Raw genomic sequence first — 144,179 nt, 5'->3', positions numbered from 1 at the left:
ATTCTGGAAATATAACCCCTCTATTCAAGAGGGGATGGGGAGGGCAGGCAGAAAAAATAACTACAGGCCATAAAAACAAGAAATGCTGGAAACACTCAGCAGGTCTGGCAGCATCTGTGGAGAGAGAAGCAAAGTTAACGTTTCAGGTGAGTGACCCTTCTTCAGAACTGGCAAATATTAGAAATGTAAAAGGTTATAAGAAAGTAAAGTGGGGGTGGGGCAAGAGATAACAAAGGAGAAGGTGTAGATAGGACAAGGCCACAGAATAGCTGACCAAAAGGTCATGGAGCAAAGATATGTTAGTGGTGTGTTGAAAGACAAAGCATTAGTACAGAACGGGTGTTAACGGACTGAAAATTGAACAGCCGCAAGTACAAATATGAAAAAAGTGGGTAAGCAAACTGAACAAACTAAGATGAAATAAAATAAACAAAAAATAAATAAAAAAGGAAAAAGAAAAAAAATAACTAAAAATAAAAGTAAAATGGGGGGCCCGTCATGCTCTGAAATTATTGAACTCAATGTTCAGTCCGGCAGGCTGTAGTGTGCCGAATCGGTAAATGAGATGCTGTTCCTCGAGCTTGCGTTGATGTTCACTGGAACACTGCAACAAGCCCAGGACAGAGATGTGAGCATGAGAGCAGGGGGGAGTGTTGAAATAGCAAGCAACCGGAAGCTCGGGGTCTTGCTTGCGGACTGAGCGGAGGTGTTCCGCAAAGCGGTCACCCTGTCTGCGTTTGGTCTCCCCAGTGTAGAGGAGACCACACTGTGAGCAGCGAATACAGTATACTACATTGAAAGAAGTACAAGTAAATCGCTGCTTCACCTGAAAGGAGTGTTTGGGGCCTGGGATAGTGAGGAGAGAGGAGGTAAATGGGCAGGTATTACACCTCCTGCGATTGCAGGGGAAGGTGCCGTGGGAAGGAGATGAGGGGAGTAATGGAGGAGTGGACCAGGGTGTCACGTAGGGAACAATCCCTTTAGAATGCTGACGGGGGAAGGGAGGGGAAAATGTGTTTAGTAGTGGCATCACACTGAAAGTGGCGGAAATGGCGGAGGATAATCCTTTGGATATGGAGGCTGATGGGGTGGAAAGTGAGGACAAGGGGAACCCTGTCGCGGTTCTGGGAGGGAGGGGGAGGGGTGAGGGTAGAGGTTCAGGAAATGGGCCGGACACGATTGAGGGCCCTGTCAACCACAGTGGGGGTGGGGGGGGGGGGGGGGGGGAATCCTCGGTTGAGGAAAAAGGAAGGCATATCAGAAGCGCTGTCATGGAAGGTAGCATCATCAGAGCAGATGCGTCGGAGACGGAGAAACTGGGAGAATAGAATGGAGTCTCCACAGATGCCGCCAGACCTGCTGAGTGTTTCCAGCATTTATTGTTTTTATTTCAGATTTCCAGCATCCGCAGTGTTTTGCTTTTAATAACTATAGGCCAGTTAGCTTGATGTCTGTCATGGGGAAGCTGTTAGAATCGATCATTAAGGAGGCTACAGCCGGGCACTTAGAAAAACTCAAGGTAATCTTCACCTTAAACTTGTGACCTGTCGTAACTGATCCTTCAACTAAGGGGAACAGCTGCTCCCTATCCACCCTGTCCATGCCCCTCATAATCTTGTACACCTCGATCAGGTCACCCCTCAGTCTTCTCTGCCCCAGTGAAAACAGCCCAAGCCTATCCTACCTCTCTTCATAGCTTAAATGTTCCATCCCAGGCAACATCCTGGTGAATCGCCTCTGCAACCCCTCCAATGCAATCACATCCTTCCTGTAATGTGGTGACCAGAATTGCACACAGTACTCCAGCTGTGGCCTTACCAAAGTTCTGTACAACTCCAACATGACCTCCCTGCTTTTGTAATTGATGCCTCGATTGATAAAGGCAAGTGTCCCATATGCCTTTTTCACCACCCTATTAACCTGCCCTTCTGCCTTCAGAGATCTATGGACAAAGGTCCCTTTGTTCCTCGGAACTTTCCAGTGTCAGGCTATTCATTGACCACTTCCGTGTCACATTACTCCTTCCAAAGTGTATCACCTCACACTTTTCAGCGTTAAATTCCATCTACCACTTTTCTGCCCATTTGACCAACCCATCTATATCTTCCTTTAACCTAAGACACTCCACCTCACTGTTAACCACTCAGCCAATCTTTGTGTCATCCGCGAACTTACTGATCCTACCCCCCACATAGTCATCTATGTTGTTTATATAAATGACAAACAATAGGGGACCCAGCACAGATCCCTGTGGTACACCACTGGACACTGGCTTCCCAGTCACTAAAACAGCCGTCTGTCATCACTCTCTGTCTCCTACAGCTAAGCCAATTTTGAATCCACCTTATCAAGTTACCTTGTATCCCATGTACATTTGCTTTCTTGATAAGTCTCCCATGTGGGACCTTGGCAAAGGCTTTGCTGAAATCCATGTAAACTACATCAACTGCACTACCCTCATCTACACACCTGGTCACATGCTCAAAAAATTCAATCAAATTTGTTAGGCATGACCTCCCTCTGACAAAGCCATGCTGACTATTCCTAATCAACATTTGCCTCTCCAAGTGGTGATAGATTCTCTCTTTCAGAATTTTCAACAATAGTTTCCCTACCACTGACGTGAGACTCACTGGTCTGTAGTTCCCTGGCTTATCTCTACAACCTTTCTTAAATAGTGGGATACATTAGCTGTTCTCCAGTCCTCTGGCACCTTCCCCGTGGCCAGAGAGGAATTAAAAATTAGGGTCAGAGCCCCTGCAATCTCCACCCTCACCTCCCACAGCATCCTGGGACACAAATCGTCCGGACCTGGAAATCTGTCCACTTTTAAGCCTTCCAAAACCTCCAATACCTTGTCACTCCTTGTGACAATTTGCTCAAGAACCTCAAAGTCTCTAAGTTCCATATCTACATCCTCTTTCTCTTGGGTGAAGACAGATGTGAAGTATTTGTTCAACACCCTATCAATGTCCTCTGGCTCCATCCACAAATTTCCCCCTTGGTCCCTAATGGGTCCTACTCTTTCCCTGGTTATCCTCTTCCCATTGATATACTTATAGAATATCTTGGGATTTTCCCGACTTTTACCAGTCAGAGTTTTCTCATATCCCCTCTTTGCTCTCCTAATTGCTTTCTTAAGCTCCATCCTACACTTTATGTACTCCACTAATGCTTCCATTGATTTACTCTCCTTGTATTTGCTAAAAGCCTCTCTTTTCATTCTCATCGTACCCTGAATGTTTCTGGTCATCCATGGTTCTCTGGGCTTGTTGCTCCTACCTATTACCCTAGAGGGAACATGTTGGGCCTATACCCTCCCCATTTCCTTTTTGAATGCCCCCCCACTGTTCTTCTGTAGATTTCCCAACAAGTAACTCTTTCCAGTCTACCTTGGCCAGATCCTGCCTTATTTTACTAAAATTCGCTCTCCCCCAATCCAAAACCTTTTTTTGCAACTTGTCTATTTCTTTCTCCATAACAAGCTTAAATTGTACCATGTTGTGGCTGCTATCACCAAAATGCTCCCCCACCAACACATCAACCACCTGTTCTGCTTCATTCCCCAGAATTAGGTCCAGCACTGCACCCTCCCTTGTTGGATCCTCTGCATATTGAGCTAAAAAGTTCTCCTGTATACATTTTAAGAACTCCACTCCATCTAAGCCCTTAACAGGATGACGATCCCAATTAATGTTGGGAAAGTTGAAATCACTTAATATAATTACCCTATTATTTTTTACACACCTCTGCAAATTGCGCACATATTTGCTCCTCAATTTCCCGCTGACTATCTGGGGGTCTATAGTAAACACCTAGCAACGTGGCTGTCCCTTTTTTATTCCTAAACTCTACCCATAAAGCTTCATTTGATGCCCCCTCCAAGATATCATCTCTCTTTACTGCAGTAACTGACTCCTTAACTAATATTGCAATGCCCCCTCCTCTTTTACCCCCTCCTCTGTCTCGCCTGAAGATTCGATATCCCAGGATATTGAGCTGCCAATCCTGCCCCTCCCTCAACCATGTCTCCATGATGGCTACTATATCACAATTCCACGTGCCAATCATTGCCCTTAACTCATCTGTTTTACCTGTAATACTCCTGGCATTAAAGTAGAGGCCTTCCATCCTGGTCTTACTCCCTTGAAACTTACTTCCGCTGTATTCCCTCTGACTTGTTCGCTTTCCTGTGTTTAGCAGGAATACGAAAAGTTAGCATGAAGATACAGCAAGCAATTTGGAAGGCAAATGGCCTGTTGGTCTTTATTGCAAGGGGCTTGGAATACAAGAATATAGATATTTGCTACAATTGTACAGGGCATTGTTGAAACTACATCTGGAGTACTGTGTACAGTTTTGGCCCGCATATTTAAGGAAGGATAGACTTGCATTGGAGGCAGTACAGCAAAGGTTCACTAGACTGGTGCCTGGGATGAGAGGGTTGTTCTATGATGAGAGACTGAATAAACTGGGCCTATAATCTCTGTAATTTAGAAGAATGAGAGGTGATCTCATTGAAGTATACAAGATTCTGTAGGGACTTGACAGGGTAGACACTGAGAGGTTGTTTCTCCTGGCTGGGGAATCTAGATCATAGAGACACAGTCTCAGGATAAGGAGCCGATCATTTAGGACTGAGTTGACGAGAAATTTCTTCACTCAAAGGGTTGTGAATTTTTGGAATTCTCTACTCCAGAGGGTTGTGGATGCTCTATCTTTGACTATATTTAAGGTTAAGAAAGACATATTTTGGTCTTTCAGGGAATTAAGGGATATGGGGAATGGGCAGGAAAGTGGAGTTGAAGTTGATGATCAGCCATAATCGTATTGAATGTTGGACCAGGCTCAAAGGGCTATCTGGTCTACTCCAGTTTCTATTTTTTATGTTCTTCTGTTCTCAGTGATTTGATGTGAATTTCAACTTTTTATGCACTATTCTTGCTGTAAAAATCATTTAAAATGTTACACCTTGTTGAATGAGATGTACCTGAGTATTTTTCTATTTGTTCTAGAGCTGTGGGCATCGCTGGCTAGCCCAGCATTTATTGCCCATCCCCAATTGCCCTTGAGAAGGTGGTGGTAAGCTGCCTTCTTGAACCGCTGCAGCCCTTGGGGTGTAGGTACACCAACAGTGCTGCTTGGAAGGGAGGTCCATGATTTTGATCCAGCAACAGTGAAGGAACGGTGATATAGTTCCAAGTGAGGACAGTGTGCGGCTTGGAGGAGAACTTGCAGGTGGTGGTGTACCCATGCATCTGCTCCCCTTGTCCTTCTAGGTGGTAGAGGCCGTGGGTTTGGAAGGTGCTGTCGAAGGAACCTTGGTGAGTTGCTGCAGTGCATCTTGTAGATGGTACACACTGCTGCCACTTTGCATCAGTGATGGAGGGGGTGAATCTTGAAGGTGGTGGATGGGCTGCTTTGTCATGGATGGTGTCGAGCTTCTTGAGAAATGTTGTTGCTGTACCTATCCAGGCAAGTGAAGAGTATTCCATCACACTCCTGACTTGTGCCATGTAGACGTTGGATAGGCATTGGGAGACAGGAGGTGAGTTACTCGCCACAGAATTCCCAGCCTCTGACCTGGTCTTGTAACCACAGTATTTATGTGCCTGGTCCAGTTCAGTTTCTGATCAATGGTGACCTCCACGATGTTGATAGTTGGGGATTCAGCGATGGTCATGCCACTGAATGTCAAGGGGAGATGGTTAGATTCTCTCTTGTTGGAGATGGTCATTGCCTGGCATTTGTGTGGCACAAATGTTACTTGCCACTTATCAGCCCAAGCCTGGATATTGTCCAGGTCTTGCTGCATATAGAAATGGGCTGCTTCAGTATCTGAGGAGTCGCAAATAGTGCTGAACATTGTGCAATCATCAGCGAACATCCCCACTTCTGACCTTATGATTGAGGGAAGCTTATTGATGAAGCAGCTGAAGTTGGTTGGGCCTAGGATACTACCCTGAGGACTCCTGCAGTGATGTCCTGGCACTGAGATGATTGACCTCCAACAACCACAGCCATCTTCCTTTGCGCTAAGTATGACTCCAACTAGTGGAGAGTTTTCCCGCTGATTCTCATTGACTCCAATTTTGACCGGGCTCCTTGAGGCCATACTCGGTCAAATGCTGCCTTGATGTCAAGGGCAGTCACACTCACCTCACCTCTTGAGTTCAGTTCCTTTGTCCATGTTTGGATCAAAGCCGTAATGAGGTCAGGTGCTGAGTGGCCCTGGCAGAAGCCAAACTGAGCGCCAGTGAGCAGATTATTGCTGAGCAAGTGGCACTTGATAGCACTATCAACAACGTGTTCCATCACTTTGCTGCTGATCGGGGGTAGACTGATAGGGCAGCAACTGGCCAGGTTGGACTTGTCCTGCCTTTTGGGCACAGGAAATACCTGGGCAATTTTCCACATTGCCGGGTAGATGCCAATGTTGTAGCTGTAGTGGAACAGCTTGGCTAGGGGCGCAGCTCGTTCTGGAGCACAAGTCTTCAGTACTATTGCCAGAATGTTATCAGGGCCCACAGCCATTGCAGTATTCAGTGCCTTCAGCCGTTTCTTGATATCATGCAGAGTGAATCGGATTGGCTGAAGACTGATATTTGTGATGCTGGAGACTTCAGAAGGAGGCGGGATGGATCATCCACTCAGCACTTCTGGCTGAAGATGGATGCAAATGCTTCAGCCTTGTCTTTTGCACTGATTTGCTCAGCTCTCCCATTGTTGAGGATGGGGATATTTGTGGAGTCTCCTCCTCCTGTGAATTGTTTAATTGTCCACCACCATTCACAACTGGATGTGGCAGGACTGCAGAGCTTAGATCTGATCCATTGGTTGTAGGATGTTTAGCCCTGTCTATCTCATGCTGTTTACGCTGTTTGGCATGCAAGTAGTCCTGTATTGTAGCTTCACCAGGCTGACATCTCATTTTTAGGTATGCCTGGTGCTGATCCTGGCATGCCCTCCTGCACTCTTCACTGAACCAAGTTTGGTCACCCAGCTTGATGATAATCGTAGAAATGGGGATATGCCGGCCACGACGTTACAGTTTGTGGTTAAGTACAATTCTGCTGCTGCTGATGGCCCACAGTGCCTCATGGAAGTTTTGCATTGCTAGATCTGTTCGAAATCTATCCCATTTAGCATGGCGGTAGTGCCACACAACACGATGGTCGGTACCTTCATTGGGAAGATGGGACTTTGTCTCCACAAGGACTGTGCGGTGGTTACTCCTACCAATACTGTCATGGACAAATGCATCTGCGACAGGTAGATTGGTGAGGATGAGGTCAAGCATGCTTTTCCCTCTTGTTAGTCCAAAGAAAAAAAGAGTTACCTCATCACCTGCTGCAGACCTAGTCTAGCAACTGTGTCCTTTAGGACTCGGCCAGCGCAGTCAGTAGTGGTGCTATCGAGCCACTCTTGGTGACAGACATTGAAGTCCCCCACCCAGCATACATTCTGTGCCCTTGTTATCGTCAGCGCTTCTTCCAATTGGTGATCAACATGGAGAAGCACTGATTCATCAGCTGAAGGGTGGTGGTAGGTGATAATTAGCAGCTGATTTCCTTGCCCATGTTTGACCTGATGCCATAAGACCTCATGGGATCCGGAGTCAATGTTGAGGACTCACAGGGGAACTCCCTCCCGACTGTGCTGCTACCTCTGGTGGGTCTGTCCTTCTGGTGGGACAGGACATACCCAGGATGGTGATACTGCTGTCTGGAACATTGTTTGCAAGGTATGATTCTGTGAGTATGACTATTTAAAGTTTTACTAAGTCTTAATTATTGTTAACCAACCTCTGAAAAACCAATTTTCGAAGTCTGGTGTATCATTTCCTCCATTCCATGATAAAAAAAATTCCTAGATTTTTCAATAATAATAGTTATTTCTTTTAATATTCATTTATGATATTTCAGCTTCTACCTTAATCTCATATGTATGACCCACTCTTTATTTCACTCTCTGTAAAATGATTAAAAAGTGAATGTTAATCAGTGTTTTTTACTTCCTGCTTTGCTGTCTGGGAAAATTCTTCAATTTAGTTGCCTGCTCAATCTTCTTGATGACTTCACTGTTCCAGATGCCAGGGATCCCCTATAAACAAAGAACAAAGAACAGTACAGCACAGGAACAGGCCATACGGCCTTCCAAGCCTGCACCGATCTTGATGCCTGTCTAAACTAAAACCTTCTGCACTTCCGGGGTCCCTATCCCTCTATTCCCATCCTATTCATGTATTTGTCAAGATGCCTCTTAAACGTCACTATTGTACCTGCTTCCACCACCTCCCAGGCACTCACCACCCTCTGTGTAAAGAACTTGCCTCGCACATCCCCTCTAAACTTTGCCCCTCTCACCTTAAACCTATGTCCCCTAGTAACTGACTCTTCCAACCTGGGAAAAAGCTTCTGACTATCCACTCTGTCCATGCCACTCCACTTTGTAAACCTCTATCATGTCGCCCCTCCACCTCCGTCATTCCAGTGAAAACAATTCGAGATTATCCAACCTCCCCTCATAGCTAATACCCTCCAGACCAGGCAACATCCTGGTAAACCTCTTCTGTACCCTCTCCAAAGCCTCCACATCCTTCTGGTAGTGTGGCGAACAGAATTGCACGCAATATTCCAAGTGTGGCCTAACTAAGGTTCTGTACAGCTGCAGCATGACTTGCCAATTTTTATACTTTATGCCTCGACCGATGAAGGCAAGCATGCCGTATGCTTTCTTGACTATCTTATCCACCTGCGTTGCCACTTTCAGTGACCTGTGGACCTGTACACCCAGATCTCTCTGCCTGTCAATACTCCTAAGGGTTCTGCCATTTACTGTATACTTTCCACCTGTATTAGATCTTCCAAAATGCATTACCTCACATTTGCCTCCCTCAGTATTCTGGGGTAGATCCCATGAGGCCCTGGGGGCTTATCTACCTTAATGCTTTGCAAGACGCCCAACACCTCCTCCTTTTTGATAACGACATGACCCAGACTATCTGCACTCCCTTCCCTATAGATGGTGCCAGAATGAAATTGATGTTATATTGGGGAAATTAAAACCCGCTAAAGCATTGTGAGTAGCTTTCTTTGAGATCAGCGGCAAGTGCCATCTCTTTGCCACTGACTGCAAATTTTAGGCCAATGTTATTTTGCCTCCTGTCCTTATATTATAAAGAGTACAGCTAGATTGTCAAAGGGTCAAAGGCTCTGCCACTATTGTAGAACAGAAAGTGGGGAGGGGGTGGTGGGGATGCACAGATGGCCAGGAACTGGAGACCATCTCAGGCTGGAGGAGGATGCATGGGTATATTTACCTGGTGCATGCTTAATTTCACTCACCTTTTCTTTCCTTCTCTAAACTATAGAATTTTACATGCAAACCTGGGGTCACATAATTGCTATTTTTTGATTTACCTCATTTTCTTGTGTTACTGTTTTCAACCTTAGTGGCATCCTACATCTGGTCCTTTGCCTCATTTCTCAATTTGAAAAAGACTAACGATTGGAGTGAGTTCTGAGCTGAGGAAGTAATGGTTGCAATTGATGCATTAATATAATGTTATGTTTGGATCAAGGGTTTGGAAGGGAATCACTGGCATCTTTTCTTATTTGTTTGAGATTATGATCATCAGATGTTTGAGGTAATGCTTCTCTCCCTTTCCTCTGAGATCTGACACATGTATATCTTTTGTCAGCCAGGTGCCTCCTGGTTCTTTTCTCTGCAATTATTATTCGTTGTTCTGCTTTACAATGAGAGGTGGCATGTTGTAATTTTATTTCCATATTTAGCCCTTTGTATTTTTAATTGCTTTGTTTGTGACTGAGCACTTGCCAAATTGAGTTTTTTTTCCAGTTAATAGCTTGAAAACAAAGTAAGAGAAACCTTATTCATAATTGGTATCATTGGCAGTGGATGTCTGCCTAAGGGGAATGCAAGAACAAAACACAGTGCAACAGACAATGGCGACAATATTAACCAAAGCAATGGGTGTGTTGACACTTTGAATTTTTCAGTGCCTTTATTTGCTATCATTTTGCATAGATGCTTAATAATTTGTTTAAAATTTCTGAGGGAGGTTTCTGAATATACAAAAAACAGGGAACAAGCTGGCAAACGATCAACAGCATCCCTTTTAATACATCCTCCATACTGCAGAGAAACATCGCATGCAGGCAGTGAAGTTATGTGAAGATCATTCGTACTTTCCTGGGAATACCACTTATAGTTAGAAGAACACAAGAAAGCATGAGAATGAGTAAAGCAACTCATGTTTCTATAATGCTGATCATACAGGAAGACATCTCAAAGCACATGGTGAATCTAACATGGCAAGTCCCAATAGTCTAGCGTGAGGAATCAAAGACACTGTTGACGAAGAAGGTTTTGAGGAAAGTTTTGAAAGCATCATTCTTGATTGTACACCAGAGACCTTTATTTTCTCAGCACTGGGTTGCAATGTTAATTGGGCGTTAAATCTGTGATTTAACGTTAAGTGAATGGAGGCCTACTTTTGCTGCCATTCCTAAACACGGTTCGAGGACTATAGATGTTCAACATATATGAGTGCACAGTTCCCATGTCTATGCTTACTTTGCTTGTTAATCAGCAATTAATATGAAATATGCAGGTGTACTCAGAATTTTGCAGAACATCTCCGCTCAGTCCGCAAGCAGGACCCTGAGCTTCCGGTTGCTTGCCATTTCAACACTCCCCCCTGCTCTCATGCTCACATCTCTGTCCTGGGATTGCTGCAGTGTTCCAGTGAACATCAACGCAAGCTCGAGGAACAGCATCTCATCTACCGATTAGGCACACTACAGCCTGCCGGACTGAACATTGAGTTCAATAATTTCAGAGCATGACAGCCCCCCATTTTACTTTCATTTTTAGTAATTTTTTCTTCCTTTTTTTACATTCCTTTTTACATTTTTTACAATTTTTTTTTTGCATTTATTTCATTTCATCTTAGTTTGTTCAGTTTGCTTACCCACTGTTTTTTTCAGGTTGTTTTTCTTCAGGTTTGCACTTGCTGCTGTTCAATATTCAGTGTACTCACACCTAATCTGTACTAATGCTTTGTCTTTCAACACACCATTGACATATTGTTTGCCTTTGCTCCGTGACCTTTTGGTCAGCTATGTGGCCTGGTCCAATCTGCACCTTCTCCTTTGTTATCTCTTGCCCCACCCCCACCTCACTTGTTTATAATCTGTGACTTTTCTAATATCTGTCAGTTCCGAAGAAGGGTCACTGACCCGAAACGTTAACCCTGCTTCTCTTTCCACAGATGCTGCCAGACCTGCTGAGTGATTCCAGCATTTCTTGTTTTTGTACTCAGAATTTACTTAATTCCCACATGAAGCAAAAGGAAAAGCACATCATGCTAACTGAGTGCCCAAAATAGAAAGAAAGAATTTCTATTTTTTAACTCCTTTCTCATCCTTCAGGCACCACAATGCATATTTACAGCCAATTAATTGCTTTAGAAATGCAGTTACCATTGTTATGTAGTCAATCACAGTAAGCTCCCACAAACAGCAATGAAATAAATGACCAGTTAATCTGTTTTGGTGGGTTTTGATTGAGAGATCATTCTTTACTAAGATACCGAGAGAACTTCCCTACACATCTTTCAACAGTGTGGTGGAATCTTTTAAATCCACTTGAACAAGTACACAGGGCCTTGGTTTAACAGCTCACTTAAAATATTATTCCTAACGATATAAAATTCACTTAGTATTGCATTGAAGCCTAAATATGGGCTCAGAACTTGAAATCAATTTGAACCCACAACTTTCTGACTCTATAGTGAGACTACTGCTACTGAACTCAACTAACCCACAACCAGTGGTATTGTCAACCCACACTGATCTGTAGGAAACCCAATCCCCCTGGGGCTCTGCTAATTTCTAAATGATGAGAGAAAAATTCACAAGGTCTAGGTACCCTGAAATAAAATCATTTCCATTTTAATTACCATCACTCCCTCTTGATTTTATTGTAGTTTTAATTTTTGTTTAGGCACTGTTTTCTTTTTAATAAGGTTGATTCGAGTAGAATGGAAGGCAGAGTAAATCAGGAATGGGGTATTAGTTGGTGCTAGTTTTAAAAGCTTGAAGATGGCCACAGGACATCCTATAGTGCTTTCCAGCCAATTAAATATCTTTGAAGTGCAGTCACTGTTGTAATGTAGGAAACACAGCAGGTAATTTGTACGCAAAGTCCCACAAAACAGAAATATAATAACCAGGTAACCTCTTTTAGTGATGTTAATTGAAGAATAAATATTGGCAAGGACACTGGGGAGATCTCCCCTGCTCTTCCGCAAAACAGTGCCATGGATCACTCCCTCAGTACAGCACTGGTGCGTCAGCCCAGATTACATACTGAAATCCCTGGAAATAGATTTAAACCTACAACCTCCTAATTTAGAGACAAGAATGATATCACTGAGCCACTGAACAAGTAACATCTGACTTCGTTAGGGTTGAAGACTGTCTGATGAGTCTTTACTCAATACAGTGAGGATATAAGGAGGAATAAAAGGAAGTAGGATGGTGTACTTGTGTTTAGAAAGCACATGAGAGGAAACTTTATTTTACAATTTGTATCCACTAATTGTCCCAAAGTACAATGGTAACCAACATATTAGGCTGGATTTAATCATGCCAGAGAAGCTCTCAGCACTGAAAAAGGCGAGGGGAACCTCGCGTTGGCCTTTCGGTGTCCCCCGGTGTGATTCAATGGCGCTCGGGTAATTAATAGCACGGCGCCAGGATCTCTGTCCCTTTAAGGATGGGGATCCTGCCTCCAAGAACTGCCAGCCAATCAGAAGGCCGGCAGCTCAGTAGCATCGACATCGCCACCGGGAGCAGTGGCTACTGGTGGTACTGCACCAGGCCTGGGAACAGGCCTATCGCTGGAGACCCAGAGGAAAGGTAAGTGAAGCGGGGTTGTTGGAGCCAGTCTGACAGGCCCTGGCAATGCAGGGGTGGTGGGGGGTGAGGGTGGTGTGGGAAGATGGATGGTGAGCGCTGTGGTGGGGGGAGGGGTTGTTATGGGAGATGGGGTCTTTGTCGGTGGGGCCCTCCATGGGCCACAAATTGCCCATGGAGGAGGCCTCCCCACCAAGCCCCCAGAGAGGTTGCCTCATTTCACTTGGCAACCTCCCTGTGTGGGGGAGACTCTCCTTCCCCTGCCGCTGGCTTAATGCCAGCAGCAAAGGGAAGAGGCCCTTAAGTGGCTTCTGATTGCCACTTAAGTGCCTGAATTGGCCTCTGGGTGGAAAGGCCATCTTCAGCCTTTTCTGCCCTGACTCAATCGCATTGTGACAGGAAGGCAATGGGCCCTCCGTCCCCCAGCCTCTTGTCCCAATTCTATGGGCCCCCCCCTTCACCGCATCCTAGCCCATCTCCGTGGGTGGACCATTAAATACAGCCCATTGTGTGTGGATTGGAGGTCAAACTAGGAGTGAAATTGATCTTTGGCAGTCACACATAGGGCAATACTTAATCGGCAGCCTGATTACACTGCAATGGAAAAGAAAATGGAGTGAGGGTCTGTTTGCATTCCAGCCAAAGACTAATTTCATCTCCAGTGAGTTAGTATTATTTTATTTCACCTTTTTGGTATCTGGATTCGGAACCGACTAGACTATCAGGATGAAGTTGCCTACTTGTTGGCTGTAAGAATTTAATAGTAAATTAACTCGAGCTGCCACAGCTGAGTTCCAAGTTGCTGTGGGCCACCATCACAAAATGGCTTTGAATTTGATAAGCTCTGTTCAAAGTTATGCCACAGGTGGGACAGAAAACCAAAATGTCACACTTGTTTAGTAGTGTCCTCCTTTCTAAAGCTTATTGCTGGGCAAAGTAAGAGTTTAATGATACATCTGACCTGTGTTATCACTGACAATGAAATGAGGTGGTTAGTGTACATTCAATTATGGGAGTAAAAACAAGAAATGCTGGAAATGCTCAGCAGGTCTGGCAGCATCTGTGGAGAGAGAAGCAGAGTTAACGTTTCAGGTCAGTGACCCTTCTTCAGAACTGGCAAATATTAGAAATGTAAATGGTTATAAGCCAGTAAAGTGGGGGTGGGGCAAGAGATAACAAAGGAGAAGGTGTAGATAGGACCAGGTCACAGAATAGCTGACCAGAAGGTCATGGAGCAAAGATATGTTAATGGTGTGTTGAAAGACAAAGCATTAGCACAGAAAGGGTGTTAATGGACTGAAAATTGAACAGCCGCAAGTACAAATATGAAAAAAACATTTCTTGTTTTTATTTCAGATTTCCAGAATCCGCAGTATTTTGCTTTTAATTCAATTATGGGAGGTCAGATTGAATGAAATTGTGGAATACCTCCTAATAGGGAGTACAAAAAAAGTTTTAAAACGACCTAAAAATATGTCACATCAAACACTTAACCAGCTGTGAGAGGAGCCAATCATGCCAATTAAGCTGTGCTTGATTTAAAGTTTGGGCTTTGATTTTAACATTTAAAATCAAGCGGAGGATTTACCCACTTCTTTCTTGCACTGATTTGGGTGACTGCAGATAATTTTAAATTCCAAGCAGAAAGAACATCTGCCCCAAGTCGATGGGGTCCTCCTTAATTATGGTGGTCAGTCTCCAATGATGTCATTGGGGCCAGATTTGCTATTTTAGCCTGAGGCGTGAGTGGGGGTGCTGTGGTGGCTTCCCTGCTGTACAAAACCAGCTTTAGTTGTTCTAGTTTATGGTAAATAAGCACATTAATTATTTCAGTCTGCAACAGTTCTGGCTTCTGCTTGTTATTCCACAATACCAAAATGAATAGTAAAAAGGAATGTGACAACGTGCACTGAGATGGTGCAGGAGGGAGGGCTTTAGTTTCCTGGATCACTGGGTCTGTTTCTGGCAAAGGTGGGACCTGTACAAGTTGGACGGGTTGCACCTGAATCGGAATGGGACAAGCATCCTTGCTGGGAGATTTGCTAGTGCTGTTGGGGGGTGGGGTGGGGGGTGGGGGGATGGGATATAGAGTGGAGGTACAGTAGGGGGTAATATAGAACAGAAAGTGAGTCTGCCTGGAAGGCAGAGCAAATATAGACCTGGTAAGGCACAAGTGAAAAATGCAAGGTTGGATTGCATCTATTTCAATGCAAGGAGTCTTACTAGTAAGGCAGATGAATTGAGGGCGTTGATTAGCACATGGGATTATGATATTATTGCTATCACAGAGACATGGTTGAGGGAGGGACAGGACTGGCAGCTCAATATTCCTGGATATAGAATCTTCAGGCGCGACAGGGGAGGGGATAAAAGAGGAGGTGGCATTGCACTGTTGATCAATGAGTCAATTACTGCAGTAAGGAGGGATGATATCTTAGAAGGTTCCTCAAATGAGGTCATTTGGGTAGAACTTAAAAACAAAAAAGGGGCAATCACTTGGCTGGGTGTCTACTACAGGCCTCCAAATAGTCAAGAAGAGATAGAGGAGCAGATATGTAGGCAAATCTCTGAGAGGTGTAAAAATAATGGGGTAATAATAGTAGGGGATTTCAACTTCCCCAATATTAACTGGGATAGTCTTAGTCAAAAGGCTTAAAGGGTTTCTTAAAGGAATTCTTAAAATGCATAGAGGAGAGCTTTTTGAACCAGTATATAGAAAGCTGTACAAGAGAAGAGGCAGTACTGGACCTAATCCTAGGGAATGAAGCCGGTCAAGTGGTAGAAATGTCAGTGGGGGAGCATTTCGGGGACAGTGACCATAACTCTGCAAGATTTAAGGTAGTTATGGAAAAGGACAAGGATGGACCAGAAATAAAGGTCCTGAATTAGGGAAGGCCGATTTTAACGTGATAAAACAGAATCTGGTCAAAGTGGACTGGGAGCAGCAACTTGTAGGAAAGCCGACATCACATCAGTGAGAGTCATTCAAAGAGGAAATTGTGAAAGTTCAGAGCCAACATGTACCTGTTAAGGTGAAGGGTAGGACTAACAGGCCCAGGGAACCCCGGATGTCAAGGGATATAGAGGATTAGATCAGGAAAAAAAGGAGTCTTACGGCAGATCCCAAGCGCTGAAAACAGCGGAGGCACTAGAGGAGTATAGAAAGTGTCGGGTGGCACTTACAAAAGTAATTAGGAGAGCGAAGAGGGGACATGAAAAAACATCGACGGGCAAGATAAAGGAAAATCCTAAGGCCTTTTATAAGTATATTAAGGGCAAGAGGATAACCAGGGAAAGAGTAGGGCCCATTAGGGACCAAAGTGGCAATCTTTGTGTGGAGCCGGAGGACATAGGTGAGGTTTTAAATGATTACTTTTCATCTGTGTTCACTATGGAGAAGGACGATGTAGGTGTAGAGATCAGGGAGGGGGATTGGGATATACTTGAACATATTAGCATTGAAAGGGAGGAAATATTAGCTGTTTTAGCAGGCTTAAAAGTGGATAAATGCTCTCACCCAGATGAGATGTATCCCAGGCTGTTATGTGAGGCAAGGGAGGAGATAACAGGGTATTTGACACAAATTTTCAAATCCTCTCTGGCCACAGGAGAGGTACCAGAGGACTGGAGGACAGCGAATGTGGTACCATTATTCAAGAAGGGTAGCAGGGATAAAGCAGGTAATTACAGGCTGCTGAGTCTAACATCAGTGGTTGGGAAACTATTGGAAAAATTTCAGAGGGACAGGATTAATCTCCACTTGGAGAGGCAGGGATTAATCAGGGATAGTTAGCATGGCTTTGTCAGGGGAGATCGTGTCTAACTAACTTGATTGAATTTTTCGAGGAGGTGACTAGATGTGCAGATGAGGGTAAAGCAGTAGATGTAGAATACATGGATTTCAGTAAGGCTTTTGATAAGGTCCCGCATGGGAGATTGGTTAAGAATGTAAGAGCCCATGGGGTCCAGGGCAATTTGGCAAATTGGATCCAAAATTGGCTTAGTGGCAGGAGGCAGAGGGTGATGGTTGAGACTGTTTTTGCAATTGGAACCCTGTGAGCAGTGGTGTACCACAGGGATCAGTGCTGGGACCCTTGCTGTTTGTAGTGTACACTAATGATTTAGACGTGAATATAGGAGGTATGATCAGTAATTTTGCAGATGACACGAAAATTGGTGCTGTAAATGGTGAGGAGGAAATCCTTAGATTACAGGGAGTTATAGATGGGCTGGTAAGATAGGCGGAACAATGGCAAATGAAATTTAATCCTGAAAAGTGTGAGGTAATGCATTTTGGGAGGACTAACAAGGCAAGGGAATATACAATGGATGGAGGTCCCTTGGAAATACAGGTCAGAAGAACCTAGGTGTACTTGTCCATAGATCACTGAAGGCAGCAGCACAAGTAGATAAGATGTTAGGAAGGCATATGGGATACTTGCCTTTATTAGCCGAGGCATAGAATATGAGAGCAGGGAGGTTATGATAGAGCTGTATTAAATGCTAGTTAGGCCACAGCTGGAGTACTGTGTACAGTTCTGGTCACCACACTATAGGAAGGATGTGATTGCACTGGAGAGGGTGCTGAGGAGATTCACCAGGATGTTGCCTAAGCTGGAGCATTTCAGCTATGAAGAGAGACTGAAAAGGTTAGGGTTGTTTTCCTTAGAGCAGAGAAGGCTGAGGGGGGACATGACTGAGGTGTACAAGATTACGAGGGGAATTGACAGGTTAGACAGGAAGAAACGTTTTACCTCAGCAGAGGGGTCAATAACCAGGGGGCATAAATTTAAGGTAAGGGGCAGGAGGTTTAGGGGGGATTTGAGGAAATTTTTTTTCACCCAGAGTGTGGTTGGAATCTGGAACGCACTGCCTGAAGAGGTGGTGGAGGCAGGAACCCTCACAACATTTAAGAAGTATTTAGATGAGCTCTTGAAACACCATAGCATACAAGGCTACGTGCCAAGTGCAGGAATATGGGATTAGAATAGCTGGGTGCTGGATGGCCGGCACAGACACGATGGGCCGAAGGGCCTGTTTCTGTGCTGTATAACTCTATGACTCTATGACTGTATTAAGCTGATTATTGCAGGTTCAAGTAATTCTTACTCCACAGGTCACATTCTGTCTGCAAGGGCAGATTAGGAGCTTCTAGATCAGGGTTGTCCAACGTACAGCCCGTGGGCCAGATTCTGGCCCGCCAAGGATGAGAAATTTCCACTGGAAATCCACCGCTGGCTTCTTCTGACCTGCCAAAACCTTCTGTGACAGACAGCAGCTGCAGCTCCTTTTTTGATGCGGTTGAGACACCTCACTGTGCATGTCCTCCTTTATGAAGATGGTGGGAACTCTTCAGTACCTTATGTTCTGGCTCCTTTAGTAAGATGGTGGCACCCGGGTTGAGCTGCATGTCTGCCAGTGCTTCCCGCCCGAACTCCATTCCGGAGGCTCCTTCCCGACCTTGAGCTTGGACCCCAGGCCCAGCACTGGCTCTGCCTGCGTATGGACCCAGCCTGGGCCCCAGAATCTTCCACCATCACTGAGGAGGAGACATTTGAGGAGGCAGCAGTGCCTGGGCCTGATACCTGGGGGTAGGGTGCTGGGTTAACCCGGCCCCGGGATCGGGGGTTGAAGTGACACAGAGAGGAGTGGGGTCACAGAGGGAGGGTTGAGAGAGGGAGAGAAAAACACAGAGACACAGACACAGACAGTGAGACAGGGAGACACAGAGATAAACACAGACACACACAAAGAGGGCCACACAGAGAGGGAGACAGAGAGGGAGACAGAGAGAGACACACAGAGAGCGATCAAGATCATTCCTGACAGATGGACATTGATCTTTCTGAAATTTGCTCACCAGCCCACTATGTAGGGCAAAAATTATAATACATCCCCTCACATGAAAAAATTGGACACTCCTGTTCTAGGTCTTACCAGAAGGCATGCTGTAATGGGAATATGAAACTGTGAGAGACAAATGTCACAACTCCCATCTCCAGGATTGTAACATCTCCTCTGATTTTCTTTTTTGTTCCTCTGAAAGTAGAAATATGCTATTCTGTATATCCTTCCTCCTCACTGTGTTGATATGAAGACACAAAGCCACCTTATGCTGGGACCGCAATACTATGGAAGTCTGGAGCCTTGTGTTACTTAACCGGTACTTCGGATGTGAGGGTACTTAGGATGTGAGAGTCAACATGATCTAAAGAGGTGAATTTGCTGACATATCCACCTCTATTACCAGTGTGGGCAGTTTGTTCCGTATATCTACACTTCCTGTGTGAAACAGTTATATCTCATCTGCTCATTCAGCTTGAGCCTATACTGTATAAAGCTGATAAGGAATAAAACCAGACAAGCCACCCAGCATCGACCTAGGCCCCTTGAAACGACAACAGCAAACCCAGCTCTGCCAACCCTGCAAGGTCCTCCTTACTCACATCTGGGGGCTTTTGCCAAGGTTGGGAGAGCTGTACCACAGACTCATCACGCAACAGTCTGACATAGTCACACTCACCGAATCATACCGCCATCTCCGTCCGAGGGGATGTCCTGTCCCACCGCAGGACAGACCCACCAGAGGTGGTGGCGCAGTGGTATACAGTCGGGAGGCAGTTGCCCTGGGAGTCCTCAACATCGACTCCGGATCCCATGAGTCTCATGGCATCAGGTCAAACATGGGCAAGGAAACCTCCTGCTGATCATCACCTACTGCACCGCCCCCTCCCTCAGCTGATGAATCAGTGCTTCTCCATGTTGAACACTACTTGGAGGAAGCACTGAGGGTGGCAAGGGCACAGAATGTACTCTGGGTGGGGGACTTCAATGTCTATTACCAAGTGTGACTCAGTAGCACCATGACTGACCGAGCTGGCCAAGTCCAAAAGGATATAGCTGCTAGACTGGGTCTGTGTCAGGTGGTGAGGGAACCAACAAGAGGGAAAAACATACTTGACCTCGTCCTCACCAATCTGCCTGCTGCAGATGCATCTGTCCATGACAGTACTGATAGGAGTGACCACTGCACAGTCCTAGTGGTGACAAAGTCCCGTCTTCATATTGAGGATACCCTCCATCGTATTGTGTGGCACTACCACTAGGTCAGCATGCCTTCTGCTAAATGGGATAGATTTTGAACAGATCTAGCAACTCAAGACTGCCATGAGACACTGTGGGCCATCAGCAGCAGCAGAATTGTACTCAACCACAATCTGTAACTTGATGGCCCGGCATATCCCTCACTCTACCATTGCCATCAAGCCAGCGGACCAACCCTGGTTCAATGAAGAATGCAGTAGGGCATGACAGGAGCAGCACCAGGCATACCTAAAAATGAGGTGTCAACCTGGTGAAGCTACAACACAGGACTACTTGTGTGCTAAACAGCGTAAGCAGCATGCGATACATAGAGCTAAGCAATCCCACAACCAATGGATAAGATCTAAGCTCAGCAGTCCTGCCACATCCAGTCGTGAATGGTGGTAGACAATTCAACAGCTAACTGGCGGAGGTGGCTCCACAAATATCCCCATCCTCAATGAAGGGGGAGCCCAGCACATCAGTGCAAAAGATAAGGCTGAAGCATTTGCAACAATCTTCAGCCAAAAGTGCTGAGTAGATGATCCATCTCGCCCTCCTCCTGAAGTCCCAGCATCACTGATGCCAGACTACAGCCAATTCGATTCACTCGGTGTGATATCAAGAAATGACTGAAGGCACTGGATACTGCAAAAGCTATGGGCCCTGACAATGTTCCAGTAATAGTACTGAGACCTGTGATCCAGAACTTGCCATGCCCCTAGCCAGGATGTTCCAGTCCAGCTACAACACTGGCATCTACCCATCAGTGTCGAAAATTGCCCAGGTATGTCCTGTACAAAAAGCAGGACAAGTCCAACCCAGCCAATTACCGCCCCAACAGTCTACTCTCAATCATCAGTAAAGTGATGGAACGTGTCATCAACAGTGCTAACAAGCGGCACTTGCTTAGCAATAACCTGCTAGGTGATGCTCAGTTTGGGTTCTGCCAGGGCCACTCAGCTCCTGACCTCATTACAGCCTTGGTTCAAACATCGACAAAAGAGCTGAACTCAAGAGGTGAGGTGAGAGTGACTGCCCTAGACATCAAGGCAGCATTTGAATAAGTATGGCATCAAGGAGCCCTAGCAAAACTGAGGTCAATGGGAATCTGGGGAAAACCCTCCGCTGGCTGGAGTCACACCTAGCACAAAGGAAGATGATTGTGGTTGTTGGAGGTCAATCATCTCAGCTCCAGGACATCACAACAAGAGTTCCTCAGGGCAGTGTCCTAGGCCCAACCATCTTCAGCTGCTTCATCAATGACTTTCCTTCTATCATAAGGTCAGAAGTGGGGATGTTTGCTGATGATTGCACAATGTTCAGCACCATTTATGACTCCTCAGATACTGAAGCAGTCTGTGTAGAAATGCAGCAAGACCTGGGCAGCGTCCAGGCTTGGGCTAATAAGTGGCAAGTTACATTCGTGCCACACAAGTGCCAGGCAATGACCATCTCCAATAAAAGAGAATCTAACCATCTTCCCTTGATTTTCAATGTCATTACAATCGCTGAATCCCCTACTATCAACATCCTGGGGGTTACCATTGACCAGAAACTGAACTGGAGTAGCCATAAAAATACTGTGGCTGCAAGAGCAGGTCAGAGGCTAGGAATCCTGCAGCGAGTAACTCACCTCCTGACTCCCCAAAGCCTGTCCATCAACTACAAGGCAGAAGTTAGGAGTGTGATGGCATATTCTCCACATCCCTGGATGGGTGCAGCTCCAACAACACTCAAGAAGCTCAACATCATCCAGGACAAAGCAGCCTGCTTGAGTGGCACCCCATCCACAAACATTCACTCCCTCCACCACCGATGCACAGTGTCAGCAGTGTGTACCATCTACAAGATGCACTGCAGCAATGCCCCAAAGCTCCTTAGACAGCATCTTCCAAGTCCACGACTTCTACCACCTCGAAGGACAGGGCAGCAGATGCATGGGAACACCACCATCTGCAAGTTCCCCTCCAAGCCACACACCATCCTGACTTGGAACTATGTCACTGTTCCTTCACTGTTGCTGGGCAAAATCCTGCAACTCCTTTCCGAACAGCACTGTTGGTGTACCTACCCCACAAGGATGGCAGCGGTTCAAGAAGTCAGCTCAGCAACACCTTCTCAAGAGCAATTAGGGATGGGCAAGAAATGCTGTCCTTGCCAGCGTTGCCCACAACCCGTGAATGAATAAAAAAAAATAACTTGAGTAACATTTTCTCTGTGCCTTGTGTTTACAAGGAGCATGTTTGCAATTTTGTTAAACTTAGAGCTGGAGAAACTCTTCCTCAGCTATTAGTCTTTTCAGCCATGGTTCTGTGTTGGATTTCAGGCCTTTGTCCTTCACGTTCCTTACTCAATAAAAACAATATACTTTCCACAGAGTATCTGCTACTTCTCTGATCACAGAACACAGGTGAAATTTAGAAAAGTTGCCAAGTTAAGCCTGTGTTGAAATGGTTAATTTGAAATCTTTTTTTAGCAATGACTCACACAGTGTCGGCTTTGGTAAGCACTAAAAGTTATTTCTCTTCATTCAAGTGTTTTCCATGAAAACATCAACCTCCTGCCAATTTCTTCCTCTTGCGACTATTTGTTCATTTATATAAAATCCACAAAAAGAAAACCTATAAATTAAATGCATTCACTTATTGGAGTCAGGGGGGACATGAATAGATTAAACCTTTCAGAAGAAATAAAACATTTTATTTTTGTCCTTGGTCTTGGAAAGGAGAATGCAGTGTGGCTGTGTTGCAAGAAAATAAGGTTGACTGACGTTCATTGTACAATGCTCAGTTTTTACCGATGACCTTGAAGCATCTCGTTCAGCACCTCACATTTCTGTCTCTTCAATTACTGAGCCTTCCAGCAACTTCCACATTCATTGTCACAGCTATTCTTAGTCAATGTGACATTTCTCAGAAAGCTTTTCATTTCTTTTTATTCTTTCGGAGGATGTGAGCATCACTGGCAAGGCCACTTATTGCCTATCCCTAATTGCCCTTGAGAATGGTAACAGCTTTTCTTTGTCTACCTTATCCAAATATATCATAATCTTGTACACCTCGATCAAATCTCCCTTCAACATCCTTTGCTCCAAGGAGAACAACCCCAGCTCCTGCAACCTAACCTTGTTGCTAAATTCCCTCAGCCCTGGAACTAATTTCGTAAATCTCCTCTGCACCCTCTCAAGGCCCCTCACATCCTTCCTAAAGCATGTTGACTAGAACTGGATGCAATGCTCTAGATGTGGCCTAACCAGAGCTTTATAAAGGTTCAGCATAACTTCCCTGCTTTTGTACTCTATGCCTCCGTTTATGAAGCCCAAGATCCCTAACTACTCTCTCTTCAAAGATCTATGCTCAGGTCCATCTGCTCCTGCACACCTTTAGAACTGTGCCAATAAGTCTACATTGCCTCTCCCTATCCCATCTTCCAAAATGTATCACCTCTCACTTCTCTGTATTAAATTCCATCTGCCACTTGTCTGCCCATTCTGCTAGCTATCCATGTCGATTGGTATTATCCTCTCTGTTGTGGGACGACCTTCAAAGTGGACCACCTTAAAAAGCTGTAAGTGAAGGTCACCGGAGGAAGTGGTGTGTCACACGTGACCAGGGAGTTGTGGCGTAGCCCGACAGAGTGAGATGTGTTTAGAAGGGGCTCATGCAGTAACTGTATATATACATTTTCTAGTTAAGTTATAATGAAAACCCATATTTTTTTGGATATTACTTGTAGTCCTGTGAGTCTTACAATAGATCACATACAAAAGGAATAAGTAATATTACACTCACTGTTTGCCACCCCCCAAAGCTTGGTATCATCAGCAAATTTAAAAATTTTACTCTGTATTCCAAGATCCGAGTCTTTTATATTAAAAAAGCAGTGGTCCTAGGACTGATCCTTGGCAACACCACTGACTGCAATCCCCCAGTCCAAAAAGCATCCACTTACCACAACATGCTGTTTTCTGTCATTAAGCCAATTTTTTTAATCCAAGCTGACACTGACCTTCTATTCCATGAGCCTCAATTTTGTTAATTAGCCTCGTATGTGGTACTTTGCCAAACACTTTCTTAAAATTCATATAGACACCATCCTATGCATTTCTTTCATCAACATTCTCTGTTACTTTATCAAAAAATTCAATTACATTAGTCAAACACTAAATGCCTTTCACAAATCTATGCTGGCTCTTCACTGGTTGGAGTATACTTCACACAAAGGAAGATAGTTGTTGCTGTTTTTAACTGGGTCAGTGAAGTTTTTGGTCAATGGTAAACCCTAGGATGTTGATGGTGGGGGATTCAGCGATGGTAATGATGTTGAACATCAAGGGGAGATGTTCAGAATCTCTCTTGTTGGAGAAGGCCATTACCTGGCAATTGTGTGATGTGCATGTTACTTGCTACTTATCAGCCCAAGCCTGAAAGTTGCCCAGACCTTGCTGCATGCAGGTACAGTCTGCTTCATTAGCTCAGGAGTTGCTGGTACTGAAGATGATGCAACTATCAACGAACGTCCCCACTTCTGACCTTATGTTGGAAGGAAGGTCATTGATGAAGCAGCTGAAGATATTTGGACTTAGGACACTACACTGAGGAACTCCTGCAGCGATGTCCTGGGGATGAGATGATTTGCCTCCAACAGCCACAACCATCTTCCTTTGTGCTAGGTATGACTCCAACCAGTGGAGAGTTTTCCTCTTAATTCCCATTGACTTCAATTTTGTTAGGACTCCTTGATGCCACACTCAGTCAAATACTGCTTTGATATCAAGGGCAGTCACTCTAACCTCACCTCTGGAATTCATCTCTATTGTCCATGCTTGGACAAAGGCTGTAATGAGGTGTGGAACCGGATACCTTGGAGGAATACAAACTGAGCATTGGTGAACAGGTTATTGGTCAGTTTTTGCCTGCTGATAGCACTGTCAATGATACCTTCCTTTCATCACTTTGCTTCTGATTGAGAGTAGACTGATGGGGTGTTAATTGGCCAGATTGAATTTGTTCTGTTTTTTGTGGACAGGACTTACCTGGGCAGTCTTCCACATTGCCAAGTAGATGTCAGTGTTGTAGCTGTACAGGAACAGCTTGGCTCGGGGCATAGCTATTTCTGGAGCCTAAGTTTTCAGTACTGTAGTCAGGATGTTGTCAGGGCCCATAGCCTTTGCTGTATCCAGTACCTTCAGCCATTTCTTGACATCATGTGGAGTGAATCAAATTGGCTGAAGACTGGCATCTGTGATGCCAGGAGGAGGCTGAGATGGATCATCTACTTGGCACTTCTGGCTGAAGATGGTTGCAAATGTTTCAGCCTTGTCTTTTGCACTGACATGCTGGATTCCATCATCATTGAGGATGTTCATGGAGCCTCTTCCACCTGTTAGTTGTTTAATTGCCCCCACCATTCACGACGGGATATGGTAAAACTGCAGGGCTTCGATCTGATCCATTGGTTGTGGGATTGCTTATCTTTGTCTATCGCATGCTGCAACTGCTGTTTAGCATGCATGCAGTCCTCTGTTGTAGCTGCATCAGATTGGCATCTCATTTTGTGATCTGCCTGGTGCTGCTCCTGGCATGCTCTCCTGCACTCCTCATTGAACTAGGGTTGGCCCTCTGGTTTGATGGTAATGGTAGAGTGAGGGATACACTGGGCCATGCGGTTACAGATTGTGGTGGAATACAATTGTGCTGGTGCTGATTGCCCACAGTACTTCATGGATGCCCAGTTCTGAGATGCTAGATCTGTTCTGAATCCATCCCAGTTAGCATAGTGGTAGTGCCACACAACACGATGGAGGTTGTGCTCAGTGTGAAGAATTCATCTCCAGAAGGACTATGCAGTCGTCACTCCTACCAATACTGTCATGAACAGATGCATCTGCGATAGGTAGATTGGTGAGGATGAGGTCAAGAAGGTTTCTCCCTCTTGTTGGTTCTCTCACCACTTGCCGCAGGCCCAGTCTGGCAAATATGTCCTTCAGGGCTCGGCCAGTTTGGTCAGTAGTGGTGCTACCGAGCCACTCTTGGTGCTGAACATTGATGTCCTCACCCAGAGTACTTTCTGTGCCCTTGCTATCATCAGTGCTTCTTCAGACTGATGTTCATCATGGAGGAGTATTGATTCATCAGCTGAGGTAGGGTGGTAGGTGATAATCAGCAGTAGGTTTCTTTGCCCATATTTGACCTGATGCCACGAGACTTCAAAGGAGCAGAAGTCAATGTTGAGGACTCCCATGTACCACTGTGCTGCTACATCTGGTGGATCTATCCTGCTGGAGGGACAGGACACACCCAAGAATAGTGATGGTGGTGGCTGTGACATTGAGTGAAATATATTATTCTATGAGTATAGTTATGTCAGGCTGTTGCTTGACTAGTCTGTGGGACAGCGCTCCCAATTTTGGCATATCCCCAGGTGTTAGTGAGGAGAACATTGCAGGGTCAACTGTGCAAGACGTGCCATTGAACTATCCGGTGCCTAGGTCCATGCCAGGTGGTCCGCCTGGCTTTATTCTTATTCAACTTTTCTGTACTGATTTGATACCAATGAATGGTTTGCTAGGCCACTTCAGAGGGCAGTTCAGAATCAACCACATTGCTTTGGGTCTGGAATTATATGTCAGCCAGACCGGCTAAGGATGGCAGATTTCCTTCCCTGAAGGACATTCATGAACCAGATGGGTTTTTACACTAATCGGTAGTTTCATGATCGTTGTTACTGGGACTAGCTTTTTATTCCAGATTTATTTAATTAAATTTAAATTCCCCCAGCTGTCATGGTGGGATTTGTAGTTGAAGGTTTTAATGATTAGAATTAACTCTAAAGTGCATCATCTGTCATTGTTTGTATTTCCTTCAAGTGATCTTTGAAGACAAACATGACAAATCGTGTTTGGTGGGGAGAGAAAGAAAACGTTCAACATAAGCCTGTCATTTAAGACATTTCGCAGCACTTCCCTGCTGTCTGCAGCCAGAGTGCACTTGCCCTTTAATTGATGTCAGCAAGCCTCATTTCCTTCTGCCCCAAACAGGCACATAGCCATTGCTGGCTACATCCCTGATCCTCAATAATGAGCTGGCAACACCAATTTCACATGGACCTGTGCCACCCTCCTGTTTTCAGGTGTGATTGAATTTTCAGCAGGCTGCCTGAAGTAAAACTTGGAGGTGGGCAACGAGTAGCTGAAAGAGACGTAGCCCGGGGAGATAGACAAGGTAAACTGCCCCAGGGGTGGGGCTAGAGCCCTAATGCTTTAATGCACATGAGCAATCATAATTCAGAAACACAGTGTCAATTGATCAGATTATAGCAAAGCAGGGGAGAGGACATTAGAGACTGATGAAGCAACCAATGAGCCACAGATGAACATGCAGGCAGGTAGAACTATTTGTTGACATTTAGTAAAGGTATGTCTTAAACATTGTAAGAAAAAATATGGCATATACTTAATGAACAAACTAAAAGCAGTGAGGGTAATGGAGACTGGGAACTGATAATCACTGACCATGCCCAGTTACTGCAGAACAGCAAATAGCAACCTAACAGAATGCCTAGCTATAGGAAAAGAAAGGAAAAACTGCAAAGGGCGGAAATATGAAGTAAAAACAAAACAGAAAATGCTAGGAATACAAAGCAAGGAAGAGAACTTCCATCAGAGCTAACGATTAAAAGAAAAACAGGTAATTTAGTAAGATTGAAAAAAAGAGACAGAAAAGAAAGAGGGGAGAAAGAGAGATTCAAAAGATACTAAAGTCTGCAAAGATTTCTTTGCAGATCAGTAAAATGTAAATCTGATTGGCATAACCATAGGATTAGAATAAAAGCAGTTAAAAGAAAATTCAGAAGAAAATCTTCATCACATAAAGTTGAGAGAATGTGGAACAAACGTCTCCAAACAGCTATTGATACAAAATCAAGAGGCAACCTAGAAAAAAGGTGAATGAGTTGTGACAATGAGTTGTGACATTCTGGAGATAGAAAAGATACAAAACAGAATAGAAAACTTTATCTTGAGTGTGATTTCAAGTTAAATCATGACCACAGGACAAGGGTTCTGTGGTACAAAATGGTAAAAGGCAAGTTCTAGACTACAAATTGATTAATACCTGAAATAGTCTTCTGGGTAGGAAAGTGGAGCAAAAATTCTGGAATTACTCAACAGATAGCTAAATGTTGTGATGGAGGTAAGGGAGAAAGTAATATGTTTCCATGGTAAGATGAACTTGTTGACCGAGTTGTCTGCCTTGTCTGTATTTAAGTGTCAACTTAGTTCAGTGGTAACATTCTCACCTCCAATTTAGAAGATGATAGTTTCAAGCCCCAGTGTAGACTTGAGCACAAAATCTATGCTATACTGAGGCAGTGTGACACTGTCAGAGATGCGGGGCTGGAACTTATTATCCCTCCAGGGATGGGCACGTCCCATAAAATAGTGAGGGAAGTTGGGGGGTGGAGTGCCTGTTGCCTTGCCAATGCCATTCAATTTTGTCAGAGGTGGGGAAGGCTGAGAATGACCATTCTGCACAGAGGTCAATTGAAGCCCTTAAGGGGCGAATTAAGGGCCACTTAAGGGCCTCATCCTGCCACCGCTGGCATTTAATCTGTAAAACTAGGCAGCCTCCTTGTGGGCTGGTGGTGGTGGGGGCCCTCCTGTTTGCGCAATCTGTGGCCCACGAGGAGCCTCCGGTGGCAAAGGCTAGACTTGTGCCAACATTAATCTCCGCCCTCAACTACCCATTCCCACCCCTCAACAGAGCCTGCCTGAATAGCCCTGGCGAGCCCGACCCCACTGGTCTCCTCTTTAAGGCTCTATGAATGCTGTTGGTCCTGGGCTTACTGCAGTACCATCAGTGGCTACTGCTTCCAGTGACGCTGCTGGGACTGCTGAGCTGCCAACCCTCTAATTGGCCAGCAGTTCTTGGAGGTGGGATCTCTGTCCTTAAAGAGACGGGGCCCTAGCACTGGGCAGTTAATTTCCTGAGTGCTGTTAAATGCAGTCGGGGGTCCTCAAAACAGCTGAGGTGAGATACCCCTCGCCTTTCTGCCCCAGTGTCAGGACCCCCACCGGCTGTATAAATTACAAATGAGATGTCAAACTGAGGCCCTGCCTCCTCTCTCAGGTGAATGTAAAAGATCCTATGGCATTATTCAAAGAAAAGAACATAAGAAATATGAGCAGAAGTGGACCATATGGCCTGTCGAGCCTGCTCTGCCATTCAATACGATCATGTCTGATCTTAGGCTTCAATTTCACATTCCCGCCTGGTCCCCATGTTCCTGGATTCCCTGAGAGGCCAAAAATCTGTTCACCTTAGCCTTAAATATATTCAATGATGGAGCATCTACAACCATTTGGGGTAGAGAATTCCAAAGATTCATAACTCTTTAAGTGAAGCAAATTCTCCTAATTTCAGTCCTAAATGATTGGCTCTTATCCTGAGACTGATCCACAGCCAGGGGATGCAGCCTCTCAGTATCTACCCTGTCAAGCCCCTTCAGAATCTTGTATATTTCAATGAGATCATTTCTCATTTTTCTAAACTCCAGAGAATGTAGACCCAGTTTACTCAGCCTGTCATCATATGATAAACCTCTCACCCAGGGACCAATCTGTCTCCAATGCAAGTATATTCTTCCTTAAATATGGAGATCAAAACTGCACACAGTACTCCAGGTGTGGTCTCACCAAGGCCCTGTACAATTGTAGCAAGATATCTTTATTCTTATACTCCAATCTCTTGCAATAAAGGCCAACATGCCATTTGACTTCCTAATTGCTTGCTGTACCTGCATGCTAACTTTGTGTTCCTTGTACAAGTACACCCAAGTCCCTCTGAACATCAACATTTACAAGTTTCATGTCCTTTAAAAATATTCTGCTTTTCTATTCTTACTACCAAAGTGAATAACCTCACACTTCCCCACACTATACTCCATCTGTCACCTTGTTACCCATTCACTTAACCTGCCAATATCTCTTTGCAGCTTCCTCACAGCTTGCATTTTCACCTAGCTTTGTATCATCAGCAAACTTAGATACATTACCCTCTGTCTCTTTGTCTCAGTCATTAATATAGCATGTGAACAGCTGAGGCCCCAGCACCAAACCTTGCAGCACTCCATTTATTACAACCTGCCAACTTGAAAGTGGCCCATTTATGCCTACTCTTTGCTTCCTGTGCATTAACCAATACTTTAATCCATGCTAAGATATTGCCCCCAACTCCATTAACCCTTATCTTGCATATTAATCTGTTGTGTGATATACTACATCTACTGGTTCCCCTTTATCTACCCTACTAGTTACATCTTCAAAAAACTCTGATAAATTTGAAAAACATGATTTTCCTTTCATAAAACCATGTTGACTTTGTCTGATCGTACTATGATTTTCTAAGTGCATTGTTAAGACTTCCTTCATAATAGATTCCAGCAATTTCCTGATGACTGATGTCAGGCTAACTTGCTTATAGTTCCCTATTTTCTCTCTCCCTCCTGTCTTGAATCGCTGTGTTACGTTTGCTAATTTCCAATCTCCTGGGACTCTAGAATCTAGGGAATTTTGCAAAATCATAACCCGTACATCCACCATCTTTGCAGCTACCTCTTTTAGAATCCTAGGATGTAGGTCCTGGGGATTTGTTGCATTTTAGTTTCTTAAGTTTCTCCAGTACTTTTTCTCTGCTGATATGAATTGCCTTAATTTCCTCACTCATATTAGCCCCTTTATTTCTGGTATGTTACTTGTGCCTTCTGCTGTCTTCTGACACAAAATATATGTTCAATGTCTCTGCCAGTTCCTCATTTCCCATGATAATTTCTCCTATCTCTGCCTCTAAGGGACCAATGTTTACTTTAGCTGATGAAGGATCACTGACCTGAAATGTTAACTCTGCTTCTCTCTCCACAGATGCCACCAGAAATGCTGAGTATTTTCAGCATTTCTTGTTTTTATTTCAGATTTCCAGCATCTGCAGTATTTTGCTTTTATTTATGCTTACTTTAGCTACTCTCCTTTTTATATACTTGTAAAAGCTCTTACAATCTGTTTTTATATTCCTGGCTAGTTTACTCTCCTTTTTTCTCCCTTTTTATTAACTTTTTGGTGGCCCTTTTCTGGTTTCTAATCTTTTCTGCTGCCATTTGCAAAGTTGTGAGTGAGTGCGCTCAATCCTCATTCTTTGAAATATTATAAGCCTCTTTGTTTAATACTATCCTTAACTTTCTTAGTAAGCCACAGATGGCTTTTTCTTGCTAAGTTATTGTTTTTTTAATGCAACGTACTTCTTGAATTGTTTCTTTAAATGTTTCTCACTGTTTATTTACCACCATAGCTTTTAGTCTATTTACCCAAACAACCTTAGCCAGCTCTCCTCTTATACCTAAGTAATTGGTTTTAAGTTTAAGATTTGTGTTTGGGACTGGAGTATGTCACTTTCAAACTTAATATGGAATTCAGTTGTATTATGATCACTTTTTTTCTATCAGATTCTGTTACTATGAGATTACTAATTAACCCAGCCTCATTGGACAATACTAGATCTAAAATAGCTTTATCCTTAATTGGTTCCACAATCTATTGTTCCAGGAAACTGTCACAAAAGCATTCGATAATCTCATCTTCCAGACTAACTTTGCCAATTTGATTGGTCCAGTCTATGAAGATTAAAGTCCCCGACAATTATTTAATTCCCTATGTTACAAGTCCAGTAATCTCTTGTTTAATGCTCTGTTCGATGGTATAACAACTGTTAGGAGGCCTATAAACTACTCCCACCAGTATTCTCTGACCCTTGCTATTCCTACCCACCCATAATGATTCTACTTCCTGATCTTCTGAGCCAAAATCCTTTCTCATTACTGTCCTTATGTCATCCTTTACTATCAGGGCTACTCCTCCTCCTTTTCTATTCTGTCGGCACTGCTCTGGCCAACATTTATCCCTCCACACCTAAAATGTAATCTTATCTTATTTATTTCATTGTTGTTGTGAGGCCTTGCTTTGTGCAATTTGACTGCCATGTGACACACTTCAAAAGTTCTTCATTGGCTATAAAGCAATTTTGGGTAAGCTGATTTCATGAAAGGAATCATATACAGGTATACCTTCTATGACGGTGCTTTTGATATGACCTCCCTTTTCCTCAATCGAGGATTCCCCCCCATTGTTGTTGACAGGGCCCTCAACCGTGTCTGGCCCATTTCCCGCACCTCTACCCTCACCCCTTCCCCTCCCTCACAGAACTGTGACAGGGTTCCCCTTGTCCTCACTTTCCACCCCATCAGCCTCCATATTCAAAGGATCATCCTCCGCCATTTCCGCCACCTCCAGCGTGATGCCACTACCAAATGCATCTTCCCCTCCCTTCCCCTGTCAGCATTCCGAAGGGATCGTTCCCTCCGCGACACACTGGTCCACTCCTCCATTACCCCCACCACCTCATCCCTGTCCCATGGCACCTTCCCCTGCAATCGCAGGAGGTGTAGTACCTGCCCATTTACCCCCTCTCTCCTCACTATCCCAGGCCCCAAACACTCCTTTCAGGTGAAGCAGCGATTTACTTGTACTTCTTTCAATGTAGTATACTGTATTCGCTGCTCTCAATGTGGTCTCCTCTACATTGGGGAGAACAAATGTAGACTGGGTGACCGCTTTGCGGAACACCTCCGCTCAGTCCGCAAGCAGGACCCCGAGCTTACGGTTGCTTGCCATTTCAACACTCCCCCCTGCTCTCATGCTCACATCTCTGTCCTGGGATTGCTGCAATGTTCCAGTGAACATCAACGCAAGCTCGAGGAACAGAATCTCATTTACCGATTAGGCACACTACAGCCTGCCGGACTGAACATTGAGTTTAATCATTTCAGAGCATGACGGGCCCCCCATTTTACTTTTATTTTTAGTTATTTTTTCTTTTTTTCTTTTTTTACAATTTTTACAACTTTTAAAAAATGTTTATTTCATTTCATCTTAGTTTGTTCAGTTTGCTTACCCACTGTTTTTTTTTTCATGTTTGTACTTGCTGCTGTTCAACCTTCAGTCTGTTAACACCCCATTTGTACTAATGCTTTGTCTTTCAACACACCATTAACACATTGTTTGCCTTTGCTCCATGACCTTTTGGTCAGCTGTGTGGCCTTGTCCAATCTACACCTTCTCCTTTGTTATCTCTTGCCCCACCCCTGCCTCACTTACTTATAACCTTTGACATTTCTAATATTTGTTAGTTCCAAAGAAGGGTCACTGACCTGAAACGTTAACTCTGCTTCTCTTTCCACAGATGCTGCCAGACCTGCTGAGTGGTTCCAGCATTTCTTGTTTTTATTTCATCCGCAGTATTTTGCTTTTATCATATAAAGGTAAGATTTATTTCTTTTTTTCTTTTTGGTGTACCGACTGAGTGCTGCAGTATTGGAGGTACTGTCTTTTAAATGAAGCATAAAGTTGAGGAACCTGGTGACCTGGCCAACATTCCTCCCTCAATCAACAACACCAAAGCAGACTAATGGTCATTTATCTCACTGCCATTTGTTGGGACCTTGCTGTGGGAAAAATGGCTTCTCTATTTACCTGCAAAACTACAATTACAATAACTTAATTTTATTTGCTGTGAAATGTACTGGGACATCCTGAGATGTGAAAGACGCAAGTTCTTTCTGTCTTTCTGTCTTCTGTCTAGTCTTTGTAAGCATCTGGAGAGGAAGGGAGAGAAGTGAAATAAAGCTATTTAAAGGAATAGCATTCACAGTTCATTATAATGCACAAGATGGATGCAGTTAACCTCAATATTCTGTGCTTTCCTTACATGTAAGCATTAATATTTATATATTTGATACACTTTGCATTTCAAACTTCTGTAGCCTAGTGCATTACTAGGGAGTCTGGTGCCTCTTTAAGGCAGTCATGTTAAGTTTATTGAATGACTGGCTGAGCTACAATACTGTTCCCTCGTGAGTTTACAAATTGGTTGGATATTAACTGACTATTTTATTTCTTATCAGCTCCTACGGAATGGAAACAAATAAATCCTTATAATATTTTTATCAGCTATTTACATATGATTGAGATAATAAAACAGGAGCTTTTGTGAGGTACAAATTTTCCTTTGCATGCGGTGACATTAGGGAACAGAAATAATATGTTGAGAGAGAATGAGGGATTCAGATTCTACTTAAAAACCCAGTAGATGCTTTCATATTAATCCTGATATTTCTGCTTCCTTTTGAATATTTTGCTGCTATTTGCAATAAATATTTATGAACTTAGTATTATAGGTGAATGTAATTAACATTTACAAAATGCCAATTATGAAGCTTAGTGGGTCTTACAATTGCATGATTGCAATTACTGACAAAGATAATGAAGCTCTATGTAATATACAAACCTACAGTAGAACAGTTTCTGTAAGCAAGACTGATGTAAAAGTCAAAACGTTTTAATTGATGTTGAACATGTTTGCAGGTTCTGAGTCTTAGCTGGGGCAGCAGTAGGGCCATTACAATTAGCTTCAGGCCTGAGTTAGTGACAAAGGACACTGCCAGTTTCCTGGTTTCTGATTATTATCACTGATCTATGCTGGAAGCGCATGTGCATGGATTTTGGCTGAGGATAGGATCAGGCTCAACTGTGTTCTCTCAGGCAGCCTACAATCCTGGCTATACTCAGTATGAGGGCTCACACAAGAACAGTGAGGTACTGGATGGTAACTGCTGCCTTATGAACACCAAAGAGTCAATTCCTTCAGGAAATGATATGAAAAGTAAAAAAATGCGGGAGAAAATTGATGAGAGAAAAGGAAAATAACTTTAAAGGGCGGAGAGAAGACATAGTGGGTCATGGTTGGAGACATTGTGGCGCATCCGCGAGTCTGAGATCATCGTGGAGCGCACGTACAGGGAGGTGGTCACACCGCAGGTAAAGACTGCTCAGACAGAAAGGGAATGGGTAACCGCCAGGCAGAATAGAAGAACTAGGCAGGTAGTGCAGGAGTCCCCTGGGTCCATCTCCCTTTCTAACAGATTCTCCACTTTAGTTACTGATGGGGGAGATAGCTTCTCAGGGGAATGCAGCAAGAGCCAAGTCTGTGGCACCATGGGTGGCTCAGCTGCACAGGAGTGAGGAAAAGGAGTGGGAGAGCTATAGTGATAGGGGATTCTATTGTACAGGGGTACAGATAGGCGTTTCTGTAGCCACAGACGTGACTCCAGGATAGTATGTTTCCTCGCTGGTGCCAGGGTCAAGGACTTCATGGAGCGGCTGCAGAACATTCTGAAGGGGGAGGGTGAACAGTCAGAGGTCGTGGTACACATTGGTACCAATGACATAGGTAGAAAGAGGGATGAGTCCTGCAACAAGAATTTAGGAGCTAGGTAGCAGATTAAAAAGCAGGACCTCAAAGGTTGTAATCTCTGGATTACTCCCAGTGGCACGTGCTAGTGAGTACAGGAATAGGAGGATGGAGCAGATGAATCTGCGGCTGGGTGTCTACTACAGGCCTCCAAATAGTCAGGAAGAGATAGAGGAGCAGATATGTAGGCAAATCTCAGAGAGGTGTAAAAATAATGGGGTAATAATAGTAGGGAATTTCAACTTCCCCAATATTAACTGGGATAGTCTAAGTGTAAAAGGCTTAAAGGGGGCGGAATTCTTGAAATGCATAGAGGAGAGCTTTTTGAACCAGTATGTAGAAAGTCCTACAAGAGAAGGGGCAGTACTGGACCTAATCCTAGGGCATGAAGCTGGTCAAGTGGTAGAAGTGTCAGCGGGGGAGCATTTTGGTGATAGTGACCATAAATCTGTAAGATCTAAGGTAGTTATGGAAAAGGACAAAGAGGGACTGGAAATAAAGGTCCTGAATTGGGGGAAGGCTGATTTCAATATGATAAAACAGGATCTGGCCAAAGTGGACTGGGAGCAGCTACTTGTAGGAAAGTCTACATCAGACTAGTGAGAGTCATTCAAAGAGGAAATTGTGAGGGTTCAAAGCCAACATGAACCCGTTAAAGTGAAAGGTAGGACCAACAAGTCCAGGGAACCCTGAATGTCAAAGGACATAGAGGATTGGATCAGGAAAAACAAAGAGGCTAATGGCAGATTCAGAGTGCTGAAAGCAGTAGAGGCCCGAGAGGAGTACAGAAAGTGTAGGGGGATACTTAAAAAAGTAATTAGGAAAGTGAAGAGGGGACATGAAAAAAACACTGACGGGCAAGATAAAGGAAAATCCCAAGGCATTTATAAGTATATAAAGGGCAAGAGGATAAGCAGGGAAAGAGTAGGGCCCATGAGGGACCAAAGTGGCAATGTGTGTGTGGAGCCGGAGGATATAGGTGAAGTTTTAAATGATTATGTTTCATCTGTGTTCACTATGGAGAAGAACGATGTAGGTGTAGAGATCAGGGAGGGGGATTGTGATATACTTGAACATATTAGTATTGAAAGGGAGGAAATATTAGCTGTTTTAGTGGGCTTAAAAGTGGATAAATTCCCAGGCCCAGATGAGATGTATCCCAGGCTGTTATGTGAGACAAGGGAGGAGATAACAGGGGCTCTGACACAAATTTTCAAATCCTCTCTGGCCACAGGAGAGGTACCAGAGGACTGGAGGACAGCGAATGTGGTACCATTATGCAGGAAGGGCAGCAAGGATAAACCAGATAATTACAGGCTGGTGAGTCTAACATCAGTGGTTGGGAAACTATTGGAAAAATTTCTGAGGGACAGGATTAATCTCCACTTGGAGAGGCAGGGATTAATCAGGGATAGTCAGCATGGCTTTGTCAGGGGGAGATCGTGTCTAACTAATTTGATTGAATTTTTTGAGGAGGTGACTAGCTGTGTCGATGAGGGATCAGTGCTGGGACCCTTGCTGTTTGTAGTGTACATTAATGATTTAGATGTGAATATAGGAGGAATGATCAGTAAGTTCGCAGATGCCACGAAAATTGGTGATGTAAATAGTGAGGAGGAAAGCCTTAGATTACAGGGAGTTATAGATGGGCTGGTAAGCTGGGCGGAGCAGTGGCAAATGAAATTTAATCCTGAGAAGTGTGAGGTGATGCATTTTGGAAGGACTAACAGACAAGGGAATATACAATGGATGTTAGGACCCTAGGAAGTACAGAGGGTCAGAGGGACCTTGGTCTACTTGTCCATAGATCACTGAAGGCAGCAGCACAGGTAGATAAGATGGTTACGAAGGCATATGGGACACTTGCTTTTGCAAGGGAGGTTATGATGGAGCTGTATAAAACGCTAGTTAGGCCACAGCTGGAGTACTGTGTACAGTTCTGGGCACCACACTATAGGAAGGATGTGATTGCACTGGAGATGGTGCAGAGGAGATTCACCAGGATGTTGCCTGGGCTGGAGCATTTCAGCTATGAAGAGAGACTGAAAAGGCTAGGGTTGTTTTCCTTAGAGCAGAGAAGGCTGAGGGAGGACATGATTGAAGTATACAAAATTATGAGGGGCATTGATAGATTAGATAGGAAGAAACTTTTTCTCTAAGCGGAGGTGTCAATAACCAGGGGGTATAGATTTAGGGTAAGGGGCAGGAGGTTTAGGGGGGATTTGAGGAAAAATTTTCTCACCAAGAGGGTGGTTGGAATCTGGAACGCACTGCCTGAAGAGGTGATAGAGGCGGGAACCATCACAACATTTAAGAAGTATTTAGAAGAGCACTTGAAACGCTATAGCACACAAGGCTACGGGCCAAGTGCTGGAAAATGGGATTAGAATAGGTAGGTGCTTGATAGCCGGCACAGACACGATGGGCCGAAGGGCCTGTTTCTGTGCTGTATGACTCTATGACTCTATCTATGACTCTATATGTTCAGTACTCATTGTGCCAAGCTCATGTACCCGTTTGGCTCAGTTGACAGCACTCTGAGTCAGAAGTTTGTGGGTTCACATCACACACCAAGGCTTGAGCATATCATTTAGACTGAGTAGTACTGAGCAAGTGCTCCACAATCAGATAGAACATTTTTCTAATTAAGTGTTAAACGGATGCTCCTTCTGCTTGCTCAGGTGGATGCTATAGGTCCCACGACACTATTCAATGCTGATTAGAGAGTTATCCCCAGTCTTTTGGCCAATATTCCTCATTCAATCAATCATTACCATAAACAAATTGACAGGTCGTTCATTTCATTGTCGTTTGTGGGATCTTGATGTTTGACAAATTGGTTCTTGTACTTCTCTACATAACAACAATCACTGAATTTAAAAACAATTAATTGCATGAGAATTGGCTACTCCCCTTGTCTAAATAACAACAGTGACTACACTTATAAAATACCTCAATGACAGCTAAGTGCTTCGGGATATGCTGTGGTTGTGACAGACATTATGTTAATGCAAATTAATTCATTCAATCTGATGTGTCTGGTATCCTTCTATACGATTGCATAGTGCATTTAAACAACACCTTCAACATGGAAAATGTTTCAAGGCATTTATGTCATGAGTGCTCAGATTATTTGCGTGAAATTAAGGAACATAAGTACAGGAGGAGGCCATTCAGCCCCTCAAGCCTGCTCCACTGTTCAATTAAATCATAGCTGACTTGTACCTCAACTCCATTTACCTTCCTTGCCTCCATGTCTTTTGATATCCTTACTTCACAAACATCTATCGATCTCAGTCTTGAATATTCCAATTGACCCAGATGTCTGTTTCTAGTGTAGATGCCAGGAAATAGTTGGAACATCTGAGTGATGTTACTTCCAACCACGTCAACATATTGAAATGAAGCTCTCACTTATTTCTCACAGTATGAGAGAAGATTGACTGTAAATAAGCTTCACCCACATTTCTGCTCCATTACAACCTAAATTGTGCTTATTTTCAGAAAAAAATGGACCCTAACATCATAACTTGATCCCTGGTCTGGTGCTGATCTCAGTGGTAAGTGCAAAAGCAAATGGGGCAATATAACTGGTCTGTATGTTTATAAGCTCCAGTCTGACAGCAGCCAGTAGTCCCAAACACCCTGGGAGTTGGTTTCTTTTGGTTGCTATGTGTTCGCCTACAATTTTAGAAAAATTCTAAAAACTAGAAGTTCTAAATGCTTACATTCAATGCTTTTCACTTGAATGAAAGGAAATCTCACTGTGTTTACAATGTCACTAACACAAAGTGGTGAGGAAAGTCTCTCCTCTCCCACTTCTGAGTGAGATTTAAAAACACAAGCATTTAGTCATAGAGATACAGCACTGAAACAGGCCCTTCGAGTCTGTGCTGACCAACCACCCATTTAGACTAACCGTACAGTAATCCCATATTCCTTACCATTCTCCTACCATCTACCTACACTAGGGGCAATTTACAATGGCCAATTTACCTATCAACCTGCAAGTCTTTGGCTGTGGGAGGAAACCGGAGCACCCGGCGAAAACTCACATGGTCACAGTGCTAACCACTGCGCCACTGTGCCACCAAGATCAACAAGAAACAAGATCAACACTGCATTACTAGAACCATAGGATTGAATGGTTAATTTGGAGCTGAAAAAAGAAAGAAAATTGCAGGATTATGTCATTTTAAGATCAATTTTCTGATTTATGTTTCTGTTCCTTAGTTTGGCATTCCGCTGGTCGAATGACTAAAGTGCCCTTAGAGACTCTCCCTTCATAGAATTTTAAAAAATGTAAACAATATGGAAAAATAAAGAGATATCAAAGAAAATCTTAAGATTTTCCTCCACCATCACACTGGCAAACTAACTGTGCAAATTTGATTATGGATATGGCATTATCATATGAAGAAGGATACTTCAAAGTGATAGACTGCCATTTTCAAATTTATGCCATTTTAATTCCCTGTCCCAATCTTACTCTGACCTTTCTGCCGTCGGTGCCCGATACTAATCTAATGAAACTTAGCGGAAGATCGAGGAACAGTACTCCATCTTTTGATTAGGCATTTTTTGGCCTTCTGGACTCAACAATCTCAGATCATAAGCACTGTTCCCATTTTTCTAGGTGCTGGCAATAATTCTGCTCTTGCCATTTACAGTAAGCAGAGCATTTAGCAGCACCTGGGATTTACGCATGGTTAGATTATGTAAATGTAAAGTTTTGTTTCTGTTGTGCCATTCTGATGAAAGGTCACTGACCTGAAACGTTAACTCCGTTTCTCTCTCCACAGATGCTGCTAGACCAGCTGAGTATTTCCAGCATTTTCTGTTTTTATTGCATATTTAAGATATCAGAGTGGCACAGTGGCGCAGTGGTTAGCACTACAGCCTCACAGCTCCATTGACCTGGGTTCAATTCTGGGTACTGCCTGTGTGGAGTTTGGAAGTTCTCCCTGTGACCACGTGGGTTTTCGTCGGGTACTCCAGTTTCCTCCCACCGCCAAAGACTTGCAGGTGATCGGTAAATTGGACATTGTAAATTGCCCCTAGTGTAGGTAGGTGGTAGGGAATATGGGATTACTGTAGGGTTAGTATAAATGGGTTGTTCTTGGTCAGCACAGACTCGGTGGGCCGAAGGGCCTGTTTCAGTGCTGTATCTCTAAATAAATACGGGGGAGATGAGGTAAATTTTTTTTATCATGATCTGGAATGAGCTGACTGAAAGGTGGTGGAAGCAGATTCAATAGTAATTTTCAAATGGGAATTGGATATAATCTTGAAAAGGTAAAATTTTCAGGTGCATGGGAAAGAGCAGAGGAGTGGGACTAATTCAATAGCTCTTTCAATGAGCTAGCACAGGCACAATGAGCTGAATGGCCTCCTTCTGTGCTGTGAGGTTCTATGATGCTATGAATTATTGAAATTAAAAATGGGTTTGTTCCCAGGGAAGAAAATAACATCTATTTTGAAAATTGAAAAAGTAATATTGTAAATGCATTTTGCTGCTAGTTTAGTGCTTTTTAATGTGGGTCAATGAAGATGACAGCTCCCAGGCTGACTCTCATTCTTGGCAAAAGGCAAGACAAAAAGCATTTCTGATGGATTGTCCTACCCCTGCCTGTAGCCTGAATCATCACTACACACCCTTTCCCCTACGCACCCCTCTCCCCACAATACAAACTTTGTCATCTCCTTCTGCTTTCTGATCATTGGTCCTTCTACATTTTTTCTCTTCCCTGTAACTTCACTTTGTTGAAAGTCATGCTCCATATTTTATATATATGTGTGTGTAATGTAAATAAAGACCAGTAGAGAGAATACTAAGTGGACAAGTCCCCAGGTCCGGATGGGATCTATCCCAGGTTACTGAGGGAAGCGAGAGAGGAAATAGCTGGGGCCTTAACAGATATCTTTGCAGCATCCTTAAACATGGGTGAGGTCCCGGAGGACTGGAGAATTGCTAATGTTGTCCCCTTGTTTAAGAAGGGTAGCAGGGATAATCCAGGTAATTATAGACCGGTGAGCCTGACGTCAGTGGCAGGGAAGCTGCTGGAGAAGATACTGAGGGATAGGATCTATTCCCATTTGGAAGAAAATGAGCTTATCAGTGATAGGCAACATGGTTTTGTGCAGGGAAGGTCATGTCTTACCAACTTAATAGAATTCTTTGAGGAAGTGTCAAAGTTGATTGATGAGGGAAGGGCTGTAGATGTCATATACATGGACTTCAGTAAGACGTTTGATAAGGTTCCCCGTGGTAGGCTGATGGAGAAAGTGAAGTCGCATGGGGTCCAGGGTGTACTAGCTAGATGGATAAAGAACTGGCTGGGCAACAGGAGACAGAGAGTAGTAGTGGAAGGGAGTTTCTCAAAATGGAGACGTGTGACCAGTGGTGTTCCACAGGGATGCATGATGGGACCACTGTTGTTTGTGATATACATAAATGATTTGGAAGAAAGTATAGGTGGTCTGATTAGCAAGTTTGCAGACGACACTAAGATTGGTGGAGTAGCAGATAGTGAAGGGGACTGTCAGAGAATACAGCAGAATATAGATAGATTGGAGAGTTGGGCAGAGAAATGGCAGATGGAGTTCAATCAGGGCAAATGCGAGGTGATGCATTTTGGAAGATGCAATTCAAGAGTGAACTATACAGTAAATGGAAAAGTCCTGGGGAAAATTGATGTACAGAGAGATTTGGGTGTTCAGGTCCATTGTTCCCTGAAGGTGGCAACGCAGGTCAATAGAGTGGTTAAGAAGGCATACGGCATGCTTTCCTTCATCGGACGGGGTATTGAGTACAAGAGTTGGCAGGTCATGTTACAGTTGTATAGGACTTTGGTTCGGCCACATTTGGAATACTGCGTGCAGTTCTGGTCGCCACATTACCAAAAGGATGTAGATGCTTTGGAGAGGGTGCAGAGGAGGTTCACCAGGATGTTGCCTGGTATGGAGGGCGCTAGCTATGAAGAGAGGTTGAGTAGATTAGGATTATTTTCATTAGAAAGATGGAGGTTGAGGGGGGACCTGATTGAGGTGTACAAAATCATGAGAGGTATAGACAGGGTGGATAGCAAGAAGCTTTTTCCCCAGAGTGGGGGATTCAATTACTAGGGGTCACGAGTTCAAAGTGAGAGGGGAAAAGTTTAGGGGGGATATGCGTGGAAAGTTCTTTACGCAGAGGGTGGTGGGTGCCTGGAATGCGTTGCCAGCGGAGGTGGTAGACGCGGGCATGATAGCGTCTTTTAAGATGTATCTAGACAGATACGTGAATGGGCAGGAAGCAAGGAGATACAGACCCTCAGAAATTAGGCGACATGTCTAGATAGAGGATCTGGATCGGCGCAGGCTTGGAGGGCCGAAGGGCCTGTTCCTGTGCTGTAATTTTCTTTGTTCTTTCTTTGTTCACTATAAGGACAGAGAAATGGATTGGGGACTAGTTTTAGTGCTTTTTTATATGTCAATTATAAGCTAGAAAGCTCCTGGAAAATATGTAAAGGATGCTGTGACGTTATCATGCATCTGATTCCATTTGAAGAGAACCCGTGATTTGTCAACACCATTCCCCCACTACACACCCCAGATACTCCGTCTCTCCCTCATCATTTTCTTCCAGGACTCAGATGTACAGAACTGGCTACCTCTGTTTCTGTTGCTATGGTCCAACAATCTACAAAACTTTGCATTACTTATTTTGATAATTTTCTGCTTATCTAGGTGAGTGGGTATAAGTACTGAGCAATGAAATACTTTTTTTCAGGAGCCCTATCTCAGCATCAGGCACTTAGGAATGCTGCAGTTGGATCAATGTTCACAGAATAATTTAGTGTTAGCAATGTCCTACAAGGCATTCTAGTGTCCTAGAATGAGACACTACACAAACTCATGCAGCATAACACCCTCAGAGCTGGAGGAGACCTTTATTCTCATCAATTTGGGTGGATTTGAACCTGGACCCCATAAATGGCAGACTATTAAATAACCCACTCTACCATCTAGTGGCATTCTAAAGTTCACCTTCAGTGCTGTGGCTCAGTAATTGTACTCTTGCCTTTACAACTGAGGATTTTGGGTTTAAGTCCTTCTCAAGAGACTTGAGCACAAATTCTAGGTTGACACTCCAGTGCAGTACTGAAAGAATGCAGTAATGTTTGGATGAGATGTCTTTTGGATGAGATGTTAAACTGAGGTTCTGTCTGGCCTCTGAGCTGAAGATAACAGACCCCATAGCGCATTTTGGAAAAGGTTTGTGTCATAACCTAGAACTTCAGGATCATGTTGAGGGTTGTGGAAGAGTGACAGAGCAGAATTTACACCATTGCTGTGACCTCATCATGACCCTGCCCTAAATTGGGGAATGGGTTCTTTTGAATAATTAAGGCAAGTATAAAGGTTACAATAGAGGTCTCTGCCCTGTTGTGCTGGCTGAATCCTGGAGTGCCACCTGGCTGCTTTCAAGAGTAGCCCTTGTCCCTTATTGGACTAAAGAGGAAAGAGGTAAAAATGATTTTAATCCCTGCAGCAAATTTTTGACCAGTGTTAGAAGAATAGAAACAGGAGCAGCCCATTCAACTCCTTGAGCCTGCTCCGCCATTCAATTAGATCATGGCTGATCTGTACCTCAACTTCATTTTCCTGCCTTTGCTCCATGTCCCTTGATACACTTATCTAACAACAATCTGTCAAACTCAGTCTTGAAAGCGCAAATTTACCAAGCATCCAAAAACTTTCAGGGGAGAGAGTTCTAGACCCCTACTACACATTGTGTGAAAAAGTGCTTCCTGATTTCCCTCCTAAATTTCCCAGCTCCAATTTTAAAATGACGTTACCTCATTCTTGAATTTCACACCAGTTTCTCTACCCTATCAAATCCTTTGAACATTTTAAACACCTCAATCAGGTCACCCCTCAATCTTCTATACTGAAAGGAATACAAGCTTAAGTTTGTGTAATAAAAACAAGAAATGCTGGAACCACTCAGCAGGTCTGGCAGCATCTGTGAAAAGAGAAGCAGAGTTTGTGGAACCTGTCCTCATAATTTAACCCTTCAATCCTCCATATCATTCTGGTGAATCTGCACTGCACCCCCTCCAAGGCCAATATATCATTCCTGAAGCGCCGTGCCCAAAACTGACACTGTACTCCAGATGGTATCTGACCAAGGCTTTGTGCAATCAAAGGGTACCTTAATCCTCTTTGTATTCCAGCCCTCTTGAGATAAATTACAATGTACCATTAGTTTTTTTGATTGATTTTTCTTTCTGCCTGCTAGCTTTAAATGATTTGTAAGCTTGAACCTCCAGCTGTTTGAAGGCTACCTTTGCAGACTTACACCTTCACACCATCATTAAATATGGAAACTATTGGAAAGAAGAGGGCTCACTTAGAAGTGGGATTCCTGGCCTAACCCAGGAATGTTTCGAAATATGCCCCAAAATGTTCCTGGGATTTTAGGGAGCATGGGAAAAAGATGCACCAACTTCCCTCATCTCAGGGTAATAACTTGGGGCAGAATAGATCCAAGTTCCCCCTCCCAAATTCTGATGATCCCTGCTTCCCTGCCATCACAACTCCATATGAAATCCCCCTCTTTGGAAGCTTGGATTTCAGTGCTCATACCTGTATTGCACTTTCTGGACAGAATATTCCTTCTGCAGTGTTTCAAAATATAGTTAATGAAGATAAAATAAGTCACTTCACACTTGTTCATTTTGGATCTCTGCTCGGAAGCTAGGTGGTGCAGTCGGTTTATACATTTCTCTTTTTTAAAGAAATTTTGAGCTCAAGTGCTACCAAGTGTCCTTAATACAAAATTGTTTTTAAGCAGCCCTGTATATATTTGGTAGCACCTTCCAGGAACACTAAGGGAGTGAAAATTCAGATGCACCCATTCCTGAGCTCTCAGGCACAATCCTGCCACCAGAATTCAACCTTGAGCCTCATTTGAATAGAGCCAGTGAGCTGTGTAGAGCTGCCGCCGAATCATCAATTATGATTAGATGCTGCTGGCATTACAGTGGCCCTCAGGTAAGTAAGAAATATAGAAACATAGAAAATAGGAACAGGAGTAGGCCATTCAGCCCATCGAGCCTGCTCTACCATTCATTATGATCATGGCTGATCATCCAACTCAGTAACCTGTTCCCGTTTTCGCCCCATACCCTTTGATCCCTTTAGACCGAAGAGCTATATCTAACTCCTTCTTGAAAACATACAATGTTTTGGTCTCAACTACTTTCTGTGGTAGCGAATTCCACAGGCTCACCACTCTCTGGGTGAAGAAAGTTCTCCTCATCTCAGTCCTGAAAGGTTTACCCCATATCCTTAGACTATGACCCCTGGTTCTGAACTCCCCCACCATCGGGAACATCCTTCCTGCATCTACCCTGTCAAGTCCTGCTAGAATTTTATAGGTTTCTATGAGATTCCCCCCTCACTCTTCTGAACTCCAGCAAATATAATCCTAACTCACTCAATCTCTCCTCATATGTCAGTCCCACCAACCCAGGAATCAGTCTGGTAAGGAAGGGTAGGTGATTGGGTCTCTGGCCAGGGAGGGAAAATTGTTCTGGTTTGGGGGTGGAGGAATGCGCTTGGCTACTGTTGACTGGAAGGTGTCGATGATCATTGGCTGGTGGGAGGTAGCACTGGCTGGGTGGGGAGGTAGAGTTGGGTGGGGTGGAGGGGATGGGGGAACAGAGCCTGTGTTTTTATAATGAATGGTTGGGAGGACCAATCCTGCTCCTCATGGCTCTACATTCCGTTATGTGTGGGGTTCTTCCTGCTGGTCGGAGCCACGTTTTGTAAACAAATTCAGCGTGTTGCAAGTGAAGGGCTTGGGTGATTGAAAATCGGGAACAGGTCCCACAAGAAGTGCAGGCCCCTAATTTACATAAATTATTCTTCACTTTCAAGTTTCTGATGTTTTCACCTGCCAGCAGAACGACTTCTCTTCCTGGCAGGGTGGGTGGGAATGTGTGCAAACTTCCTGTTGCCACAATGGGGGCTTTAGTAGGCCAGATTTATAGTATTACAACTGAGGTTGGAGAAATGCTTTGGCTTTGTCTGGTTCCACTACTCCACTGGTCACAACTTATATTTAAATGTTTTATCCAGTTACCGATACAGCCAATTATATACTTTATATTAGTTTCAGAATAAAAATCCGCCAACCACGTTTCTTTAATAAACGACAAAATTATTGACTTATTATCAAACAATAGTTATTTAATAAAGATGCAAAGCTTATTAACACACAGTTTGAAATATGAAAGTAAATATATCTATCCTTCTAAAATAACCTATCACACATGCACATGCAAACACTGGTTAAAGAAAACAAAAGGAAAATGAAAAAAACTGGCGCTTTTTAAAAAGTACTTTGGCCAAGTTATTGTCAGTTCTTGAAGTAAAAGGATAAGACATGGAATGCCCCAGATACCCTTTGATCTGGCCTCCGGGTGCACGTGGACGGCTGTCACTGGGATCTTTCTGGAGCAGTTCTGTTCAGGAGACGTCGAGGAGTCGTCTTGTAGGCTTTTCAGGAGAATTACTGCATCTGTGGTTTCAGCTATCACACTGGATTCTCAGAAGATTTTTCAAAACAGGTGACAAAGGATGGGTTGGGTGGTTAATCTCTTCGAAGGCTATACCCCAACTGACATTCAAACAGTCCAAGCCCCAAATCAGAAAGCAAAACTCCTGACAACCAAAAATCTAGACTTGTGATTTCCCTGTAAACATCTCCAATCGCCAGCAAGGCTCCTTATGTTTAGTTAGCACTTCATTGTCTCTTCCAATGTTTTTTTTAAATCCAAAGTGTTCTTCCAGTAACCTTTTAAAAAAAAACAAATCCAGGCATCTCCTCTGTCTTTCGAATGAACCAATTTTCATAATCTTTTTCACATGAGTACCTCAAAAATGTTTTAATAATGAAAGCACCTTCATGACAATAGGCCCAGAGATATCTATCAAATTGTTGGAAAATATGCAATGGAATCTTACAGATTTTAGTACAATTATGAAGGGAATTTTTACAGGCAAGGGGAGGTGGGTTTGGGTGGGTGTGGGGAGTTAAATCCCTTAAAAGACATCATGCTGGGATCTTGACATCATCCCGCCCACTTCTGGGTTTTACCCGAGTGGGTTTCAAGGTGAGCAGGGAACACCTCCCAACCCTGTACAGCTGTCAGGAAGGTAATTAGATTATGCAACTAGGCAATCAATTGTCTCTTTAGCCCTGCATTCTGACTCTAAAAGCCAGTTAACCTATTTTGTGAGCAACTTGCCAGGGTCAACCAGTCAAGTGCACAGAGGGGATTGCTTCTTCAGCGAAACTGACAGGCTGGGAATTCTTTGATCAGTGAAACTGTAAAACTCCAGCTATGGCCAGGTGAGAGGTTGCTGCTCACAGCACTCCTTCTCAGATTGTGCTATCAGTGCTTGACACATTATTTTTAAAAATTCATTTATGGGATTTGGGCGTCGCTGGTCAGGCCAGCATTTATTACCCATCCCTAATTGCCCTTGAGAAAGTGGTGGTGAGCTGCCTTCTTGAACCGCTGCAGTCCAGGTGAGGTAGGTACACCCACAGTGCTGTTAGGAAGGGAGCTCCAGGATTTTAACCCAGCGACAGTGAAGGAACGGTGATATAGTTCCAAGTCAGGATGGTGTGTGGCTTGGAGGGGAACTTGCAGGTGATGGTGTTCCTATGCATTTGCTGCCCTTGTCCTTCTAGTTCGTAGAGGTCGCGGGTTTGGAAGGTGCTGTCTAGGAGTCTTGGTGCATTGCTGCAGTGCATCTTGTAGATGGTACACACTGCTGCCACTGTGCGTCGGTGGTGGAGTGAGTGAATGTTTGTGGATGGGGTGCCAATCAAGCGCGCTGCTTTGTCCTGGATGGTATTGAGCTTCTTGAATGTTGTTGGAGCTGCTCCCGTCCAGGCAAGTGGAGAGTATTCCATCACACTCTTGACTTGTGCCTTGTAGATGGTGGACAGACTTTGGGGAGTCAGGAGGTGAGTTACTCGCCGCAAGAATCCTAGCCTCTGACCTGCTCTTGAAGCCAGGGTATTTATATGGCTACTCCAGTTCAGTTTCTGGTCGATGGTAGCCCCTAGGATGTTGATAGTGGGGGATTCAGTGATGGCAATGCCATTGAATGTCAAGGGAAGATGGTTAGATTCTCTGTTGTTTGAGATGGTCATTGCCTGACACTTGTGTGGTACAAAAATTACTTGCCACTTATCAGCCCAAGCCTGGATATTGTCAACTTCTTTGAAGTCACTTCACCTGTTTAGCACTTCACTCACATTCAGCTCCATTTCTCTGCTGCCTGCCTTCACCACAGCATGGCAGCAGCTGATGTAGCTCTACCTCTGATGAGGAAGAAGAGAAGTAGCAACACCAACACAAACAGCATCAGCAGGGGCAACACCAGCATCAAGACCTCAAGCATCAGCCTTCTCCTCAGCTACATGCAGCTCCAAAGGTCAGAGGGGATGGACACAGAGATCCAGCTCCAAGGAGGCAACACAGTGTCTACAGGCAGATTACCACCGTAGGTCTCTGACAAGCTCCCATTATTTCTTCCTTTTTACTCTGTCCTACCGTGTGGTTACTGTTCGGGCCCTGTACAACAATCCCACGAGGAATAAAGAAATGGCTGACCAACTAAATGCACACCTTGGTCCTGTCTTCACAAAGGAGGACACAAATTTCATACGAGAAATGTTAAGGAACACAAGGCTTCGTGGGAGAGAGGAACTGAAAGAAATCCGTATTAGTAGAGAAATGGTGTTGGGGAAATTGATGGGATTGAAGGCCAATAAATCCCTGGGGCCTGATGGTATACATCCCAGAGTACTTAAGCAAGTGGCCCTAGAAATCGTGGATGCATTGGTGGTCATCTTCCAAGATTCTATAGATTCTGGAACAGTTCCTACAGATTGGAGGGTAGCTAATCTACCCCACTATTTAAAAAGGGAGGTAGAGAGAAAGAAGGGAATTATAGACCAGTTCGCCTGACATTGGTAGTGGGAAAATTCTAGAGTCCATTATCAAAGATTTTATAGCGGAGCACTTAGAAAACAATGGTAGAATCGGGCAGAGTCAGCATGGATTTACGAAAGGGAAATCATGCTTGACAAATCTACTAGAATTCTTCAAGGATGTAACTAGTAGAGTTGATGAGGGGGAGCCAGTGGATGTGGTTTATTTGGACTTTCAGAAGGCTTTTGACAAAGTCCCACATAAGAGATTAGCATGTAAAATTAAAGCGCATGGGATTGGGGGTAGTATATTGCGAAGGATAGAAAATTGGTTGGCGGACAGGAAACAAGTAAGGATAAATGGGTCTTTTTCCAAATGGCAGGTAGTGATTAGTGTGGTACCGCAGGGATCGGTGCTAGGACCCCAGCTATTCACAATATACATTAATGATTTAGATGAGGGAACTAAATGTAATATCTCCAAATTTGCAGATGACACAAAACTGGGTGGGAAGGTGAGTTGTGAGGAGGATGCAGAGAGGCTTCAGAGTGATTTGGACACGTTGAGTGAGTGGGCTAATGCATGGTAGATGCAGTATAATGTGGATAAATGTGAGGTTATCCACTCTGGTAGCAAAAGCAGCAAGGCAAATTATTATCTGAACAGCTGTAAACTGAGAGAGGGGAAAATGCAGCAAGACCTGGGTGTTTTCATACACCAGCCGCTGAAGGGAAGCATGCACGTGCAACAGGTAGTAAAAAAGGTAAATGGTATGTTGGCCTTCATAATGAGAGGATTCGAGTGCAGGAGCAGGGATGTCTTGCTGCAGTTGTACAGGGCCTTGGTGAGGCCACACATGGAATATTGTGTGCAGTTTTGGTCTCCTTATCTGAGGAAGGAAGTTCTTGCTATAGAGGGAGTGCAGCGAAGGTTTACCAGACTGATTCCTGGGATGGTGGGACTGACGTATGAGGAGAGATTGAGTGAGTTAGGAATATATTCGCTAGAGTTCAGAAGAGTGAGGGGGGATCTCATAGAAACCTATAAAATTCTAACAGGACTTGACAGGGTAGATGCAGGAAGGATGTTCCTGATGGTGGGGGAGTCCAGAACCAGGGGTCATAGTCTAAGGATATGGGGTAAACCTTTAAGGACTGAGATGAGGAGAAATTTCTTCATCCAGAGAGTGGTGAGCCTGTGGAATTCACTACCTCAGAAAGCAGTTGAGGCCAAAACATTGTATGTTTTCAAGAAGGAGTTAGATACAGCTCTTGGGTCCAAAGGGATCAAAGGATATGGGACGAAAGCGGGAACAGGCTACTGAGTTGGATGATCAGCCATGATCATAATGAATGGCAGAACAGGCTCGATAGGCCAAATGGCCTACTCCTGCTCCTATTTTCTATGTTTCTATGAGGGACTTCTTAACCTTATCATTTCTCATCTCGACCCAAACCGCTTCTACATCCTGGTTTCCTGAACTTAGGTCATCCCTCTCTAATGTGCTAATACCATCATTAATTAACAGAGCCACCCTTCCACCTTTTCCGAGCTTCTTGTCCTTCCTAAATGTCATGTACCCTTCAATATTCAGGTCGCAATTTATGTCATCCTGCAGCCATGTCTCTGTAATGGCTATCAGATTGTACTTATTTATTTCTATTTGTGCTATCAGTTCATCTGTTTTGTTTCGAATGCTACATACATTCAGATACAGAGCCTTTAGTTTTCTCCTTTTATTATTTTTATAATGTTTAGCCTTGTCTGCTGACTTACTGTTAAATTAGTACTCTCTATCCCTTTGTTGCATTGTAGAATTGGCCAAATGCCAGTGGGTGAGACTGCTCAGTGGCTTATATGAGTTTGCAAAATTCCATCCCCCGTTCTTGGGATTATATTTATCACACTTAATTCATAAGGAAGCAAGCCTTAGCACTGACATAGCATCACTTTAGTGCCATACCAGATCCACTTTTATTCTTGAATGCCATTTGTTCCATGGATATCAAGGTGTTCATACCCATTGGCAACATCAGGAACTCATGAACTATTGACCTTTGCTCTTCCTTTCTGGGTTCTACGTCTTTCATTGGCAAGATCCTGATGGCATAAAAACCTGATCTGGCTATATATCACTGATCTTTCATTGTCGCTGGGTCACAATCCTGGAAATTCCCATCTAACAGCATCATGTCAGTACTTTAACCACACAGACTGCAGTTGTTCAAGCATACGATCTATCAGATAGCTGTCTTCTGCCTTGAGACCCCCACTTTGCATCATTAGCTCCTTCCCAGACAATGGGAATCTTCACCTAAAGACCCCAAATAGTTTGGTCTTTGGAATGACACAAACTATGTGGCATAACTTAGGTATGAAGTAGCCCCCAAATTAAATCTGGGCAAGGTCTTGAGAACATCTCCAGAAGTGTATTACCTAGAGCAGCTGGATGGTATGGGACCTCCAAACATAATTTTCCAACTCTTTAAAAGTAGCAGAAAAGCAAATATCAACTTGAGTTATTTATTATCATTTACCTTTACCCAGAGCTGAAGCCTGGGCTCGTAGGCGCAGAATAATTGAAGCCTGGAATAGATCTGAGAAAGTCAAGGGCTTCACTACTGGCTATTCTATAATTGTAATGATGTATTGCATTGAATATGAGCATTGTGAGATGTTCCCTTAACTATTTATGATACAATTAAGCAACTTATTAGATCCCATCTGCAAGAGAGAATTTATAAGTTAACAAAGACCTGCTTTATGTTTTCAGCCATGACCATTCTCATTTGATGCTGCAAATTGTTCAGAATCCTAACAATATAAACGTACAATAGGAGCATTCATAATACACCTTACAATCTCACAGAAAGAACCCAGATTGCCAATGCTGGCTGTATCCCTAAATTTGCAGGTTAAATTGCACCACACTCAACAAAGCAGCTTTGCTTGCAATATTGGAACCTGGACAGCAAAGGTGTTTTGAGATAAGGTAGGTACATTGCGTTGAGATACAGATCAGTCTTGCACCAATTGAATGGAGAAACAGGCTCGAGGGGTTGAGTGGCCTATTTGTATTCCTACGTTACTATTGTTCCTATTTAAATTTGAGAGAGGCTCGGAAAGTCTCCGAACTGAAACCTATTTGATTTGAAAATGCTAATAGAGACACTGGTTTGCATGAATCAGCCACCCACTGCAGGCAATTACCTATTAACCTATATTATGCTCAATCAGAACAAACAATTACCTGTTTAACCTTTGTAAAGGCACTGGTATTATTACACATGAGTTTTCAATGGTTCAATTAGTCTGCAAATAGAAATAGTAGGGTGTATATGCTGGGGATGTTGGCCGCCTCGAGGACTTCCGTGTTGGAGATATGGACCTGCCACCTGATGCCAAGGATTCTCTGGAGGCAGCGAAGATGGAATGAATTGAGACGTCGCTCTTGGCTGTCGTACGTTGTCCAGGCCTCGCTGCCGTAGAGCAAGGTAGTTTAGTTAAGTTTAGAGATACAGCACTGAAACAGGCCCTTCGGCCCACCGAGTCTGTGCCGACCATCAACCACCCATTTATACTAATCCCACACTAATTCCATATTCCTACCACATCGCCACCTGTCCCTCTATTCCCCTACCACCTACCTATACTAGGGGCAATTGCTAATGGCCAATTTACCTATCAACCTGCAAGTCTTTGGCATGTGGGAGGAAACCGGAGATCGTGGGGATAATTAAAGCAAAATTAAGCGGTGGGCAGCTTTATGATTGCTGCACGCAGTTACTGTGGGTTTCCAGCTATTCATTTTTTTATAGAATAATGTACGCACATATAAATCTTGCTGATTTTGAAAAACGTCTTCTATTTATTTATTGATACAGCACTGAAACAGGCCCTTCAGCCCACCAATTCTGTGCCAACCATCAACCACCCATTTATACTAATCCTACATTAATCCCATATTCCTACCACATCCCCAATACTAGGGGCAATTTATAATGGCCAATTTACTTATCAACCTGCAAGTCTTTGGCTGTGGGAGGAAACTGGAGCACCTGGCGAAAACCCACGCGATCACAGGGAGAAATTGCAAACTCCACACAGGCAGTACCCAGAATTGAACCCAGGTTGCTGGAGCTGTGAGGCTGCGGTGCTAACCACTGTGCTACTATGTCACCCCACCACTGTGCCACTCAAGGCCAGCATTTAGTTATTCATTTTTTGAAGTCAGATATTTCTCCAATCAAATGAAAACTCACTCAAAACACCTGAATCTAAGACTGCAAGATGTTACAGAGTACAGAGGGTAGGTTGAGATCATGGAGGATTTTCTGAGCCCTTAGAACAGCTTTGGGAATTCTGTTTGAAAGGAATTGTTTATCTTTGTATGCTTTTAAATCAACTACAGTTCCAAGCATGCATTCCTGCTCAATAAAGAAAATTCTTGATTGTGTAAGACGTATAAGGTCTCTACAGTGTCTGCCTTTATGCTGAAGAATTGCTTGGAGTTTGCCTTTTATTTGCAGTTGTGTCCTGCCTGGACCATGCCACTGTATATCTGTTGGTTGCAGGTAATGTCTCTTCACCTATGGCTCTTGGTCAGATAATAACGTGACACTAGCCCCTGTGTCAAACTTAAAATTCGTGAGGTGTCCATTCAAGTAGATGTCTGCTGACCAGAAATTTTGGTCTGGATTACTGATTTCACCAAAGAAATTTCCTGTTTTTTTGTCTTGTGGGTATTGTTGCACTTGATTCATTGCTGTTTGCACGAGGGTCTTCTATTCTGTACCATTAAGTGAAGAAATTTTGTTGTGGCACATCTTCCCATAGTGCTCAGTTTTTCCACACTTAAAACACTCAGCTTTACTTGCTGGGCACTGCTCTCGTCTGTGGGTCTTCTTGGCTCACAACGTTGACGAGGTTTTTGTATTTCATGCACCTTCTCACCTGTATGTTTTTTCTGTTCCTCAAAGTGTTTCCCTGACTTTGGCTTAACCATTTGTGCGGGCATTGTATTCCTTCTCATCCATGGCTTGTCTTTATCTCATAGATGTTCGTATTCTGTTTGTGAACTTCAGCCTGCCTTCTATTTGAATGGCCTTTTCCAGTGTAAGGTCTTCCTTGGATTGCAGCGGGTGTGACAAGGATTCATTGGCTATGCTGACAACTATCCTGTCTCTAATTAGTTCTGCCTTTAATTCCCCATCTTCGCAACCTTCTGCCATCTATACAGGTCATTAATATAGGAGTCTACAGTTTCGCCAATCATCCTCGCCCACTTATTAAATTTGGCTTTCCAAGATTTTATTGGCAAGGAGATTAAAATATTATCAAAAAGACTTGGAGTACCTCTTTGAATTTATTGGTAGCCTCATTGATCCCTTGTTAGACAATTACATCGTCTGCAATCGCACCTATTGAATATAGCAGGGTGTTTACTTGTTCCACTTCAGATTTTGTATGGAGTTGCAAAGCGATTCTAAACCTTAGGAACCTCTTTCTCCATAATACCCAGTTTTGAATCTGATTGGATCCCTCTTGATTTTGGAAATTCTCTGGCATTCCCAATTTTGGATCCATATTGCTTTATTTAATAAACTTTTTTCGAGTGTTCCTCTTTAAGAAACTCTTTTTTTCAGGCTAGCTTATTTTAATAGAGATGTAACAGCTGTTCTCAAGTGTTCCCTGCTGTTTTAATAAGCTTTTTTAAGGTTTTCTCCTTTGCTTCAAAAATTCACTTTGTTTTTTCTTCATGCTTGGTTGGCTTAATGGAGTGTCCAGCTGTTCTTGAGAGTTCCCTGCTGTTTTAATAGGCTTCTTTAGGGTTTTCCCCTCTCTTTGAGAGCTTCAGTTTGTTTGTTTTTTCAGGCTTGCTTGCCTTAATGGTGTGTCCCTGCTGTGTTCGGGGATTCTCCGCTCTTTGCCCTGCATTCAACCAGAGTGAAGGATTGGGTTTTTCCCTGTGTTCTTTCTCTTTGAGCATGATGCCTTCAGAAAATTACTTAAAGCTATTCAAAGGGCTTTTAACTCATCCGATCGCTGGATTCTATTTGCAGGCAACCACGCTTCTGTCCTGTCGTGCAGCCTGTATTCAGTGCTCTGACTCACCACAGCTGGGGAGTTCCACACAGCCTCTTCTGCAGGTAGGTAGTTTTCTTACTGTTCCGGGCCAGTATTTCTCTTAAAATTTCTCTGTTGTTTCCCTGGTCTTTCTTCTTAAGGTAAGGAGATCTTCAAACTCTCCTGGTCGCTTTCACCGTTGCCACCATATTGTGTTGTTGGGTTTGTATTAGTAGCATTATAGGGCATTCTCGCGAAGGTAAATGTTAAAGGTTAACTGACAACTCTTTATTATTTATAGTTGCTGTATATACTCTCCACAAGACACCTAAGCTAGCACCCTTTGTGCTGCTATAACTTATTCTCAAGCCTATCTCATGTGACTGTTGCATCATCGTTTGTACAGTGGGAGGGGTCTCTCTCACTGTCTTCAGTATTAACCCTTTACATCCTTATATTACAGGGGGTTCCAAGACTCCAGAGCTGCTGGTCCTCAGATTGGGCCTGCAGCATTGGGAGCCTTCCCATCGTCCATAATAGGACAGCGAGTTTGGAGGTGGCCAATTAGGAGGCCATCTCCAGGAAGATTGCTCTGCTGGTCTCGCTGCCAGCAAGTGCGGCTCGGCAACCCCCATTTGGTTCCAAAGTTGGTGTCCCAAAGCCTGCAGAAAAATACAGTCCAAGGTGTTCCTTTGCATCTTCATTCTCCTCCAAAATGTGTTAGTCCTGAAAACGTGACAGGGCAAATGTAAGTAGGGTAACTTTGGCCAGTGCTGTTACTTACTCAGTGTTACTCAGTAAGCAACAGATGAGGCCAAAGAGGAACTCTACTCCAGCATTGATCACTTGCTGTCCGTGTTCCCAAGGAAGACAAGCTGATCCTCCTTGGTGACTTCAATGCCAGAGTTTGGAGGGACACAAAGCTTTGGAAAGTTGTGACTGGCAAGGAACGTGTTGGAAGGGCCATCTCCAACGGAGTCCTTTTTCTGATGAAATGCCTTGAACATGGCCTGATTATAACGAACATCCAATTTCGTACAAGACCTCATGGCAGCACCCTCGCTCCAGGCTTTGGCATTTTCTTGACTATATCATTGACCGAGCGAAGGACCGCAAGGATATTTGCATTACCTGTGCCATGATAGGAGACGATGACCGACCATCGCCTAATCCGAGCTACTACCTCCATAAACCCAGTCCAGGAAAATCAATGTCAATGGTATCAAGGACTCTGTGAAGAAAGACCTACTTAGGCAGCATCTTGCAAACAATTTGGCGACACTGAACAAGCAGGAAACACAGAATGTTCACAATGCCTGGTCTGCCCTCAAAGCTACCATCATCAGCAGTTGTGAAGATACTCTTGGTTTCTCGACTGGTTTGATGAGAACAACCAAGAGATCCAGGAGCTACTAAATTGCAAGTGCAAGGCGTTCCTCAACTGGAACCATCACCAAAATTCGAGAGGATAAAAGCAGGTATATAGACAATTGAAGGCCGAGGTTCAACAAAAAACTTGTGAACTGAAGAACAGCTAATGAAAGAATGCAGGAAGTACAGCAACTCGCTGGCAGCCATGACCTGCATGGATTCTTCAGCGCAGTCAAGATAAATTACAGCCCAAGTACCCAAGGACCTACCCTACTGAGAGCAAAGAATGCAGTGGTGCTGACGCAGGACAGAGAGGCAGTCAGTGCTCGTTGGAAAGAGCACCTCAAAGATCTTCTCAATTGTGACTCAGCCCTTGATGTGAGTGCCCTCGATCACATTCCACAGCATGCTACCCACAATGACCTCAGCACAACCCCAGCCCGACATGAGATCGAAAAGGTCATCCGACAGCTAATAAACAATAAGGCTGCCGGCGTAGAAGGGGTTCCCACTGAAATTCTAAAATATGGCAGAGAGGCACTCTTGACACAAATTCATGGTCTTATCTCCCTCATCTGGAAGGAGGAGAGCATTCCAGGGGATCTCCGAGATGCCGTTATTGTGACCATCTTCAAAAAAGGTGACAATATCATCTGTGGTAACTACAGAGGGGTATCCCTGCTGTCCGCCAGATGGAAGGTCATCGCAAGAGTCCTTCTCAACCGCCTCCTCCTCGTAACTGAACAGCTCCTACAGGAATCACAATGCGGATTTTGTCCATCAGGAGGCACAGTGGACATGATCTTCACAGCAAGACAACTCCGAGAAAAATATTGGGAGCAACAGTAACCTTTATACATGGCCTTCTTTGATCTCACAAAGGCCTTCGACTCATCAACTGGGGGGATTATGGAACATCCTCCTCAAATTTGGCTGTCCAGAGAAATTTGTCACCATCCTCCGCCTGCTGCACGACGACATTCAAGCTGTAATCCTTGCCAATGGATCTGCCGCTGACCCAATCCGCGTGCAAACTGGGGTCATGCAAGGCTGTGTCATTACACCAATGCTCTTTTCCATCTTCCTCGCCGCAACACTCCACCTCATCTCCTCGATGCTCCTTGCTGGAGTACATCTACTCTACAGGATGAGCGGGAAATTATTTAACCGACGTCACCTCCGGTCCAGAACCAAGGCCACTCCAACCTCTGTCATCGAGCTGCAGTATGCACACACTCAGAGGCCGAGCTTCAAACCTTCATCGATGCGTTTACGGAGGCGTATGAAATAATGGGCCTTAAGCTAAACATTCGAAAGGCAAAGGTTCTCTACCAGCCTGCTGCCACAGCACAACACTGCCCCCCAACTATCAAGATCCACGGCGAGCCACATGGACAATGTTGATCACTTCTCATACCTTGGGAGACTCCTCTCAGCTGGGGCAGACATCGACGATGAAACTCAGCATCACTTCCAGTGTGCCAGTGCAGCCTTCAGTTGTCTCAGGAAAAGAGTGTTTGATGACAAAGACTTCAAACCTGGCACCAAGCTCATGGTCTACAGGGCCCCAGTGTTACCTGCCCTCCTGTACACATCAGAAACATGGACACTATACAGCAGACATCTCAAAGCCCTGGAGGGATATCACCAGCGGTGCCTCCGCAAGAACCTGCAAATTCAGTCTCAGGGCAGGCGCTCCAATATCAGTGTCCTCTCTCAGGCCAACATCCCCAGTATCCAAACACTGGTCATGGCGAGTCAGTTACATTGGGCAGGCCACATCATCCGCATGCCTGACACAAGACTTCCAAAACAAGCTTTCTACTCTGAGCTCCGTTACGGCAAGAGGCTACCAAGAGGGCAGAGGAAATGCTACAAGGATGTCCTTAAAGCCTCCCTGAAAAAATGTAACATCTCCAGTGATTCATGGGAATCTCTTGCCCGAGACCGCCCAAAATGGAGAAGAAGCATCCGTGATGGTGCCAGCCAGGTCGAACAACGTTGACATGCCCAGGCAGTGACCAAGTGCAAACAGTGGAAGGAGCGTTCGGAATTTCGAGTATCCCATTCACTCGCCTCACCAAACACCACCTGCCCCACCTGTGGTAGAGTGTGTGGATCCAGAATTGGACTATTCAGTCACCTAAGGGCCCACAACCCTAGAGTGGAAGTAAGTCACCCTCGTTCCCGAGGGACTGCCTAAGAAGAAAAATTGCCTTCAAGCAACACATAATTGATCATCTCTGCAGCAACCAAATGGATAAACTTTTGATAACTAAGAAAATGTTTCTTTGTTGTTTTAATCTTCATCTTTTTTGAACCTTTCTCACCCAGCACCTGAAAAGATTCATGCAGTAATTGTTCAGTCTCCTACAATTTTCAACCATACCTAGATTTACATAGAAATTACAACATGGAAGCAAGCCGTGCAGTCCAACCAATCTGTGCTGGTGTTTATCCTCCACATGAGTAGCACTCCACTTCCATATTTCTGCTTTGTTCCCATATTCTCTTATTCTCCTTTCCTTCAACTGCTTTGATTTATTCTTAAATGTTCAGCAGCTACAAAATGTTTCATATTAAAATCCATCAATTGCCAAAGTAAATGCAGGGGGAAAAAATAGCCTAATTAAGATAACTTCATCTAAAAAGATTGGCACCAAATAGCAACCTGCAGTATCAAGTGTATTTATTATAATCAGCATTGTGAATTAGGTCTCATTAAATGGCTGACACCACTTATGTCACACAAAATGCATTAATATAAATAAAAATGCATGATGTGGTGGAATAATGAAAATGCTAATTACGTATTACTCTATTTCACACAGTTTGTTGCACATACTAATGTATCAGAGTGCTTAGAATCTTCTGGAAGCTCAGAATATGGGATATCCTGATTTAAGCTGTAATGTCTAGCACATACTTCATTTCATTCTTTCTTATTTAGGTAAGTTGTTGCAATCCTTTGTTGTAAAAAATATAAAATTATATAAATTATTATATGCTGGATGGGAAATCAGGGCCAGAAAATGGTGATCAACACTCCCTGTGACCACTGAATTTCCTTTTCTTCCCTCTTTCCTGCCAAACTCCTGTTTTCCCCTGAACAACTCAGCATTCTCTGAAGGTAAAGTTGAAGTTGTAAGTCAAGAAATAGTGCCTAACAGGCTTGGCTGTAAAACCCAATGGATTGCAGAGTAATGGAAAACTGGGGGAAGTAAGGGAATCTCAAATTTTGAAGTCCTGGGGAGGAATGTCATCATTTAAGAGTTGGTGCAATGATCGTTCTTTTCAATACAATGTGGCATACTCAGAATATGAGAAACAAGAATAGAAAGAGTGAGCGAGATTATGGAATCAGCATTCAACTCCTGGGGCAGATTTTAACTTCACATAAAATTAAGAGATGCTGAGGGTAAAAAACAAGAGATAGGCTAGAAAGAAGAAGCCAAACTTCTTGGTAGGGAGTCAGGGTGGGCAGCTTTGGCAGTGGAGGAGATCTGGGTACGGAAATGGAAAAGATCTGGGTACAGAAATCTAAATGTCCTGGTTATGACAGTCGAAGAGACCTGGGTTTGGTTTGAATGTGCCTCCAAGAACACAGGAGGGTGAGCCACAAAGCTAATCACATCTCTATACATACCCATGGTCAAAAAACAAATATCCTGTTAACTACTAACCAAGCATCCTTGGCTGTCTTCACCACCTGCAACTATTTCCTTTGCTCTCCTCTGGGCTCCAGGGGTTTTCATCTTTCTCAAAGTGGACTGGAAATAGCTACCTAAAGGTAATTCAGTGCCAGATCAGTGGGAGTCATTCAAGGAAGAGATAGTAAGGGTTCAGAGCAAGTATGTTCTCTTAAAGAAAAAGGGTGGGGCTAACAAATCCAGAATCCCCTGGATGTCAAGGGGCTTAAAGGAAGGGATAAAGAAAAAAAGGAAGCTTACAACAGATACCAAGGCCTCAATACTACAGAAAACCTAGAGCAGCATAAAAAGTGTCGGGGTGAAATTATAAAGGAAATTAGGAAAGCAAAGAGAGGGCACAAAAACTATTGGCCAGTACAATCAAGGAAAGAGCAAAGACTTCTTTTAATTCTTTAAACCTAAGAAAGCCTGTTTGTGCTGGTTTCTTTGCCTTATTGTTGGAAAGCGGTGAACAAGGATTCACCAAGGTGGAACTAAAAACACAGTGTGTTTAAAACTGAAACCTTGTTACAGTAAGACCAGGTGAAAGCTGAAAGGGAACCCCTAGACCTCTTTCTCACCTGGTCGTAACAGAAATTTGTGTGCTAGCGTCTGGAATTTTTTTACCAACAAACGAGAGAAATTGGAAGTGGGGAGCCAAATTGTTCCCAATCAAAAAGAGCAAGATTTCAATACAGGGTTTCTTGTGGTTGTGTGTGCTTGAATAGTAACAAGTCTGCAACTGAAGCTAGTGGCTCTCCAAGCCAGGATGAACTAACTTGGGATAAGTTAAAAGCACTATCTATGGAGGAGTTGAGGAAAATGGCTGAGCAGTGTGGGATCACTGTATGTGGCAAGGCTAGGAAGTCTGAACTCCTAAGGCTAGTGGCCAACCATTTTTCCCTTGAATTCGAAGAAGCAGAAACAGGATTAGAAGCAGACTCTGATAGGGTATTGTTAGCAAAGATACAATTGGAGCAGAGGAAACTTGAATTTGAGGAGGGCGAGAGAGAAAGAATATTCTGGAAGGAATGCGAAGGGAGAGAGTTGAAGCGGCTTGAGTTAACTAGGGGGTGACAGAGTAACTCCAGTGAAAGCATGACCAATATGGAGGAGCATAATTCAGGGCCGGGTACAAAATTGTGAAACCTAGCTCCACTAATTCCAAAATTCAATGAGGAGGATGTAGAAGTATTTTTTTACTCTGTCGCCCCCTAGTTAACTCAAGCTGCTTCAACTCTCTCCCTTCGCATTCCTTCCAGATATTCTTTCTCTCTCTGGCAAGGCAGCTAAAATGACCAGCTGAGACCTGGTCTGTTTTACTGCAAAGCCAGCTAACTGGAAAAACCCATGAGGTTTATTCCATGTCGCCTGATGAGAGTTCATCAAGTTATGAACTAACCAAAAGTGCTATCCTCTGGGCATATGAATTAGTACCCGATGCCTATCGCCAAAAGTTTAGAACTTTCAAAAAGCAAGCAAATCAAACTTATCTGGAGTTTGAAAGAAGTAAGCAGCTGGCTTTTGACCAATGGCTGAGGGCTTTTAAAGTACAGCTCAGCTATGAGACCTTCAGAGAGGTAATCCTGCTAGAGGAATTTAAAAAATCTCTCCCACTCTCCATAAAGACCCATGTAGAGGAACAGCGGGTCCAGAGAGCCTGGAAAGCGGTCGGCTTGGCCGATGAGTTTGCTTTAATTTTTAAGTCTGTTTCCCAGGGGAGAACCTTTCCTCGTCACCCCCACAAATCCGAAAAGGACAAAGGGTAGGAAGGTGATAGGAACCCAAGCAGTCCTGGGGGAGAAAGGAAAGCAGGAGACCGAGGGGTCCTCCTCTAGCCAAAAAGGAAGGTGCTGTGAGCAAGAGTGAGACCCAGAGACCTCTGAGCTTCCATTGTAACAAAGCAGGGCATGTAAGAGCTGAATGCTGGAAACTAAAGGGAAAACCTGTAGGGTTAATCAGGCCACGCCCATTCAGTGAAGAAGTGAACCTGATGGAAAGCACAGCAGAACAAGCAGTAAGAGTGAGACCCAGGAAGTCTACCTCTGCGAGTGCCGGAAAATTTAATAGGGTTCCTGAGGGTTATTAGGGTTTTGTGTCTGAAGGGAGAGTAACCACATACTTCTCGAGTGGGGCAAGTAAGCCCATAGTAATTCTCAGGGACACAGGGGCCACTAGATCCCTTTTACTGGGAAACGGCCTGACCTTTCCCCAGAGAATGCAGTGAACACCAGAATGGTGGTGAATAGTATTGGAGGGCAGTGTAACACCATCATTTTCCAATCCTCTCTGGCTACAGGCATGCTGCCTGTAACAATTATACCATTGTTTAAAAAGAGAGGAAGGGATAGACTGAGTGATTACAAGCCAGTCAGCCTAACCTCAGTGGTGAGAAAATTATTGGAACAATTCTCTAAAACAGGATAGACCTTCATTTAGAAATTCAGAGATTAATCAAAGACAGTCAGCAAGGATTTGTTAAGGGAAGGTTGTGTTTGCCTATAGTGAGTGAACATTTGAGGACGCAACAAGGAAGGTTGATGAGGGTAGTGCACTTGATGCAGTATATATGGATTGTAGCAAGGCTATTGATGAGGTCCCATATGGCAGACTGGCCAGGAAAGTGAAAGCCATAGGATCCAAAGCAAAGTTGGATCCAAAATTGGCTCAGAGGCAGAAAGCAAAGGACAATGGGTGATTTTGTCACTGTAAGGCTTTTTCCAGTGGAGTTCTGCTGGACTCAGTACTAGGCCCCTTGCTTTTTGTGGTACATATCAATGATTTGGACTTTAATGTAGTGTATCTGATTTAGAAGATTGCAGATGATAAAATTTGTTGCATGGTTGATAATGAAGAAGAAAGCTGTAGATTGCAGGAAGCTATCAATGGACTAGTCAGGTGGGCAGAGCAGTGGCAAATGGAGTTTAATCCGGAGAGGTGTGAGGATACCAAAAAGTATAGGGGGACAGAGGGACCCTGGAGTGAATGTCCACTGATCCCTGAAGGTGACTGGATAGGTAGATAAGGTGGTCAAGAAGGCATACAGGATACTTGCCTTTATTAGCTGAGGCATAGAATATAAGAACTGGGAGGTTATGCTGGAACTATATAAACCACTGGTTAGCCACAGCTGGAGTAGTGCATGCAGTTCTGGTCACTGCACTACAGGAAAGATGTGATTGCATCAGAGAAAGTAGAGAAGAGATGTACAAAGATGTTGCCAGTACTGCCGAATTTTAGTTATGAGGAAAGATTGGATAAGCTAGGGTTATTTTCTTTGGAACAGAGGAGGCTGAGGGGAGACCTAATTGGTGTATAATATTTTGAGGGGTTTAGATAGAATGGATAGGAAGGCCCTATTCCCCGATGTTGAGGGGTCCATAACTAGGGGGCATAGATTTAGGGTAAGAGGTAAGAGGTTTGGAGGAGATTCGAGGGGAAATGTTTTCATCCAGAGGGTGGTGGGGATCAGGAACGTACTGCCTGAAAGTGTGGTAGAGGCAGAAACCCTTGGATATGCACTGAAGTGCCGTAAGATACAAGGCTACAGACCAAGAGCCGGAAAGTGGGATTAGACTGGATGGCTCCTTGTCGGCTCGTGCAGACATGATGGGCTGAATGGCCTCCTTCCATACTTTAAATTTCTTTGATTCTATCTCACATTAATGCTTGTAAAACTGCCACGAGGATAATGCCAAGGATTCACTCTGGGCTGTCGTTGGCTGTGTCATGCTGGATTGGATGCTATGACTGGCATCTGTGCTAGCCAATCAAGGACATTTGCCTTCCAAAACACAGTTCTGTATACTGATAGCCTCAGACATAGATTTTTTTGCTCTAGACATCAGGACTTTGTAATCGTCAGCTTTATCCCCATTAAAACAGAAAGGAAAATAAAACAGAAAGAAATGTGAAGGAAAGAGACATACAAAAGTTGAAATGATGAAAGGATTGAGAATACAAAGAGATGATAATGATTATTTTAAGCATTTCAACCCATTTATTGCCATCCTTTCAGAATACCACCCATTACAGCTTTCAGCATACACTTGAATGGGCAGATAGAGCTTTAGATTAACTTCTCATCTCTGACAGTTCAGCACTTCTGCAGTACCATTCTGGAATGCCAGATTGCATTATGTAGTAGAATAAATAATGTACTACTCCTAATGTGGGATAATGTGGCACTGACACAGAACACAAAAGTCCAAATGCATCAAGCCTGTGTCCTCAGTACCTTGCTCTACGGCAGCGGGGCCTGGACAACGTACGCCAGCCAAGAGCGACGTCTCAATTCAAAGAACAAAGAACAGTACAGCACAGGATCAAGCCATTCGGCCCTCCAAGCCTGCGCTGATCTTGATGCCTGCCGAAACTAACACCTTCTGCACTTCCGGGGCCTATATCCCTCTATTCCCTTCCTATTCATATATTTGTCAAGATGTCTCTTAAACGTCGCTATCGTATCTGCTTCCACCACCTCCCCTGGCAGCAAGTTCCAGGCACTCACCACCCTCTGTGTAAAAAACTTGCCTCGCACATCCCCTCTAAACTTTGCCCCTCGCACCTTAAACCTATGTCCCCAGGTAACTGACTCTTCCACCCTGGGAAAAAGCTTCTGTTCATGCCACTCTGTCCATGCCGCTCATAACTTTGTAAACCTCTATCATGTCGCCCCTCCACCTCCGTCGTTCCAGTGAAAACAATCCGAGTTTTTCCAACCTCTCCTCATAGCTAATGCCCTCCAGACCAGGCAACATCCTGGTAAACCTCTTCTGTACCCTCTCCAAAGCCTCCACGTCCTTCTGGTAGTGTGGCGACCAGAATTGCACGCAATATTCTAAGTGTGGCCTAACTAAAGTTCTGTGCAGCTGCAGCATGACTTGCCAATTTTTATACTCTATGCCCCGACCGATGAAGGCAAGCATGCCGTATGCCTTCTTGACTACCTTATCCACCTGCGTTGCCACTTTCAGTGACCTGTGGACCTGTACTCCCAGATCTCTCTGCCTGTCAATACTCCTAAGGGTTCTGCCATTTACTGTATACCTCCCACCTGCATTAGACCTTCCAAAATGCATTACCTCACATTTGTCCGGATTAAACTCCATCTGCCATTTCTCCGCCCAAGTCTCCAACCGATCTATATCCTGCTGTATCCTCTGACAATCCTCATCATTATCCGCAACTCCACCAACCTTTGTGCCGTCCGCAAACTTACTAATCAGACCAGCTACATTTTCCTCCAAATAATTTATATATACTACAAACAGCAAAGGTCCCAGCACTGATCCCTGAGGAACACCACTAGTCACATCCCTCCATTCAGAAAAACACCCATCCACTGTTACCCTCTGTCTTCTGTGACTGAGCCAGTTCTGTATCCATCTTGCCAGCTCACCTCTGATCCCGTGTGACTTCACCTTTTGCACCAGTCTGCCATGCGGGACCTTGTCAAAGGCTTTACTAACGTCCATATCGACAACATCCACCGCCCTTCCCTCATCAATCATCTTTGTCACTTCCTCAAAAAACTCAATCAAATTAGTAAGACACGACCTCCTCTTCACAAAACCATGCTGTCTCTCGCTAATAAGTTTGTTTGTTTCCAAATGGGAGTAAATCCTGTCCCGAAGAATCCTCTCTAATAGTTTCCCTACCACTGACGTAAAGCTCACCGGCCTATAATTTCCTGGATTATCCTTGCTACCCTTCTTAAACAAAGGCACAACATTGGCTATTCTCCAGTCCTCTGGGACCTCACCTGTAACCAATGAGGATGCAAAGATTTCTGTCAAGGCCCCAGCAATTTCTTCCCTTGCCTCTCTCAGTATTCTAGGGTAGATCGCATCAGGCCCTGGGGACTAATCTACCTTAATGCTTTGCAAGACACCCAACACCTCCTCCTTTTTGATAATGAGATGACTGAGACTATCTGCACGCCCTTCCCTAGGCTCATCATCCACCAAGTCCTTCTCCTTGGTGAATACTGATGCAAAGTACTCATTTAGCACCTCGCCCATTTCCTCTGGCTCCACGCATAGATTCCCATCTCTGTCCTTGAGTGGGTCAACCCTTTCCCTGGTTACCCTCTTGCTCTTTATATATGTATAAAAAGCCTTGGGAATTTCCTTAATCCTGTTTGCCAATGACTTTTCATGACCCCTTTTAGCCCTCCTAACTCCTTGCTTAAGTTCCTTCCTACTGTCTTTATATTCCTCAAGTGCTTCATCTGTTCCTAGCCTTCCAGCCCTTACAAATGCTTCCTTTTTCTTTTTGACTAGGCTCACAATATCCCGTGTTATCCAAGCTTCCCGAAACTTGCCAAACTTGTCTTTCTTCCTCACATGAACATGCTGGTCCTGGATTCTAATCAGCTGACGTTTGAAAGACTCCCACATGTCTGATGTTGATTTACCCTCAAACAGCCGCCCCCAATCTAAATTCTTCAGTTCCTGCCTAATATTGTTATAATTAGCCTTCCCCCAATTTAGCACCTTCACCCGAGGACTACTCTTATCCTTATCCACAAGTACCTTAAAACTTATGGAATTATGGTCACTGCTTCCGAAATGCTCCCCCACTGAAACTTCGACCACCTGGCCGGGCTCATTCCCCAATACCAATACCTTGCCGTAGAGCAAGGTACTGAGGACACAGGCTTGATGCACTTGGACATTTGTGTTCTGTGTCAGTGCCACATTATCCCACATTAAGAGTAGTACATTATTCCATCTTCGCTGCCTCCGGAAAATCCTTTGCATTAGGTGGCAGGACTGTATCTCCAACACAGAAGTCCTCGAGGCGGCCAACGTCCCCAGCATATACACCCTACTGAGCCAGCAGTGCCTGAGATGGCTTGGCCATGTGAGCCGCATGGAAGATGGCAGGATCCCCAAGGACACATTGTACAGCGAGCTCGTCACCGGTACCAGACCCACCGGCCGTCCATGGCTCCACTTTAAAGACATCTGCAAATGCGACATGAAGTCCTGTGACATTGATCACAAGTCGTGGGAGTCAGTTGCCAGCGATCGCCAGAGCTGGCGGGCAACCATAAAGGCGGGGCTAAAGCGTGGCGAGTCGAAGAGACTTAGCAGTTGGTAGGAAAAAAGACAGAAGCGCAAGGAGAGAGCCAACTGTGTAACAGCCCCGACAGCCAATTTTATCTGCAGCACCTGTGGAAGAGCCTGTCACTCTAGAATTGGCCTTTATAGCCACTCTAGGCGCTGCTGCACAAACCACTGACAACCTCCAGGCGCTTACCCATTGTCTCTCGAGACAAGGAGGCCAAAGATGAACTCCTAATGTGGGATATAAACCCACAATCCTCAGCCTCAGAGATGACAGAGTTACCAACTAAGTCAAGCTGAAGGAGTGAAAGAACAAGAGAAGTGAAAGAAGATGAAAGACGGTGGTGAAGGTAGAAAATAGCAAAATACATGAAGCAGAACCAAAGGAAGAGGGGAAAGGTTTTTCCTTCCTCAGGTTCAGTCGCAGTCTATCTCAGCAATTTGCTTCTGTACATGGATCAAGCAACAAGCCAAATCCAATCTAGAAACCTATGAGATGGGCTGTGATACTTCTTTACTTCAACCCAGTAAAGGGTATTTCCAATTGCAGCACAGTGAGACCAGCATTTCCCTTCCCTACTGCCAATGAAACAATTTCACTACCCTGACACCTGGAGCTGGTGGGACCTGGAAAGGGGAGGAGTTATTCTGCTGCATACAGCTTACAACAACATTAATAAAACATTACAGCTAAACTGTAAACGAGAGCATTCTTAACACAGTGCAATGAACTAAATATTCATTAATAAAGCAGGGAAAATTAACCCTGCTTTAAACAATCACCATTCACCAGCTTTTGGCTTAATGGGAACATTCCCTGGGTTAGATGGTGCAGGGTTCAAGCCCCCCACCAGGCAGTCTTGGCGCGTGTAGATGAGAGGTCTGGCTCTGAATTCTGTGTTGTCGTCTTGTGGGATTCTTGTGTGTGCTTGGCAGAGCATGTTAAACTTCTTGCTGTATCGGACTAAACCTGACTACACCAACCCCACTTTTGCCCACTCCTTATTAGCTGGTGTAAAGATGATTTAAGGGCATGTTAATTAACCTGCAAATCCTTCTACTAATTCATCCTATTCTCCAAGGGAAGAGTGTGAAGATATGAAAACAACACAATGGCTTCCTATGATTTCTCTGCAAGTAGCAATTACAGAAAAATCATGAAAATATTTAACCCATTGCCACAGAGAGCAAGAGGATAAATTTTTTGCTCAGTGATGAGGATTTTTAAAATTTCTTTTGAACAATTAAACTTTGACCAAGGGGAAAGAATTGAATACTTGTAGAAGAGGAAAAAAAATGGGAGGAGAAGTGAGACCTAGAGTTGTCTCAAAATTGGATGTGGGGACAGGCTAGGCCTGGAAAGAGATATGGAATGTATTCCAATGTTTGTTCTACTGATGATGGAAATTGATTGAAAGCTTCAATAACTAATGTCTCCACAGGAATCAGTGGAATCCTAGATGTCTACAGCATAGGAGAAGGCCATTAGGCCCATCATACATGTACAGAATCTTTGAAAGAACTTTTCAGTTAGTCCTTCTATGCTGTTTCCTCTTGTCCAAAAAAATTCCTTTTTAAATAGATATTCAATTCCATTTTAAAGGTTACTGTTAATTTTGCTTTCATAACCTCTTCAGGTAGTGTATTCCAGACCATGGGCTGGATTTAGTGTTTGAGAACCGGCTTCCCATGGCGGACTTGGAAGTGGGCGCCATTGCTGCTTGGCACCCGTGTGGCGGCCCACTGCAGTCATACGGTGGGTGTCCAATTATAATAATGGAGGTGTGGGGCCCGGCCAATTATATGATGGGGGTGGGATTTGAGGCACCATATGTGGTGTCAGATAACTCCGGAGCAGCTGTTGGTGCCATATTTAAAGCCCTTCCAGCCCTGTTTTTATTGCTGCCTTTGAATCCTTCCTTGTTTGTCCCCAGCCTTTTGTCAAGCAAAGCACAGTATGACTCAGGCAAGACACAGGATGGTGCCATGGTTTAGCGATGCCAGCCTAGAGATTCTCCTCCAGTTTGGAAGAGAAAGGCAGGAGGTCCTCTTCCCCAGTGATGGCAAGAAGAGGTCCTCCCGTCTGACCAAGCAAGCTTGGATGGAGATTGCAAAGGAGGTCAGCAGCCGTGGGGTCACCTTCCAAACATGGGTCCAGTGCAAGAAAAGAGCCAATGACCTCGTTTGGTCTGCCAAGGTGAGAGCTGCATAATGTTCTCTTTTTGGGGATTGCATGTGGGAGATTTTTAAAAATTCCTTCACGGGATGTGAGCGTTTCTGGCTAGGTCTGCATTTATTGCCCATCCGTAAAGGTGGTGGTGAGCCGCCTTCTTGAATCGCTGCAGTCCATGTTGCGCAGGTACACCCACAGTGCTGTTAGGAAGGGAGTTCCAGGATTTTGACCCAGCGACAATGAGGGAAAGGTGATATAGTTCCAAGTCAGGATGGTGTGTGGCTTGGAGGGGAACTTGCAGGTGATGGTGTTCTCATACATTTGCTGTCCTTGTCCTTCCAGGTGGTAGAGGTCGGGGGTTTGGAAAGTGCTGTTGAACGAGCCTCGGTGAGTTGCTACAGTGCATCTTGTAGATGGTACACACTGCTGCCACTATGCATCAGTGGTGGAGGGAGTGAATGTTGAAGAGGGGGGGGACAGGATGCCAATCAAGCTGGCTGTTTTGTCCTGGATGATGTCGAGTTTCTTGATTGTTGTTGGAGCGGCATCCATCCAGGCAAGTGGAGAGTATTCCATTACACTCCTGACTTGTGCCTTGTAGATGGTGGACAGGCATTGGGGAGTCAGGAGGTGAGATATTTGCCGCAGAATTCCCAGACTCTGACCACAGTAGTTATGTAGCTGATCCAGTTCAATTTCTGGTCAATGGTAACCCCCAGGATGTTGATAGTGGGGGTTTCAGTGCCATTGAATATCAAGGGGAGATGGTTGGATTCTCTTTTGTTGGAGATGGTCATTGCCTGCCACTTGTGTGGTGCGAATGTTACTTGTCACTTATCAGCCCAAGCCTGAACATTGTCCAGTTCTTGCTGCATATGGACACAGACTGCCTCAGGATCTGAGGAGTCGCGAATGGTGCTGAACATTGTGCAATCATGCTGCGTGACATGGGGAGGGAATCACCAAAAAGGAACTGCCAAAGTGGGTTAGGCATCAACACATCTTGCCAGATGCAGGACAGCATCTTGACCACAGGCCACCTTCTATCACAGATTCCCCCCATTGCCTCCCCTGAGGGCTAACGTGGGGAGCAGTCACATTGGAAAGCCTGCAGGGGACGAGGTGCTATAATGAGCACACCATCCTCTAGCTCTTCCTGTGAAGTATGACTATCTCTTTCCATTGCAGGACAGGCAGGCCCATAATAACAGGGAGACCTCACGGACTGGCAGAGGTATTGCTGACATATGACCTCTCTCAGCAGCTGAGAGTGAAGCACTGGAGTTGGTAGGAACCGAGGGTGGATGCTCAATTATGGATGGTGAGAGTGGAGTATCGATGCAAGAGAGTGAGGATTGTCTTCCTTTGACACCCAGCACACTTCTGGAGACCCTCATAATGCATGAATATCGTGACAAGATCTGCACAGCCTAACCTACACGTTTAATGTTCTCTCATGTCTGCAGGAGACTCAATCCAAAGGGGGACAGCAGTCAACCTCTGAGGATCAGCGATCAGTGGATGCACCATCCCATGACTCTGCTGCACTTACCACCAGCGCAGAAACGTTCACCTCAGTGTGTTTGCACTTAGCTTTAGACTCAGTGTCACAAGCTGGTGAGAGCACCACACATGCAACTGAGCAGCTTGCTGAGACTGAGGGAGCTGAGGCCTCTGACAGTCGGAGGATTGTGGGTGGCCAGGCCCATGCTGAACCCCAGGCTGATGATGAGCCTCTGGTGTCAACAGCATAGAGCATGCTGCAGAGAGAGGTAAGGCAACATCTGGCCAGAGGCCATGTGCAGCCATGAGCGGATGATGTAGGAGTCCATCCATGCCATGAGTGCTGCCATGTCTCAGGCATGTGAACACATGGCTCCCTCCATCGAGAGGCTGGCGACCCTCATGGAAAGCCAGATCCCACAGATGCATGCAGATCTGCAGCTGTGGCAAGATGAGAGAGGGTGAGGCGCATGGAGTCTTCTCCAGCTATTTGTCTTTCACTGATCAGCAGGGAGGTTCATGTGAGCCTTGAAAGGGAGGAGGACAGGCTAACCTCCACATTTGGGGGCTCCCTTCGCAGTGCTCTAAGTGTAGACACAGGCTCCTCAGTTCCTCTACCAGTAAGCCGCGACGCCTGGGGAGAGTCCAACACTTATGCAGGAAAGCGTCAAGCAGCCAGAGGACAGCCACCAAAAACATCCCAGGCCCAGGGAACAGCAGACTGCCTCCAGCCTGGCTGCTAACGCAGGGTTCACACTGTGTAGAAGCAGTCAAAAATGTGTAAAAATAAATAGATACACTTGGGGTTTCACAGATGCTTGCAATTTTCCATTTGCATTCTGCTATAAAGTTTATTCACTTTTGATGTTGACATTGTGGAAAATGCTTATTCCTTCATGCCTTAATTGTGAGATGCTGACTTCATCCTTCTCCCATAGTGGGCTGCCAGTCTAGGCTCAGCCCTCCTTTGGTAAGTGCCTCTGATGTGTCAGACCATGTGGGTGATCTGCGCACTAGGCACAGAACCCTAACAGAAAGGACGTGACAGACTGAATGAATGCTTTCATTCATTTCATTCATAAAAGTTTTTATTGCTTTCAGACTGAGAGGCAAATATGATGGCTGGAAGTGGGTAAGTATGAGACTCTTGCCTCCTGGCACTCCCTCCGTTGGTGGCACTGCATCACACCATGGAGTCCCACAAAGACAGGGTGAATGAAACCCATGCCAGATGATCAGTAGGCCTCCAGAGCGCTATCCTTGCAGGGACAAAGTTGTCCTGTCATCTTTGCCTTTGCTTCTCCTCTCAGCTTACGCGCTGACAGTCCTCAGTCTTCCCTCTCACCCAGCAGTGTGGCCACCTGAGGCAACCACCTGAGACCAAGCCCAACTTTGCACAGCGCACAGCACTGCAGACCAACAATGGTCTCCGGTCTCCCCTCTTTCCACATCCAATACTGTTCATGGCTGCCTTCCCGTCACGGCACTGAGGCCTCGCCTCGGTGCCACCAGCTTTGAACGGCCAGGGATCCAAAGGCACGTGAGGGCCACCCATCGTCAACTTAATTACAACCATCTATTGAATCGTAATAAATTGCATGCAAATGTATTAAAGCTAACTGTTCAGCAATTCAAATGGCAGTCCTGTCACACCGGGGCAGTGACGTCGCCGTAGTGCTTTCCTGCCGCTGACTAAATCCGGAACTGATGTCACAACGCTCGATTTCCAGATGGTCGCGTCCATCGCTATTCTCCGCCCCCAGCCCCCCGTGCCTCCATTTCCACTCCAAACAGGCTCACTAAATTCCATCCCATAAGAGGGAAAGAGATTTAAGCTGTTTTAAAGTTGAGATTTCTAGTATGGAAATTTCAGGACAGCCCCCTAAGAAAAAATACAGGGTTGTGTAGTTCAAAACAATGTGGAGAGCAGCTGTAGGCGAGAAGTGGCAGCCTGGTTTATCTGCAAGTTACAGGCTTTCATTCTCTATTGTTAACTGAAGACATTAGGATAATTCTGTCAAACATTCTGTTGCATTATGGATAAAAATGGGAAGTTTTTTGTTTGACAGAGCACAGGATTTTAGTGTTTCTTCAAGAGGCTGTTGGTGAGATTACATTGATGACATACATTTAGCACAGTTAAGATGTCAGTTCCCTAAAATATCAGAGTTATAGTTTACGTATTGTAGCGAGTTGGAGATTTATGTCATTCTTTGTAGCTCCAGAGTCAATTGGTTTTCAACTATGTTATAAGATTACTTTCAGTGCCTAATCATGGCAAAATGCATCAGAGTTCTTAAAGCAATGAATCACCTTATGTAGGCAAACATGGCAGCCATTTTGCATCAGCAAAATACCATAAACAGCAATGATAAATGGTGAGTAAATCAGTCTTTTGCAGTAATGTTGTAGAATGAGTAATGTTAGTCTGGGAGAACTCTTTATTTTTCTTTGAGTAGAGATGTGAGATCTTTAACATCCCCCTGCACCACCAGATGGGATGTTGGCCATTTCAGGGAGGAGCATCCCTAACAATGCAGCACCTCCCTGAACACTGCATTGAAGTGCTAGTTTCAACCCACAGGGAGGGCAATACCAAATGAGTCAAACTGACACATTAGTAATTTCCCACTGCTGCTACTGTGTATGTTTATATGTGTTGGGCAACATAAAATCATAGAAAGTTTACAGCACAGAAGGGGGCTACTTGGTCCATTGTGACTGCGCCAGCCAAAAATTAGCCTCCCGACCTAATCCCACCTTCCAGCATTTGGTCTGTAGCCCTGCAGGTTACAGCACTGGAGGTGCATATCCAGATATCTTTTAAATGAGTTGAAGGTTTCTGCCTCTACTATCCTTTCAGGCAGTGAGCTCCAGAACCCCACCACCTTCTGGGTGAAAACATTTTTCCTCATCTCCCCTCTAACTTTTCTACCAATCACTTTAAATCTATGCCCCCTAGTCACTGACCTCTCTGCTAAGGTCCTTCACATCTAGTCTATCCAGACCCTTCACAATTTTGTACATTTCAATCAAATCTCCCATCAGCATTCTCTGTTCCAAGGAGAACAACTCCAGCCTATCCAATCTTTCCTGATAGCTGCATTTTCCCAGTCCCGGCAACATCCTCATAAATCTCCTCTGTACCCTCTCCAGTGCAATTACATCCTTTCGGTAATGAGATGACCAGAACTGCGCACAGTACAAGTTGTGGTCTAACCAATGACCAGTTCTAGCATAACTTCCCTGCTCTTGTATTCTATACCTCAGCTAATAAAGGAGAGGATTTCATGTGCCTTCTTAACCACTTTATCAACCTGTCCTGCTACCTTCAGAGATCTGTGGACATTCACTCCAAGGTCCCTCACTTCCTCTACACTTCTCAGTATTCTCACATTAATCCTGTATTCCTTTGCCTTGTTTGACCTCCCCAAATGCATCACCTCACATTTCTCCAGGTTGAATGCCACTTTTCTGCCCACCTGATCAGTCCATCGCGATCTTCCTGCAGCCTACAGCTATCCTCCTCGCTACCAACCACATGGCCAATTTTTGTATCATCTGCAAACCTCTTGATCCTGCCTCCTGCATTTATGTCCAAATCATTAACATATACCACAAAAAGCTAGGGACGTGGTACTGAGTCCTGTGGAACACCACTGGAAACAGCCCTCCAGTCGCAAAAACGCCCATCAACAATTACCCTTTGTTTTCTGCCATTGAGCCAGTTTTGTGTCCACCTTGCTACATTTCCCTGGATCCCATGGGCCTTTACTTTTTTTTAACCAGTCTGCCTTGTGGGGCCTTGTCAAAAGCCTTGCTAAAATCCATGTAGACCACATCAACTGCATTACCCTCATCAGTCTTCCTTGTTGTTTCTTCAAGAAATTCAATCAAGTTAGTCAGACAAGATCTTCCCTTAACAAATCCATGCTGACTATCCTTGATTAATCCGTGCCCTTCTAAGTGACAATTTATCCTGTCTCTCAGAATTGATTCCAATAATTTGCACACTACTGAGGTTAGACTGACTGGTCTGTAATTATTCGGTCTATCCCTTGCTCTCTTTTTAAACAAAGGTACAATGTTAGCAGTCCTCCATTCCTCTGGCACCACACCTGCACCCAGTGAGGACTGGAAAATGATGGACAAATCTTATTCTGTTTCTTCTCTGGCTTCCTTTAACAGCCTGAGGAACATTTCATCTGACCCTGGTGATTTATCCACTTTCAATGATTAATACTTTCTCTCTCCCTATGTTTATCACATCCAATACTTCACACTTCTCTTCCTTAACTACAATATCTGCATCGTCCCCATCTTTTGTGAAGACAGATGCAAAGTATTCATTAAGAATCATACCAATATCTTCCACCCCTACACTTAGGTTACCTTTTTGGTCTTTTATGGGCCCTACTCTTTCCTTAGTTATCCTCTTACTCCTAATGTATTGAGAAAACAACTTTGGGTTCACTTTGATTTTGCCAGTGTTTTGCCAATATTCTTTCATGCTCTCTCTTAGCTTTCTTAATTTCCTTTTTGATTCACCCCTCCACTTTCTCTACTCCTTTCGGCTTTCTGTAGTATTGAGTTCTCGGTATCAGACATAAGCTTCCCTTTTCTCCTTATCTTACCCTCTAAACTCCTTGACATCCAAGGGGCTCTAGATTTGGCCATCCCACCCTTTTTCTTTCTGGGAATATGTTTACTCTGAACCCCTTGAATATCCCCTTTGAATAACTCCCACTGCTCTGATTCTGATTTATCTTCAAGGAGCTGGTTCCAGTCCACTTTCACCAAATCACTCCTCAGCTTAAGAAAATTGGCCTTGCCCCATTTGAGAACTCTAACTCCTGTTCTTTTCCTTGTCCTTTTCCATAATTATGTTAAAGCTAACTGAATTATGATCACTACCACCAAAATGCTCTCCCACTGCCACTCCTTCCCCCTGCCCAGCTTCATTTCCTAAAACTATGTCTAAAATTGTGTCCTCTCTTGTTGGACTTGCTACATTCTGGCCAAAAATGTTCTCCTGAATGCACCTCAAGAATTCTGCTCCCTCAATTCCTTCCACACTAAAACTATCCCATACATTTACTACGGCCCTATTGTTTTTGCACCTCTCAGAGATAAGCCTACATAGCTGCTCTTCCATCTTCCTCTGACTGTTTGGGGGTGTATAGTACACTCCCAGCAGTGTGATTGCCCCTTTTATTTCCTTAGCTAGATCCATATGGCCTCATTTGAAGAACCTTCCAACCATCATCCATCCTCATTGCTGTAATTGTTTCTTTGTCCAAAATTGCCACTCACCCTCCTTTCTTATCCCCCTCCGTATTGTGCCTGAAAATCCTGTAGCCAGGAACGTTGAGCTGCTATTGCTGTCCCTCCTTAAGCCATGTTTCTGTTATATCATACTGTCTATCTGTGCCCTCAGCTCATCTGTTTCATTTGCTATACTCCTTGCATTGAAGTAGATACCCATGAGCATGCCAAACTCTTTTTTATTTTCTAACCTTTGTTTCCTCTGCCTTCCAGACTCATCCATTAATTTTCGGCCTACCATTTTTATTTCCGATTTTGTCCCAACTGAATCTACCCTCAGGTGCCCATCCCCCTGCCAAACTAGTTTAAACCTTCCCCAACAGCACTAGCAAACGTCCCACAAGGAACTCTGTCCCGGCTCTGTACAGGTGCAACCCGTCTGGCCTGTACAAGTCCCATCTCCCCCAGAGTCAGTCCCAATGTCCCAAGAATCTAAAGCCCTCCCTCTTGCACCATCTTTCCAGCCATGCATTCATCTGTTTTATCCTTCTATTCCTGTACTCACTTGTCCGTGGCACTGGGAGTAATCCTAGCTCAGTAAATTCTTTCTGCAGGACCTCATCCCTCTTTCTACTTATGTCATTGGTCCGATGCAGAGCACGACTGCAGGCTGTTCACCCTACCCACTTAGGATGCTCTGCAGCCGCTCAGTGACATCCTTGACCCTGGCACCAGGGAGGCAACACACCATCCTGGATTCACGTTTGCGGCCACAGAAACACCTGCCTGTTCCCCGGACTATTGAATCTCCTATCACTATTGCTTGTCCAGTCCTCTTTGTGCCCCCCTGTGCAGCTGAGCCACCCATGGTGTCATGGATTTGGATCTGGCTGCACCCCCCAGAATAACCATCACCTTCCTCAGTATTCAGTACTGAATACCTGTTGGAGCGTGAGATACACTCCTGCACCTACCTGCCTGTTTCTACTTAACCTCTGGCGGTCCCCTATTCCCTCTCTCCCTGCCTACTCTTAAGTTGTGGGGTGATCACACCTATAAACGTGCTATCCACAAAGCTCTCATCCTCATGGATGCATCGCAGTGACGCCAGCTGCTACTCAAGTTCCAAAACCCAAAGCTCAAGCTGCTGCAACTGACGACACTTCCTGTACACATGCTTATCCAAGACCTGAGAAGTGTCCTGGAGTTCCCACATAGCACAGGATGTGCACTGCAGAGCTTGGAGCAGCCCTGCCATTCCTTTATAGATTAGATAGTAACCTTGCTACTACAACTAAATACTGCTACTAATAATAACTGCTGCTGCTCATACTCATAACCCCACCAATAATAATAAATCTTACCGATAATAATAATAATCTTACTACTGCTAATACTAAATTTTACCAAAACGAATCTACTCTACCGCTATAAATCAATACTAAAATGTTACCAATAGTAGTAATAAACTCACCAATACTGATAAACCTTTTTAAAAATCATTCAAAATAAAAAATTATTCAATAAAAAATACTTACACCTTATTTAAAAATGAAAGATACGGCTCACCAGCTATCCACTTGTTACTTTTGATTAGTACTTAATATTTTTAATGTTTATAAACTCCTAGTTATTTGGACTGAGTTTCTAAGCAGCAAATACTCACCAGCCAATCAACTCACCACTTTCCTATGATGTTGCGGTTTGATTATTTTTTTCACTTCTTCAAACTCCGGTTCCACAGAGGTCCGCTGTCCCCGCTGTCACTGCTCCTGATTCTCTCCAGGTAAGTCAACAGAGGATGAGGTGTTGTCCAGGCCGTTACAACTCACTGTCCTGGATTTTTGCTACGCTTCTTGATTTTGATCGGGCAATACAGTCAGGCTGGGGGTTGTGGGAATGTGTCTTGGACAGTAATGCAAAGTGTGCAATAGCAAATCAGCAGCCAGTCTTACACTCTACGTCACTGGATGCACCTACACTGCAGCAGTTCAAGAAGGCAGCTTACCACCACCTTCTCAAGGGCAATTAGAGATAGGTAATAAATGCTGGCATAGCCAGCAATGTTCACCTTCCATAAACATATCAAAAAAAAGCTCTGATCAAGAAAGAAATGGTATTATATAGGGCCTTATACAACCTTAAGATGACCCTTTCCGGTGGATGCAAAACATCCCATGGCAGAAGAGCAAAGGAGTTCTGTGGTGTGCTGGCTAACCAACATCACTAAAATAGGTTATGTAATTATTGTCTTTTTCATGTTTATAGAACCCTGCTGTGTGCAAATTTGCTGCTGTGTTTCCCTAAATTAAAACAGTGACTACACTTCAAAAGTACTCTGTTCTCTGTGCAGTGCTTGGGATTTTCTGAGGTCATGAAAGAACCTATAAATATGTAAGTTGTTTTTTTCATTCCTTTTTCCTTCTATGTCAAGTGGCTTCTCATTATCTTGCTTTTGTTCTGCCATGAGCTATTCCGAACAACTTTTCCCTCACATGCCAGTTGTTGCCAAGGTAATGCATTTAGCAAAAAATAGCATTTAGAGCTCGGGCCATCATTTTTGTGTTCGTGTAGTTTGATTGACAACCTCAGAGGAATAATGTCTTGAAAAGCTTGGATTTTATCCCCTCCAGGCTGTCAGTCCTTTCTTTTAACTCTCTTGCTTTCTCTATTGCTGCCATCATAGAATATGATGGTTTGAAGACCGAGATATTGACTGCGATTTAACCCTGGGCGGTGGTGAACCCGCTTCTGCCTCGCCTGGGGATCTGACACGTATTTTGCGGGTCGCCAGGCTTCAATTGGTGTGAGACGGGACTTCCACCTGCTTGAGGTAGGAAGTCCTGTCGAATAGAGCTGCCGACCAATCAGCGGGCTGGCAGCTAACTGTCCCAGCAACGCCACCGGGAGCGGTGGCAACTGGTGGGCCTACAGCCCAGCTTGAAAAAGAAGTTGTGAGGGAGCTTAGAACAAAGGTAGATTTTGGTTGCCTCGCCGGGGTTAATCGGTCTGGCCCTGGTGAGACAAGGGTGGTTGATTGGGGGGACGGGGGTCATGTTGGGTGTTGGGGGTGGTTGGGGCAGCTCTCCATCAGGCACAGGATTCCCGATCATGAGGGGCCACCCCCAGGCCGTCAGAAAGCCACCTGCTTTTGTCAGGCAGCTTCGCTCAGGTCCAGGCTGTGCGCTTGCCATGTGTAAAATCCACATGGAGGTGGGCGAGGGCCCTTAAGTGGCCGTTAACTGGCCACTTAAGGGTCTTGATTGGCCTGGGGCGGGCGGACGGTTTCTCATCGCTGTTGCCCTGCGTAATGTGGCGGCGGAGCTGCCCTCTCCATTTTATGCCACCCTCCCGCCACCATCCCACTCATTTGGGCACGGTGGGGGTAAATCCAGCTCATTATTTCACACTGGAGGATGTGCTCATATAACAACATTGTCAAGTGTGGTTTCAGTAATGTGTCTATCAAAATAAAACAAGATGGACGTGTTTACTTGATTTACAACAACAATAGCATCTCATCGGAGCAGAGAAGGTTAAGAGGAGATTTAATAGAGATGTTCAAAATTATGAGCGGTTTTGATAAGGTAAATAAAGATCAACTGTTTCCACTGTCTGGAAGTTTAGTAACAAACATTTACACTTTTAAGCTAATTGACAAAAGAGCCAAGGGGAGGTGGGGAGATTTTTTTTACACAGCTTGTTGTTATGCTCTGGAATGCACTGCCTGAAAGGGTTTTGCAAGTGTGGTGGTTTAAAAGGAAGTTGGTTATATAGTTGAGAAAGAAACATTTGCAGATCTATGGTACTTATTGCAAAGAGCCAGCTGAGGCACAATGGCCTCCTTTTGCGCTGTAGGATTCCATGATTCTATGGGCAGAATTGTCAACACATAGTCTCTGCTGAAACGGTGGGATCACTAGCAGGACTGGAACCCGTTGAAATCTCCAACAGGCTTTTGCATGACTTTAACTGAGCTATGGCACAGTACCCAGCTTCCGGGTTCCCAGACCAATCAGAAAGGGCGGGCAGGATCATGTGCTGGAGCTGCCAAAGGAAAGATTTCTAATTAAAGGCACCCCAGCAGGGGTCAGAGAGGCACTACTGGACATGTATTTCTGATGCTGTAGCAACCATTGGAATGGAGAGGAGATCTGGAAAGGCTGCTCCAGGGGTCTCTCACTTTTACCTGGCGGTCCTACTGTGGGCTCTGAGGGACTGCAGTGAGGTGAGCTCTCCCAAGGATGGAGTCATACCTAGCACAAAGGAAGATGGTTGTGGTTGTTGGAGGTCAATCATCTCAGCCTGGACGTCACTGCAGAAGTTCCTCAGAGTAGTGTCCTACGCCCAACTATCTTCAGCTGCTTCATCAATGACTTACCCCCCATCATGAGGTCAGAAGTGGGAATGTTTGCTGATGATTCCTCAGATATTGAAGCAGCCAGTGTCCATATGCAGCAAGACCAGTACAATATCCAGGCTTGGGTTGATAAATGGCAAGTAACATCTGCGTCACACAAGTGCCAGCCAATGACCATCTCAAACCTGTGAGAATCTAACCATCTTCCCTTGACATTCAATGGCAATACCATCCCTAAATCCCCCACTATCAACAACCTGGGGGCTTACCATTGACCAGAAACTGAACTGAGCAGCCACATAAATACTGTGCCTACAAGAGCAGGCCAGAGGCTGGGAATTTTGCAGCAAATAACTCACCTCCTGTCTCCCCAATGCCTGTCTACCATCTACAATGTGCAAGTCAGGAGTGTGATGGAATACTCTCCACTTGCCTGGATGGGTGCAGCTCCAACAACACTCAAGAAGCTCGACACCATCCAGGACAAAGCAGCCACTTGAATGGCCTTCCATCCACCACCTTCAACATTCACTCCCTCCACCACCAACGCACAGTGGCAGCAACGTGTATCATCTACAAGATGCACTGCAGCAACTTACCAAGGCTCCTTCGTCAGCACCTTCCAAACCCGCAACCTCAAACACCGAGAAGGACAAGGGCAGTAGATGCATGTGAACACCACCACCTGCAAGTTCCCCTTCCAGCCACACAACATCCTGACGTGGAACTATATCACTGTTCCTTCACTGTCTCTGGGTCAAAATCCTGGAACTCCCTTCCTAACAACACCCCGAGGACAGCAGTGGTTCAAGAAAGCAACTCATCACCACCTTCTCAAGGGCAGTTAGGGATGGACAACAAATGCTGGCTAACAAACTGCTAACTCCAAATGGGAACATGGTTGAGGAGATGGCAGCCGGTGCTGGTGTTGCTCCTACTGCTGCTGTTAGTGTTGCTGCTTCTATTGTTCCACATCAGAGGTGGAAGGTGCAGCTGCATAAGCTGCTCCCATGCCATGGTGAAGCTGACAGCAGGGAAATGCAGCTGACGGTGAGCGAAGTACAATACAGATGAAGTGACTTCCAAGAAGTTGACAATCACCTGTCAAGAAATGAAAGTACTGTCTGAGAGGAAGTGCTGTGAGCAGCAGCCTCTGACCTGGCCATGGCTGAAGTTCTTCAGCTTCACTGTTCATAGGCTTCCCAGCCTGTCAGTTTCACTGAAGAAGCTTTCCCCTCTGTGCACTTTTTTAGAATTAGAATTAGAATTAGAATTAGAACATTACAGCGCAGTACAGGCCCTTCGGCCCTCGATGTTGCGCCGACCATCTGACCGACACTATTCCATTTTCATCCATATGTCTATCCAATGACCACTTAAATGCCCTTAAAGTTGGCGAGTCTACTACTGTTGCAGGCAGGGCGTTCCACGCCCCTACTACTCTCTGCGTAAAGAAACTACCTCTGACATCTGTCCTATATCTTTCACCCCTCAACTTAAAGCTATGTCCCCTCGTGTTTGCCATCATCATCCGAGGAAAAAGACTCTCACTATCCACCCTATCTAACCCTCTGATTATCTTGTATGTCTCTATTAAGTCACCTCTCCTCCTCCTTCTCTCTAACGAAAACAACCCCAAGTCCCTCAGCCTTTCCTCGTAAGACCTTCCCTCCATACCAGGCAACATCCTAGTAAATCTCCTCTGCACCCTTTCCAAAGCTTCCACATCCTTCCTATAATGCGGTGACCAGAACTGCACGCAATACTCAAGGTGCGGCCTCACCAGAGTTTTGTACAGCTGCATCATGACCTCGTGGCTCCGAAACTCGATCCCCCTACTAATAAAAGTTAACACACCATATGCCTTCTTAACAGCCCTATTAACCTGGGTAGCAACTTTCAGGGATTTATGTACCTGGACACCAAGATCTCTCTGCTCATCTACACTACCAAGAATCTTCCCATTAGCCCAGTACTCTGCATTGCTGTTACTCCTTCCAAAGTGAATCACCTCACACTGCTCCGCATTAAACTCCATTTGCCATCTCTCAGCCCAGCTCTGCAGCCTATCTATGTCCCTCTGTACCCTACAACACCCTTCGACACTATCCACAACTCCACCGACCTTCGTGTCATCCGCAAATTTACTAACCCACCCTTCTACACCCTCATCCAGGTCATTTATAAAAATGACAAACAGCAGTGGCCCCAAAACAGAACCTTGCAGTACACCACTAGTAACTAAACTCCAGGATGAACATTTGCCATCAATCACCACCCTCTGTCTTCTTTCAGCTAGCCAATTTCTGATCCAAAGCTCTAAATCACCTTCAACCCCATACTTCCGTATTTTCTGCAATAGCCTACCGTGGGGAACCTTATCAAACGCCTTACTGAAATCCATATACACCACATCCACGGCTTTACCCTCATCCACCTGTTTGGTCACCTTCTCGAAAAACTCAATAAGGTTTGTGAGGCACGACCTACCTTTCACAAAACCGTGCTGACTATCGCAAATGAACTTATTCTTTTCAAGATGATTATAAATCCTATCTCTTATAACCTTTTCCAACATTTTACCCACAACCGAAGTAAGGCTCACAGGTCTATAATTACCAGGGCTGTCTCTACTCCCCTTCTTGAACAAGGGGACAACATTTGCTATCCTCCAGTCTTCCGGCACTACTCCTGTCGACAATGACGACATAAAGATCAACAACAACGGCTCTGCAATCTCCTCCCTGGCTTCCCAGAGAATCCTAGGATAAATCCCATCTGGCCCAGGGGACTTATCTATTTTCACTCTTTCCAAAATTGCTAACACCTCCTCCTTGTGAATCTCAATCCCATCTAGCCTAGTCGGCTGTATCTCAGTAATCTCCTCGACAACATTTTCTTTCTCTACTGTAAATACTGACGAAAAATATTCATTTAACGCTTCCCCTATCTCCTCTGATTCCGCACACAACTTCCCACTACTATCCTTGATTGGCCCTGTTCTAACTCTTATCATTCTTTTATTCCTGATATACCTATAGAAAGCCTTAGGGTTTTCTTTGATCCTATCCGCCAATGACTTCTCGTGTCCTCTCCTTGCTCTTCTTAGCCCTCCCTTTAGATCCGTCCTGGCTAGCTTGTAACTCTCAAGCGCCCTAACTGAGCCTTCACGTCTCATCCTAACATAAGCCGCCCTCTTCCTCTTGACAAGCGCTTCAACTTCTTGAGTAAACCACGGCTCCCTCGCTCGACAACTTCCTCGCTGCCTGACAGGTACATACTTATCAAGGACACGCATTAGCTGCTCCTTGAATAAGCTCCACATTTCGTTTGTGCCCATCCCCTGCAGTTTCCTTCCCCATCCTACACATCCTAAATCTTGCCTAATCGCGTCATAATTTCCTTTCCCCCAGCTATAATTCTTGCCCTGCGGTATCTACCTGTCCCTGCCCATCGCTAAGGTAAACCTAACCGAATTGTGATCACTATCGCCAAAGTGCTCACCTACATCTAAATCGAACACCTGGCCGGGTTCATTACCCAGTACCAAATCCAATGTGGCATCGCCCCTGGTTGGCCTGTCCACATACTGTGTCAGAAAACCCTCCTGCACACACTGGACAAAAACAGACCCATCTAAAGTACTCGAACTATAGTATTTCCAGTCAATATTTGGAAAGTTAAAGTCCCCCATAACCACTACCCTGTTACTCTCGCTCCTGTCGAGAATCATCTTCGCTATCCTTTCCTCTACATCTCTGGAACTATTCGGAGGTCTATAGAAAACTCCCAACAGGGTGACCTCTCCTCTCCTGTTTCTAACCTCGGCCCATACTACCTCAGTAGACGAGTCCTCAAACGTCCTTTCTGCCGCTGTAATACTTTCCTTGATTAACAATGCCACACCCCCCCCTCTTTTACCCTCTTCTCTGTTCTTACTGAAACATCTAAATCCCGGAACCTGCAACATCCATTCCTGCCCCTGCTCTACCCATGTCTCTGAAATGGCCACAACATCAGGATCCCAGGTACCAACCCATGCTGCAAGCTCACCCACCTTATTCCGGATGCTCCTGGCATTGAAGTAGACACACTTTAAACCAAGTTCTTGCTTGCCAGTGCCCTCTTGCGTCCCTGTAACCTTATCCCCTACCTCACTACTCTCAACAGCCTGTACACTGGAACTACAATTTAGGTTCCCATTCCCCTGCTGATTTAGTTTAAACCCCCCCGAAGAGCACTAACAAATCTCCCCCCCAGGATATTGGTACCCCTCTGGTTCAGGTGAAGACCATCCTGTTTGTAGAGGTCCCACCTACCCCAGAAAGAGCCCCAATTATCCAGGAAACCAAAACCCTCCCTCCTACACCATCCCTGCAGCCACGTGTTCAACTCCTCTCTCTCCCTATTCCTCTCTTCGCTAGCACGTGGCACGGGCAACAACCCAGAGATAACAACTCTGGTTGTTCTCGCTCTAAGCTTCCACCCTAGCTCCCTGAATTTCTGCCTTAAATCCCCATCTCTCCTCCTACCTATGTCGTTGGTGCCTATGTGGACCACGACTTGGGGGTGCTCCCCCTCCCCCTTAAGGATCCCAAAAACACGATCAGAGACATCACGTACCCTGGCACCTGGGAGGCAACACACCAACCGTGAGTCTCTCTCGTTCCCACAGAACCTCCTATCTGTTCCCCTAACTATGGAGTCCCCAATGACTAATGCTCTGCTCCTCTTCCCCTTTCCCTTCTGAGCAACAGGGACAGACTCTGTGCCAGAGACCTGCACCCCATTGCTTACCCCTGGTAAGTCGTCCCCCTCAACAGTATCCAAAACGGTATACCTGTTGTTGAGGGAAACGGCCACAGGGGATCCCTGCACTGCCTGCTGGTTCCCTTTCCTTCCCCTGACGGTAACCCATCTACCTACTTCTTTTACCTGAGGTGTGACTGCCTCCCTATAACTCCTGTCAATAATCCCCTCCGCCTCCCGAATGATCCGAAGTTCATCCAGCTCCAGCTCCAGTTCCCTAACGCGGTCTGCGAGGACATGGAGTTGGGTGCACTTCCCGCAGATGCAGTCAGCAGGGACACTCTTGGCGACCCCTACCTCCCACATTCTGCAGGAGGAACATACAACTGCCTTTACCTCCATTCCCACTATTCTAGATTCCAAACAAATCTACTGAAAAACCAAACGAAAAAAAAAGTCAAAACTTGTTCGCTTAGCAATCCGACGGACTGAACTTTTTAAATAAAAAGCTTACCTTATCAACACACCAGAGTCCTTTTTGTTTTTGGTTAGAGGAGGAGGGTGGGTGGGAGACACTACACGTGTAGTGTCTCGGGTACTGCCACTTGGTTACTTGGTTGACCGTAGTGAGTTGCTGACAGCTCAGGAAATAGATCTTCTGACTGTTAAAGCCAGAAGCATTGGTTGAAATGGTACTTAATTAACTATTAGAATATTTGAATCACTTATCTGACAGCTGCACAGGGGTTCTCCACTCATCTGCAAACTTGCCTGGCTGAAAACTAGAAGTGGGAAGGATGATGTCAGGATCCCAACCTGCTGTCACTTTTGGGGGATTTAAAACCCCACACACAATGAAAACTCACCTCCCCTTGCCTGTAAAAATTCCCCACTATATGTTTCTGTGTCTTGACAACCTGCTTTCATTTGCTTCATGGTCCAATGTCCCATTTGAACTTGGTAATAGATTGAGGGTTTGGCATCTGTATCCTCGAGATGAAGCAGAGGCCAGAACGCTCATGAGATCACCACCTTTACCTAAACAATTCTAAACTATAAACAGGACACCTAAAAGTAGATTTAAAAATCTTCCTGCCATGAATTTTCTTTCATTTATTGCTGTTGTGCTGTTGTAACTTCATTGGAAATACATTTACATGCATAAATGGAGTTTCTGCTACAGATTAAATGAAGTTATGGCCTAGGATTGTGGAGGTGCCCCTTGACCCTAGCCACATTTCCAGCCATGGGAACAATTGCATGCTAGATATCTGCTCACTGTCAAAGGCAAGGGATGTGTGTCAAACTGCCAGAAAATTACTGTCTGGGCATTCCTGGAACTGCTGTGGAACAAGGAAGAGGCACCCTCTAAGTTGGTTGAAAACAAAATCAAAAATATTTTCTGTAATTGGTGTGAGTGCACTGACATCTCTTCGATTTAACCTCTTGGATAACCTAGTGTCATGACCAGGTGAGAAAGGTGTCGAGGGGTCCCTCTCAGCCTTCACCTGGTCTTACCGTAACAGGGTTTAATTTTAAACACACCGGTTTTTAGCTCCCCCTTGGTGAATTCTTGTTCACCACTTTCCAATTATAAGGCAAATAAACTAGCACAAATAGGTTTGCTTAGGTTTAAAGAAGAAAGATTGAAATTTATTAAACTTAAACTCTAATTCGGTTGATGCCTACGGATACACGGCCACGTTAGCATGCATATGCGATACACACATGCAAATAGAGACAGAAAAGAGCAGAAGAAAAATAAAGTGGGAAAGTTTGAGGCAATATCTGAAGAGTTTTTGTTATGGTTATTCAAGCTCACTGTAGGGTCCTTGATTGTAGGTAGATCTTGCTTTTCGTTGGGGCCCAGTATTCTTCTTAAAGCTTGTTCGCTGTAGGAGACTTTTCTCTCTTGGGGTTCATGTGTCTTCAGTGGATTCAGAGGCTTGTGAGAAAGAGATGGGAGCAGACAGGGGAGATCGTCTCAGTCTAGGAGCAAATAGTCACTCTGCTCAAACTGTTTGTACAAATTCAAAAAGCTCAGGTTGCCCAGCAGGTTAGTCATGTGCTTAGCTGGTTTGACCATGTCCGTTTGTGTATTCGGCCATCTTAGCAGTCAACCTGGAGTCCCCCACCTTCAACGTCTGGTGATCAAAAGTCCATTGTGGGTTGAATGTGTCAGGGAATGGTCCTTTGTCCTTTCCAAGCATAACTGTTAATATGCAAATATCTTTCCCAACCAGGGTCCATTGTGGGTCGAATGTGTCAGGTAATGGCTGCTTTGTCCTTCCAAACACTGTCTGTTAATATGCAAATGTCTTTCCAGCCAGGATCTGGCAATTTCTTAAAGCAAGTCCTTTCTTCACTTCAACAACAGTTTGAAATTTAATGTCCATGTGTCGAAATTAATATGCCTCATGCTTGGCAGGTGGGGGCCTGCATGACACCTAGACTGACCTTCGAATGTTGGTTGGTGGAGAGTCTAACATCCAAATAGGGCAAATGATGGGAAACATTTTCATGTCAGTTTGTACAGCTGGGTCTGGTCTTTGGAAAATGGGGCATATGATGGAGTGTGTCCCAAGTCATATTTCCAGTTCCATCCTTCTTGAATCTGTCAGTAAACTAGCTGGATGGGAACAAAAACCCGAGTTCCACATTTTGAAGGCTGTTAAAGGTTAAAGTTAATTCTCAGCATCAGAGGCCAACGTCTGGTTATAGTCACAGTCCATACTGTCACTCCATTATATCTAGGCTATTTGGGCGGCACAGTGGCGCAGTGGTTAGCACCGCAGCCTCACAGCTCCAGGGACCCGGGTTTGATTCTGGGTACTGCCTGTGCGGAGTTTGCAAGTTCTCCCTGTGTCTGCGTGGGTTTCCTCTGGGTGCTCCGGTTTCCTCCCACATGCCAAAGACTTGCAGGTTGATAGGTTAATTGGCCATTATAAATTGCCCCTAGTATAGGTAGGTGGTAGGGAAATATATAGGGACAGGTGGGGATGTGGTAGGAATATGGGATTAGTGTAGGATTAGTATAAATGGGTGGTTGATGGTTGGCACAGACTCGGTGGGCCGAAGGGCCTGTTTCAGTGCTGTATCTCTAAACTAAACTAAACTAAACTTTAGACTTAACAAAAGATGTTTACTCCAAAGATGAACCAGGCATTTGCATTAATTGTTAATTTTTTTAAATAAAGTGTTTTTGTCCATTACTGATGTCACTCACACTGTAACCAGTTTACTCACAACTAGTTGGTCATAGGACGACATGATTGGTTCAAATGAAGAAAGCAGTTCAGCCCATTTGATTTAATTCTCCCAGAATAGCGACCCTACTTTCTCCCCTTGACAGTATTGAGCTTTTCCTTAGGACAGTCTCGTGTTCTGACTCCAAACACTTTCCGTGGCAACTCATTTCCAGCCTTGATCGCTCCCTGTGCAAAGAAATATTATCAGGCATTTGTTCTGAACTCACCCTTCCCAGTCCTGAACCTCATGTCCTGCTGCCTTGATAGATATGAGGTTATTTCTCAAAGTTCACTCTTTCTACCTGTGAAGTATCCTATTCACTTCTATAAGGTCTCCTCTGTCATCCTGCTATTTTTCCATATACTGTTGTGTGAATGAAGGGGAGATTTATTTATTATTTATTTATTATTCTTCCTTTTCTCACACAGTCCCTTCAACCCATTGCCATGTGACTACTATGAAGACATGAACTTCTCCTCTGGGTTTTTAGTTCACAGAGAATTGTTCATTTTCTAAGAGCAAGATTGCCTTCAAAATAAAGTCTAATTCCTCCTATTTTTGCCAGGAAACGGCAATGATCAAGTGTCCCACTTGTGTAGAGTGCTGAGCTCTTTCTCCCAACCAGAGGGTTGCTGGCTGCCTTTCTATTGACACAGCTGTCTTGAAGCTATGTTGAAAATATTCATTATTTGTATCGCTGTATATAATTCACTTTATCAGCAGCAATGTATTTATACATTGGCACCATTCAGGATTATCAGTGCCTTCCACTGCACTGATTTGCATTTGTTTTGAATTTTTTATTGCACATTTGACTCTGGTTATCTTGAAGTGCTTCTCTTTTTGGAGGTGCATTCGTTGATGCGCCTTCCATTTTGACAGGTCAATTAACAGGTCCCTCGATTGACCTTCCATCCAAAGAACGGAGACACATATTGATTGCAATCGATCATCCAAAGCATTTGCTCAATTTCTGCCTTGTTCCCACCCTCCCATTTTCCTTCATTTCCCCTCAGCTATCCACCACCCCACCCCACCCACCATCCCCACCCCCCCACCCTTCCAAAAGCACCACTACCTTCTTCTATAAATGCATGCATTTCACGAGTCACAACTCTCGACTGCTCCTGTGGTGATTTCTGATTTGAAGTATTTACTTATTACACCTATTTTTCTGACATAAACTTTTTGGATCAGAAAGTACTTTCTGGGAAATACCTTCTTAGCTCTAATCATCGTCATGCATGCAAGTCACTCTGCTCCAGCAGAAGATCTACTATATAGACCATCACTATATAAAGGAGCTTCAACATGAAAATTAACTGTAAACCTGGGTAAAAGGACAGTTTGTTGAGAGATGTAACATGGGAATCTGAAGACCTTGCCCCATTTTGGAAGGCAGTGGCCAAGGTATTAGGGGAGTTCACACTGCATTAACCTGAGTTGCTCTGAAAAGTCTTTCCACATTTTCACTTTTCTTTCTGTTTGGTTACTCCTGGCATATTCCAGTGCCACTCTCAGCCCACAATATTGAAATGAATAAACAGAAACTCATGAGCTGGGATGTGCAATTTCCAAAATAGTCATATCAAAGCCTTTGGATTTGATCTTTCACCTTCTTGATAAGGACATCTTAACTTTGGAGTGGTTGCAGAGGTGATGCACTAAACTGATGTCAGGTAAGAGCTGGAAAGAGGGAGTAAGGAAACTGGAAGAAATTGGTTAGAGGGACAGGAGTAGTCCATTCAGCCCCTCAGGCCTGTTCCGTCGTTCAATTATATCAGGGCTGACATGTACCTCAACTTTATTTATCAGCATTTTCTGATATCTCTTGATATTCTTACCTGACAACTATCTATCAATCTCAGTCTTGAAAATTTCAATTGGTCCAGCATCCACAGCCTTTTAGGGAGAAATTTGGATAGCTGGGGGGAAAGAACAGGGGGTGGAACTAATTGGATCACTGTTTCAAAGAGCTGACACAAATGCAATGGGCTGAAGGGCCTTCTGTGCTGTATGAATCTTTGGTCTTGATATTTACAGGGAAGTGGGGGAAGAATGAGGGAGCGCTGTATTAGGGGAGGGGAAATCTCGGAAATCATGAGATGTGTAAGTCCCACCAAATTTAACGGCTGATCTTCATTATTTTATTTTGTTTCCACCTAGCAGCTAGCCAGACTGACAGGATGGCTGGCTGCTGGGCAGGGAAGCCAATGGCGGAAGGCCAATGGCAGAAAGATGATCCATAACAATCGGGAAAGGTGTGGATGTGGGGCAGTTTGAAGCCCAACAAATGGGAGCCTGATTTAAATATTATAATAAACTGCACCACCTCTCCAAGATGGAACACAGACATGCCATGCAACCCGCCGCCTTAAAAATGGCAGCAGCCATTTCGTAATTTTCAATTTTTAAACCCCTCCTGACTCTCTCCCTTGTCATGGGGCAAGGTGGGAGGTTAATATTGACCCCTATGATTCTATGAGCTTCCTTACATGCATCCACGCTGGCTCTCTTTGAGCACTTGGACAAGTATGAGCTGATCAATCACTTTTTGTCTATTGATAGAGTCAGGCAAGGCCCCCATCTGCAAAGATTGAGGCACACGTTATTTCACCACATGAACATTAAAACTTAAAATTGCAAGCCCCTGAGTGGAAAACATTTGCATAGTAAGAGACAGTGTCGGAACAAAGTGACCCAGTCTTTGCTTTTCCAATACACAGAAGAAGTCATCAGACCAGTTTTAATCACATGATTAGTTGTTAGTTTTTTGAACTTGCCACAGATTTGAACTCAGAAGGCTGTTAGCTCCTGGACTGAAAAGACCTCTCTCCTATCTGCTCTCATCTTGGTCTCACCAGCTTCGGAAACCATTGAAGACATATGAACCCCAAGAGAGAAAAGTCTTCTACAGTGAACAAGGTTTAAGAAGAATACAGGGCCCCAACGAAAAGTGAGAGCTGTCTACAATCAAGGACTCTATGGAGAGCTGGAAACACAGAAACAGTAAGAAGAAACCCCCTTTTAGACACTGCCTCAAATCTCTCCACTTTATTTTTCTTCTGCTCTTTTCTGTCCCTATTTTCATGTGTGTATCGCATGTGCACGCTAGCGTGGGCGTATCGTATATCCATAGGCGTTAACCATATTAGAGTTTAAGTTAAAGGTTTAATAAATTTCACTTTTCTCCTTTAAACCAAAGAAGGCTGTTTATGCTCAGGTAGGGATTAATCCAGAATAGTCAGCATGGCTTTGTTAGGGGGAGATCATGTCTAACAAATTTGATTGAATTTTTCGAGGAGGTGACTAGACGTGTAGATGAGGGTAAAGCAGTTGATGTAGTCTACATGGACTTCAGTAAGGCTTTTGATAAGGTCCCGCATGGGAGATTGGTTAAGAAGGTAAGAGCCCATGGAATCCAGGGCAGTTTGGCAAATTGGATCCAAAATTGGCTTCGTGGTAGAGGCAGAGGGTGATGATCAAGGGTTGTTTTTGAGATTGGAAGCCTGTGATTGGTGGTGTACCACAGGGATCGGTGCTGGGACCCTTGCTGTTTGTAGTATACATTAATGATTTAGACGTGAATATAGGAGGTACAATCAGTAAATATGCAGATGACGCGAAAATTTGTGGTGTCGTAAACAGTGAGGAGGAAAGCCTTAGATTACAGGATGATATAGATGGGCTGGTGAGATGGGCAGAGCAGTGGCAAATGAAATATAATCCTGAGAAGTGTAAGGTGATGCATTTTGGGAGGACTAACAAGGCAAGGGAATATACAATGGATGGTAGGACCCTAGGTAGTACAGAGGGTCAGAGGGATCTTGGTGTACTTGTCCATAGATCACTGAAGGCAGCAGAACAGGTAGATAAGCTGGTTAGGAAGGCATATGGGATACTTGCCTTTATTAGCCGAGACATAGAGTATAAGAGCAGGGAGATTATGATGGAGCTGTATAAAACGCAAGTTAGCTACAGCTAGAGTACTGTGTACAGTTCTGGTCACCACACCACAGGAAGGATGTGATTGCACTGGAGAAGGTGCCGAGGAGATTCACCAGGATGTTGTCTGGGCTGGTGCATTTCAGCTATGAAGAGAGACTGGATAGACTTGGGTTGTTTTCCTTAGAGCAGAGAAGGCTGAGGGGGGAACCTGATTGAGGTATACAAAATTATGAGGTGCATAAATAGGGTAGATAGGAAGAAATGTTTTCCCCTCAGTGGAGATGTCAATAACCAGGGGGCACAGATTTAAGGTAAGGGGCAGGAGATTTAGAGGGGATTTCAGGAAAAATATTTTCACCCAGAGGGTGGTTGGAATCTGGCACACACTGCCTGAAGGGGTGGTAGAGGCAAGAACCCTCACAACATTTAAGATGTATTTAGATGAGCACTTGAAATGTCTTCGCATACAAGGCTATGGGCCAAGTGCTGGAAAATAGGATTAGAATAGATCTGTGCTTGATGGCCGGCACAGACATGATGGGCCGAAGGGCCTGTTTCTGTGCTGTATACCTCTTTGACTCTATGATTTTGCCTTATAATTGGAAAGCTGGGAACAAAAAAGGGCGGCACAGTGGCGCAGTAGTTAGCACCGCAGCCTCACAGCTCCAGTGACCCAGGTTTGGTTCTGGGTACTGCCTGTGTGGAGTTTGCAAGTTGTCCCTGTGACCGTGTGGGTTTCCGCCGGGTGCTCCGGTTTTCTCCCACAGCCAAAGACTTGCAGGTTGATAGGTAAATTGGCCATTGTAAATTGCCCCTAGTGTAGGTAGGTGGTAGGAGAATGCTGGGGATGTGGTAGGGAATATGGGATTAATGTAGGATTAGTATAAATGGGTGGTTGTTGGTCGGCACAGACTCGGTAGGCTGAGGGGCCTGTTTCAGTGCTGTATTTCTCTATGACTCTATGACTCCAAGGATTCACAAAGGGGGAGCTCAAAACATATTGTATTTAAAAATAATACCCTGTTACAATAAGACCAGGTGAAGATAGTAACAGATCCCTGGACACCTTTCTCACCTGGTCGTAACAGAAATTTGGGTGCTAGCGCCCACAATTTTACCCACAGACGAATGAGTGAAATTGGAAGTGCGAAGCCAAATTGTTCCCAACCAAAAAGAGCAAAATTTCAATACAGGTTTTCCTGTGGTTGTGTGTGATTGAATACTAACATGTCTGCAACTGAAGTGAGTAGCTCTCCAAGCCAGGGTGAACTAACTTGAGATAAGTTAAAAGCACTGTCTATGGAGGAGTTGAGAAACATGGCTGAGCAGTGTGGGATCACTGCACGTGGCAAGGCCAGGAAGTCTGAACTCCTAAGGCTAGTGGCCAACCATTTTTCCCTTGAACCTGAAGAAGCAGAAGCAGTGTTCGAAGTAGACCCAGACAGGATACTGCTGGCAAAGATACAACTGGAACAAAAGAAACTTGAATTAGGAGACTGGGGAAAAAAGAGAGATAGAGGGGCAGGAGAGGGAGAAAGATAGAGCCTTCCAAAAGGATAGTGAAGAAAATGAAAGGAGGAGAGAGAGAGAGATAGACAGGGGAAGGAACGAGAGAGGGAGGAGAGAGAGAGAAAGAATATTCCGGAAAGAATGCGAAGAGAGTTGAAGTGGCTTGAGTTAATTAGAGGGTGACAGAGTAACCCTAGTGAAAGCATGGCCATTATGGAGGAGCAGAATTCAGGGCTGGGTACAAGATTGCTAAAACTCACTCAATTAATTCCAAAATTCAATGAGGAAGATGTGGAAGATTTTTTTTGTGTCTTTTGAGAAACTGGCAAGGCAGCTAAAATGGCCAGCTGAGACCTGGTCCTTTTTAATACAAAGCAAACTAACCGGAAAAGCCCATGAGGTTTATTCCCTGTTGACAGGTGAGAGTTCATCAAATTATGAACTGACCAAAAATGCTATCCTCGGGGCATATGAATTAGTACCGGAAGCCTATGGCCAACAGTTTAGAACCCTCAAAAAGAAAGCTGATCAAACTTATCTGGAGTTTGAAAGAAGTAAGCAGCTGGCTTTTGACCTGAGGGCTTTAAAAATACAGCTCAGCTAGGAGACTCTCAGAGAAGTAGTCCTGTTAGAGGAATTTAAAAACTCTTTCCCATTCTCAATAAAAACTCATGTCGAGGAGCAGCGGGTTCAGGGAGCCTGGCAAGCGGCCGTTCTGGCCGATGAGTTTGCTTTAATTTATAAGTAGGTTTCCCAGGGGAGAACCTTTCCTAATCACCTCCACAAATCTGAAAGGTTCAAAGGGTGGGAGGTGTTATCCGCCCAGCCAGTCCTGGAAGAGAAAGGAAAGCAATAGACACAGGGGTCCTCCTCTTGCCAAAAAGGAAGGTGCTGTGAGCAAGAGTGAGACCTGGAGACCTGTGTGCTCCCATTGTAATAAGTTAGGGCATTTAAAAGCTGACTGCTGGAAACTAAAAGGGAAACTGGTAGGGTTAATCAGAGCACACCCGCTCAGTGAAGACGAGGGCCTGGTACAAAACACAGAACAAGCTGTGGCTTTAACTGCAGTAAGAATGTAACCCTTACTACGGCCAGTGCAGGAAAAGTTATTAGGATTCCTGAAGGTTATCAGGGTTTTATATTTGAAGGGAAAGTAACCCCATATCCCTCGAGTGGGGCAAGCAAGCCCATAGTAATTCTCAGGGACACAGGGCCCACTTGATCCCTTTTACTGGGAAAAGGCGTGACTTTTCCCCCAGAGAGTGCAGTGAACACCAGAATAGTGGTGAATGGTATTGAAGGGTAGTGTATGCCGATACCTGTACACTGGGTGCACCTGGAGTGTGACCTAGATTCGGGACTGTTGACTGAAGGGATTCTCCCTAGTTTGCCTGTGGACGGGATTGACCTGCTCCTAGGTAATGATATGGTGGGGATGAATGTGGTAGCACCCCCCCATAGTGAAAGAAAGACCGGAGGACAGACAGACAGGGCAATGGCAGGAAACGGACCCCTGCGGAGTCCCTGAATGTGTAGTGAATCAAGCCATGATCAGACCAGCTCCCCACAGAGGAGACTGCATTGGAACTGTAGGCAAATGACCATGAGGTCTGCCTGTCCGAGACTTTCTTTGGGAAGTTAGGAGAGCCAGGGAATGAATTAAATGGATTTTTCCTAGTTGAGGCTCAGCGAGCTGACCCAGTATTGTGAGAGTTAGCACAGGCTGCCCAGTCTGAAAGTGAAGCAGAGGGAGTTCCTGATTGCTATTATTTAAAGAATGAGGTACTGATGAGGAAATGGAGCTCTTCTCAAAAACCTGAGGGCAAGGGGTGGACAGTAGTTCACCAGTTAGTGATGCCACAGAGGTACCGGGGAGAAATATTAAGAAGGGCCCACGAGACTACAGTAGCTGTACATGCCGGTATATAAAAGACCAATGCCTGCATAAGACAGCAATTTGACTGACCAAAATTCCACAAAGATGTGGTGGAGTACTGCAGGAGTTGCCACATGTGCCAGGTTGAGGGGAAACCCCAACCTACAGTGAAACCTGCACCTCTAGGCCCTGTACCAGTGTTAGGAGGACCCGAGAACAAAAGGGGAGAAGCAACCACATGGATGGTAAAATTTTAGAAAGAGAAAAGGAAAAAGTGACCAAGAGGGCAGGTTAAAGGAAGTCCAGAAGGAATCCCAGATGAAAACCCCTACTATCTGGTGAGCCAACCCCGAAAAATGTGAAAAGTTAGACCCCACATCCTCCTATGTAAATGGAGACTCTAGAAGCACCACACCAGACTTGCTGACAGCATCTACAGGAACCTGCAGAGACAAAGAGAGACCTCTAGGCGGCAGAGAAACCGCGAAGGTTATGTCTGATCTAGTCAAAGTGTCACAGGAGAGTGCAGTTAAGTCTGCACAAATACCTGCAGGTAGGAGTATCCCAGAGAACAAAGGGAAGAGTAACAAAGACTCCTCCCCCACAGAGGAAAAACCCATCTCCTGAAGCCAAAAGTCTTTGCATGACTCAGAGTTCAGGATAGACCCGCCCACTACTAACTTGCCTGAGAAAAAAAGGGGAAATTAAAACAGTCCTGGCACCCAGAAAAGACAATTTTTAATAAGCTTTAAGATTGGTGAATAAATGGAAATGAATGAGAGCAATGCATGGTTTTCTTTCTGTATCTTATATTTCTCTCAAACCCTGTAATGAAATGCGCTGTTTTCCTTCAATCACATTTCATTCCCCTCGGCATGGAGGTGTCAGGCAAGCCCCCACCTGCCAAGACTGAGGTACACATTATTTCGCCACAGGAACATTAAAACTTAAAATTGCAAGCCCCTGACTGGAAAGACATATGCATAGTAACAGAAAGTGTTGGAACAAAGGGACCCAGTCTTTGCTTCCCCAATACACAGAAGCAGTGGTCAGATCAGTTTTAGTCACATGACTAGCTGGTCTGTTGGTTTTTTGAACTTGCCACAGGTTTGAACTCAGAAGGCTGTTAGCTCCTGGATTAAGAACACCACTGTCCTGTCTGCTCTCATTTCACTTTCACCAGCTTCGGAAACCGTTGAAGACATATGAACCCCAAGAGAGAAAAGTCTCCTACAGTGAACAAGGTTTAAGAAGAATACAGGGCCCCAGCGAAAAGTATAAGCTGTCTACAATCAAGGACTCTACAGCGAGCTGGAAACACAGAAACAGTAACAAGAAACCTCCTTTTAGACATTGCCTCAAACCTCTCCATTTTATTTTTCTTCGGCTCTTTTCTGTCCGTATTTTCATGTGTGTATCGCGTGTGCATGCTAGCATGGATGCGTCGTATATCCGTAGGCATTAACTGTATTAGAGTTTAAATTTAAGGTTTAATAAATTTCACTTTTCTCCTTTAAATCGAAGAAAGCCTGATAATGCTCATTTCTTTGCCTTATAATTCGAAAGTTGTGAACAAGGATTCACAAAGGGGGAACTCAAAACACAGTGTGTTTTAAAATAATACCCTGTTATAATAAGACCAGGCGAAGATAGTAACAGACTCCGAGACACTTTTCTCACCTGGTCGTAACAATAGATTCTAGTAACTTCTCCACAACTAATGTTAAACTGATAAATTGTAGTTACCTAACTCCTCTGTACATCTCTTATTGATAGCATGACATTTGTAATTTTCCAATTCAATTCCTGAATGTAGAGATGTTTGGAAAATTATGACTAATACATTTTCCAATCCAATTTTCTGACTGTTTTTTTCAATACTCTATGAGAACCCCTCAGGTCCTGCAGATTTTGTCCCTCTTAAGACATATTATTTCTCCATACCTTTTTTTTTTACTTACATTAAATCAATTACGTTCCTGCCCATGACTTTCTTTTAAATTCTCTTGTCCTCATTTTACCATTGTGAAAACGGCTGCAAAATACTAATTTAAAAGTCTTCCCTTTCTTTATTGTCCATTATTGTCTTGAATGCTGCTATCTTTAAAGGGCCCACATTCCCCTTTACCAAGTATATAATTCAGGGCTCAGGCAGAGAGCCTTGGGGATTTGCTTTGGTTGGCAGTGGGAAAGGTTGAACAACAAAGGCAGCAAATGGATGATCTCAACCCTAGTGGCTGAAGTCACTTGTAGATCAAGTCTGTCACGTTTTGCTCGTCATATTATGTTAATTGTAACAAATTTTGTATCTACCCAACTCAGGGAAAATTGTGATTTAAACAATAGTTGTTGAGAGGCAACTGGATGTAAAATATTGAATCAGTCATCTTCCCTTTGTGAGATGCACCAACTTGGCAGAGAGAATGGATTCAAATCCGTATCATTTTCAATAAACTCATTAAGGGTGAGATTCCACATCAACATATTACTTATAGAATATAAATCTCAATCTACAGCTAATTGAATTCGCGTTTCGGATCTGGAGCGGCGGCTGGAGGCACTGTGGAGCATCTGCGAAACTGAGATCATCATGGATAGCATGTACAGAGAGGTGGTAAAGACTGCTCAGACAGAAAGGGAATGGGTGACTGCCAGGCAGAGTAGAAGAACTAGGCAGGTAGTGAAGGAGTTCTCTGGGTCCATTTCCCTTTCTAACAGATTTTCCGCTTTGCATACTGTTGGGGGAGTTAGCTTCTCAGCGGAATGAAGCAAGAGCCAAGTCTGTGGCGCCACGGGTGGCTCAGCTGCACAGGAGGGAGGAAAAGGAGTGGGAGAGCTATAGTGATAGGGGATTCTATTGTAAGCGGTACAGATAGGCGTTTCTGTGGGGGCAAACATGACTCCAGGATGGCATGTTGCCTCCCTGATGCTAGGGTCAAGGATGTCACAGAGTGGCTGCAGGACATTCTGAAGGGGGAGGGTGAACAGTCAGAGTTAGCGGTACACATTAGTACCAACGACATAGTATAAAGAGGGATGAGGTCCTGCAACAATAATTTAGGGAACTAGGTAGCAGATTAAAAAGCAGGACCTCAAAGGTTGTAATCTCTGGATTACTCCCGGTGCCATGTGCGAGTGAGTATAGAAAGAGGAGGATAGAGCAGATGAATGCGTGGATGAGGAAATGATGCAGGAGGGAGGGTTTTAGTTTCCTGGATCACTGGGTCTGTTTCTGGTAAAGGTGGGCAGGTTCCACTTGAACTGGAACGGGACCAACATCCTTGCTGGGACGTTTGCTAGTGCTGTTGGGGGGGTGGTGGGGGAGTTTAAACAAATTTGGCAGGGGGATGGGATACAGAGTGGAGGTACAGTAGGGGGTGATGCACAGTCAAATATAGAAGAGAAACTGAGTCAGTCTGGAAGGCAGAGCAAATATAGACCTGTTAAGGCACAAGTGAAAAATGCAAGGCTGAATTGCATCTATTTTGATGCAAGGAGTCTTACTAGCAAGGCAGATGAATTGAGGGCGTTGATTAGCACATGGGATTATGATATTATTGCTATCACAGAGACATGATTGAGGGAGGAGCAGGACTGGCAGCTCAATATTTCAGGATAAAGAATCTTCAGGCAAGACAGGGGAGGGGTTAAAAGAGGAGGTGGCGATCAAGGAGTCAATTACTGCATTAAGGAGGGATGGTATCTTAGAAGGTTCCTCAAATAAGGCCATATGGGTACAGCTTAAAAACAAAAAGGGGCAATCACTTGGCTGGGAGTGTGCTACAGGCCTCCAAACAGTCAGGGAGAGATAGAGGAGCAGATATGTAGGCAAATCTCAGAGAAATGTAAAAATAATAAGATAATAATAGTAGGGGATTTCAACTTCCCCAATATTAACTGGGATAGTCTTAGTGCAAAAGGCTTAAAAGGGATGGAATTCTTAAAATGCATAGAGGAGAGCTTTTTGAGCCAGTACGTAGAAAGTCCTATAAGATAAGGGGCAGTACTGGACCTAATCCTTGGGAATGAAGCCGGACAAGTGGTAGAAGTGTCAGTGGGGGAGCATTTCGGGGTTAGTGACAATAATTCTGTAAGATTTAAGGTAGTTATGGAAAAGGACAAAGAGGGACCGGAAATAAAGGTACTGAATTGGGGGAAGGCCTATTTCAATATGATAAAACAGGATCTGGCCAAAGTGGACTGGGAGCAGTTACTTGTAGGAAAGTCTACATCAGACCAGTGGGAGTCATTCAAAGAGGAAATACTGAGAGTCCAATGCCAACATGTACCCGTTAAGGTGAAGGGTAGGACCAACAAGTCCAGGGAACCCCGGATGTCAAGGGATATAGAGGATTGGATCAGGAATAAAAAGGAGGCTATGGCAGATACAGAGTGCTGAAAATGGCAGAGGCACTGGAGAGCAGAGAAAGTGTAGGGGGTAGTTAAAAAACTAATTAGGAGAATGAAGAGAGGACATGAAAAAACGCTGGCGGGCAAGATAAAGGAAAATTCCAAGGCATTTTATAAGTATATTAAGGGCAAGAAGATAACCAGGGAAAGAGTAGGACCCATTAGAGACCAAAGTGGCAATCTGTGTGTGGAGCCGGAGGACATAGGTGAGGTTTTAAATGATTACTTTTCATTTGTGTTCACTATGGAGTAGAAAGATGTAGGTGTAGAGATCTGGGAGGGGGATTGTGATATACTTGAACATATTAGCATTGAAAGGGAGGAAGTATTAGATGTTTTAGTGGGCTTAAAGGTGGACAAATCCCCAGGCCCAGATGAGATGTATCCCAGGCTGTTATGTAAGCAAGGGAGGAGATAGCAGGGTATCTGACACAAATTTTCAAATCCTCTCTGGCCACAGGAGAGGTGCCAGAGGATTGGAGGACAACAAATGTGGTACCATTATTCAAGAAGGGTAGCAGGGATAAACCAAATAATTACAGGCCGGTGAGTCTAACATCAGTGGTTGGGAAACTATTGTAAAAAATTCTGAGGGACAGGATTAATCTCCGCTTGGAGAGGCAGGGATTAATCAGGGATAGTCAGCATGGCTTTGTCAGGGGGAGATCGTGTCTAACTAATTTGATTGAATTTTTCGAGTAGGTGATTAGATGTGTAGATGAGGGTAAAGCAGTTGATGTAGTCTACATGGAGAGATTGGTTAAGAAGGTAAGAGCCCATGGGATCCAGGGCAATTTGGCAAATTGGATCCAAAATTGGCTCAGTGGCAGGAGGCAGAGGGTGATGGTCGAGGGTTGTTTTTGTGAGTGAAAGCCTGTGCCCAGTGGTGTACCACAGGGATCGGTGCTGGGACCCTTGCTGTTTGTAGTGTACATTAATAATTTAGACATGAATATAGGAGGTATGATCAGTAAGTTCGCAGATGACACGAAAATTGGTGGTGTTGTAGATAGTGAGGAGGACAGCCTTAGATTACAGGACGATATAGATGGGCTGGTGAGATGGACGGAGCAGTGGCAAATGGAGTTTAATCCTGAGAAGTGTGAGGTGATGCAATTTGGAAGGACTAACAAGGCAAGGGAATATACAATGGACGGTAGGACCCTATGAAGTACAGAGGGTAAGAGGAACCTTGGTGTACTTGTCCATAGATCACTGAAGGCAGCAGCACAGGTAGATAAGGTGGTTAGAAGGCATATGGGATACTTGCCTTTATTCGCCGAGGCATGGAATATAAGAGCAGGGAGATTATGATGGAGCTGTATAAAACGGTAGTTAGGCCACAGCTGGAGTTCTGTGTACAGTTCTGGGCACCACACTATAGGAAGGATGTGATTGCACTGGAGCGGGTGCAGAGGAGATTCACCAGGATGTTGCCTGGGCTGGAGCTTTTCAGCTATGAAGAGAGACTGGATAGGCTAGGGTTATTTTCCTTAGAGCAGAGAAGGCTGAGGGGGGACCTGAGTGAGGTATACAAAATTATGAGGGGCATAAATAGGGTAGATAGGAAGAAACCTTTTCCCTTAGCGGAGGTGTCAAGGGGGCATAGATTTAAGGTAAGGGGCAGGAGGTTTAGAGGGGATTTGAGGAAAAATATTTCCACCCAGAGTGTGGTTGGAATCTGGAACACACTGCTTGAAGAGGTGGTAGAGGCAGGAACCCTCACAACATTTAAGAAGTAATTGGATGAGCACTTGAAACTCCACAGCATACAAAGCTACGGGCCAAGTGGTGCAAAATGGGATTAGAGTAGTTAGGTGCTTGATGGCTGACACAGACACGATGGGCTGAAGGGCCTGTTTCTGTGCTGTATAACTTTATGACTCTATGATTCCTATCAGCTCCGTTCCATGGATGCATTGGTGATCATTTTCCAAAATTCTATAGATTTTGGAATGGTTCCTGAGATTGGAAGGTAGAAAATGTAACCCCACTATTTAAGAAAGGATGGTTCGAGAATATGGGGAACTACAGACCTGTTAACCTAACATCAATAGTAGGGAAAATGCTGGAATCTATTATTAGGGATGTTGTAATGGGACACTTAGAAAATAATGGCAGGATTGGGCAGAGTCAACATGGATTTATGAAATGGAAATCATGTTTGACGAACTTGTTGAAGTTTTTTGAGGATGTAACTAGCAGAATAGATAAGGGGGAACCAGTGGATATGGTGTATTTGAATTTTCAGAAGGCTTTTGATAAGGTTCCACACAGGAGGTTAGTAAGCAAATTAGAATACATAGGATTGGGGACAATATACTGACCTGGATTGAGAATTGGTTAATGGACAGAAAACAGAGAGTAGGAATAAATGGGTCATTCTCAGGTTGGCACGCTGTTGTACTGAGAAGCCTTTTATGTTGTCTGATGCAACATAACTGAGATGCATGGAGTTCAGTTGGTTGAAGAACTCAACCAGGTTTATTTGCAGCTAAGCTATTATACTGTATAGAGCTAATTACAAAACATGCCTCTTGGGTGTAACAGTAACAGTGACTCAGGCTTGTAGTCACATGATTACATCCTGGTACTTGGATCATCAGCATGCTAAGATCTTAAAGGGACATCACTCTTAAAGGCAATCACACAACACCTTATTGAATTCTTTGAAGATGTGACAAAACACCTTGATGAAGGAAGAGCAGTGGATGTGGTGTATATGGATTTTAGCAAGGCATTTGATAAGGTTTCCCATGGTAGGCTCATTCAGAAAGTAAGGAGGCATGGGATACAGGGAAAGCTGGCTGTCTGGATACAGAATTGGTTGGCCCATAGAAGACAGAGGGTGGTAGTAGATGGAAAGTATTCAGCCTGGAGCTCGGTGATCAGTGGTGTTCCGCAGGGATCTGTTCTGGGACCTCTGCTCTTTGTGATTTTTATAAATGACTTGGATTAGGAAGTGGAAGGCTGGGTTAGCAAGTTTGCCGATGACACGAAGGTTGCTGGAGTTGTGGAAGGCTGTTGTAGGTTGCAACGGGACATTGACAGGATGCAGAGCTGGGCTGAGAAGTGGCAGATGGAGTTCAACCTGGAAAAGTGTGAAGCGATTCATTTTGGCAGGTCGAATTTGAATGCAGAATACGGGCTTAAAGACAGGATTCTTGGTAGTGTGGAGGAACAGAGGGATCCTGGGGTCCATGTCCATAGATCGCTCAAAGTTGCCACCCAAGTTGATAGGGTTGTTAAGAAAGCGTATGGTGTGTTGGCTTTCATTAACAGGGGAATTGAGTTTAAGAGCCGCGAGGTTATGCTGCAGCTCTATAAAGCCCTGGTTAGACCACACTTGGAATATTGTGTTCAGTTCTGGTCGCCTCATTATAGGAAGGATGTGGAAGCTTTAGAGAGGGTGCAGAGGAGATTTACCAGGATGCTGCCTGGACTGGAGGGCATGTCTTACGAAGCAAGGTTGAGGGAGCTAGGGCTTTTCTCATTGGAGCGAAGAAGGATGAGAGGTGACTTGATAGAGGGGTACAAGATGATGAGAGGCATAGATAGAGTGGATAGCCAGAGACTTTTTCCCAGGGTGGAAAGGGCTATCACCAGGGGGCATAATTTTAAGGTGATTGGAGGAAGGTTTCGGGGAGATGTCAGAGGTAGGTTCTTTACACAGAGAGTGGTGGGTGCGTGAAATGCACTGCCAGCGGTGGTAGTAGAAGCAGATACATTAGGGACATTTAAGCAACTCTTGGATAGGTACATGGATGATAGTAGTATGAAGGGTATGTAGGTAGTTTGATCCTAGAGTAGGTTAAAGGTTCGGCACAACATCGTGGGCCAAAGGGCCTGTACTGTGCTGTACTGTTCTATGTTCTATGTTCTATGTTCTATCCCCTGTTACAACCAGGTGAGAAAGGGGTCTAGGGTTCCCTTTCACCCTTCACATGGTCTTACTGTAACAGGGTTTAATTTTAAACACAGCGTTTTTAAGGTCCTTCTTAATGAATCCTTGTTCACTGCTTTCCAATTATAAGGCAAAGAAACCAGCACAAACAGGTTTTCTTAGGTTTCAAGAAGAAAGGTTGACATTTATTAGACTTAAACTCTAATTCGGTTAATGCCTATGGATACACGACACGCCCACGCTGGCATGCGTACGTGATACACATATGCAGATAGAGACACAGCAGAGCAGAAGAAATAAAGTGGGAAAGTTTGAGGCAATCTCTGAAGAGGGTTTTTGCTACAGATCTCCAAGCTCACTGTAGAGTCCTTGATTGTAGGTAGATCTTGCTTTTCGTTGGGGCCCAGTATTATTCTGAAACCTTGTTTGCTGTAGGAGACTTTACCGTCTTGGGGTTCATGTTTCTTTAGTGGATTTGGAGTTCTGTGAGAAAGAGGTAGGAGCAGACAGCAGAGGCTGTGGCAAGCCAGCCAGGAGAGGTCTTTTCAGCCCAGGATCAAACAGACAGTCTCAATTCAAACTGTTTGTACAATTCAGAAAAACCCAGGTTAGTCATGTGACTAGCTGGTCTGACCATGTCTGTCTGTGGATTCTCTGGTCTTAGCCGCCCCTGGAATCTCTCCTCTTACACACAATACCTGGTGTTCAAAGTCCATTGTGGGTTAAATTGGAGAAGGGAATAGCCCCTTTGTCCTTCCAAGCACTGTCTGTTGGTATGTAAAAATGTTTTTCCAGCCAAGGGTCTGGTGATTTTTTTAACAAGTGCTTTCTTCACTTCAGCAACAGTTTGAAATTTAATGTCCATATGGCAAAATTAATATGCCTCATTCTTGTACCATGGGGGTCTAGCATGACATCCCCCTTCTTTCCAAAGATAAGTCTCATATGCTAAAAGTAAAAACACATAAAATTACATAACATCAAAATTATTTACACATAGATAGAGATGATGAACTTTACAATTATAGATGCTCAAAAGTTCATATATCGTCTCAGTGGTTTGACAACTATTCCAGATCTAGTTATAGCATAAACGTCTGGGAATGTGGATTTCACCCTTGGCTGTCCTGGGTTTGCAGGCATGTTGTCAATGTTTTGGCTGCCGTCCTGTTCATCTGTCACAACTCCACTGTCGAAGCATGCTCTCTCGAGTCCGCCGTGCACAATTGGAGTACTGTATACCTCTCTCAGTTGGCTTCAGTTCCTTCTCAACACTGCTCCACTAGATGTTGTAATCTCGTAGGATTTAGCCTCACTGCACACTCCGAACACCTCTGCAAGCAATCATCTTTTCTTTGTGGGGTGTATGACCCTGACCTTTTGTCCTACTTGTAGTTGAAGTAGTTCCACCCCTAATGTCATGCATCATCTTCATTCTCCTCTGTTTTTTTGTGTCTCCTGCATCTCAGAGAATTTGGACAGATGATGGCTTGGCAGAGTTGTCTGCACTTGTCTGCCAAACATGATCTCTGCTGGTGACGGTAACTCCATATCTATAGGTGTAGCTCTGAGGTGGAGCATGGCAACACAAAAATCTTGTTTCGTGGTCCTACACTTAAGGATAAGTGCTTTGACTGTGCTGATCATTCGCTCGGCGAGAGCATTAGACTTAGTGTAGTGTGGTGAGGACGTCACATGGTTTACGCCCCATTTAGCGCACATATCCCTGAAAGGTTTGCCCGTATACTGTGGCCCATTATCAGAAATGATTTTCAGGTGTACCGAATAGATTGAATATCGCACTTAATGTGTCTGTGACGATTACGCATGAAGTGTCTTTTACCTGTCTGACAATTGGAAATTTGGAGAAATAGTGACTAAGATAAAGTCTTCTCCATTAATGGAAAATAGATCAGTGGCGATTTTGGACCAAGGGACAGACAGAATCTCAAGAGGGTGTAGAGGATCTCTGCGTTGTAGTGGCTGGTGGCTCTGGCCTGCTTCGCACATCCTCACTAATCTTTCAATGTCATTATTGATCCCTGGCCAATAAACAGTCTCTCGTCTTGTTTGCTCTATACCCATATGGCCTCGGTGAAGTTGTGACAAGATGTCCTCTCGGAGAGCTTTGGGCACAATCACTTGTTTTCCCTTGAAGGTGACGCCTCTTGAGATACTCATGATCGAAAGTAGACTGATGGGGTGGTAATTCGCTGGGTTGGACTTGTCCTGATTTTTGTGTACAGGACATACCTGGGCAATGTTCCAGATTGTCAGGTAGATGCCAGTGTTGTAGCTGTACTGGACCAGCTTGGCTAGGGTTGTGGCAAGTTCTAGAGCACAGGTCTTCAGTATTATTGCCGGAATGTTGTCAGAGCCCATAGCTTTTGCAGTATCCAATACCGCCAGTTATTTCTTGATAGGCTGCGTTTGCTGACAACACTACAACTAGGCGGCGCTGCAGTGGCACATGCGTTAATGCAGCATGTGCCACTAAAATGTCACAGTCTGCAACTTCAGGCAGCTGCCAGGACTAAAGATGGCACTGCTCAAATAATCGCACGAAGGCAACCTAACCTAAACAAATGGCAGCACACAATGGCCGGAGAGAGAGAGCGAGCGAGCGGGCGGGGGACGGGGGGGAGTGGAGCGGGTTGGGGGAGGGGATGAGCGAGTGGGCCGGGGACAGGGGGTAGCGGAGCGGCCGGAGAGAGCGGCGAGGGGGGGAGCGGAGCGGCCAGAGAGAGCAGTGACGGGGGGGAGTGGAGTGGCTGGAGAGAGTGGCGGGGGGGGGGGAGCGGAGTGGCCAGAGAGAGCGGCGAGGGGGGGAGCGGAGCGGCCGGAGAGAGTGGCTAGTGGGGGGAGCGGAGCGGCCGGAGAGAGTGGCGAGGGGGGGGAGAGGAGCAGCCGGAGAGAGCGGAGCGGCTGGTGAGAGCGACGAGTGGGGAGGGGGTGGGAGGAGGAGTGCATTTTTCTGCGCATGCGCCATACACTTGCAACAGCAAAAGACGTACCAGCCGGTCCCCGCACCCGGCGAAACCAAGGTCTTCGGTCGCTCGCTCCCCGCGGCGCTCTATGGCGTTAGTTTAAGGTGCCACTGCAAGGGATGGGTGACCCAATGTATGCAGATAACTTGGTAGTTGTCGGTTGTATCATTGATTTCCAATGACTGCGGTACATATATTTCAGGATTCAGACTGGTAGGATATTTGCACTAGCGCCGGTGTCAGTCTTAACCTTGAGTGTATATTTGCCAGCTTTCTTTGGGCACACGATGTTAATGGTGGCAAAAGCTTCCAGTTGTTTAAATTCATCAACGTGATGTGTCTGGTTCACAATGTGGAATGCCTGTTCATCTTCTTGCTGAGAATTACTTCTCCCTGGGTCTGGTCTCAGGTCTATTTTGTTGTGAACTTCATGTATCGGCTTGCGTTTATACAAATCCCTGGCGTTTTCTTTGCTGCTGTTTCCATGTTTTCTGTTTGCTTTTGTTCTACCATGACTTCTTGCTGTGTCTTTGGAGCCAGAATTCTTGCATAAGCAGGCCCAGTGTCCTTTTGCACCACATGCCTTGCACAGAGCAATTCTGTCGTGAGTGGGACAGACCTTACTTACCACATAGCTGGCTTGCTCTTTTTTGACCTGGTTGTGGTGCCGATACTATTGGTTGCGCCTAGTGCTTGCATGTGCTGTTGTGCAGCTACAATGGCTTTGTATTTCCTGCCATCTTCCAGCAGTTTATCAATGCCATGACCTTTCTTTTGCCCCAAGAGGTCTTTCTGAAACACTTCAATGGGTGTTGATATGATCACTAGCTTCATTATTCAGTCTGACAGATCAGCTTCTGAGGAATTGCATTAGTTGTCCTTACTTCGGCATCTACTAACAAACTGATCTATTGATTTCTATGACTGTTGCCTGTAGGACATCAATTCCAGCGGTGAATTCTAAAATTCAGTCTTAAACTGAGTTAATCTTCCAGCACACCATTTCTGTTTACACATTAGTCCAGTAGGCATTTCAAGTACTTTTTTGTTTGCTAGAGTTTGTTTATATAGCCGTTCAATAGTCAATTCTTCACACCTGAATAGTTTTATGTTTCTTTTAAACTCTGGCTAGATGAATGAAAGCTCTTCATGTTGGGGTAATTTAATGGATTTCTTTATATAGCTTCAGCTGCGAGCTGCATGAATGGAGGATTCCCAAGCTTTTTGCTTTCGGGTGCCTCATGTAATGGCGCGGATCTTGATCAGCTCAAGAGAGGAACTGCCCCCCCCCTGTTTTTTTATGGAGCCTTCAAAAATACTCAACCACTTAAGCACTTCGGAGCTTTTGTTTTAACTGGGATTCCTCTATCATTGGCAGACTGACTCACCCAATCACAGTGATTGATTTGCAGCCTGTCATTCAGCACTCTGTCATCTACAGCTTAGGGTAAGTCCTTTTTTTCTTACAGTTTGAGACAGTGTTTGTTTTTAACTTTCTCTCTCCAGTGGCTGTAGGAAAGTCATTTTCAGGGTTTTTTTTTTGCCTGTGGTCTTCAATCCTAGATCCTGTGTTCTCACCACAGCTGCCATTATGGGCCGGATCTTGTTCTCATCCCGATGGTGGGTTTTGAGGCGGGGGCGGGGATGAGGCCAGAGAATCGGGGCAGAATCACCCGCCACAGAACCCGACAGCAGGATTCCTGGTTCCAATTCTCCCGGAGGTAGGATAGGCCGATGACGGCCTTATCACCCAGAGGCCAATTGAAGCCCTAAAATAGCCTATTAACAGCCACTTAAGGCCGGCCTCCGCTGCCTGGGGAGGATGCCTTGGAAAACGAGGAGCCCTCCCTGCGGGCTTGGGGGTGTGGGGGTCCCTCCTTCGAGGACCATTTGTGGTGCATGGAGGACCCCCACCAGGAACAACTGTAGCCCGCGGGAACCATCTCGCCATGGACCGAACACCCACCCTACCCATCTCCCCTCGCTGGGGCCTTCCAGACTGGCCCCAGCGACCCTGCCTCACCTACCTCTTCTCCCAGGTTCCAGCGCTAGTCCTGGGTTCAAGGCCTCTGCTGTACCAGCAGTGGCCACCGCTCCCAGTGGCGCTGCCGATACTGCTGAGCTGCCAGCTCTCTGATTGACTGGCAACATTCGGAGGCGGGATCCCCTTTCCGATAAATTCTTTAAAGGGACGGGGATCACGCTTCCTTAAACTTGGCCCCAAAAGACTGGAGGATCACTCCGGGGGTCTGAAAAGATGCAGAAGCAGGGTTTCCTCTGACTTTTCGGACTGGTGCCTGGAGCCCCGCCTCCTGCACAAAGTCCAGTCCTATATTCCATCTGCCATGCTGTTGCCCACTCACTTAGCCTGTCTAAATCCTTCCCTAATGTGAAGTTATCTACTTTGGTGGAAAAAACAGAAATGCAGAGTATTTCTTAAATGGTGATAGATTGGGAATTGTTGATTTCCAAAGGTGTCCTTGTTCATAAGTCGCTGAAAGCTAACATGCAAGTGCACCAAGCAATAAGGAAGGCAAATGGCATGTTGGCCTTTATTGCAAGAGGGTTTGCGTACAGGAATAAAGAAGTCTTCCCGCAGTTGTATAGAGCTTTGATGAGAATCCACCTGGAGTATTGAGTACAGTTTTGGTCTCCTTATCTAAGGGCTCCTTACCATAGAGGTAGTGCAACGAGGGTTCAGCTGACTGATTTCTGGGATGGCGTGATTATCCTATGAGGAGAGGTTGAGGAGGTTGGGCCTATATTCTCTGGGGTTTAGAAGAACGAGAGGTGTTCTTATTGAAGCATACAAAATTCTTACAGGGCTGGACCAGGTAGATGCAGGAAGGATCTGTCCCCTGGCTGGGGGGGGTCTGGAACCAAGGGACAATCTCAGAATGAGAGGTAGGCCATTTAGGACTGAGATGAGGAGGAATATCTTCACTCAGAGGGTGCTGAATCTGTGGAATTCTCTACCCCAGAGGGCTGTGGAGGCTTAGTCATTGAGTATGTTCAAGACAGAGATTGATAGATTTCTATAAATTAAAGATATTGAGGGATATGGGGATACTGCGGGAAAATGGCATTGAGATAGAAGATCAGCCATGATGGGATTGAGGTTCACAAGGAGGAGGTGTTATCAATTTTGGAAAGTGTGAAAATAGATAAGTCCCCTGGGCCAGATGGGATTTATCCTAGGATTCTCTGGGAAGCTAGGGAGGAGATTGCAGAGCCTTTGTCCTTGATCTTTATGTCGTCATTGTCGACAGGAATAGTGCCGGAAGACTGGAGGATAGCAAATGTTGTCCCCTTGTTCAAGAAGGGGAGTAGAGACAGCCCTGGTAATTATAGACCTGTGAGCCTTACTTCGGTTGTCGGTAAAATGTTGGAAAAGGTTATAAGAGACAGGATTTATAATCATCTTGAAAAGAATAAGTTCATTAGAGATAGTCAGCACGGTTTTGTGAAAGGTAGGTCGTGCCTCACAAACCTTATTGAGTTTTTCGAGAAGGTGACCAAATAGGTGGATGAGGGTAAAGCAGTGGATGTGGTGTATATGGATTTCAGTAAGGCGTTTGATAAGGTTCCCCATGGTAGGCTATTGCAGAAAATACGGAAGTATGGGGTTGAAGGTGATTTAGTGCTTTGGATCAGAAATTGGCTAGCTGAAAGAAGACAGAGGGTGGTGGTTGATGGCAAATGTTCATCCTGGAGTTTAGTTACTAGTGGTGTACCGCAAGGATCTGTTTTGGGGCCACTGCTGTTTGTCATTTTTATAAATGACCTGGAAGAGGGTGTAGAAGGGTGGGTTAGTAAATTTGCAGATGACACTAAGGTCGGTGGAGTTGTGGATAGTGCCGAAGGATGTTGTAGGGTACAGAGGGACATAGATAGGCTGCAGAGCTGGGCTGAGAGATGGCAAATGGAGTTTAATGCGGAAAAGTGTGAGGTGATTCACTTTGGAAGGAGTAACAGGAATGCAGAGTACTGGGCTAATGGGAAGATTCTTGGTAGTGTAGATGAACAGAGAGATCTTGGTGTCCAGGTGCATAAATCCCTGAAGGTTGCTACCCAGGTTAATAGGGCTGTTAAGAAGGCATATGGTGTGTTAGCTTTAATAGTAGGGGGATCGAGTTTCGGAGCCACGAGGTCATGCTGCAGCTGTACAAAACTCTGGTGAGACCGCACCTGGAGTATTGCGTGCAGTTCTGGTCACCGCATTATAGGAAGGATGTGGAAGCTATGGAAAGGGTGCAGAGGAGATTTACTAGGATGTTGCCTGGTATGGAGGGAAGGTCTTACGAGGAAAGGCTGAGGGACTTGAGGTTGTTTTCGTTGGAGAGAAGGAGGAGGAGAGGTGACTTAATAGAGACATATAAGATAATCAGAGGGTTAGATAGGGTGGATAGTGAGTGTCTTTTTCCTCGGATGGTGATGGCAAACACGAGGGGACATAGCTTCAAGTTGAGGGGTGATGGATATAGGACAGATGTGAGAGGTAGTTTCTTTACTCAGAGAGTAGTAAGGGCGTGGAACGCCCTGCCTGCAGCAGTAGTAGATTCGCCAACTTTAAGGGCATTTAAGTGGTCATTGGATAGACATATGGATGAAAATGGAATAGTGTAGGTCAGATGGTTTCACAGGTCGGCGCAGGGCCGAAGGGTTCTAATTCTCAAAATCTAGTTGAATGGCAGAGGCTCGAAAGGCCGAATGGTCTACTCCTGCTCCTATTTCCTATGTGCATATCGATCCCACACTTTACAATGGCATGAAGTTGACTCAATAAGAAAAACACAAGCTCCCTACTTTGTAACTTGTATCCCTTGGTATTTGAACTCTTCATCATATTAAAGAATTGATTGGATCAACTTGTCAAGTCCCTTCTTAATCTTGAAATCTTCAATAAACTTCTGTAAAAGTCATCCCAAATATACCTTTGATATTTGCTAAGCCAGTGAAATTTTCGAATGGAGAAGGGACACATGCTTCCATTTAAAAAGATGTTTGGAATCTTTCTAAGACCTTTCAGTCTCCGCTAGATAAGATCAGGTAACATAAAATAGACCCAAACTATATGAGTTCTGTCTTTATTTGGGAATATATAAATTGTAATAATATATTTGGACCTTATGCTTCTAAAACTTTGAGTTCTGGTTTTCACTTAGCCTTTGTAAATATTTAAATAAACCTTCATCAATTCCAAATCAACATGAGAGACATCTGGAAAGAAGAGAGGGATAAAGATAGAGGTAGGGCTTGAGAACAGACAAGTAGGCAATTATGATTAATAGATTATAATAAAATAGATGGGAACAGTTTCATATGCAATTGTTACAGACAGATGAGAGATGATAGGGATGGTTCCCCCTTTTCTACCTCTCGACTGACCGAAAACAGCGTTTTTTTTAAAAGGTTTTTTTTAGCCCCTGAGCACTTTATTTATCAAGAACAGACAAATGACAGGTTTTCTCGTAATTTTAAAATGAAAGATAAATGGTTATTATACAACACCTAAAATATACGCAATAACACTCACTCTCATACTCAAACAGATACACGCACACTCAAGGAAAGATAGAGATTATAACGATAACAGGCGTTAGGTCTGATGATTTGTAAAGAATTGGCTGTTAAAGTTATTTTTCCCCGGGGTGAAGACTTGAAACGGTGCAGGCCCGTAATCTTTTCCCTTGCTCAGTGAAGAAGGACGTGTGAGGTTCAGGAAGATGGATGCGCTGTCACAGACTGCTCTTCTTACATTCCAGCCAAAGGTTAATGGCGAAGTCTTGGTACAATTTCTCAGGTAGAGGGTTCAAGGCCAAACTCCAGTCTCTGCCTACATGTAGTTTAAAGATGCTGATCTTAGGCAGGGTACTTCCTATTTGCTGGAATAGATGGAATTCTCAATTTTGAACTAATAACTGAATTAATGAACACTGATTCTGCTCCAATTGTTCCAGAATGTACTAACACAATCCTTTCTCCTGATTGGTTAGTTTGAATCCGGTTGCTTTGGTGTGCCTCAAGTCTGTTTGGGTTGTTTCATAAGTTCATTCTATAGTTCATAACTTTTCCTTGCATGAGTGTGACATAATACATCTTCCAGGAAAGTTCAGAGGGCATGATTCCTTAGAAAATTTTACAATTAGACAAAATAGTGAGCTTTTCTGCATTAGTAAACATATCAGCTTCACCGAGCTGCAACTGTCTCCATTTAAACATTGGAAAGAATGAAGCTGTTGTCTCGGGCTCCACTGCAAAATCTGTATGCTTCCATCTTGACACTGTCTCAAGCTGAGCTCAGTGTATGCTGAGTCAGACTCTGAACTGAGCTTCTGATCCCATATCCTTTCCATCATGAAGACCGTCTATATCCATCTCTATAACTTTGGTCGCCTCTGCCTATTTCAAAGTCTATCTTTTGCCGAAACCTTCATTTATACCTTATCACCTTCAGACTTGGCTATTCCAATCATTTCCTGACTGGCCTCCCACACTTTGCACTCCGTAAACTTTTCTGACTGTATTCTACTCTACATCAAGTCCTGATCACCCATCGCCCCTGTCCTCCAACACTTCAAATTTAAAAATCTCATCCTCATGATTAAATTTTTTCATGCCCCTCCTTATATCTGTCACCTTTTCCAACCCTACAGCCATCCCCCAACAACTGGTCTCTTTACACTACCATCGACAACCTCAGCTGTCTAGTCCCCACTTTCCAGAAATTCTTTACTAAACACAACTACCTCCATCCCTCCTTAACAACCCTTCTTAAAACCGACCTCTTTGGTCACCTCTCCTAGTATTGCCTTCTTTAAATTGGTATCTATTTTGGTTTGATTACACCTCTGTGAAACACCTTGGGATGTTTAGCTACTTTAAAGACATTATATAAATATAACTTGTACAGATAATATCTAGAAAACTTTTCAAACTTAATTGAGATTTTCATAAAATATAAGACTTTTTAATATACAGAGAAATAATTTGCAATTATATAGCAGCTTATCACACTCTCATAATGTCCCAAAGTTCTTTACAATCAATGGACTACTTTTCTGAAACATGGTTGCTGTTGTAATGTTGACAAACAAATGAATGCCCAGAGAATCTGTTTCCTGTTTAGTCTTGGTCGTGGGAGGAATATTGATTAGGGCATCAGGGGAATACTCTGCGCTGCTTTGAATAATATCATCCTGGATAGATAGACAAGGCCTGAATTTAATGTCATATCTAAAAGACACCACCTCCAAACACACAGCATTTTCTCAGTACTACACAAGCATCAACCTGAATTAGCTGCTTATAACTGTAGTGGGGTTTAAACCATGACCTGTTGGCCTGGAGGTAAGAGTGCTAACATCTGAGCCAAGCTGACACAGGAAATGGGTATTAAGCCCAGCAAGTATCTCACTATTAGCCTGCATTTACACTACAACAGCAGCAGTGATGTGAAGCCTTGCTTCGCTCCAGAATAACATATGAGCTTAAATGCAATTAAATGCATTATGGTATATCCTGGCAGGACAAAATCACAACTATGGCAGTCCTCTCAAAGGCAGAGCTCCCAAGAGTGTTGGCACTAATCAAACAGAGGCTGTTTCGGTGGATCAGACATGTTCGCAAAATGGAAGACAGTCGCATACCCATGGATCTTCTGTACGGGGCCAGATGATCAGTGGGATGCCCAAAGCTCCTCTTTAAGGATGCTTGCAAGCGTGACAGGAAGGCCCTAAATATTGACTATCGCACCTGGGAGTGACTAACTGGTGAAAGAGGGAAATGGCGGCACATCCTGTGGACCGATGACCAGTTGCTACAGCAGCTTGGCAACAGGGGCCAACGTCAAAAACAACAACTCACAGCATCACTTGGCAGCTTCACGTGCAACACTTGTGGCTAAACCTGCCTCTCAAAGATTGGCCTTTACAGCCATCAGCAAAGGTGCACCAACAGAAGACACCCAACCTAAATAGATTGTTTGCTGCATGTCCAACTGGTATGAAGCAAAGTTAACTACAATTTAAATGCAGCTTTAAACAGATCTCTCCTCTCAACATATCTCCCAATCCCTTCTCAATCCCAAATAAATCGAATTGTCCCTTGAAAATATTAATACCGTTTTCTTCAAATGGCTTTTCTTTAACATTCTGCAAAAACGTTCTCCATCTTCCCTACTCTCCCAGCTTCCTGATTTTTAGTTGGATTATCTGGAATTTGAACACTTCACCACAGTGAACAACTTAACTGTATCAGATTTGTTAGCTTCTTTCATCATCTTGAAAACATTCATTCAATCACCACAAAGTCTCATTCTGTCCAAAGAAAACAAGCTCAAGTCCTTAACCTTCTTATAAAACCCGAATAAGGAAAGAAATTAAAGGGAGCATCACCTTGCACTTTTCTTGTGCTTCTTTCAGTTGCTGGCATTATTTGTAGTTCTGAAGGTGGTTTGGAACAGGTTGCTTAGCTGCCCATTTTCCTGAGTAATGTCTGTGACCAAAAGAAAATAGGCTTAGGGACCCTCATTAATAAAATCATGTATACTTACATTCTAATTGTACTGAGTAAAATCTGTTCTACAGGTCTCCATATGATACTTATTCTTCTCCACCTTTATTTTTGTTCCCATTTCCTCCTTGCTGGGCTAAGGGCACTGACACGTGTTGTGTTCCAGTTCCACAGGTGACTTTCGACCTGAGGTATCTTGCTCAAGAAGCTATTCTTCATGTTTGAGCTTCAGCAGGATATTGAAATGTGTGTGAGAGCCGGGAATGGGCATTAGAATGAAGTCTAATCCTGTCCTCATTTTACATCAATAGGCACAAACTTTTCAGCAGCAACAACAAGAGCACAGAAACTTTAGCTGATTTGTTTCCTCACTCTACACAAAGATGCGGAAGTCAAAATAGCACTTCTGTTCCTGTTCTGGCTGAAAGTTCATTCAAGGTGGACTGGACTTTCAACACCACACTGAGCAGTGCTTTATCAACTGAGTTATTATAGCAGCACCAGGCTTGCCTAACCTTTAAGGGCTTTGAGAGACTAAATAAGGGGAAACTAGTTCCAGTGGGAAAAGTGTTGGTAACTAAAGGAAACACTTTAAGGTAATTGACAAAAGAACCAGATGTGACACGAGGAAACAAAATTACGCAGCGATTTGCTACAATTTGGAATGCACTGCCTGAGAGGGTGGTGAAAGCAAATTCAATAATAACTTTCAAAAGGAAACTGGAAAAGTATTTGGAGAAAGTTTTCAGCACTATGGGGATAGAGCAGTGGACTGGGACTAATTGGATAGCTCTTTTAAAGAGCCGATATTGTATAATTCTATGATTCTGTGGTTCTATGAAGCATTCTACTGAAACATGGAGTAGCCACAGTACAATAACTATATACCTCTATGATTAATGGAACTTATTTATTTTAAGTAGAGGACCAACACATACTCAGGTGTGACTTATAAATAATTGCTTACAGTAAGCAGAAAGAACAATATGCACCCAGGTCTGTGCTCAGTTAGAGAATCCCATGGTTGGGGTTAAGTTTGGTCACTGTGTCTGTGGGCAAGGGAAAAATAATTGAGAATTCCCTCTCCTGACTGCCATCCCTGTTAGAAAGTCTGCATTTGTGGAACAATATAGACTGAATTGGATTTGGCTGTGATACCCTCTATGCTCCAAAAGCCAATCAAGACTACCTACTTCAACTAATACTTGAATGAGGGCTGCCAAGTTCTGTGAAATCATACTCCAGAAAGACTCAGTAGGATTAACTTTATGAAATTGTGATCCAGGCACAGAGCCCTCATCCAACCTGAGTGCATATTTGGTCAATCTCCAAGATCCGAGACTCTATGCTGGAAGCATAGTTTTCTTAATATTACTTTTGTGCCTCCAGGACAGGAAGGACAAAGAATGGATCCGGAGAAACTCTTGTGCTTTGCTGGCCTTAGCCTTGTATGCATGTTGTAGAGATGCAAATTTTTACCAGCCATTAAAACCCCAGCTAACTGTAATGATTATAAATCCAGAATTTGAGCTTTTCATAAGATCATTACAGAAAGGATGTAATTGCACTAGAGAGGGTACAGAGGAGATTTACGAGGATGTTGCCAGGACTGGAAAAATGCAGCTATGAGGAAAGATTGGATAGGCTGTGGTTGTTCTCCTTGGAACAGAGAAGGCTGAGGGGAGATCTGACTGAAAGGTACAAAAGTTTGAGGGGCCTGGATTGAGTGGAGGTGAAAGGCCTATTTACCTTAGCAGAGAGGTCAGTGACTAGGGAGCATGGATTTATAGTGATTAGAGGGGGGATGAGGAAAAATCTTTTCATTCAGAGGTGGTGGATGTTTGGACCTCACTGCCTGAATGGGTAGTTGAGGCAGAAACTCTCAACTCATTCAAGAGGAGTCTTGATATGCACCTCAAGTGCTGTAATCTGCAGGGCTAAGGACAAAATGATGGAAGGTGGGATTAGACTGGGTGGATTGTTTTTCAGCCGCATGATGGGCCAAGTGGCCTCTTTCAGTGCCGTAGACTTTCTATGATTCTTTCTACGATTCTATGTTCCAACATATGACAGTGCCTCAGCCAGTAACTCTCAGGGAAACGAGTAAGTACTTCACTTATTAAAATTTATTCTCAGGGTATGAGTATTTTGCCCATCCATGCTTGAACCTGGATATAGATTACTGAAAACCGCAAAGGTCAAGGAAAGCTAGACTACGGCTGGAATTGTAGCTGAATCATCACTGAGGAACAATAGAGGAGAAATTCGTCACCATCCTCTGCCTGCTGCACGATGACATGCAAGCTGTAATCCTTGCCAACGGATCTGCCACTAACCCAATTGAGTGCAAACTGGGGTCAAGCAAGGCTGTGTCATCGCACCAATGCTCTTTTCCATCTTCCTCGCTGCAACACTCCACCTCATCTCCATGAAGCTCCCTGCTGGTGTAGATCTACTCTACAGGATGAGCGGGAAACTATTTAACCTACATCCTCCAGTCCAGAACAAAGGTCGCCCCAACCTCTGTCATCGAGCTGCAGTATGCTGATGATGCTTGCGTATGCGCACACTCAGAGGCCGAGCTTCAAACCCTCGTTGATGCATTCACTGAGGCATATGAAAGAATGGGCCTTAAACTAAACATTCGGAAGACAAAGGTCCTCTACCAGCCTGCTCCTGCAGCACAACACTGTCCCCCAACTATCAAGATCCATGATGAACCAGTAAACAATGTGGATTACTTTTCATATCTTGGGAGCCTCCTCTCAGCAGGGGTACACATCGACGATGAAACTCAGCATCACCTTCAGTGTGCCAGTGCAGCCTTTGGTCGTCTGAGGAAAAGAATGTTTCATGACAAAGACCTCAAAGCTGGCACCAAGCTCATGGTCTACAGGGCCGCAGTGTTACCTGCCCTCCTGCATTCATCGGAAACATGGACACTGTACAGCAGACATCTCAAAGCCCTGGAGAGCTATCACCAGCAGTGCCTCCACAAGACCCTGCAAATTCAGTGGCAGGACAAGCGCTCCAATATCAGTGTCCTCTCTCAGGCCAACACCTCCAGTATCGAGACACTGGTCATGTCTAGGCAGTTATGCTGGGTGGGCCACATTGTCTGCATATCTGACACAAGACTCCCAAAACAAACTTTCAACTCCGAGCTTCGTCACGGCAAGAGGCTACCAGGAGGGCAGAGGAAACGCTACAAGGATGTCCTTAAAGCCTCCCTGAGAAAATGTGACATCTCCACTGATTTGTGGGTATCTCTTGCCCAAGACAACCCAAAATGGAGAAGAAGCATCCGTGACAATGCCAGCCAGTTCGAACAAGGTCAACATGCTCAGGCAGCGACCAAGTGCACTGCAAACAGTGGAAGAAGCATTCGGAAATTCAAGCATCTCATCCACACGCCTCACCAAACACCACCTGCCCCACCTGTGGCAGAGTGTGAGGATCCAGAATTGGCCTATTCAGTCACTTAAGGACCCACAACCCTAGAGTTGTAGAAAGCCATCCTTGTTCCCGAGGGACTGCCTAAGAAGAAGATGAGCAATGACAGGCCATGGTGTACTGCAACTGAAACTGTATCAGCAGCAGCAACAGCAACAATAATTGTTGCTATGGTGTACTGTTCATAGAGCTAAGTACAGACGAGAAGGCCATTCTCCTTTCCATGGAAACCTACTGGCTTCCCCACCCATTACAATATCGAACTGCTGTGCTTAAATGGACAGTGGTTGGACAATTACTTCTACAGTATTGTAGAACTCGATCCAACCTGCACATCCTTTGGTGAATTTACCCTCATGTTTCTCAATTCCAACTCTCTCCTGAGACTTTTGAGCCTCTCTGCTTCAATAATCTTCCAGCTTACATACTTTTACATTTGGGTGAAAGAACTGGCAGTATTTATCATCTACAAGATGCACTACAGCAATTCGTCAAGGCTTCTTCGACAGCACCTCTCAAATCTGTGACATCTATGACTTAGAAGGACAAGGGCAGCAGGCATGGAAACACCACCACCTCCAAATTTCCCTTAAAGTTACACACCACTCTGACATAGAAATAGATCTCTGTTACTTCGTTCTTGCTGGGTCAAAATCCTGGAATTCCTTAGCTAACAGCATTGTAGAAGAATGTTCACCACATGGGCTATAACTCACTGCCACCTTCTCAAGGGCAATTAGTTATGGACAATGGATGCTGGCCTTACCAGCGATGTTCATATACCGTGAATGAAAAAAAAACACACAGAGCTTCCGAGAAAAATCTTACCTAAAAGTGACAATTCTACTGAACTGTTCACCTAGCCAACATACTAAAGGCCTAGTAAATCCTGAAATAGGCCTTGAATATGCAACCTTTGGAATCAAAGTTAAGAGAACTACCAAATGAGACTAGTAGGCACATAATTCTTGTGGATAACACAATTCTTAAAATGCCTTTAAATAGCACAAATGCCTTCAAATAGATATGGACTGTAGCAGTTCAAGAAGACAGTTCACCACCATCTTCTCAAAGGCAATTAGGGATGGGCAATAAATGCTGGCCTGGCCAGCGATACCCACATCCCATGAATGAATAAAAAAATATGGATTTAGAAGATAATAAGGTCATTATGAACAATATTTTGCACCTTTAAATTAGCAAAAGAAGCTGGATACTTGACAGGAATGGGCAGAAGTGCTAGGAGACCAAACCAATGGTCAAAGTGATAGAGAGACATAGGTTCAAAACCTATCACAGTTCAGTTTGAAATAGTGTTAGGCATAGAAGGGAGGCCATTTGGCGCATTGTGCCTGTGCCAGTTCATTGAAAAAGCTGTTCAATTAGTCCCACTCCCCTCCTCTATCCTCATAGACCTACAATATTTCCTGTTCAAGTATATATCCAATTCCCTTTTGAAAGTTACCATTGACTCAACTTCCACCATCTTTCAGGTAGTTTAGTCCAGATCATAATAGCTCACTGCGTAAAAAAATCTCTTCATCTCCCCCCGGTTCTTTTTCTAATTCCCTTAAATCTGTGTCCCCTGTTTACTAAACCTCCTGCCAATGGAAACAATTTCTTCTTATCTACTATATCAGAATACTTCATAATTTTGAACACCTCTATTAAATTTGCCCTTAACCTTCCATGCTCTAAAGTCAAGAATTTACCTTCTCTATTCTATATATTTTATATGCCTGTAGGATGCCACCTCTTTTTAATAACCTGAGCTTTTCCTTTATAATGCAATCCTGATACCAGTGATAAGCCTTGTTACAGTTCTGTGCATTGCCATCAGCTTGGACTTTTCTGTTGTGTCTTGTTGAATAGAACTGGACACACAACTCATTGCAGTCAATTTCATTGGAAAATGGTATGGGCTCTTATATCTGGCAGTGATTATAATTTCAAAGTTCTTTATAATATCAACTTATTGCCATTCTCTGAAACCAGTAAGAACTAATAGCAAAAATCATTAATGTGGAATTTTAGCAGACTTTGCACAGAAAATTACAATAGCATAAAACACGCAATCTGTTAAAATTATTATTTTAATTTCAAGACCTCATGAGTCATTGCTGCTTTTGTGTGCATAATGGGATGTGGTGCCTACACAGAATATTCACAGCTATCTCCCATAATTGTCCCTCCATTTTACAATAAAATGAGCCATTTTTTGAATTCTGTTATGCTGAGTGTTCGAGGTAAATGACCTTTTGTTTTCCTTTTTAACTATTTTTAGCATGGAAATGCAATAGGCAGATGTTCTGCTCGAATATTTAAAGAGTGACATTTTTATTTGAAAGAACATTGATCTGTGGTGCAGTAAAACAGCTGCAACAAACCATGAGGAAGGAGCGGTGTGGAGGTGGGATAGTGGGACTAATTGGATATCTCTTTCAAAGAGCTGCCACGGGCATGATGGGTCAAATAGCTTCTTCTGTGTTCTATTATTCCATGATTCTACCTCTCCCAGATGTCAAGGTATACCTCCGAGTTATAGTACCATAAATAATTCACAGTTCTCCAAATAGAATCACAGAATCATAGAATTCTTACAGCACAGATGGAGGCCATTCAACTCGTCGTGTCTGTGCTGGCCCTCTGAAGGAGCAATCTAACTAGTGCCACTCCCCACCTTCTCCCTGTAGACCTGCACATTCTTCCCTTTCAGATAACAATCCAATTCCTTCTTGAATGCCTTGATTGAACCTACCTCCACCACACTCTCAGGCAGAGCATTCCATATCCTAACCACTCGCTGCATGAAAAAGTTTTTCCTCATGGCGCCATTGCTTCTTTTGCCAATTACCTTAAATCTGTGCCCTCTTGTTCTCGATCCTTCCCCCAATGGGAAGCATTTTTCTCTATCTACTCTGTCCAGACCCCTCATGATTTTGAATACCTCTATCAAATCTCCTCTCAACCTTCTCTTCCCCAATCTATCTACTTAACTGAAGTTCCTCATCCCTGAAGCCATTCTCGTGAATCTTTTTGCACTCTCTCTAATGCCTTCGCATCTTACCTAAAGTGTGGTGCCCAGAACTTGATGCATACTCCAGTTGAGGCCAAACCAGTGTTCTATATAAGCTTAACATAACTTCCTTGCTTTTGTACTCCATGCTCCTATTAATAAAGCCTAGGTTACTGTATTCTTTATTAACTGCTCTCTCAACCTGTCCTGCCACCTTCAATAATTTATGTACATATACCTCCAGGTCCCTCTGCTCCTGCACCCTATTCAGGATTTTACCCTTTATTTTATATTGTCTCTCCTCAATATTACTACCAAAATGAATCCCTTCACACTTCTTTGTATTAAATTTCATCTACCACTTGTCTTTCCATTCTACCATACTGTCTATGTACTTTTGAAGTTCTACACTATCCTCCTCACAGTTCACAATGCTTTCAAGTTTCGCATCAACTGCAAATTTTGAAATTGTGCTCTGTACACCAAGGTGTAGGTCATTAATATATATCTCAGGAAGAGCAAGGGTCCCAAAACTGGCCCCTGGGCAACTCCATTACAAACCTTCTTCCAGTCTAAAAAAACATCCATGAACCACTTCTCTTCGATTCCCGTCACTCAGCCAATTTCAACTTATGTTGTTAATGTCCTTTTTATTCCATGAGCTATAACTTTGCTCACAAGTCTGTTATGTGGCACTTTATCAAATGCCTTTTGGAAGTCCATGTACACTACATCAACTGCATTACCCCCTCAAACATCTCTGTTACCTCATCAAAAAACTCCAGCAAGTTAATTAAACACGATTTTCTCTTAAGAAATCAGTTCTGGCTTTCCTTAATTAATCCACATTTTCCCGAATGACTGTTGATTTTGTCCCAAACTATTGTTTCTAAAAGCTTCCTCACCACTGAGTTAAACTGACTGATCTGTATATGCTGGGCTTATCTTCACAACCTTTTTTGAACAAGGATGTAACATTTGCAATTCTCCAGCCCTCTAGCACCACCTCCGAGTCTAAAGAAGACTGAAAAAGTATGGCCAGTGCCTCAGCAATTTCCACTCTCACTTCCCTCGGTATCCTTGAATGTATCTGATCTGGCCCTGGTTCCTTAACTTTAAGTACAGACAGCCTTTCCAATACCTCCTCCTTGTCAATTTTAAGACCTTCAAGTGTCTGAATTACCTCCTCTTTCACCCTGACCTGTGCAGCATCTTCTTCCTTGGTAAAGACAGATGCAAAGTATTCATTTAATACCTTAGTCATGCCACTTGCCTCGAAGTGTAAATCCCCTTTTAGATCCCTAATCAGCCTCACTCCTCCTTTTACCGCCCTTTTACTATTTATATGCCTATCGAAAACCTGTGGATTCTCTTTTATGTTAGCTGCCAGTCTCTTTTCATACTCTCTCTTTGCTTCTCTAATTTGCTTTTTCAATTCCCCTCTAAACCTTCTATATTCAACCTGGTGTTTGGTTGTATTATTCACCTGACATCTGTCGTAAGCACACTTTTTCTTTTTCATCTTAACCTCTATCTCTTTCATCATCCAGGGAGCTCTGGATTTGTTTACCCGACCTTTCCCCTTCAAAGGAACTGTGTCCGAAGTATCTCTTCTTTAAAGGTAGCTTATTGTTTAGTTACAGTTTTGCCTGCCAACATTTGATTCCAATTTATATGGGTCAAATCCATTCTTACCCCATTGAAATAAAAACAAGAAATGCTGGAAGTACTCAGCAGGTCTGGCAGCATCTGTGGAGAGAGAAGCAGAGGTAACATTTCAGGTCAGTGACCCTTCATCCAGCATCTGCAGTATTTTGCTCTCACCCCATTGAAGTTGGCTTTCCCCCAGTTCATTATTCTTACTCTGGATTGTTCCATGTCTTTTTCCATAGCCAATCTAAACCTTATGATACAATGATCACTATCCCCTATATGTTTCCCTACTGACACTTGATCTGCTTGGCCTACCTCATTCCCAAGAACCAGGTTCAGTGGTGCCTCCTTGCTTGTTGGACTGAAAACATACTGCTGTAGAAAACTTTCCTGAACACACTCTAGAAACTCTTGTCCCTCTCTGCCCTTTACATTACTACTATTCCAGTCTATATTCAGATAATTGAAGTCCCCCATTATAACAACTCTATGCTTCTGTGCAGTTCTGGTCACCTCATTACAGAAAGGATGTAATTGCACTAGAAAGGCTACATCTTTCTCACTAGTTGGTGGCATATAAACTACACTGAAGAATGTAATTCCACCTTTTTTGTTCCTTAACTCTAGCCAAATAGATTCTTTCCTTAACCCCTCTGGGATATTCTCTCTCTGTAGCACTCCAATATTCTCCTTAATCAATACTACCACCCCTCCCCTTTTCCTTCCTTTCCTATCTTTCCTAAACACCTTGTGTCCAGGATTATTTAATACCCTATCCTAACCTTCTTTGAACCAGGTCTCTGTTATAGCCACAACATCATGGACTGAATTTTATTGCGGTGCTGCCATCTGCGGGGCGCCCTTTGAACGCGGCGGCGCGCCCGCGTTCACCGGCCGCTGCAGAGTCGCGGGGGCTCATCTCCACAGAGGCCATGCGCCGCCCCCCCCATATACAGGGGGAAGCAGGACTGCCGGATCCGTGCTGCATGCCAGCACTGCTGCAAGTCATGTGCTGGGGCCCTATTTAAAGGGCAGCCAGTAGAGCAGCTGTGTCTGCATCAAGGAAGACTTGTGGACAAAGAGTTACAGAGTAAGGTGATGGAGACACAACAGTGTCACAGGGTGGCAACACGATTCAGTGATACCTCCCTGACCGCCCTCCTCCAGGCTGTGCGTACAAGGCGGGAGGTCTCTTCCCCAGCGATGACACGGAGGCCCTCTCGCCTGACCAAGGCAGCCGGGCTGGAGGTGCCTCACGAGGTGAGCAGCCGTGGTGTCATCTGGCACGACTGGGTGCAGTGCCGGAAAAGAATAAATGACCTGCTAAGAAGAGCAAGAGTAAATACCAATGTCTATCAGGGCTCCTTTGAAACTAGCTGCACCCACACAGACTGGCATATGTGTGCCACTGCTGTGCCAAAGAATGCGAGGTTGGGTGGGGAGGGAAGAGGCGCCATGAATGATGTGATCCATGGCACAACTTACCCTTGTCCGATGCTCAGGGAATGGCACCTACATAAGTGGCTCACTCAGAGGTGCACACCAAAAACCCCCCACCTTTGTGGCCTGCAACTGTCTTTTGACATGTGTCGCCCTGTTGACATGCCATTGTCAATATCTGCCCCTTTTCTCCTCCAGGCGAAGATGGCCCACAATTCTAGGGAGTCCACCTGCACCGAAGGAGGTCCTGCAAACCAGCTGACGCTGACGGATGCCGAGGTGGAGGCCCTGCAGCTGGCACCAAGGCAGCAGGCGCGTTCATTCGGGTGGATTGACATCAGGCTCCAAAGTGAGCAGACGTCCAATTGATAATAAAGATGGGCACTGTGTACTGTTGGTTCAGTAATGCAATGTTGCTGTCAATGTAAAGTGTGTTACAGCAGAATTGACAATGTCCTTTCCCCATTGTGTTTTCCAGTAGAAAGAACAGAATTGGACCCAGCTGGGTGCGCAACAACCGCCACCTCGGAGGAAGAGCCAGACTGCGAGGAAGCATCGTCCCATAGCACTAATGCACCTTCCACCAGCACAGATACCATCACCTCGGTGGGTATCAGTCCAGCCTGAGAGTGTGGGTCACAGTCTGGTGAAAGCACTGCACATGCGCCCGAGCAACTGACTGAGGCTGAGACAGCCATGGCCCCTGACAGTCGGAGGCCCGTGAGTGGCCAGGCCCATGCTGAGCCCCAGGCTACTGATGACCCTCTGCTGACGACAGAACAGGTCAGGCTGGAGCTGTTGGAAAAGCGATGGCAACTGCAGGCGGAGATGCCACAGGCCATGCGCAGTCTTGAGCGGAGGATAGGGGACTCTATCCATGCAATGGCTGCTGCCATGTCACAGGCATGTGAGCGCCTGGCATCATCCATTGAGGTGGTGGTGGCCCTCATCGTGACCCAGAATCAAATGATAGGCTCACACCTGCAATCCCTCGCCACTACCATCACATCCATTGAGCAGAGAATGCCCCTGCTCCCTCCCAGGAGGGCAGAGGGGTTCCAATGAATCCTGAGATGGAAGAGGCGAGCCAGCGGACCATATCTGGGGTCCACCCTCCAGGTGATCCCAGTGTGGATGATGGCCCCTCCGCCTGTGAGTGAAGCCCCAGCGGCCGTCATACCTGAGGAGGGTCCTGTGATGACGTAGGATCCTCCCAGCCAGCCGGGGCCCTCCAGGGCTCGTGGGCACAGAGGACGACAACCAAAAGTCATCCACAGCCAAAGGGTAATCAGATCAGCAGCCTTCCTCCAGTCAGGCTGCTAACACAGAGGCTGCGCCAAGATGGGGCACCTGCAAGATGCTAAAGACATCACACTGACACAAATGGGAATACACGGGTGTCACAGCAATGTATATACGTCTTTCACTAAATGTTTCACACCAACATGTGTGTCTTTTTCTCTGTGCCAGCATGTAGCACCAATGTCACATCCCCTGGCACCATTGGCCCTTCAGAAGAGCCAACCTATGCAATAGCATCATTGCCATGCCACCATTACACATGAGCATTTCTACGGATGCAGTGGCATGGACATTCGCTCAGTCAGCTGCCGCCTCTAATGGTTTACACAGGGATGCTGCAGATGTGGACTGGTGCACAGCAGGTGAACGAGGGTGATACGTGGCTTACAGAGCTCATGTCGATTCCTATGGAACAGACAGCCTTTGTCTGATAAGCCACTTCCATACATCCCTAGCTCACTGCTAGCCCTGCGTGCAGAGCCTGGGTGCCATCTGCCCTCCCATGGATCCTACATGTTGTAGGTCTTCAGTGTCCTCATAGTCCGAGAAGGAATCCTGTTGACGTCTCTCCTCATCATGCCAGGCCCCGTCCCTATTGGGTGCATAGTTGTGTGGAGCAGCAAAGAAAGGAGCTGACCTTTTCGGCCCTTAGTACTGGGCATCACCCTATCCATACAAACATTCGAGGCGCTCTTTCAGCATGCCAATCTCCTGCTCAATGGTGGCTCATGTAGCTCAGTGACTGGTGTTGTATCTCTCCTCTGCAGCAGTGGTGGAGTCGGGAGCCATGTCTGCAAAGGATAGCCCTTATCTCCAAGAAGCCACCCCTCCATTTGAGCCATTTCACTGAACAGCGGTGGCAGCCAGGACCAGCACAAGACCCAGGTGTCATGGCAGCTGCCTGAGAAGTAGTCACACATTCGCTGCAAGCATCTGCGGTGATCACATACCAGCTTCACCTAGATTGAGAGGGCTCCTTTAATGGTGACGTCTGCAGGTGGTAGCCTGGCGTGTGGCCTGATGGCCACATGAGTACAGTCTATGAACATTACAACTTATGGTTCTCCGGCAATGGTGCCAGAACCAAAGGCCCTCTGGGCCAGGCTGTGAGAGTTCTTCCCGAAGTGGACATCTTCACTGGCTCTCCGGTGCAGGGCATTGGTGGCTTCCCTGATGCAGCGGTGCACTGCTGACTGTGTGACTCCACAAATGTCTCTGGTGGGCCCCTAAAAGGCTGCAGAGGCGTCAGGCTTGAGAACTGCTGCCACTATGAGGAACAAATGCATGGGATGTTCAATGGAGCCCATGGGCTGCAGGTCATCCTTGAGCAGGGCATAGAGACATGTCACCACCCTCTCTACATGCGCAATCTCCTCTGACACTGGTGCTCTGACATCCGATGGCATGTCATGTGGAGCCTTTAGATGGACAGCAACCGTAATGGCGGGCTCCCCTTGGGGTCTGCTGCTTATGACCGGAGACCTCTACGTGGATCTCACCTGCCTGTTAATATTGCCTCTGGTGTATACGGATCCTCACGTGCAGAGGATCACACAATGTAGGATGAGCCATACCTATTACCATGTGATAAATAAAGTTGAACCCTGCATGTATTTGAAGGTTCCTAACAGGGCATGGTTTGGTGTTGACGGGTACATCAGCTGCTTTCCTAGATCAACTATGTGGCGTGCCATGGCATGCCCATCTTGGCCAACACTCAGAGTGGCACAGCATGACCACATCAAGATCCAACCAGCTGAATCGATTGTCTCCACCATCCATAAAACCTTAATGCTCCTGTCTTTTCTGGCACCCTCCCCACACACAGTGCCTAATGTGCTATTGCCCCTTCACAAACACAGAGCATACACTGTTAACGGAGGGATGGTACACGGTACCTCCCTTCATGCCAACACAGTTTTCCCTCCAGTAATCCCAGACCCCCTTCCTTTCAGAATGCAGAGTGAGATCCCTGCATATCCCCACTTCCTCCTCCCTTCCAGAATGCAGAGTTAGACCCCTGTGTATCCCCTTCCCTCCTCCCTTTAAGAATGCAAAGTTAGACCCCTGCATATCCCCCCTCCCTCCTCCCTTCTGTAATGCAGTGTGAGGACTCGCCGGCTTTTCAGATCGTGAACGGGACGGCACGTGACGGCTGCCCGTTCAACAAAAAATCCGGCAGTGTCGGCGAGAGGCAGCAGGCTGCATAATCAGCATAGGTAAGTAAGTAGGCAAATTGTGGTGTCGCCGCCATGTGGCGGGGGGGCCACACAGAGGTCCCATCGCCGTCGGTAAAATGTGACGGACCCATCTTGACATCGCAGGTCGAGGCGGGCCTCTCCCCGCAGCATTTTACCGGCCCCTGCGCCATGACCTGCAGCATCGAGGGGCCGGTAAAATTCAGCCCCATATTCCACATGGCAATCTATGCCTGTAACTCACCAATCTTATTTACCACACTCAACGGATTCACATACATGCACAGTAACCCTAATTTATACATTTGTTATGACTGAGGCTGGTGCAGTGCACTGTTAATTCAGGCCCACTTCTCCACAGGTCACAACACATACTTAAATTTTCCCACTTCCCGAAACAGTCAATCAGATACTCTATTTTCCCCCAGAATAAAGCACACCAACCAGGTTTCTTTAGTAAACAACAAAATTATCTGTTTATTATAAACCAAGTTTTAATCAATAAAGAAGTAAACATACACACGAATTGAAATATTAAAGCCCCTTATTTATCCTATCCCTCACACACACACAGATACATACACATCCGGTTAACCGGGAAAAAAGGGATTTTTGTTTACAGCTGTTAAAAAGTAGAAGGCATAAAAAAAAACTTAGGCTGAAGAGAAGGTATGGAAGGAAGTCCTTTGTTTTGGTGAGGTATCCCAAATGTGAGTAGGTGGCTACCAATGGGATATTCCTAGAACAGTTCTTTCCAGGTGATGTTGATGATCAGTTTGGATAGGCTTCCAAGAGATGCAGCTACAGAAGGTTTCAGTCAGGTTGCAGCTACAGAAGGCTCCAAATAAATCTTACAGCAGTGAGGCAGCAACAAGGATTTCAGTTGTACACATTTGCATGCAAGTTCTTTAATCATTCAGGCTTTCTTCAAATACAGAAGGAAATAGGAACACCCTTCATGCAGGAACTCTTTTCGAGAAAGAGGTGAGCTGTCTTCTCTTGGCAAGTCAGGAGGCAAAACTTCTTCTGTTTCAGGCCAAACACCAACTGGCTTTTTTAACAGTTCAAATTGAAACTAAAATTTTTCCAGAGGTCCAGTCTCATGATCTCTGTAAATCTTGGCCCGTCATCTCTCTTCAAACCAAAACAACCCCTGCTGGGTTTTTATTTGAAAACAAATGCCTTCCAGTAACTGTTTACAGTTCCACTCTCAGTCCCAACCTTCTGGTGACCTTCCTTTCCTAAACAAACACAAAGATCAGCTTCTATGAAATCCTTTTCAGTTTTAAAATATACATTCTCAAGTTTTACAAAAAGAAGGAAACCCTTCTAACATGTTATTACTTTCTCCCTTACTCTGAACCCACCTAATAACTTACTATTTCCTACTCTAGTGCTATGTGTCTCTCCCAGTATTCTGTACACCTTGGTATTGCTCTCTGATATCAAATTGTACCAACACTGTTCAGAGAGCCCATTAATGGAAGACAATAATTCCAATGGAAATACATTGTGAAAATATGGTTGACTTCATACGCAAAGTGCATGTCATGGAATCATATTGTTGTGGAGAAAATAAATTGTCTCGAGTCCAAGGGATTGAAGTAACCAAAGTTTTATTCAAATATTGTGTGGTGGGAGAAACTCTCTGGTCAGCCAGTTTTTCAACAAAAATCAAATTCAAAACTTAAATTTATAGAACACAATCACCATTACCCATTGTCCTCACCATCCCCCCCAACACATTCCAAAGCTGCAGCTTGATCAATAAACTGGATTGTATTGTCTCACTAATCATTCCCCTGTTATCTCCTCCCCATCCTTAAGACTTGGTGTTTTCACAGTTTATAATATCCTGTGCCTCCTGCAGTCGCATCCTAATTTCAAGGACAACATGTTTACACAGATGTAAGGCAATTAGACTTTTGAGTTGTACAGCTTCCCATAACCATTGCCACGCATCCCATAATGCCCTGATTCCCCACAACTATAGCGCTTCCACTTTCTTCTAAGGCTGTTAACATATGCAAATGCTAAATAATCTACTAATGTTGCCCTACTGGTCCCACTTCAATATAAATTGTGGTGGAGGAGGGCACTCTTTGTTCCAACGTACCAATGTCAGTTCCACAAGAGGACTGTCTATTCTAATTCTATTTCCTCAATCTTTCCCCCAGTGTTTTCTCTCAAAATGTTTATTTAGTTCCACATTCATTTTTAATAATTTATTTAGTAAATGTAGGTATCGCTAGTGAGGTTGGTATTCATTGTCCATTACTAACTGACACGAGAAGGTGGTGTGAGTCACCAATACAGTTTATAGTGTCTTGCCCTTCTTTGTAGCAATTTGGGATAACTGAATGGCTTATAAGGTCACTGCAGAGGGCAGTTAAGAGTCAACCATTTTGGCATGCGACTAGCGTCACATAGGTTAGATTAGATAAGGATGCAAATTTTCTTCTCTTTAGGAAATCAATGAATGAGTTGAAAATGAAAGAAAGCATTACATTTCTACAGCATCTTTCATGACCACTGAACAGCTCAAAGTGCTTTACAGCCAATGAAGTACTTTTTGAAGTGTCATTTAAATGACAATCTGACATCTTCATGGTCACTTTTATCGATAGCAGCTTTTTATTTTTAGGTCTTTTTAAAGCTGAATTTAAAAAATTCAAGACTACCATAGTAGCTTTTGAACTCATCATCTCTGGATTATTAGTCGAGAAGCATAAGACTGGGATCAGAGGGGAGCAGCATAAAACAGGCTGTCTCTCTGACTGTGAGTCTGATCTGAATGGGAGTTTTAAAAAAAATCACAAAGTGGGGCGAGTATAGTGGCAAGCTTTTAATTTAATCTAAGTTAATCAACTATAAAGTAGGACATGATCAATTAATTAGTATAAAAACTGACAACTACAGCCAATTTTCTAATTTATCACATTATTAAAATCTGTGCTTAATCAATCAATCAGATCTAGGGGATGACGTTAACATTAACAGGGGCTAGTAAATTAAAATCTAAGGCATTTCGATAATAAGAGTTAAGTAAAAACATTTCAGTCAACCTTCCTATAAAATAAAATGATGTCAGCACAGGAGAAGCAGCTGATTGGTGAGAAGCTGGTCAGTCTTTCTTTATTTAAGTAGTATGTTTAATAGTCTACTATATAGAGGCATGGCAGGGCATTTCGATCCCATGGCATGCACATCCTTTTGTATGTGGGAACTCCAGGAAATGTCTTGTGTCCTAGACAACTACATGTGCAGAAAGTATCATCAGCGCTAGCAGCTCGAACTCTGGGTTTCAGAGGAGAGCAGAAGCTGGTGTCACTGTGGCACATCTGCAAGGTTGAGAGTTTTGTTGACAGCATGTTTATGGATCTGGTCACCCCATGGCTTAAGGGTATGCAGGCAGAGAGGGAAAGGGTCTCTGCCAGGCAGTCAAGGAGGACCAGGCAGACAGTGCTGGAGTGCCCTGAGTGTATCTCACTCCCCAACCAGTATTCAGTTCTGAATACTGTTGACATTGATCAGTCCTCAGAGTAGTGCAGTCTGAGCCAAGTCCACGGCACCATGGCAGGCTCAGCTGTATGGGGTTGGTGGGGAAGGGGGGAGGGTGGGGTGCAGGAGGAAGATTGGGAAATTAATTGTGATAGGAGATTTGATAGTTAGGGGAACTGACAGGTATTTATGTAGGCACAAGAGTGAAACCAGGATGATATGTTGCCTCCCTGCTGCCAGGGTCGAGGATGTCACTGAGTGGCTGCAGAGCACTTTGAGGAGGGAGGGTGGACCCCAGAGGTCATGGTCCATATGGGTACAAATGATATAGGTAGAAAGAGGGATGAGGTCCTGCAGGCACAGTTTAAGAAGCTAGGAAAGAAACTAGAAAGCAGGACCTCAAAGGTAGTAATCTCTAGATTACTTTCAGTCCCTTGCGCAAGTGAGTATAAAAATAGGAGGATAGAGTAGATGAATGCATGGCTGGAGAGATGGTGTGGGGTGTGGTCTTTAGATTCCTGAGGCATTGGGACTAGCTCTGGGGAAGATGTAACCTGTACATGCCAGATGGGTTGCACCTGAACAGAGCCAGGACCAATGTCCTTGCGGGGCCGATTTGCTAATATCATTGGGGAAGGTTTAAGCTAACTTGGCAGGGGTGTGGGAACCAGGAGGTAATATTAGAGAGGAAAAACAAGGTGCACAGAGAATTGGGAGAGACAGATAGCACGAGAGTAAGAAATAGTAAGGTATTAGATGGGATTAGAGTAAGAGGGAATGTTATAAGATCTAAATTAAGTTTACTGTGCATGTCCGTTAACGGGCGGAGTGTGGTAAATAAGTTTGATAAGCTGTAGGTGCAGATAGCCATATGGGAATATGATGTCATGGCAGTAAGAGAGACCTGGTTCAGAAAAGGGCAGGACTGGGTAGTAAATAGTAATGGACACAAGATGTTCAGGAAGGATAGGGAAGGAAAGAAAAGAGGAGGGATAGCAGTATTAATTAAAGAGAACATTACAATTCTAGAGAGAAAGGATAGGATGTCCTAGAGTGGTCAAGGAGAGAACGTATTTGGCTAGAACTAATAAACAATAGATGTACCATTACACTACTGGGTATACTCTATCGGCCACCAACTAGTGTAAAAGATATAGAGCAACAAATTTTCAGGGAAATTCCAATGAGGTGCAAGAATTATAGAGTAGTTATAATGGAGGACTTTAATTATCCTAATATAGACTGGGATAGTAATGGTGTAAAGGGCAGACAAAGGAGTTTTTGAAGCGTGTTCAGGAGAACTTTCTACATCAGTATGTCTCTGGCCCAACAAGGAAGGAGGCATTGCTAGATCTGCTTCTGGGGAATAAGGTGGATCGAAAGGATTAAATGTCAATCGGGGAACATTTCATAGACAGTGATCATAGTATCATAAGGTTTAGGTTGGCTATGGAAAAGGACAAAAAGCAATCTAGAGTAAAAATAATTAGTTGCGGGGGTGGGGGGGGGGGGGGGCAACTTCAATGAAGTGAGAACAGATCTGACCCAAGTAAACTGGAATCAAGGATTATCAGGCAAAACTGTAACTGAACAATGGACTTCCTTTAAAGAGGAGATAGTTCAGGTACAGTTGAGGTACATCCCCAGGAGGGGGAAAAGTAAGCAGAAACAAATCCAGAGCTCCCTGGATGATAAAAGAGATAGAGAGTAAGATGAAGCAGAAAAAGGTTTGCATGTGATGGTTGAAGAATACAATTGAGAACTTCAGAGGGGAAGTGAAAAAGAAACAAGAGAAGCAATGAGAGCATGAGAAGAGACTGACAGCTAACAAAAAGGGGAATCCAAAAGTCTTCCAAAGGACGTATAAATAGTAAAAGGGTAGTAAAAGGAAGAATAGGGCTGATTAGGGACAGAAAAGGGAATTTACACATGGAGGCAGCGGGCATGGCTAAGGTACTAAATGAATACTTTGCATCTGTTTTTCCCAATGAAGAAGTTTCTTTCCAAGCCATAGTGAAATAGGAAGTACTTGAGACACTCGATGGATAAATAGGAGGTATTAGATAGATATATATTGCTGTTTCTTCATTGTCACTTGGTCAAAATCTTGGAACTCCCTACCAAACAGCACTGTAGGAGTACATGGATTCCAGTGGCTCAAAATGACAGCTCACCACCACATCCTTGAGGGCAATAAATGTTGCCCTTTTTAGCAACACTTACTCCTCAGAATGAAATTTTAAAAACTTGCTCTCCTGAGCATGCAATAAGGAATGGATGAGATTCAACCAATGATACTAAGGATAGTAAAGGTGAACATTACGAAGGCATTGCCCATAATCGTACCATCCTTCTTAGGTACAGGGGTAGTGGCAGAGGACTGGAGAATTGTAAATGTTACACCCTTGTTCAAAATAGGTGTAAGGAGAAGCCCAGCAACTACAGGCCAACCAGTTTAACCTCGGTGTTGGGAAAGCTTTTAGAAATGATAATTCAGGACAAAATTAGCAGTTACTTGGACAAATGTGGATTAATTAAGGAAAGCCAGCATGAGTTTGTTCAGGGAAAATAGTATTCAACTAATCTGCTTTGAGTTGTTTGATGAGGTAGCAGAAAAGGTTGATGAGGGTAATACGTTTGATGTAGTGTACTAGGACTTCCAAATGTCATTTGATAACGTGCCCCATAATAGGCTTGTTAGCAAAGTTAGAGTCCATGGAATAAAAGGGACAGTAGCAGCATGGATACAAAATTGACTGAATGACAAGAAACAGAGATAGTTGTGAGCAGTTTTTTTTTGGACTGGAGGAAGGTTCCCTGGGGTCGGTGTTAGGACCATTGCTTTTCTTGAATGATATTAATGATCTAGACTTGGGTGTACAGGGCACAATTTAAAAATTTGCAGATGACACGAAATTTTGAAGTATTGTGAACTGTGAGGAGGATAATGATGGCCTTCAAGGGGATATAGACAGGATGGTGAAATGGGAAGACAAGTGGCAGATGAAATTTAATGCTGAGAAGTGTGAATTGATTCCTTTTGGTAGGAATAATGAGGAGAGGCAATATAAATGAAAGGGTACAATTCTAAAGGTGATGCAGGAGCAGAGGGATTTGGGGTATATGTGCACAAATCATTGAAGGTTGCAGGGCAAGTTGGAAAAGTGATCAATAAATCTTATGAGATCCTAGGCTTTATAAATAGGGGCATAGAGTACAAAAACAAGGAAGTTATGATAAACATGTATAAAACACTGGCTCGACCTCAACAAGAGTATTGTGTCACGTTCTGAGCACCACACTTCAGGAAGGATGTGAAGGCATTAGAGAGGATACAGGAGAGATTCACGAGAACGGTTTTGGGGTGAGGCACTTCAGTTACATGGATAGATTGGAGAAGCTGGAGCTGTTTCCTTGGAGAAGAGAAGATTAAAAGGAGATTTGATAGCAGTGTTCAAAATCATGAGGCGTCTGGGACATAGCAGATAGGGAGAAACTGTTCCCGGTGGCAGAAGGGTCAAGAACCCGAGGAACCAGATTGAAGCTGATTGGCAATTGAAGCTACAGCAATATGAGAGAAAAACTTTTTTATGCAGCGAGTGGCTAGGATCTGGAATGCACTGCCTGAGAGTGTGGTGGAGGTAGATTCAATCGAGGCCTTCAAAAGAGAGTTGGATAATTATCTAAAGAGAAACATTTGCACAGCTATGGGAAAAAGGGCGGGGTAGTGAGAGCTGACACAGACACAGTGGGCTGAATGGCCTCCTTATGTGCTGTAACCATTCTATGATTCTATAATTATTACATTACCACACCCTCTGCTTGAGATGGAAGTCTTGGTTTCATTGTCACCTATGTAAAGTATTTCATATTCCTAGAACTCTTTACTGGAATAACTCTATGGATGTTTTTTGGTACTAAAACTGAGTTCAAGCTCCCTTGATAAAGGAAGGGTGACAAAGTCAGTTTTTCTCAGTTGTAAATGTTCTAAATTGTAAGATTTTATAATTTTCCCCCCAAGTATGTACCTGTCAGGCAGGGAGGAAGTTGTCGAGCGAGGGAGCCGTGGTTTACTAAAGAAGTTGAAGCGCTTGTCAAGAGGAAGAAGGCGGCTTATGTTAGGATGAGACGTGAAGGCTCAGTTAGGGCGCTTGAGAGTTACAAGCTAGCCAGGAAGGATCTAAAGGGAGGGCTAAGAAGAGCAAGGAGAGGACACGAGAAGTCATTGGTGGATAGGATCAAAGAAAACCCTAAGGCTTTCTATAGGTATATCAGGAATAAAAGAATGACTAGAGTTAGAATAGGGCCAATCAAGGATAGCAGTGGGAAGTTGTGTGTGGAATCAGAGAAGATAGGGGAAGCGTTAAATGAATATTTTTCGTCAGTATTTACAGTAAAGAAAGAAAATGTTGTCGAGGAGATTACTGAGATACAGCCTCCTAGGCTAGATGGGATTGAGATTCACAAGGAGGAGGTGTTAGCAATTTTGGAAAGTGTGAAAATAGATAAGTCCCCTGGGCCAGATGGGATTTATCCTAGGATTCTCTGGGAAGCCAGGGAGGAGATTGCAGAGCCGTTGTTGTTGATCTTTATGTCGTCATTGTCGACAGGAGTAGTGCCGGAAGACTGGAGGATAGCAAATGTTGTCCCCTTGTTTAAGAAGGGGAGTAGAGACAGCCCTGGTAATTATAGACCTGTGAGCCTTACTTCGGTTGTGGGTAAAATGTTGGAAAAGGTTATAAGAGATAGGATTTATAATCATCTTGAAAAGAATAAGTTCATTTGCGATAGTCAGCGCGGTTTTGTGAAAGGTAGGTCGTGCCTCACAAACCTTATTGAGTTTTTCGAGAAGGTGACCAAACAGGTGGATGAGGGTAAAGCCGTGGATGTGGTGTATATGGATTTCAGTAAGGCATTTGATAAGGTTCCCCACGGTAGGCTATTGCAGAAAATACGGAAATATGGGGTTGAAGGTGATTTAGAGCTTTGGATCAGAAATTGGCTAGCTGAAAGAAGACAGAGGGTGGTGGTTGATGGCAAATGTTCATCCTGGAGTTTAGTTACTAGTGGTGTACCGCAAGGTTGTGTTTTGGGGCCACTGCTGTTTGTCATTTTTATAAATGACCTGGATGAGGGTGTAGAAGGGTGGGTTAGTAAATTTGCGGATGACACGAAGGTCGGTGGAGTTGTGGATAGTGTCGAAGGGTGTTGTAGGGTACAGAGGGACATAGATAGGCTGCAGAGCTGGGCTGAGAGATGGCAAATGGAGTTTAATGCGGAGAAGTGTGAGGTGATTCACTTTGTAACAGGAATGCAGAGTACTGGGCTAATGGGAATATTCTTGGTAGTGTAGATGAGCAGAGAGATCTTGGTGTCCAGGTACATAAATCCCTGAAAGTTGCTACCCAGGTTAATAGGGCTGTTAAGAAGGCATATGGTGTGTTAGCTTTTATTAGTAGGGGGATCGAGTTTCGGAGCCACGAGGTCATGATGCAGCTGTACAAAACTCTGGTGAGGCCGCACCTTGAGTATTGCGTGCAGTTCTGGTCACCGCATTATAGGAAGGATGTGGAAGCTTTGGAAAGGGTGCAGAGGAGATTTACTAGGATGTTGCCTGGTATGGAGGGAAGGTCTTACGAGGAAAGGCTGAGGGACTTGGGGTTCATTTCGTTAGAGAGAAGGAGGAGGAGGAGGAGAGGTGACTTAATAGAGACATACAAGATAATCAGAGGGTTAGATAGGGTGGATAGTGAGAGTCTTTTTCCTCGGATGATGATGGCAAACACGAGGGGACATAGCTTTAAGTTGAGGGGTGAAAGATATAGAACAGATGTCAGAGGTAGTTTCTTTACCCAGAGAGTAGTAGGGGCGTGGAACGCCCTGCCTGCAACAGTAGTAGACTCGCCAACTTTAATGGCATTTAAGTGGTCATTGGATAGACATATGGATGAAAATGGAATAGTGTAGGTCAGATGGTTTCACAGGTCGGTGCAACATCGAGGGCCGAAGGGCCTGTACTGCGCTGCAATGTTCTAATTCTAAAGTATTCACCCTGTCTAATAAGGCAGTAATTAAGGCATGATTCAATCATCCATGAAACTGAAATCTAATGAGGTTTAAATCTGACAGCAACTAATATTTGCAGTGTTGCTTTTGTTAGTAATTTATTGATTTTGCACTGATTTAATGTGCGTTATTCATGAGGAACGAGGAAGGTAGTTATCAATCTCTCTTGCACTTCTATCCTGTGAATTGTACATCGAAAACCATAGCAGTAAATCAATAAATCATTACCACAATCACCAAGCAACTAGAAGCTATAGGGAAAAGATTGGCAGTCCTTTGGCTTGAACTTGCACAATGTGATATTGGTAACAGTTGCTATGAAATTATCCCCGACAGTGCTAACCCATTTAAAATGAACAACTAGCACCATTCCTGGAGAGGAAAGTGACTAAATTCACTCAGGTTTCTTGAAAGCAGCTCAAACTGACATTGGCAGATGCCTGGGGATACTGCCTGGTGCAGGGAGAACATGGAAAGGCAAGAACTAAAACTACTGTGGAAATTTCCTGGTATTATTGCTATAGGTAAACAGAAAAAAAGAAAGAAACATCCAAAAGCAATTTATAGCCAACGAGGTACTTTTTAAATGTAGACACTGTTGTAATGTGGCTAATGTGTGCACGGCAGGGAACAACAAACAGCAATGAAATATATGACTGGATCATTTTTGGCTGAGGGAGAACTTCCCTGCATTTCTTGGGATGAATTTTATGCATGCGGTGCAGATCTCAACGGCAGATCCAGAAGTGGGCACTGTTGCCAAACGGAAGCAATGTGACTGGCTGACTGCGATCATGAGGCAGCTCACCAATTAATGACCTGGAAGTGGGGCCCATCCAATGATGTCGTGGCAGCGGGCCATGAGGCACTGATCTCAGCATCACCTTACGCAGAGACAGGTGCTGCCACCATTTTTAAAGGCCTGCCAGACTTGCTGTCAGTCCTGCCATGAATGCTGCAAATGGCAAAGCAGCACACCAGTGGAGGAACTCGCTCCAGAGTGGATCTTCCCAATCTGAAGACTGCTGGTGCTGACTGCAGGAGCCTGGAGACAGACCAGTGCTGACTGCAGGAACATGAAGATTGACCAGTGCTGACTGCAGGATCCTGAAGACTGACCAGTGTTATCTGCAGGATCCTGTTAGGCCTTGTACCTTTCCTCAGCTGCAGTGCAATGATTCCTCACCTGCGTCCATAGCCATGGCTTCAATGGGTAACCCTTGTCCCCGAGGATCCATCGCTGAGGGCACGCTGGGGGCTGGAACAGCTGTGGCATCTTGGACTGTCAAAGTATGTATGCATCTTGACTGCTCCCAGGAAACCGGGCACATATCTACAGGATGTGCTTTCAGTGATCGCTGACCAGTTGAACATTATGGAATGGAATCGCTTCCTGCTTATGAAGGTCGCAGACTGGTCTGTGGGAGCCTTGATAGCCACATGGGTGCAATTGATGACACCCTGCATCTGGGGGAATCCAGTGATGGCCTGGAAGACAATGGACTTCTCTGCCTGGCTGGCAGGGTTGGTGCGGTATAGCATATAGTTGCTAGCCATTTTGAATGTGGTATTGGCCACCTCCTTGTCCCGATAGGTTGATGTCAGGGAGACCCCATACATGTTCCCAGTGGATCCCTGAAATGAGCCAGAAGCATGAGAATTCGATGCACCAGTTATCTTCAGAGCCATGGGCATTGGGATTCCACCCATGCCCATGGGTCACAGCTCTTGCTGCAGCATGGCACACATCAGTGACAGCCTCCCTTGACAGATACTGGGTTCGATTTTGTGCAGGAGGTGGGGTTCCTGGCACCGGGCCACAATGGCAGGGGTGGGGAGCCCCATCCCTGCATTTTTTAGATCCCCTGGAGCAATCCTCCGGTGTTTGGGGGTCACAGTTTTAGGAGGCGGGATCCCTCTCCCTTTAAAGACTTTATAGGAATGGGGATCCCGCCTCCAAGAGCTGCCGGCCAATCAGAGGGCTGGCAGCATACATAAGGTCTAGGCGGCTGATGAAAGACGAAGCTTTGAAAGAATATCGGGAACGTAGGACCAATCTGAAATGAGGAATTAAGAGGGCTAAAAGGGGTCATGAAATATCTTTAGCAAACAGGGTTAAAGAAAATCCCAAAGCCTTTTATTCATATATAAGGAGAAAGAGGGTAACTAGAGAAAGGATTGGCCCACTCAAGGACAAAGGAGGAATGTTATGCTTGGACTCAGAGAAAATGGGTGAGATTCTAAACGAGTACTTTGCATCGGTATTCACCGAGGAGAGGGACATGACGGATATTGAGGTTAGGAACAGATGTTTGATTACTCTAGGTCAAGTCGGCACAAGGAGGGAGGAAGTGTTGGGTATTCTAAAGGGCATTAAGGTGGACAAGTCCCCAGGTCCGGATGGGATCTATCCCAGGTTACTGAGGGAAGCGAGAGAGGAAATAGCTGGGGCCTTAACAGATATCTTTGCAGCATCCTTAAACACGGGTGAGGTCCCGGAGGAATGGAGAATTGCTAATGTTGTCCCCTTGTTTAAGAAGGGTAGCAGGGATAATCCAGGTAATTATAGACCGGTGAGCCTGACGTCAGTGGTAGGGAAGCTGCTCGAGAAGATACTGAGGGATAGGATCTATTCCCATTTGGAAGAAAATGGGCTTATCAGTGATAGGCAACATGGCTTTGTGCAGGGAAGGTCATGTCTTACCAACTTAATAGAATTCTTTGAGGAAGTGACAAAGTTGATTGATGAGGGAAGGGCTGTCGATGTCATATACATGGACTTCAGTAAGGCGTTTGATAAGGTTCCCCATTTAGGCTGATGGAGAAAGTGAAGGCGCATGGGGTCCAAGGTGTACTAGCTAGATGGATAAAGAACTGGCTGGGCAACAGGAGACAGAGAGTAGCAGTGGAAGGGAGTTTCTCAAAATGGAGACGTGTGACCAGTGGTGTTCCACAGGGATCCGTGCTGGGACCAGTGGTGTTCCACAGGGATCCGTGCTGGGACCACTGTTGTTTGTGATATACATTAATGATTTGGAGGAAAGTATAGGTGGACTGATTAGCAAGTTTGCAGATGACACTAAGATTGGTGGAGTAGCAGATAGTGAAGGGGACTGTCAGAGAATACAGCAGAATATAGATAGATTGGAGAGTTGGGCAGAGAAATGGCAGATGGAGTTCAATCAGGGCAAATGCGAGGTGATGCATTTTGGAAGATCCAATTCAAGAGTGAACTATACAGTAAATGGAAACGTCCTGGGGAAAATTGATGTCCAGAGAGATTTGGGTGTTCAGGTCCACTGTTCCCTGAAGGTGGCAACGCAGGTCAATAGAGTGGTCAAGAAGGCATACGGCATGCTTTCCTTCATCGGACGGGGTATTGAGTACAAGAGTTGGCAGGTCATGTTACAGTTGTATAGGACTTTGGTTCGGCCACATTTGGAATACTGCGTGCAGTTCTGGTCGCCACATTACCAAAAGGATGTGGATGCTTTGGAGAGGGTGCAGAGGAGGTTCACCAGGATGTTGCCTGATATGGAGGGCGCTAGCTATGAAGAGCGGTTGAGTAGATTTGGATTATTTTCATTAGAAAGACGGAGGTTGAGGGGGGACCTGATTGAGGTGTACAAAATCATGAGAGGTATAGACAGGGTGGATAGCAAGAGGCTTTTTCCCCAGAGTGGGGGATTCAATTACTGGAGGACACGAGTTCAAAGTGAAAGGGGAAAAGTTTAGGGGGGATATGCGTGGAAAGTTCTTTACGCAGAGGGTGGTGGGTGCCTGGAACGCGTTGCCAGCGGAGGTGGTAGATGCGGGCATGATGGCGTCTTTTAAGATGTATCTAGACAGATACATGAATGGGCAGGAAGAAAAGTGATACAGACCCTTAGAAAATAGGCGACATGTTTAGATAGAGGATCTGGATCGGCGCAGGCTTGGAGGGCCGAAGGGCCTGTTCCTGTGCTGTAATTATCTTTGTTCTTTGTTCTGTTATCAGCAGCGCCATCAGGAGCGGTGGCCAATGCTGGTACTGCAGAGGCCTTGGCCCCAGACCCAGCAGTGGAGCCCCAGAACACAGAATACTGAACGAGGTGAGGTGGGGGTTTGGCCGTTCATTCCACTGGTATGGAGCTCTGGGGGGTACAGTTGCTCCTGGCGGGGCATCTTCTGTGGGCCACAAATTGCCCACGAAGGAGGGATCCCCCCACAAGCCCGCAGGGAGGATCCCCTTGCTTTTCGGACATCCTCCCCGTGAGGCCTCCTCGTCACTGGTAAAATCCCAGCGATAGCATGAAGTGGGCTTTAATTGGCTGTTAATAGGCTACTTAGGGGCCTCAATTGGCCTCCGGGTGGAAAGGTTGTCGTTGGCCTATCCTGCCCCTGGGAAGATCAGAACTGGGAATCCGAGCATTGGGTTCTGCAGCGGGCGGTTCCACTCCGATTCTCTGTCCCCCGCAACCACGAAACCTGCCTTCCGGACGAGCACACAATCTGGCCCTCTGTCTTTATTGACACTGTCGCTCCGACATCTGCAAGTAGTTTAGACAACTCTGGTACACTCCTGGTCGTGGTTGGGCTCTTTCTTTAGCAATATGCACCTTTCTGAGGCTTTCCCAGCTGGAGACCGGCCCTCTTGCTGCTCCTGCTACTGCAGTGGTGCCTCCAGACTCTGGTTCTCCCTCCCTCTGCACACCTCCTCCTCCACATGGGTGTCCACAAAGACTGGGAGTATGAGTCGCATAGCCGTTGGTCTCTCCCTTTCATGTGTGCTGCTCTTGGAGTCAACTTCCCCTGGAACACTACCCTTTGATCTAGCAGCAATGACTCTCTGTGTGCCTTGGTGAGAGGCCACCATGACAATCTGCTCCCACTGCTCCTGTGAGCCCAACAGCAGAGTACTGCCCCTTTAAAAGGCCTGCTACCACAGTCCAGCAATGGCTTCCACTCCCCTCGCTTCCAGCTCATTTGAAAGACAAATGCCGGCAACTACACTATGGTTGACGTCGACAAGGAAACCTGAGGCCTCACCTCAGTGCCACACCCTTTTAGCAGTTGTGGAACTGAAGGTCCGTGATCCTGCGTGACAACCATTAATTCCAAACTGTGCACTGAATTACAAAGAACAGCATGGAAATGAGAGTAAATGATTTTGTCAATGAGTGCAATTGCCTTCCAGCTGTGCAATAGCGGCAACTCCGCCTTAGAGGTAGGATGTGGACTCAACATCATGCTACCGGATAAAGTAAATAGGGAGAAACTGTTCCCATTGGCAGAAGGATCTAGAACCAGAGGACACCAATTTAAGGTGATGGCCAAAAGAAGCAACGATGACATGAAGAAAAACTTTTTTTACGCAGCAAGTGGTTAAAATCTGGAATGCACTGCCTGAGAGTGTGGTGGAGGCAAATTCAATCAAGGCCTTCAAAAGAGAATTGGATAATTATCTGAAGAGAAATAATTGGCAGGGCGAGGGAAAAGGTGGCGTCGTGGAACTAAGTGAGTTGCTATTGCAGAGAAT

Source organism: Heterodontus francisci, chromosome 5 (genome assembly GCF_036365525.1).
Source record: "Heterodontus francisci isolate sHetFra1 chromosome 5, sHetFra1.hap1, whole genome shotgun sequence".
NCBI lineage: Eukaryota > Metazoa > Chordata > Chondrichthyes > Heterodontiformes > Heterodontidae > Heterodontus > Heterodontus francisci.
This window is presented reverse-complemented; position numbering follows the sequence as displayed.